Source organism: Sorex fumeus, unplaced genomic scaffold, assembly GCF_029834395.1.
Source record: "Sorex fumeus unplaced genomic scaffold, SorFum_2.1 ptg000020l, whole genome shotgun sequence".
In the NCBI taxonomy this organism is placed as follows: domain Eukaryota; kingdom Metazoa; phylum Chordata; class Mammalia; order Eulipotyphla; family Soricidae; genus Sorex; species Sorex fumeus.
The window spans coordinates 5,460,096-5,601,235 of NW_026606077.1; the positions used below are offsets into that span (position 1 = coordinate 5,460,096).

Consider the following 141,140-nt stretch of genomic DNA (forward strand, 5'->3'; position numbering starts at 1 on the left):
CGGCTCTGCAGCATCTCAGCTGTGAGGACTGGAGGGGCTCTTCAGGCAGGGGATTAGAGCCCGGGGACAGGGGCCTCCTGCCAAGGCCCTGGAGAGGTTCTTCATCACCCTTCACCCTCCCCACTGCGCTCAGAACAACAATCAGGCCAGCTCTGTGAGACAGCCCAGTCCTTCCCACGCAGGCCTGCGGGGAGGGCAGCCGGGGGAGGGAGAAGAGCCCCTCCCTGCAGAGGGCCGGGCCGGGACCCCAAAGAGCAGCCCCTTCTGAAAGGCGGTGAGTGGACACAGAGCAGGAGGAGTGGGTGCCCGCCTGGGGGTCCCCGGGGCCCCACCAGCTGTGGGCCAGAGGGCCACTTGCTCCAGTCCTTCAGGCCGTGGAGGTGGGCGCCGCAGTGCCCTGGTCCGAGACAGGATGAGGGCAGAGGGTGCCAAGAATTCCGAGGATCACATGGCCCCGAGTGCCACCACGGCCACAGCTGGGCCAGCTGACAGTGTGAGCGCGCCGGGGGCCTGCGATGAATTAAAATCAGCCCGTGGCTAATAGCCTAAGCCCGCCTGGCGACTGGGTGAGAAGCGGCCAGGCGGCCGCCTGTGCTGAACACTGTGAGCTGTGGGTCCCATCTTGCGCCCCAATGCAGCTCGTTCCACCCTGGAGGCTTCGGACTAGCGGGAACATCATTGGATGGAGAAGGGGATGGAGACTCCGAGCCCGTCAAAGATGCAAGTGCGCCCTCTGTGTGCTCTGTAGACCCCTGGGCATCGTGGAGATGTACACCTGGGTCTGCCCCACCCCGAAGTCCCTCCACTTCCAGATCCTTTCTGGGCTCTGTGTTGGAAGGAAGGGCCGCGGGTACAAACAGAGTCCCTGGGAAGGAAGCACCCGGTGGCTGCGTGCTGACCTGCCTCTCTTGGGGCATCTGAGGACGGTCCTCTGGCCAGGAGCTTGCCTGCTTCCTTTTCACACTGGGTTTTGGCCTACGCCCAGCAGTGCTCACAGGGCAGTGCTCAAGGGGTGTGCCCGGCGGAGCTTGGGGATTGAATCAGAGCCCTCTGCAGAGCTGCCCACCAGCCATCTGGGCCTCTTTCAGGAGAGAGAGGACGGATGGGGACATTTCTTTGGACCCAGAGGGCCCCCTTCTCTTAGGAAGATGGTGCGAAGCATCCCCCACAGGGCAGCAAAGAGCACGACGTGAGTGGGGGGACGAGTGGGGCCACTCTGTCCCCCAGCCCCGCCCCTTGGACAGCCAGCGGTGGCGTCGGCAGGCAGTGGACCCCCACCTGCATTTGCTCCTTGGTGGTCCTCATAGGAGTTCCTCTTGGGACCACCCAGCTCCTTGGCCCCCACGTCCATGCCACGGCCCTGCTTACCCAGATGGGCTGAACAGCCGTGAGAGTTTTGTCTGGAGCAAGGTGACTATTATAATCATTGGGGAAAAAAAATCTTTCTTTCTTGTTTTTTGGGCCATACCTGGCAGTGCTCAGGGCTGACTCCTGGCTCTGCATGCAGGGATCACTCCTGGTGGGCTCAGGGGGACCATCTGGGGTGCTGGGGCTCAAACCCAGGTTGGCCGTGTGCAAGGCAAGCGCCCTACCCGATATCCCACCTCTCTGACCCCGAAAGTTCTATTTTAAAGCGTCCTCAGATGTCACCGAGGGCAGCAAGCTCTGACCAAGCCCCTGAGAGGGTCACTTCCGGGCTCCTGTCCCATTCTCTGCTCTCACTGTGGGGACCCTCCTCCAGGAAGGGGGGATCAGAGGGCAGCAGGGTCAGTGCCCCTCACGCCACTGCCCTGCACTGAGCCCCTCCCCATCACATCTTCCTGCCCTGTCTTTGGGGGTGGGGGAGACAGTCCCTCTCAACAGTCGCTCACACAGTCCCTCACGCCAGCGAGTTTGGGGCCTTGTTGACCTGTTTATTTTGTTGTCAACAGATTGTTGGGGTGTTTAGGGGAGGAGCACACTCAGAAGAGCTCAGGGCCCACCTGGGGCTGGCACCGGGGACCTCACAGTGCAGGGCCTGTGCTCGGCCACAACCACGTGAGCTGCCTGTCTCCCCACCCGCCCGGCCAGTTTCTGCTGAGTAAGAGAAGAAGGTGCTTTTCTTTTCTTTTTTTTTTATTAAAATATTTTTTAATAGTGAGACATCATGAGGTACAGTTGCAGACCGACACATTTTTGTGCTTGGGTTTCAGTTATACAATGATCAAATACCCATCCCTCCACCAGTGCCCATTTCCCACCACCACGGATCCCAGTATCCCTCCTACCCCCCATCCCCCCATCCCACCCTGCCTCTGCAGCAGGGCATTCCCTCCTGTTCTCTCTCTCTTATTGGGTGTTGTGGTTTGCAAAAGAAACATTGAGTGGCAATCATATTTGGTCCATAGTCTACTTTCAGCATGTTTCTCCCATCCCGGGAGGATGCTCCCAACACTCTTCATTTGGTGTTCCCTTCCCGAGAAGGTGCTTTTCTTACATGCTCCTTGGACCTCAACCCCAGCCCTGCCCAGACCCTCGTGCTTGAGACCCCTGGGACTATTGTAGCTGTTTCTTCAAAAACCTCCACGTACGTGGTGTCTGTGTGGTGTTTCAGCTGCTGGCGATCAGGAAAGTGTCCCCTCCGTCTTCCCTGGGACCTTACCCTGTCCCCAGGCTGCCCTGCTGTGGTCCCAGGCATGCTTCCGTGGGCGTTGCGTTTGTCCATCTGCTGGAGCCCGGGTGCTCCTGGTCCCCTGCCAGCCTAGTGGGGGTGTGGGTATCGGCCTTCTTGAGCCATTCACGCCCAGGTCCCTGTGCCTGGGACATGAAGGAGCCCAAGTGAGGTCAGAGGTCAGGAGAGGGGCTGAAACTGACCATGCTGGACTCCACTGAATGATGTGTTTGCCTCCCTGAAAGGCAGTGACTGGTCGGGGTAAGCGGCTGTATTGGGGATGGAGGTGGCCCCTTGACCGGAGACAGACCGGGCGGGGTCCCCCTGAGGTGTCACAGCCCGGAAGGAGCTTGGCTGCTAGCCTGTGTTCAGCGTCCCATGCCGTGTGGCCCAGGACCAAGTGGGCTCGGGGCTCAGCCTCTCTGCTCCCTGTGCCTGCACCCTGCCTCCGGGAGGATGAAGAGATCAACAAGCCCACCCTGAAAAAAGCCTGCCAAGGGGCAGGGCCCGGAGGGCAGCACGCACAACTGTGATGGCCTTCCTGTGTCCAGCTCTCTCAGAGGGAGCTGCCTTCTGGGCTGGACGGTCCTTGAGGTCACGCTGTCCTCAGGGCCACGGGGACAGGCTGTTCCGAGACAAGGAGGACCACCAGGAAGACGAGAAGGCACGAAGGGAAGGAAGTGGGGGTGGGCGAGGGAGAAGCTGGCTGTGACACGGTTTCCGGGAAGGCCTAGAGCTGGCCTGGCCCTGCAGAGCTGACCCAGCTGGGCAAGGGGCCAGGTCACCGGTGGGGGCGGGGCGGGAGACAAGGCGGATCTCTCTGCCAAGCAGTTCCTGAAAAGGCCAGCACAGAGGGCTGGAGCCTGATGGCCCTTTCTATACCTGCAGGACAGTCCTTAGTCCCCAAGAGAAAGGGGACCGGGGGCACCCTTGGCTTGGCATCCACCCTGGGGCCTCTTTGCAGGTGCTAGGGTCCAGGGCAGTGACTTGAGGCCCAGAAGCACTGCCTTGGGATGACACCTGATCTGTAGATGGTTCCGAACATGTTAACTCCTTCAGGCTTGGGGATCGCATCTCTTCCCATTCAGCCTCTTAGCGTTGCACAGGGGTTACTCCTGGCTCTGCACTCATGAGTTACTCCTGGCGGTGCGCAGGGAACCATATGGGATGCTGGGAATCGAACCCGGGTCGGCCACGTGCAAGGCAAACTCCCTACCTGCTGTGCTATTGCTCCAGCCCCATCAGCCTGACTCTTAAGGGTTCTTCAAGCAGAGAATCCCGCCAACCTGGACTCTTTCGAGGTTCCCGGTGCACCGAGGACCAAAGCTGAGTTCCCTGCTCTGATTTTGGCGTTCTGGCCCGGGTCTGCCCTTCCTTCCCAGTCTCATGTCAGTCGCTTCCTTCCCTCTCAGAGTCGTGGGGCAAAGCTACTAACCCAGCACTCTCTCAAGTGGCGGCATGAGCGACTCTTGAACCTCTGAAACGTGGCCAGTAAACTCACTTTATTTCGTGACGCTTGAGCGTCCTTGGACACAGCAGCGGGGAGCAGCTGCCCCTGGGCCTTCACACGCTGGCCCTGTCGGCCCGTCCTCTGCTTCTCCAGCAGCCTGGATGCCCCGGCTGGCCCCTGGCATCTCTCTCTCTCTCTCTCGACTTGAGTGCCAGCTCCAGCCACGTGTCCTCAGAAAGGCCTTCCTCAGTTTCCCAAGCTAAAGCCTTTCCCGTGGCTCCAAACTCCGGCTCCCCCAGACTCCCCTTTCTCTCTGATTCCTGTGTGGCCTTGGAGAGAGCGAGCACTCTGAAAGCACTCCCGTTTGCATGGCACATGTGTGTGGTGTGACCCTAGGGGCCCATGGGAGCACATCACCTACCTCATCTCCCTGAAGTCACCCGACACCCCCCAAGGCAACCCCTGTGACTCCTGAGGACGTGGAAGACAGAGATTCACTCGCCCAAGATCTTCCCGGACATCTGGCTCTTGCCCCTCTCAGCCCCAGGAACAACTTAAGATGGTCAGAGACAAACGTCGTACCGCAGGGGCTGGAGCCATAGCACAGCGGGTAGGGCGTTTGCCTTGCTCGCGGCTGACCCGGGTTCAATTCCCAGCATCCCATAGGGTCCCCCGAGCGCCACCAGGAGTAATCTCTGAGTGCAGAGCCAGGAGGAACCCCTGACTGAGTATCTCTGGGTATGACCCAAAAAGCCAAAAAAAAAAAGTAGCACTGCAAGGCTGGCCAGGCGGGCCCCGGAGGCCTCCAGCCCTGGATATGGGTGCCGAGTCTGTGGCTCTGTGGATCGCCAGCCTGAAAGGTGGCCTGGGGTGCTGGGTGGAGAGCGGGTAGGCCTGATGCTGTCCGCCAAGGTAGGGCCTGGGAGCTGGGGGGGGGGGGGGGGGCCAGGGCTGGGCCCCGCTCCGTGGCTGTGTTTATTGTGCTTTGCCGGTGCCTGCGGCAGAAAGGGACCAGAGCTTTGCAGACCACCCAGCCTTTTCCTCCCCGCTGTGCTCCCACCCTGCCCCCCAAGCACTCGCCTGGGGCTGTCCAGCTGCTGAGGAGGGGGGTCTGGGGGGGTGTGGAGGAGGTCCTGCCGAGCTACATACAGTGGGGAGGGGCTTCTCTGCTTTGAGGCCTGTCTTAGGAATCAGCACCTGATAACACGGCCTGGTCCCCCGGGGTACCCCACCCCCTACACCGTGCAGCATCTTCCCTTAATTAAAGTCAGGCAGAGCCTCCTGTCGGGAAGGAACGTTCCTGGAGGAGGGGACACTGGCAGCCGCCGCCTCCCCTCCCAGAGACTTCGCCCTCCAGCCTATTTTCCAGAACCTTCCTACTCCCAGCACTGTTCTCAGGGCTCGGAGGAGCTTTAGCTGGGGAGAAGGAAACCGAGGCTTGTGCTAAGGAGGCCGCTGGCGTTTCTTCCGGGGGACCTGGAGTGAGCGCTTAACCTCCCAGCTCCCAAGAGTGCAGGGTGCCAAACGTTCTCAAGGGTTGATGCACGCGCGTCAAAACATGCGAAAAGTCCTCAGTTCAGCCCAGAGTGTCCTGTGGCTCCCCCGCTTCCCTGACTTACGCCAATAACTCACTGACAGTGCCACAGTGCACAGAGATGGGCATTGCCACAGAAACGGAAAACGACAAATAAGTCCAGGTTGCCAGCAAGAGAGGCCACCGGGATATGGTGCAGCCAACGCTCACTGTCATGGGGACAGCCGCGCGCCCGTGGGGGCGTGTTCGGGGAACAGTGCCCTAGACAGCCTGAGGACTGGTTTCCACTCCGCTGACACAGAGACGCATGTGGGCGAGGATCAGAGAGCAGAGAAAATGGAAACAGTCGTGTGAGAAGGGGCTGGGGGATTAGAGGTGGTGCTTCTCTTTTACTGAGTGTTCTTTCATGTTCTTAAAGAGCCGTTTGAACAATAAATAAATATCAGGAAAAAAAAAACAAACTCTGTGTTTTGGGAAGCAAAGTCGAGTGTAAGGTCCAGAGTGTTTTCAGTGTTCCGGGCTCCCATGTATCCCGTTCCTTCCCTGTTTTTTCACCCCAGCCCCAATACAGTCTCAACTAGGCAGTAGGAGCCCATCCGACCTGTCTCCTAACCTCATCTGGGCAGTCTCCACCAGCCCTTCACCTTTTGGACGTATTTCAGGCCTTTTTCCCTTCCAAGATTACGCTTTCCAGATTGTCCTACTTGCCCCCAGACTCTGGGCAGAGTTTCGACATCCTCGGTCATGGAAACGCTTTCGTTTGTAGCTAGGTGGGGATCCTGTCCTGGTGCCAGGTCAGTTTCCCGACAGGGGCCAGCTCTGATTGATTGGCTGAGGACGCCAAAGGTACGAGCAGCACTGAAATAGATTAGTTATGTCTGCCCTGGGCCCCGGATGGCAAAGGAGCAAGTACACGTCCCGAGTTCTTGGTATCCCAGAATCATCTGGTGTTAACAGAGGATTCTGACATCTGAACCTTCAGCTCCAGCCAGCTGCTGCTTCCCTGGAGGGTCTTGGGAACTGTGCTCCCCTGAGCTGTGTGGGGAGGGCCAGATGTAGCCAGATCTCCTGGGCTGGGGGTGGTGTTTGCGTGAAAAAGAAGGGATTTATAATCTGGTGGACCCGAACGAAAGACAAACCCACTGCCGTTAGTTACTGGTTCTTTGGCTTTGAAGCATCTCCATGACCATAGTGTGCTGTAAATTAAGAGGATTGCAGATAAGATGTATCAGGAAGATTGGAAATAGTGACAGGAAAGAGTCTCGTCTGCCACCAGGCACTTTTACAACTCCAGTACCATTATTTACTCGTTCTTTGGCCTTGAGGCATCTCCATGACCATATTGCACTGTAAATTAAGATAATTGCTGATAAGATGTATCAGGAAGATTGGAAATAGTGGCAAGAAAGTGTCTAGTCTACCAGGCACTTGGTAGCTGCTTTTCTGGCCACCATGATCTCCTGAGGCCTTGGTGGTACCGTTCAGGCAGGTGGTGAATGAATGGAGGGTCACAGGCTGCTGTCCCCATAATGCCCTGGTTCCTAGCTCCGTCTCAGCCAGGACTCTGCTGGCAAATAACCCAGCTGCTTGAGAAGTGATGGAGAGACTGAGACGAGCAATTTTCGCTCGACCACACCCTTCTAGGTGAAAACATGCTACACAACGACCAAGCATAACATTTACTAATTGCTAATCGTGGTATACATTTTTGATTATGTGCAATTAAAAATGGGATTTAAAGGTCAGGGAGATTGCTTAAAGCAGAGCACGTGCCTGGCATGCTCAAGGCCCCAAGTTTGATACCCAGCACCGCATGGCACCCCCTCTCCAGACACCACCAGGCCCAAGAATTGAACTTTCACATGTGAGAGGGGTTTCCTAAACCCAACTGGAGAGACCTCTATAAATCAATCAATCAGCGATTTTATATTTAAAGTAGATGCTCAGGGACAGTTAAGCCCCTCCGCAGTCATTACTAATCTGAGTCCCTCTCTGACACCTTCACCTCCAGGCCTGAGTGAAATTCAGAGTTCTGACTCGCCTGGTATCTTGGGGCTGTTGGGCCCTTGCTCCAGCCTCCAGTGGGCTTCCATGCCCAGGGAAAGAGGGGGCGGGGGAGCTGCAACTCGCTCAAAGGCTCAGAACCCAGCAGCTGCACCCTGGCTTGGAGCTAACCCTCGAACACCGGTTCAAGGGAATAACAGGCCACCCTGGGGTGACGTAGCTTTTCCCGCGGTCCCAGTGGAGACCCTGTGATGCAGCCTCGTGAGGTCATGTACACACGAGGGTTTACCGAGCATCACGGGGGCCCCGGCTCGGAGCCTGGGAGCTGGCACCCGGCAGAGCACTGGGTACTGGCAGCAGGAAGGCCCAGGGCAGCTTCGCTTGGCTTGCAGAGTCACTGGAAGTTTCTCAGATGAGTCTCCATGGGAGGAAAGCAAAAGGTTTTGCATGGAGGCATCCGATGTGGGGCTTGAATATTTTCAAGATCTGTTCACTGTCCACATCCCCAGCGGGCAGGGCCTGATGGGACTGGCTGGGCGGGAGCATGAGCAAAGCCTGCGACGTTTCCCACTCTTCCTCCTCGCACCCCTCGCCTGCGTCTCTCGCTTTCATTGCTCCCTTGGATACCGTGGGCTCTGAAGTCTGGTTTCTCGGCAGCCCTTTCATTCTCTGGGTGTAGAGACCTGCACCCGCCAGAACCCTTAGCTTCAACAGGAAAGGCAAGGTGGTGGAATAGGCACGGGGCATCCACAGCTGGAGACGGAATGACAACTCCAGGAGTGTTCGGAGGGCTGGGGAGAGAATGGCGCCTGGTCCAGCGAGGGTGGCGTAAATCAGATCCAACTGCCTGGAGGAGGTGGCAACGTGCTGGGGAAGGGTTCATGCCTTTGGGAGGAAGTGGGGAGCACTGAGTGCCTGGGGTGGCTCTGGGTGTGGGCGGGGTAGGGCAGGAAGTCAATCTCCTGGTCCCTGTGGAAAGATCTCACCTCTTCTAGGAAATTCCATCACAGGGGACAAGTTCATGGGAGAGTTCAGATGCTTATCAAAACAGAGGGAAGGCGTCCGGGCTGGCAGAACCCGGTGGGCACCCCAGCCCTGCCTTGACATGGAGCGGATGATGGAGGCTGTCTTGGCATCCCCTGGTCTCACTGCCCCCCTCTTCGTTTCTAAACCCTGCCCCCCCACCCACCCACCCTGGCCCTGTGCTGGAAAAGGACAGCAGAGGAAACGCAGCCAAGAACAATGCCTGCCCTTGGTCCGACTCTGCAAAGCTGGACCCACAGTCCCCAGCGCAGGGCCCTTCCCAATTTGTCTGTCCTCGTTCAGATTCCTCATTCTGGCCCCAATCTGGAAGTGTCAGGGGCCCAGGGAAGCAAGAAAACGCGTCATTTGTCCCACCCGTTGAAAGCTCATGACCTCAGCCTCTGCGACTTGCCTCGGGGGTCCCCAGCCTTGTCCGGCTGTGCTTATCTGGGTGTGTCCTGGTCCCGCCTGTCCCCTGCTGCTCACAGCCCTGCGGGAGTGGCCACCTCCCTGGGTCCATTTCCTGACCAAGATGAGTGTCTTATGAGGCCAGGCTGGTCAGGATTAAACATGGCCAGGGCAGGGAGGGAGCTCGTCTGGGTGAAGAGCTGGCTGCATTTCCAGGTGAACACGGAGAAGGTCCGCTGGGCTACTGGGCATGGGTGCCACTGTCTCCCATGTCCATCCTCAGAACGGTTACACTGTCCCTTTCCCGTGCTCACTCGAACCCTGGGGCGACATGGGCCAATAACCTATATTCTTCTACTCGTTTGTCAGAATCCCCCCAGGAGCATCCTAATGTATGCCCCCCACTCTTTTCCAGGAAAGGATGGGGTACTCAGGGTAAGCGGCTTGCCTGAGGTCACACTGTTAGCCTCAGAGTGGGGACTTGGGGACTTGAGAGCCTTGCACAGGGCTGACCCTGGTTTGATGTCCATATGCCAGAGCACTGTCAGGAGTCATCTCTGAGCACAGAACTAGGAGGAAGCCCCGAGCACCACTGGGTTTAGCACCAAGCCCAATAAAGAAGCGATAAAGGGAAAAAGAGAAAACAGAAGAAGGTGAAGATTTGAACTCCTGATTGACTCCCTAATCCAGACTCCTTTTTTCTTAACTTTACTTGGGGGCCATGCCTGGCAGTGCTCAGGAGTCACTCCTGGCGGTGCTTAGAGGGTCAGCTGTGGTGCTGGGACTTGAGCCTGAGAGGGCTGTGTGCGAGGCGGGTGCCTTATCTTCTGTACGGTTTCTCCAGCCCCGTGTCTCCCCCCACCCCCGGTCAAAACTCTGAGCTGACTCTGGGCGGGAGTCCTTTAGATAAGCAAAAGTAGCCCGTCCTCAAGCGGAGTTTCTGTTCCGTGACTTCAAAGCAACAGGGGCACAGTGCAGCCCAAAGGCATGTTCAGGCCATTTGTAAAACTCCACCCTCAGAAGCCTGCAGCCCAGCGGCCGGCCGTGTGGCTGGGACCGGGCCAAGACCCCTGACCGGCCCCTCTGGCAGCGGCAGCACATGCCCCCTCCCCACAGCTGAGCTGGGGCAGCCCCCAAAAGCTTTGCACAGGAACCTCATGGTGGTGCAACATCCGGAGTCAGGAGTGAGGTCTGGGTCAGAGGACGGTGGCCGGGAGGCCAGCCCGCCTGCAGGGAGGCCCATGCACGTCCTGGCTGGGGGCTCCTGGTGGGGGCCACCCCTAGTCTCTTGGGAAGCTCAGGCAGAGCCTCTATTAAGTGGGGTTCCTGCTGCTGCTTTCCGGGGTGCTCTGTGGACCCGTGGGGAAAGACCCCCGGGCCTGAGCAGGTGTGGGGCAGCGAGCGGGTGAGGCTGGCTCAGTCCTGCCTCCAGCTCGTGGGGGGCGGGGCATGGGAGATGAAGAGAGGAGAGCAGCTTTCAAGATTGGGGCCTCCACTCAGAATGGGGGTATCTTGGGGGCAGCTCTGGGGCCGGCAGACTCGAGGGTTCGAGGCTCACTAGGGGGGGTTTGTGGGACTCCGATGAGAAGTGCAGAGGAACCCCACTCGCGGGCAGCGCTAGGCAGAAGCGGGGGCCTGGGGGGTGCATCACGGAGCCCTAAGTTAGAGAAACAGTCCCGAGAACAGGCCAGCACCCACGGCACCCAGGGCGGGCACAGCAGACTGGGGGCGCGGGGAGGGGAGCCAGCCCTGAGGAGGGGGCAGCGCAGGCCCATCCCACGCAAGGGGCTCTTCTTCCTCCACGCCCCTCGCCACGAGGCACGCGGTCCTGCCCAAGGGCCCTGCCCAGAAGCTGGGCAGCTGCCAACTCCCCATCCACGTTTGGCTGCCCAGTTCCTGCCCGGGGGGCCTCCTGCCCTTCCCACTCCTGCTTCCAGCAAGAGCTGCCCTGCTCTGTCAGGTGCCAACTCAGACAGAGAGCGAGGACATGAAAAGGGACAGACTCCTGAGTGACGGGGGCGCCCAGTGATCAGGAGCCCCTAGGATTCCTCTGGGGTCTGAAACTCGCATCAGCCCGAGCCAGAAAGAAAGGACCTAGAAGGTCACTTTCATCTTCCAAGTCTAAGGGAGCCGGTCGCAGGGGTTGGGGGGGGGGGGGGCTCCACATGTCCCACCACCCAGGGTAGTCTGAAGCTTTCTGGAGCGGCGTTTCCAGCTGGGGCAGAGGACTTACTGGGTGCCCAGCGATATCCCAGGGGAGCCACGGGTGAGGGGTATAGGTGAGGGGCCACAGGATGAGATGGGGGGGCAGCTGGTGGGATGGGGTGGGCCCAAGCTCAGACAGGGACCATGGTCAGAAGGTTGAGCCACACTGTGTTGGGCGCCTGGGGTCTCTGGGCATGAGCTGAGGGAGAAGGGCCCTCACTGGTCCCTGCCTCGCCCACATCCCTCTGCCAGCCTGGCCCTCTACGTGGGAATAGGACAGACTGCCACAGATGGCCCCAGGGCACCCAGCCGCTCCATCTCCATCCCTTTGCCACAAATGCCAGTCTGATAAGGCATCATCGGTTGCCCCTTGTGCTTATCCTGCTGGCTTCCCTGGGCCTCTGGCTCCAAGGTGAAGGCTTGTTGCTTCCCTCCCGCATGGCTGTGTTGGGAAGGGTTGGGAAGCCTCATCAGGTTCATGGGGAGGAAGCTGTGATCGATTAGCCATGTCTGCCGGGTGTGCAGCAGGAGAGAGAATGCCCTGTGTGATTTTTTAACTACCATCCCTTCCTCTGGGGTCTGAAACTCGCATCAGCCCGAGCCAGAAAGGCGGGAGATGTCTTGTGGCTGAGGAACACCACCAGGGGACAGATCGGAGCCACCGTGTGTTGAGAAACAGTTAACAATTGTCTCTCGGAGTGGGGGCGGGACTGCTTTGTAGCCTTTGCCAATTCCCCTGGTGTGAAGCCTCCCCCCTGGCCCGTCTCCAGCAGCCACTGAGCGGAGTGGGGAACTCTTAGTGAGCAGGGCCCCGAGACCAGCTGGCTCCAGCGCAGGCTGGGCCGAGTCAAGTTGGAGATGTTTTCTAAGAAACACAGAGCCTCCTGCCAGCCCCGAAGCTCCCCTGGGTCAGGCCACTCGGGAAGGAGCGCTGAACCAGGATTCGGGACCGCCGAGCGGCCCTGCACGGCAGGCAGACTCTGAGCAATCCGGACCTCGGCTTTCCCGCTGGGCCCAGGGAGGCTGACTGTGGTGACGCTCAGGGAGCGCAGGGCCCGTCAGTCACAGAGCTGCATCTCTTAGACAGGCTCGGGGTGGGGATGCCGAATCCAGACAGTTGGCCCCGAAATCAGCCTCGGTCCTCCCCACGAAGGCAGCGTCCCTGCCCCAGGCTGTGAGGGAGAAGGGCTGGTTGTTCTCTTTGATGTCAACCTCAAAGCACGGAATCCGCCTCAAAGTCCTGCCGTTTCCTCTCCCGGCACGTCAGGCCTGTCACTGACCAATTTGTCTGGATGCTTCGGGAGTTGCTCCCGCTTTCCTCCGCCAGGCAGTGGCTCTCGCTCCCTCTGTGCTTCTCTCCTCCCTCTGTGCTTCTCTCCTCCCTCTGTGCTTCTCCGCCCATATGTGCCTCCTGCCGGGACCCGTGGGGGTCCTCAGAGCCTGTTGCTTGCACCTGCGTGGCATCAGCAGCCCGGAGCTCCACAGAAGGACGAGGCCCTCGGCTCTCCCAGCCGCATTTTCTCTGCAGTTTGGGAATGAGTAACAATCGTGGTGGCGACTTTGCTGGACTCCGGGATGGGCTGAGTGCTCTCAGGGCCGTCAAGTTTTGGCAGAGTGGCAGGACAGCTAAATGTTCCATCGATGAACCGTTATTTGTCCCAATAAGATCTTGAGTGGAATAGAACAGACTAAACTATCCGGAAGAGTGAGAACCCCAGAATGGGAGACTGATACCCAAGAATAGTAGAGAGAAGTACCAGGAGGTCTGCTCCATGGATTGGAAACTGGCCTCACTTGCTGGGGGAGAGGGCAGCTTAGATAGAGAAGGGAACACCAGGTAAAGGTTGTTGTGAGGACCCGCTCGGGATAGGAGATTTTTGCTGAATGTAGACTATAGACCAAACACAATGGCCACTCAATACCTCTATTGCGGACCACAACACCCAAAAGGAGAGAGAAAACGAAAGGGAATGCCCTGCCACAGAGGTGGGGTGGGGCCGGGGGAGGTGGGTGGATAGGGTGGGGATGGTGGGAGGGATACTGGGATTATTGGCAATGGAGAATGGGCACTGGTGGAGAGATGGGTACTCGATCACTGTGTGACTGGAACGCAAGCACAAAAGCTTGTAACTCTGTAATTGTACCTCATGGTGATCCACTAATAAAAAAAAAAGTAAGAACCTCAAAGTTGGCCAATCCCAGGGTAGCATAGAGACCTGGACTAAAGCACCTGACCAGGGCTGTGTCATGGTTCCTCGAGGACCCCAGAGGCAGGCTGGTCCCCTAGCCCAAGGTGGGCTTTCCCCGCGTGGGCCCCTGGGGTTTGGCATCAGGAGTGATGCATTGTGGGATATTCCGCAATAGCCCTGGTGCTACGCACTAGAGGCCAGAAGCCAATGGAAACAAAGATCTCTCCAGCCACCTGGACAGTCAAATAGCCCCCCTGCCTGAGAGCCCCTGTCCAGCAGGCAGGGCTTGACAAGTTGGTCTCGCCAAGTCTGAGGAGGGCCCTGTGCCGGGCATCTGCTGGGCAGGGCGGCACGTGGCAGAGCCGTGTGGCATGAGGCAGCTGCAGGCAGTCTGGCAGTGGACTGAGGAGCGTGGGCTGGGACTGGGACCCCAGCTGCTGCGTGCCCAGTGAGCCAGCATGTCAGACGGGGGCTCCAGTGATCCGGAAGCCAGGCGCCCCGCCATAGCTGGGACTGCGCCTGACCAGGACCGACCAGAACTCACTCTCACGACTCCCGGCTGGCGAGCACAGCTAAGCCTGGCACACCTCCAGGCTCTGCCCTGTGTAAACGAAACCTAAGAAACATGTGGACACCGAGAGGCCACCACTGAAGGCCAGGGAGACCCCCAAGGCCAGCTGTTCTGTGAAATAGGGTGATCATGTCCACAACGCCCCCTCCGGCGTGGTAAGGACGACGAGAATGACCATCCTGAGCTTCCCTTGGACCACAAAATGCAGTCGGCCCTCCTTCAGCATCATTGATAGGTTCCTGAAAGCAGCGACTGGAAGCGAGATGAGGAGTAATGGGAGCATATCTCAGAACTAGGTCATTCTGTGCCGCTGGCCGTTGGCCCCTCCCCAGTGTTGTACAGGAACCGTGCTGAACGAACCGGTGGTTTTTCGAGGGTCTGCTCTCCTCAGGATGTGTCAGTCGGATGAATGAATCCGTGCCCAACCCTCCACCCCACCGCCCAAGTCACTCTTGCTCCTTAAATTCTTTAGTTTGCTTTTTTTCCTCTGGAATCTCTCCAGCTTTCTGACACAGGAAACTGTTGACTTCTCAAGGGGAGGAAATGAGTGATTCCTCTCGCTCTCCCTGGAGCTGAGTTAGCATGGAGCCTGGTGGCTATTTGGGTGTTTGCAAAATGAAGTTTTCCTTCCGCACGGGCCAGGACCATGCCCGATTTGTGTTTTGTGTGGACGTGGCTCAGCATGGCACACCGCAGGCAGCCTTTGTTCCTGTTTGATGAAGAATGAATGAAGGGCTGGCAAGACCCTCCCAGGATCTTTCCTCAATGTCCCTTCAAGGAGGGACAGGGCTGCTCAGCTGTAGTCAGCTAAACCCTGGACAAAGCCTCCTTGAGGGAGGTGCCAGGGTCTTGTGAAGGCAGCGGGGGCTGACTTCAGCACATGGGGTGACCCCTTTCCGGGGAGCCCTGCTTCAGACTGCCCAGCCGGCTCCGGGGACCAGGACAGGCTTCCTCTCTCCCTCGGCAGTAGGCATCGGGGGTAAAGTCGGGGTGTCATCCCCCCAGTATGTGGGGGGCACACTACCTCTGCAGGCCTACTCCCCCCGTCCATAAGAAGCTTATTAGGAAGTCACTTGGATGGGGGGTCCGGGGGCTGGTGCCGATCCCATCCCATCACCGACATGGTCACTAGCCTCCCAAGACCTCCGTTATCTGGATAACGGGGACTTGGAGACCCTTCTGGATGACTCTGCCCCTCAGTGTCCGATCAGGGTGAGCATCCTGATCAGCAGCCAGGGTCAGCAGCCGGGTTACTGAACACGGCCAAGTGGCCCACGAGGAAGCCTGTCACTGCACGGACATCCGGCAAAGCTGGATGAAAGCTGGCTGGGGTGGGTGGCAGTTGAATTTTGCAGGGGGACCCCTGAGGGGCATCATTAACAGATAAGGACCTGAAAATTTCACGAGGCAATTTTTTTTAAAGGCAGAGAATGTTTGTTTGGACTCCGAGACTTACACTGTCTGTGGAGGTTCCCAGATTCAGCGAGAAAAACCTAAAATCCTATCTGCCTGCCCTCACCCCCAGGAAGCCAGTGGACGACTTGTGGGAAGAGAAAACGAAAGTGAGATAAGCCGTCGAATAAAACAGCTGATTCCTGTTAACGAGCTTAAGCTATTCTTAACTGTACATAATTGGTTACTAATTCCTTATAGTGGGGATTTAAGGGGAACTTGATTGATTCTGTGCTTGCGCAGGAAAATGCCCCGAATTATCAGTTCTCTGATCAGGAAGGCTTTTCAAACAATCGTTTGTTTGCTGGTTTTTTACAGCAATTGTCTAGCACAGAGTAAAGGTCTTGGGTTCTGCGCAAAGGTCTCCAGCACTGTTCAAGGAGAGAGGCGAAGCAATTTTTCCGTGATGGGTCCTGGCATCACAGATGTCAGCCATTTCTATGGGGGAGAAATACTTGTGGCAGAAAACCTTCTTTTCAAATAACTGCCCCCACGTCTCTTCCCTTTTCCTGAGTTATAGAGTCAGCTATAGGCATTTCAATACAATTTCAATACAAATAGGCATTTCCCGGTCCTGAAGTCTATGGGGGTGTTGGGTGGTGGGGGGGGTCCACCTGGAGGAGCCTGACAGAGCTAAAAATCTCCTGCGAAAAGAAAGAACGGAACAAGGGAAGTGGAGGGCTGTGAAAGAAGGCTGAGCTTAAGGTCTTGTCTCGTCTTCAGAAGTCGCAAGGCCAGAGTTCCAAGCACTTGCATGCAGCCAACCCTGGTTCCATTGCTACCTGAGCACTACCAGGTGTGACTAACCTCCCCTATCAAAAAACAAGTGACATGGTGTGATGGGGCGAGGGGCGGGGGGCATAAGTGGAGACACTGGGTCTGAAGGAAGGAGCCGCCGGTCAAGCCAGGCAAATATCTGAGCCGGAGGTTTGGAGGAGGACCGGGCCTGCAGGCAGTTTGGGGGTCCCTTTCAAATGAGAGGTGTAGAGAGAGGGACTATGAGGAGTTCAGTCAGTGCCTCAGCTCCTGTCGCCAAGATGGGGCGAACAGAACAGACTCTGTCATTAACAACACCCAGAATCACAGTGTTTCCCATGAAACTTTGACCCACCCAATAAACCAGCCCTGAATTTAGTTACCAAAAAAACCCAAAACCAAACAAAATCAAAAACCACCCAGAATCGTGCACATCAGAAGGCAGGAGGAGCGTGTGGTGATGGTGATGGTGGCGAGGTAGTGAGCTCAACCCCTGGTTTCTTCCATGGGATTGGGAGAAACGGCTTCCCAGGCCCAGGCTGAGGGGGCGCCCCGAGTCAGCTTCCCAGCTCCATCTGGGGAGCTGGTGCACAGACCCCCACTGGGAGCCCCGCTCTGGGACCCAGGGCCCTGTTCTGCCTGCATGTGACTGACCTGTCACCATCAGGAGGACACACCCGCCGCCAGGAGGCACAGACCCACCAGTGGGGGCTGACTCCTCCAGTGTGGGGGGATGTTTTCAGATTCAGGGTGACATTTCCATGGCCTCTCAGCCTAATGGGTCCCAGATGGCCCCTTCCCTCCCTCTCTGGCTCCCACCCTGCAGACAGGCCCCTGGGGCCTTCCTCCCCATCTCTACACCCCTTGGACTTACTGTTTTTCCTCTCACCTCAATAGCCTCACAGAGGCCAGCATGGAGGAAGCTGTTTCTTCCTGGATGGGAACCAGGACGTGGAAGTTGGCAGAGGAAGGAGGAGAACAGGGGCCAACTTGCGGGATGGGGGCGGGCAAAGGAGGCCCGAAAAGTCTGGCTGAGCTTGAAAGGAGCAGAGGGGACGGACGTGGGGTGAGGGGGGCGCTTTCAGGTCGCCTGGACCCTGAGGGTCTTAGTCGGTTCTCAGAGTTCCCACCTTCCTTCTGCTTCTGCTCCAGCGCCCAACCCCACCCCCACCCCCAGCCTCCTGCTCCATGTGGGGAACCTTTGAATGAGGCAGTAAGGAGATAGCTGGGGCTATTGTGGGGGACCCCGGGAGGAGGGAGAGCTGAGCCAGGAGGAAAGAAAGAAACTCAGCGGGAGGGGCTGAGAGGTGGGAGGGGAGAAAGCGCCCTGGGCAGCGGGCAGCAGCCCCAGGAGGGCAGAAACGCTGACTCACTGCCTCAGGAAGCCCAACAGCCCCATGCCTGACAGCAAAAAGCTGAGAGCCTGGGGACGGAGGAGCCCCGTGTGGCCCAGAGGGGGCCACCCCATCTCTGCAGTGCCTGAGTTGGAGAAGGGTTGTCAGGGGAGTTGGAGTTCTGGTCCCCGGCGCCCAGGGCCCAGGCATGAAGGAAGGGCAGGCCAACACACACTTCCTAGAGCAGTGCAAAACCCCTTCCTGGCAGCCCCTGGAAGATAGCCCCCTCTCCTGACAGGAACTCACTGGACAGCCCACCACTTCTGACAGGAAGATACCCAATGGATAGACCCCCCCACTCTCCTGATAGAGGGGCTCACTGTATATCCCCTAACTCCTCACAGGAACTCACCGGACAATCCCCACTTCTGACAGGAAGGAACTCACTGGATAGCCGTCCCCCCAGTCCTGACAGGAACTCACTAGATAGTCCCCCACTCCTGACAGGAACTCACTGGACAGCCCCTCACTCCTGACAGGAACTCACTGGATAGTCCCCCACTCCTGACAGGAAGGAACTCACTGAGTAGCCATCCCCCCCACACTCCTGACAGGAACTCACTGGACAGCCCCCCACTCCTGACAGGAAGGAACTCACTGAGTAGCCATCTCCCCCCGGCCACTCCTAACTGGAACTCACTGGACAGTCCCCAATTCCTAACATAGAGACTCATTGGATAGCACCCAACTCTTGGACAAAGGGACTCACTGAACAGCCCCCCACTCCTCACAGGAACTCACTGGATAGTCCCGCACACACTTCTGACAGGAACTCACTGGACAGCCTCCCACTCCTCACAGGAACTCACTGGATAGTCCTCCACACACTCCTGACAGGAACTCACTGGACAGCCCCCCACTCCTGACAGGAAGGATCTCACTGAGTAGCCATCCCCCCTCCACTCCTGACTGGAACTCACTGGACAGCCCCCAATTCCTGACATAGAGACTCACTGGACAGCCCCCAACTCTTGGACAAAGGGACTCACTGAACAGCCCCCCCCCACTCCTGACAGGAGCTCACTGGACAGTCCCCAACTCCTGACAGAGGAATTCACTGCCCTTCTCTCTCTCTTTCAGGACCGCCTGTAAGTACCGGCTGCATCTGGGCGCCACTGCGGAGATCCCGCACCCTGTGGTAACCGGGCCCCTGGTGGGGACACTGACACTGACCCCCACTGTTCTCCAGGGGCACCCTGAGCCCCAATTCCCCACTCTGAGGGCCCTTCAGATGATGCCTCCTGAGAAAAGCACCAACTTGACTCCAGCTCTGTTACCAACCCCTCCCCCCGGGGCAGAGCCGGTCCCTAACATCAGTCTGAAAGACAGACTTGAGTCCCTGTGAGCCCAGCCCCGGGGACTCCCCTATACTCCCACTCTGGAGTCAAAGAAGAAAGAGATCATCTTTGGGGCTCAGGGTGTCTGCGCTCTGTGTGGGCAGCGCCTCTTGGCTGAGGCGCCCTGGCAGGGGTGGGGGCGACTGGTGGTTTTTCTGTGAGAGGGCGGTGGCCTGGCTGTGGGGAGGCCAACACAGAAATTATAGGTGGCATGGAGCAGAGTAAAGCCCAGGGTGATGGGGCCCCTCCCAGGGAACCTGAGACAGGCCCAAGGAGCCGCTTCCTCAAAAGCAGGGCAAGAGGAGAGAAGAATGGGAGCGTTTCCTTGAGGACAGCATTTGATACCCCAACAAAGGGCCTCGAGGCCGCTGTGGGGAGGCAGGATTGGAGCAAGAGCACAGAGCCGGGCATCAGATCTCAGGGGCCTGAAAGCAGCCATCCCCATATTGTTCCCTGAGATAAGCCCATGGCCTAAAGCCTGTCTGGGCCCTGAGAAATCTGCCAAGGAGCCCACGTGGGCCGCCCAGCCCAACCTCCTGAGAGCCAGGCCCTCACCTGGAAGGGAGTGCCCTCACCTCAGGGCCTGCACGGAGGCAATGATGGATGGAAATGGGACCTCACGTCCACCGCAAAGCCGCCATCTACCTTCTAGAACCTTCTCTGCCCCTGAGCTAACCACCTCCCTCTCTTGGGGACAAGAGTCCTTACCTCCCATGCTGCTGGGACCTCCCCACACTTCTGGGCCAAGTGCCCATTCTTCCAAGAGCTTGAGATGGTCTCTTCAGTCTCAAGCTGTCCATCCAGGGTGAGCAAATGAGGGTGAAGTGTCCACAGCAAGGCCAGGCCCACACATCCACGCTCAGCCTGGCACGCGCGAGACTCCTGACTTGACCCACTCTGGCCCTGGAGGCAGTGGACAGCCAGCCAGGCAGAGGCAGTCCCCCTCATTCTGTTGTCCCTTTGCGGCAAAGACAGTCTGAGGCCAGGGGCAGGACAGCATGGCGAGAGAGCGCTTGGACCGTGCCTGGCTGCTCCCCTCAGGCTCCTTCTGCCAGGGGCCTCTGCGTTACGGCCGGAAACCAAGTTGGGGCAGTGCCCCGAGGATGGCACACTTAGGTGTCTGCAGTGCAGATGTGGCTGGTCACCGGGGATTCTTGACACGCTAATGTCACCTTGCACTTCTCTTTTTTTTTTCTTTCTGCTTTTTGGGTCACAACCCAGTGCTGCACAGGGGTTACTCCTGCCTCATGCACTCAGGAATTACTCCTGGTGGTGCTCAGGGGACCATATGGGATGCTGGGAATCGAACCTGGGTCGGCCGCGTGCAAGGCAAACGCCCTACCCACTGTGCTGTTGCTCCAGCTCCTCACCTCACCTCACACTTCTTCACCCCATGGGAAACCTGCATGCAGGCAGAGAATGTCTTGGAGATGAGGCAGAGCGGGGGCGAGCCCAGGAATTGGCTGTCTCTTCCTCCGGAGTGAAACAGGAGCTGTTGGACTTGGTTGAGTGGGATTCTCGCTCTGCCTGGCACTCCTGAGTGACCCAGGATGCGGTGTAGCCACTGGGCACCAAAGCTCTGCTGCTTCTAGCTGTGTGACCTTGAGTTATTTACTGCCTCCGTGCCTAAATTTCCTCATCTGAGAAATGGGATAACAATCTCACGTGCTTAATCAAGGCATATATATATAGTCGTGTGCCTATGTGTGTGTGTGCATACACAGTTATTTGCATGTAGGGTTTTTTGGGTTTGATTTTGTTTGGGGGCCACACCCAGTGATGCTCAGAGGTTACTCCTGGCCCAGTATTCAGGAATTACTCCTGGCAGTGCTCGGAGGACCACCCCTCTGAGGAGTGCTGGGAGTTGAATCCAGGTTGGTCGCGTGCAAGGCAAGTGCCCCACCTGTTCCCATATGAATGTAGGGTTTTTTTCTACTTAAAACTAATGATTCCTAGGAATGGAGGCTTGCCTAGGTGTCCCCGAACAGTCCGTCCTGACAAGGTAGGGCACTCACCGTCCCACTGTGGAGGACGAGGCCCTTCCCTGGGACGCGGAGGCGGGAGGGGCCGCACCATGCCCCAGCCTCTCCTCCTCTCTGGCGGGCCTCACACCTGGGTCTGTGCCCAGACTCTGGTTAAGGAGGAGGCTCGTGCCAAGGCTGGCTTGGTGGGGGTCTGGGGCAGCAAGAGGCTAGTTCCTCTGCTTCCCGTGTCTGCCCTCGGGCCCCGTCGCTGGCCAGTTTGAATTGGGCTCAAAGCACGGGACACAATCCCCTGCATGGGAGCTACCAGAATCTTCCAGCAGAATCTTCAGCAAAATCCAGCAGCGGAAGGGGGATGGACATGGGTCGTGTCCAGGAGGGCGCTGTCCAGTCTCCCCCAGGGCCCCCAAGCTTGACTCTCGGTCCAAGAGTGAGTAGGTTTGGGCCGACTCCTCCTGTTGTGAGGGGCCGATGTCCAACAGCACCCCCAACAGCCCCCTGCTGTCAGCGGGAAAAGCAGGGCTGGAGTGGGGAGGTGGGGGGGGGAGATGCCCTGGCCAGTCCCCGCCGACCCTTCTCCCCTCCATGCCTCTCCTCAGCCTCTCTCCTTCTCTCCTTTCCAGTGCACTTTGCAGCACATGTGGGTGGGATTGCTCTCCCTCTTACAAGATGAGGAAACTGAGGCACGGGGAGGCCAGCAACTTGCTCAAAAGGTCACTGAGCGGCCAAGCCAGGATTTGTGTATGGGCAGCGATGAGGGTCAGCCCTGCTGTGCCCCAGAGCCAGATCCCCGGCCTCTCCCAACCCTGCCCTGGCCAGAAGCCCTTCCCAGGGCTCTCTGCCAGCGCCAGGGGCTACCTGATGCCCGCTAAAGCAGCTCCGGGGCAGTTTCTCAGCCACACTCTGGTCCAAGCACAGTCTTGGGGTCTGCTGGGGTCCCGGGCTGCATCCTTTGGCTCTTAGTATGCCAATAAGAATTGATTCCAGGCATATGTGTTCCTCTTTTCTTCTTTCGGGGGAGATGTCACATCATTCCTTGGCGTCTTTAGTCTGTGCCCAGAACTGTGCTAGGCAGGAGGATGGGGTCCCACATAAGGGATTTGAGATGGACGTTTTGTCCGTGGGCGCAGGTTCCCCATGTTTCCTGAGACCCCAGAGAGGCTGGGGCCAGACCCTGCTTCCCGCCCAGCACTGACCCAGCCTGCAGAAAATGTCCAAAGTGAGCGGAGGCTTGCCTCTCGCTGTCCCACCAAGAGGGGAGCTCCCTGGGCCCCTCGCCCTCCATCCCGACTCCTGTCTCATCAGTTCTGACGCGTCAGATTCCACGGCCGCCACCCCACAGTTGTGGGGACAGGCTGGGCCCGGCCCCCACTGGCTCCTGGGTGACAGGGCAGGGTGCCTAGCCCCTTCTCTCTCTCGGCCCTCTCTCAGGCTAGCACGGGCATGCAGGAGGGCGCCCAGCATCAAGTTGCTGAGACAGAAAGACTCAAGGAGGGGCCATGCTCGTCTCTGTACCTCCTCGGGCCTGGCCTGGAGAGGGACCCATGTCATTTATTTTGTAAATAAATAAATCTGTGAGTGAAGTGAGTGAATGAATGAGTGAGAAAGTGAATCAGTGAATGACAGCAGGGAAGCTTAGTGACCAAGCCCTTCCCCTCGCGTGGGTCCCAAATTGCGGAAGCTCGTGGGACCTTGCACAGACCCACCGAGTCACGGGCGTTTCTCAGCTTCTCTGTCTTCCCGTTTCTTCTAGGGCCCAGCTGGGAAGCCCGGCCTCCCGGTAAGCTCCTTTTGTTCCTCCCTTCCATTGCACTTGGCTTTCCCCTGTGCGGGTGGCCATGGTGGGTGGCCGCTGTCCCAGGGTCCGTGGGTGAGAGACCATCCTCTGAAATCGCTGAAACTGGGAGTACCGCCCACCACCTCTGAGCCAGGAGAGCCTGCACCGGTCAGCTCAGCTCCTCCAGTCCCTCGGGGGCCACCCCTCCCAGGCCGTCGGCCTTACCATGGGTGGACGGGGCAGCCAGGATCCTCCTGCAGCTCCCCCCCACCACCTCTCAGCCTGTCCTCCCCGGTAAGAAGCACCCTGAGAATCCGGTGCGCCTCCAGTCGTCATTCCTGAGCTTTGCCAAGGAGCCTGGAAGAGCTGGTCAAGGAATCGGAGACTGACTCAGACGCAGATGCTGAGCAGGAAGCCCGGCTCCCGATCCCGACGGGCTCTGCCCTCTCCTGTGTGTGAGCTGTCCGAGCTCTTGGTGAAACAGGCTTTGTTCTTTCCACTTTATGGATGAGGAAAAGACCCCAGGGTAGAGATGTCTAGTCTGACTGTCAAGGCGGCCAATGTAAGGTGCCAGGGCCTGGTCACAGGCCAGAGGGCTAGCTCCTCTGTTCAGGAGCCATCCTGGGGAAGATCTTCTAAGGCCCTTGGACGGCGGCTCTAAGCAGGGGCCTTAGTACTGGACACCAGGGGCCCGTTCATGGGGAGTGACTTGGATAAAATCCCACGGCCAGTCATTGCCGACGCGGGGCACGGAGGGTGAGGGGGGCTGGCAACAGTCTTTGTCTCCCTCTGCCTAAGGCCCCTTCCGAAGCTTCCAGAACCTTGTCTGCACCCCTCTAACCCGTCACTCCTTCAGCCACTAGTCATCCAGTCACCTCTTGAAGAGTCCGGCAGCTTCTGAAACGCATGCCCGGCAGTGACTTTCTCCGTGAAATGCGTGTGGGAGGGAGGACGTTTGGCCAGACAAGGGAAAATCTCCCCTGATGCAGGAGCCCCAGAGCAAAGGAGAATGGGGAATTTGGCCTCTTAGAATCCAAGGAGGGGAAATCAGGTGACTGGGGGGCACGTGGGCAGACCAGCCCGGGCTACTTCTGACAACAGCCACCTTGAAAAAGCATTTGGGACACTTCCCAGATCAGAGGGTGTGCAGTTTCCAGTGCCGGCCCTTCCACGCCTACCCCTCACCCGCGTTTTACAGCCCCCGACTGCAAAGAACATTAGGATTTCAAAGACACCAAAACACACATTCGGAAATAGCATCCCCAAGCCCCAGAGTGAGTGGGCCATGGAATGTCACAGCCAATGGCCCGTGGGCCTGGCAGCCTGAGCAGTGAGGAGGGGCCTCTGCTCCCACAGGAAGGGATGGAGAGTGGGGGGAAGGACTGGTTCTGGCCCCTGTCGGGTCCAGGGAGTGCCACATGCAGACTGGCTATGACGGTCAGTAGCACAGGAGCCAGGCACTGGGTGGGCTTAGCCGACAGCATCCGTGGGATATCCCTGCAGCCCCTGTGAGACACCCAGTTGCTCACAGAAGCTCAGGAGACACTGCCCAGCGCCGCCCTTGGCCTCCCTTTGGGAAAGTCCGATCCTGTCACCCAGACTCCGTCAACCAGAGCCGCATTCTGGAACCCACTGCTGGCTCTGATGTGTCTACCCATACCTCAGGGTGCTAATTGTTCTTGGCATCTTGCCTCAGTGGGGGTCAGTGCAAACAGAATCAGGAGCGTCCACAGCCTATTTGGGGACATGTGCCCTCAGATCTCCCCTAAGCCCCTGTCCCCTCACAGATTCTCTGATTTTTTGGCCGTCTTCGGTGGGTCTCCTTCCAGGCTCTTAGCGAAAGCCAGGCACCACCCGAGACTTGATGACGTCTCCACACACACATGATTGCAAAAAAAGATTTTCTATCCAGGGAGAGGGACAAAACATAGTAAGCAGATTTCCAGAGCGAAAAGAGGTCAACCCTGGCCACGAAGCCAAGCCACTCCCTCCGTCCCCCCTGGAACATGCCATCAGTGGGCTTCCTCCCCTGGTTCTGCATCCTTCCTGTGCCCCGGGTGGCCATGAGAAAGGGCCGTGGAGCTGGACGCTCCCTGCTGCTTTCTCAGCTGGGACCCGGAAGGAGTCTGCGTGGCTCTGGCAGGGTCAGCCCGAGAGCAGTGATCCACCCATCGGTCTTGCAGCAGTGCCACTCAGCCCCACTCTGGACCCTGAAGTCGAGTGTCCAGGCCAGAGCCGGGATGTTTGTGGCCACAGAAGTGAAAGGAAGAAAGGGCCTGGGACCCTTGATGAACTGCACAGGGAAACTGAGGTCCAGGCAGAGGACCAGACTCCTCTTGGGGGGTCTTCCCATGGCACCCCCTATGCCAGGAAGGCAGAGCAGGAAATGAGCGGGATGGTGGCTGTTTGAAGCTGTGAGCAAACTCACCCACACGACCCTGGGCATCCTCTCCGCTGTGGGACGCGTGGGGTCTTGGCACGTGGCCCAACCCACCGATGCTAACTGTTTCTGCCTCCTTCGTCAGGGGGACAAAGGTGCCATTGGGATGCCGGGACGTGTGGTGAGTTCGTGCATGTGTTCCTGCTCGGCACTTAACCGCTTGCTTCCCCACACTGGCCTGTCCTCCACACCATGGCAGGGGACACCGAGACCCTCCCCAACCCTCCCCCACTCCCCTACCCTCGACCTCCACCCAGAGAGCCAGACTGGGGGGAGGACGTTTCAGACTTCATCTTCCACCATGTTCCACTCTGCTTCCGGGGCAAAGGGCGAATCCCAGGAGGAAAGCTCTACCGAATGCCCGCCTGGTGAGTGGGGCCATGAGCCCCTCTGTGCCGGGTGAGGGCTCCCACCACTCTGTCCCTCCCCCCGAAACCGCAGCCTAGTCTCAGTCTCAGCCAACACAGACTCTGCTGCAGTGCCCCTTGCTAGCCTAGAGCCAACCTCCAAGCTGGGTGAGCGTTCAAACGTGCCAGGTTCCGGCAGAAAAGCAGAGATGCCCCAGAGGTGAGAAGAGCGGCCTAGGAGGTGCTCCTGCACCCCCACTTCTCCCTGGAAGCCCCCGGGTGATGGTCTCAGCAGGCTAGGAAGGGCAGCGCAGGCCTCCCGGCAGCCTGAGACCGTTGTGGCCACACTGACCTCGGGACGATGAACCCTCACCTTGTGCCTCTTCACGTGCTTAGGACCCCCACCCCCACCCTGTACCCCCTACCCCTGCTCTGATATTCTTGTTTTGCTTTGTTTGGGGGCCACCCCCAGTGTTGTTCAGAGCTGACTCCTGGCACTCCTCGGAGGACCATATGGGATGTTGGGGGTTGAACCGTGGGTCGGCCACGTGCAGGGTGGAGCTCTACCCACTGTCCTATGGCTCCAGCCCAGATTTTTTAATTAATTTGGTTTTTTAATTGATTTTGGCAATGCTCAGGGCTTACTCCTTGCTCTGTACTCAGGGATAACATGGCAGTGGTTGGGGGACATATGGGGCTTCAGGGATGGAACCCCGGTCCATTGTGGACAAGGCCAGCAAATGCCCTGGCTATGTTATCGCTCTACCCTGGCCCTGGTGTTCTTATGTGAGTTTGCTGCCTTTTGCAGAGAGCAAAGTTATCTGAGTCTCAGGGAACACCTGACTGCACCGGCCTCATGCTGGGGCTGACATGGAGGAGTTTGACCCACTCGGCCGGTGGGTCACCCTAAGAACAGCAGGAGGTGGGCGCGGAGCACTCTCCCGTTTTTCATGTGAGGAAACTGAGGCATTAGGTCTACCCCGAAGTCCTTTTCTGGCAGGAAGTGGCTGCCCAGGGACTTGAACCCAGGCGGCAGCCCGACCCCAGACCTGTGCTCTTGGCCCTGACCTTGGCTTGCTCTGCAGTGGCATCGGGGTCCTCAGGAGAGTGCGGCCCATGGGGCTGAGTTCTAGAAGCCAGGACCTCTCAGAGTTGAGAAGTGACCCCTGTCCCAGAGCTCTGAGGTCCTCACAGCAGCTGTTGGTCGAACCCTAAGGCCAGGAGCCCTGAGCAAGCCCCTTGCCGTGAGACCCTCTGCCCACTTTCACACAGGAGCGCCCACCCACCCTGGCCCATCCCTTACTGTCCTGATGCCCTGGGTCCTGCCCCGGGCACATCAGGGACACCCCCCCCCCCCCCAGCCTGCCCAGGCACTCAGCCGGCCTGGGGCTGGGGCGTTGCTAGGCTCTGTCCCGAGCCCTGTCACGTGCCTTGTTCTGGCCTGCCATGGCAGGTCTGCTCCCCTCTCCCTCCAGGAGAATATTTCCACTCCCCTTTGGGCCTTTCCTACTGCTGTGACATCGAGAATGTGACAAGGGGCCCATTTTGCAGCCTAGGGGGAGGCTGACCTGATAAGGCCTGGGGTGGCCAGTGGGCCAAAAACACTTCTGTGGTCCCCAGTGGCTACTGTCTCTGGACGAGGTGGGGAAGGGCCCTCTAGCCACTAGTTTCTGTGGACATCGGGACCCTTAGGGAACACCCCCAGTTTCCTCTCAGACCCATGCTCCATCGTCCTGTCGCCCCGGGTCTCCCATGTCCCCACCAAGGCCTTAGCTGGTGCCCAGCTGACCCGCCAGCTACCAGCCCACCACAGGCCCTGCAGCCAGGGTTTCGGCAGGTTTCCTGACCTGGGAAGGCCTGCCCGTTTCTCTCTCTCTCTCTCCCTCTCTCTCTCTCTCTCTCTCTCTCTGTCTTTCTGTCTCTCACTCTGCCTCTCTTAAGTTTCTCTCCCATTCTCTGTATCTCTCTTTCTCCCTCTCTTATCCTGTCTCTCTCACTCTCTTCCTCTCCCTCTTGCTCTCTGTCTCTCCCTCGTCCTCTCCTGCTCTCTCTCTTGTCCTCTCACACTCTCTCTCACTCTCTTGGTCTCTGTCCCTCTCTGTCTCTCCCTCTCCTATCCTCTCACATGCTCTCTTTCTAGCCTTCGTACACACACACACACACACACACACACGTGCAAGCAAACACACACACACACACGCACGCACATGCATGCAAACACACACACGTGCATGCAAACACACACACGCACATGCATGCAAACACACACACACACACACACACACGCACACACATGCACGCACACAGGGAGTCTGAGCCTCCTGCCCGTCTCTCTCCCCGGAGCGCCCTGCAGGCTGGGCAGGGGAGGCCTTAGCTGCCTGCGGCTCTGCCTGCCGGGCGAGGGACGTGCCCTGTGCCGGCATCTGTGTTTTGTTTGGTTTCCTATTTCACGGTGATTTCTGCGGTCGGTCCTGGTGCCGGGGCGCAGATGCCGTGTGCGTGCCAATCTCATCCTCTCTTTTTTCTCCCCCCGCCGCCCCCCGCTCTGCTCCCTGCACCCCGCGTTGCCTGTGGCTGCCCCAGGGAGTAAAAGGCCAACCAGGAGAGAAGGTGAGTCCACAAGGGTCCCTCCTGCCCGCACCCGCCCCTGCCCCGGCCTCCCTCCTCCTCATGGATCTGGGCGGGGGCGCTGGGGTGCTCTCCCGGCCCCGCTGGCCTGCACTGCCCCCAGCCTCCCGTGACCCAGTTTGCTAACAGCTTCCACACGAGTCCCAGGACTCCTGGGCTGCCGTCCCAGCCCAGCTGCCCCAGCGGGGCCGTCTCTGGCCGAGGCGGCACAGGCCTGGTTCCCGCCCAAAGGCATCGCCCTCCGCCGAGGCAGAAGCCCAGAGCTGCTTGGCGTCCTCCTGACACCCCCGTGCTCCAGGCTGGCAGACCCCCTCAGGGCTGCAGGGCTGCAGGGCTGGAGCCCACTGGGAACCAGAACCCCAAGTCACAGGGCTAGGATGTCGGCTCTGGGTTCTCCAGTGGGGGTGGGCAAGGACCGGAGGCCTCCTGTGCCTGCGCTGAGGACCCCACAGAGACCCCCAGCTCTGTAATACGAGCAGCCCCACGGTCCTCTCAGCTGCCCTCAGCACGTCACTCCGCCTCTCCAGAGCATTGTCCAGGCCTGACACTGGCCGCCCAGGGATGCCCAACTGTTCCTGTCCTGTGGGGGAACCGAGGCACAGAGAGGCAGATTCACATACCCAGAATCGCACAGCAGAAAGAGGCTGGGTTGGAGACAAGCCCTCCTGTATCCAACTCCAGCCCGGGGTCCCCCAAAAAGAATGACTGTGACCAGGCCCCTCTGCCTGGGGCCCAAGACCCCACCACTGTGTGAGGACCAGAGTCCAGGCCTGTTTGGGCCGGGTGACCCCGAAAAGCACCCTCAGGCTCGCTCTCTCTCTCTCTCTCTCTCTCTCTCTCTCTCTCTCTCTCTCTCGGATGTTCCCGATGTTCCGTGAGGCTCGTGCCTTGCTGTGCCGGGGAGGGGTGGGTTGGGCGGGAGAGAGGGATGAGGAAGGGAGGGGGAGAGAAAGATAGAGAGAAGGAGAGGGAGAGAGAAAGAGGAGAGAGGGAAGAAGAGATCACAGCCGCCTCTCCCAGCAGGGTGCTCTGGGGCCCATACCCAGTGGCCTCTAGGAAAGTGACGGAATAGGTGCAAAGGCCTGGGGGTCAGCCCTGGCCCCTGGGTGCCCTGAGGACCTCAGGCAGCGCCTGGCATAGCAGATCAGGGTCCTGGACGTTTTCATGCCCTGGGACCCTCGGCCAGAGGGCTGCCCTGGTGCCCCCTGTGGGTGGGGGAGGGGACCCTGGTCTCCTCCCGGCTGGGCACAGTCTTAGTCTCGCCGCCGACTCTCAGCGCAGCCCGTTGGTCCTTCTCCCGTTGCCCCAGTCCTGCGCCCTACACTTCCACCTGCACTTGTTGCTCCCAGAATCCCCTGCCCCGGAGGCTGTGGGTCCCTCCCGGGCCCCAGGACCAGGCACATACTGTCCCTCATGATTGGCCTGGCACCCAGGGCGTGTCCCGCCGCGTCCACGCACAGGGCCGTTCTGGGAAGAACAGACCTCGGGGGCTCCGGGACGGGGTGTGACGAGTGGGAGCAGGTGGGAGGTCATGGGACGCAGGGCGGGGGTGGGCACCACTGAGCGGAGTGTCCCTCCCGCACGCCCCTTGCCACGCGCCTGCCCCTCTGCCCCGAATCCCCCTCGCCTGCCTCGGGGCTCCCCCTGCCCTCCCGCTTCCGGCCCCTCACAGTCATCCCCTCTCCCCCGCTGCCTCTCCTGGGCCCCCTCACCTCTGCAAATGCTTCTCCTTCCGCTGCACCCTCTGGCCTTCCTCGTGCCCCTGCTCCCTTTCCCTACCTGCCAGCCCCTCCCTCTCCTCCTCTCCTTACTGCCCTGTCCCCCCTCCTCTGGCCCCCTCTCTCCCACAGGGGGCCCCAGGAGACGCCGGGATGTCCATCATCGGCCCGCGTGGCCCCCCTGTAAGTGGTTTTGCTCTCCTTGAAGGGGGTGAGTTCATGTAAAGGGTCTAGGGGTGGGGGGGCGGGGAGGGCCCTCAAAGTGCCCAGGGCCTGGGGGCGGGGTGGCGGGGTGGCGGCCGCCACCCGTGTGATGTGATCCCTAGGCCGGGCTTCGGGCTGCCGTTGATGTTATGTTGATGTTAGGGCCCGCTGAGATGTCCCTAAATTACAGCCTCTCGGGGGCCCCCCACCCCGAGCCAGCCCCGACACAGCAGCTGCGAGGCGGCCCGCTGTTTACACGGGAGGAAGGAGCCGGCTCTTCCCGGGGGTGCAGGGGTGTGGGGTGGGCGCTCCAGCTGTCCCGGGAATGAGTCTTGTTTCGGAAAGCCCCGGGAGCAGGTACCCAGAACCCAGAGTCACTGACCTGGCAGCCCCTCGGGGTCTCGGCAACCCCCAGTCCCCGTCTTGGGGAAGCACCGGGCCTGGCCCGTGGCTGGCGGTTCGGGAAACGGAGACCCTTCTCCTTGGCCAGGACAGCTGGAGGGGACCCAGCGTGGGTGACTGGCAAAAGAGGGCCACGGGCAGCTTTTCTCAAAGACACGGCACCAGCCACTTCTAGCAAACCGAGTGGGAGCACCCCAGGCCCCCCAAGAAGGGGGAGTCATGGGACAGAGGAGCAGGGGTGCGGGCAGAGCCCCACTTAGCATCTGAGATGGGGCTTGAGCCCAGCATAGACACGGTGGCCCTGAGGCTGGCCCCCTGGCCCCATCCTGGCAGGTCACCCAGGCCAGCCCCAAGGTTCGCACCCCAGGGGGCTGTGTCGGGCAGAGGCGGTTCATGTGCTTGGTAAGTGTGAACCAGCAGTTTGGCGGCACCATGCAGGCTGAACCCCGTTGCCAGAGCTGAGCCATCGCCCCTGGCCACCGCCCCCATGAGCCCCATTCAGATGGGGACACAGGGGCACGAGTGTCCTGGGGTCACTTGCTCCTGATGAAAGTGCAGTTCAGCAGGGGGGCAGGGGTGTCTCACAAAGCCACAGAGGAAGGAGAGAGTCCCCGGGTGCCAGCGGCAGGGCCGGAGCCAGGAGGTAGGGCAGGAGAGTGATGCCCAATGCAGGCGGCCCTGGGCGCCATCTCTGACCATCAGCTCTTGCCGTGCTGGGCACCCTGGGGCTCAGCCCCTGCTGGATGCGTTGGCAGAGGCAGCCGGTCAGCACCCCTAAATGTGGAGAGGCCCTGCCGCTGGACACAACAGAAACCTAACCAGGACCCACCTCCTGCCTGGGGAGCGGTCCTGGGGGGACTCGCTGAGCACCGGTGGCGTCCCAGGCTACGCAGCTGTCGCGTCCTAGACCCGAGAAGACGGGTCACCTTGTCCACTTGGACTTGTTCTCTCTGACTCACCCACCAACCCGTTTAGCGGAGGACACTGGGCATGTGGTCACCCCGTAGTCAGGGCTGGAGTCTCAGGGCCCGACTGGCAGTCATCTCAAAACCAGCGTCCCTGTCCCCACCCCTTCCATCCATGCTAAGCTCTACCGTGCCAAGGCTGTTTGCCTGAAGGAAAGGCCCGTGCCCCTGTGGGTGCTCAGAGACTGTGTATGGCACCAGGGAGCTTCCCAAAACCCAGCCTCCTCTGCCGGGGGCGCATGTCTGTGCCCACCACCCAGAGGGCTGGGGCCACCGTGTTCTCCTGGTGGAGCCTCCGGCTCTTCCCGGAGCTGGGCATAGGGCTTTGGATCTCGTGGGCAAATTCTCGGCGAACAGCATTGGCCAGGAGTTGAGCGGCTTTCCAGGAAGATCCCAGAATAAACGCCATTTGGCAGAACCAGCCTTGCCGCTCTCAGGACGCACCTGCCCCCACTCTGGAGCTGGCTAAGGGTCCATGCCGAGGGGGAGGACCCCGAGGGCGGATCACGTTACACAGAGGGGAGAGTACAGAGTGTTGTGCCCTGTTGAATCAGGGGTGCCCGGGGCTGCAGAGGCTGGCATGTCCCCCACCTCCAGGGGAGGGTGTCCATTCCCTGAGCACCCCCGTAGTCGCTTCAGGGCCCGGGAGGAGCTGTCTGGCCCTCCCGCCCCCTGGACGTGGAGGTGGTCTGTGTCTGGTCCGCACATCTGCTGAGAGATCTTTATGTGGCTGTTTCTGCTCAGTCCCACTGGGCTGGCGATGAGGAGGGGCCCAGGACACGCAGTGGGAGAAGTGGGCCGTTCCTTCCGGAAGAAAACCAGGGCAAGGCAGGGAGCTGCGAGGACGGTCTTTGCATGCAGGCCCGTGCCATGATGCTGTGATCGGCCCTCTCTCCTGAGAGTGTGGAGAACACGGCCCAGGGTGGATGCGAGGCCTGAAGGAGCTGCTGTTCCGTCGAGGAGCGTGCGTGGAGTGGGGGGCGGGGCACGCGTGGAGGTGCATGGGCTCTGGAGGGCAAACTCTGGCCCCGCACAGGAGCACACTCAGCCTGACTACACGCAGGCGAGACCAGTGAGATGATTGGGTTTGGTTTTGTGTTGGAGTCACACCCAGTGATGCGGGCTGAAGCGATAGCACAGTGGGTAGGGCATTTGCCTTGCACGCAGCCAACATGGCCAACCCGAGTTCGATTCCTCCACCCCTCTTGGAGAGCCCGGCAAGCTACCAAGAGTATCTCGCCCGCACGACAAAGCCTGGCAAGCTACCTGTGGCGTATTCAATATGCCAAACACAGTAACAACAAGTCTCAAAATGGAGACGTTACTGGGCCCGCTCGAGCAAATCGATGAACAACGGGAGGACAGTGACAGTGACCCAGTGATGCTCAGGGCTTTCTCCTAATCCTCACTCCCTGGTGGTGCTCAGGGGACCATAGAGATCGAACCTAGGTGGACCAAGTGCCAGGCAAGAGCCCTCGTTGCTGTACCATCTCTCCGGCCTGCAGAGATATTTGGGAGTTGTCAAGGGTAGCCCTCAGCAATGAGGCACATGGCACTGGAGAGAGAGAGAGAGAGAGAGAGAAACTGCAGTATTCCTGACTGAGGGCAGTGGGTGTGTGTCTGTCGGGTGGTGGGTGCGGGCAGTGGGAGGTGTGGCACGCTGAATGTGGAATGTTCGGAGCTTCCACAGAACTGTCCGACAGCCCGAAACAGGTGCCATTGTGTTGGTAGCTGGAAATTTGGGAATCAGCCCTGGTGGCAGTGTTTGCACCACAGAGATTGGTGACTGTTGTCCGAGCCGTGCTCTCTGCTTCACTCTCTCCTTCCCTAGCCAGGAGATACATTCCCAGAGGCAGTCCGTGGAGAGGACAGCACTGACCGGAAGTGAGGAGAAAACCCGGCTAGATCTGGGCAGATCAGAGAGGGGACCTCCAGCAGGAGCAGACAGAGGGAAGGGGGACTTTGGTCAACCTTCCCCACTAAAATCTTCAGTTTGGCTGTGTAGCTTTACACCAGACAAAGGGCAGGTAGGAGGCAGGAGCAGATAGAAGGACCTGCTTCCAAAATCAGGAGCCACAGGACTCTCTTCACCTTGCCATGGGGTTAAGGGAGGTGATTTCAGGGCATCAAGCCAAGCTTATTTCCCTGGTTCTCAGATTTCAAGGCATAACACCAATCAATGAACTGTCTACCAATAAATCTATAAACAAAATGCTCTAATCCCAGTTTTTGGTCTTAGAGTCCAATACAATAACATTTCATTTTACGTGCAGGGAAAATGAGCTTGCATGAAGTCAGGGAAGTTCTGAAAAATAGAGTAAGGGGGATGTGGAAGAGGGACCTCTGCTAGATATCAAAATGCACTAGACAAACAAAGCAATTAAAACAACAAATAGAGCAGAAATGGAGAGGCCAGAAACGAAGCGAAGGCACCCGGGGAATTCGACATCTGGGAATTTGGTCCATGACAAAGGCTTTATTTCACAATAGGAAGAGAAAAATAAATGGTTCAGGAAATCAAACTCGGACAGCTGCCCTTTAAAAAATAAAAAAGATTTAAAAAAGCAAACATTTAAAAAAAAATACCTGAGTCTCTACTTGATTAACACCTATGAGGCCTCATTCCAATAAAATAAAACTTTGATATAAACCATGAAGTTGAAATATTCCAGAATAAATGTATACATGCATGTTTTATAATTCTGACTAGGAAAAGCCCTTTTTCTTTGAAAGATTAAAAATGAGGGCCTACAGACACAAAATGTGCTTCTCATAGAATATTTAGTGCATACTATTAAAAAGTTTTATTGATAAAATGATTTGAGGGGCTGGAACGATAGCACAGCGGGTAGGGCATTTGCCTTGCACGCGGCCAAGGGTGTTTGCCTTGCACACGGCCGACCCGGGTTTGATTCCCAGCATCTATCCCGGCATCCCATCTGGTCCCCCGAGCACCGCCAGGAGTAATTCCTGAGTGCATGAGCCAGGAGTAACCTCTGTGTGTCACTTGGTGTGACCCAAAGAAAAGCAAAAAAAAAAAAAGATTCGAGTGTGCTTTTCAAAATTATTTACTTTTAAATTTAATCACAGGGAGATAGTTACGTGTCACTTGTTCTTGGTTGGGTTTCAGTCATATAATGTTCCAACACCCATCCCTTCACCAGCGTACATTTCCCATCACCAATGTCCCCAGTTTCACTCTGCCCTACCTCCCCCGCCCCCCGCACCCCCTCTCTATGACAGGCACTTTTCTTCAGAGAAGGCCCTTTGGAACATGACCCCAAACCCAGAGCCAGAAGGAAAACTTGATAAGCTGTGGATGTACACGTCAGGCTTCCATATGGCCGAAACGGCATTGTAAACAAGAGAAAAAATAAACGCCACCATGCACAGAATAGTTGCAGCACAGAGCAGTCCCAGAGGGTTCCTAGGCTTGACTAATAGCTTCACTCAAATCAATCAGAAAAAAGACAAACAGCCCAGTTGAAGAGATCAGTAAGGAACACAAACAGGCCATTCACAAATAAATCGGACAGGCCAGTAAACACGGGAAGGGAAGTCCGACCGCAGCCTCTCGCCCCGCAGATGTGGACTCGGACCATCCCAGCCCCTCCTCTCGAGGAAGTGAAGTACCAATTTCCACTTGGTCTATGACAACATTCTTCCCAACATCCCCAGAAAAGCCTCGGTTAGCCCCTGCGTGTGGTTCTGGCCAGAGATGCATGCCCCTGACCAGGGCCGGCTCTGTCATTAGCAAACCGTGTGATTATCCCTCCCGTGTAAACAATCTCGGGAGTGGGGTTAGGGAGCTGTTTCTTGGAAACCTCCGCTGCGACCTTTCCCTCGGGCCTCTCGTGCCGGCCGAGCTGAAAGTTTACACTCGGAGGTCTCAGGGGTTACCCTGCACGGTTTCCGGGTTTTCTCCTTAGCTCTGTTCTTGGCATAACCCCCCCTCGAGAGGAGCAGGGCGGAGGCCCTTCTGATCTCTGTGGCATCTCTCCGTCCTGCGGCTCCGTCCAGCTGAGTCCCTGCCCCACCACCATGCCCATCTGCCCTCCCAGCCGCTCGCCTGAGCGTCTCCCTGGCCTCACACCCGCAGCTTCAGAGAGGACCCACGCGTTCCAGCAAGGTGGCCAGGTCACAGCTGGCGGCTGCAGGGACGTGCCTCTGGCCCGGACCTGGCTCTGCAGCCGGGGCTTGGCGAGCACACGCCTCCTGAGCTGGGTGGGCTCACAAGCCCCCCTGCTCTGTTCCATGTGCATGGCTCAGTGCAAGCCAGTCTACGTGGCCGATGGCGGCCACGGTTTCAGGAGACTTTACGGCCTGCCTGTGATTCTGTGGCTTCTCTGGGCATCCTCGTGTCCCTGTTCTACAAATGAGGAGTCTGGGGCGTAGGGAAGGGACTCGCGTGGTCTCGGCCAGCCCAAGGCTCGGGGAGGGACTGCACCTCTCTGCGTGAGGGGGGTGACTCTGCCAGGCATGTCACAACATGGGGACCCCAGGAGAAGGGGGGAGCCCGGTGCCCAAACATCGTGCAGGTGGAAAATGAGCCGGCGCCCCATAGGGTCCCCCAGGCACCGCCAGGAGTGATTCCTGAGTGCAGAGCCAGGAGGAACCCCTGAGCATCGCCGGGTGGGACCCAAAAAGCAAAAAAAAGAAAGAAAGAAAGAAAGAAAGAAAGAAAGAAAGAAAGAAAGAAAGAAAATGAGGTGGCAAAGGTGTCGCCAGGAAGGCTCCAGCAGACCTTGAAATAGGCCCCGGGGACAGACCCCAGCTGGCGGGAAGGAAGGAGGTGACAGTCCTATTTTTTAGTTCTTCCTGCCTGGGTACACAACCCTGAGTGGCTTTGAGTCTCTTGTCATGAAACGTGACCACAAACCAGGAGCTGTGGCCAGTGACCCTCCTCCCGGTCGCCCACCTGGAGACCCATCTGTGCGGCGGCCTGAGTCACCACGGGAAGCAGCAGGAACTGCCACGCCGTCCCCAAAGATGGGGGTGGGGGGCGCTGGGGACCCTCCTGCTAGCCAGGGCAGGGGAATGTGAAGCAAGTGGCCCTAAATGCTTGCTGAAGGTCAGAGTCCTGCAAGTCGCTGAGCTCCACACCATCTCCGGATAAGTGGCCCTGAGCTGAGATTGTGTAGCCAGAGAGGACAGTGGGTGGGAGGGCCGAGCCCCCCGTCCCCGTCCCCGCCACCCCCGCTGTCCCCATCTTCCACACTGTCCACACTCCCCAGCTCTTGCTCACACGTAAGCTCAAGTGCAGAGCTCCTGAAGCTGTGGGAACTCTCTGGAAGACCCACGGACACTGGCCGTCTCTTGCCCGGCCCCACCCTCAGAGCCTGGAGACCTAGAACATTCCGTGCCTTTCTCTACCCTCCCAGCCTGCTCACCGGGCTGAGTGAGGGGTGCCCAGGGGAGCCGGGCGGGGACTTGGGAGCTGCTCCTGTTCCTCCTCGTCACCCTCCTCTCTCTCATTCCAGGGCCAGCCAGGCACCCGAGGCTTCCCCGGATTCCCGGTGAGTGGGAGAGCCACTTCCCCGTGGCCGCTGGGCTAGCCTAGCCGGCCCTCGGCAGCTGCTCCTGCATCCTTCCCAGGAGGGACGTGGAGGAACAAAGCCGGACACTCGGGGGGACAGGGCCCCAGACAGAAATCAGGGCCAGCTCGGGAGGGCAGGGGAGCCCGCAGGACACTGGTATGTGGGCCGCCCCGTCCGTTTGGTTTCAGGCCGAACAGAGGCTCCTGCCCTAAGAGGGGCTCAGAGAGGAGGGGAGGGAATCTGCCCCCATTTCTGCAGCCCTCAGTGCTGGGCAGCCCCTGGCTGCCTGGGAACCTGCCGCCCCCTCCCCACTGGGGACCCACAGGGGCTTGAGTCGCGACGGCCATTGCTGTCCACGGGGGTCTCCCTCGAGCCATCTCCTTCCCTCCCCCTAGGACCCGGGAAGGCCTGCTGTTCTCATGCCCCGTTAAGAGGGAAACTGAGGCCTGGGCTATCCAGGGTCACGTGGCCAGTAAGTGGTCAGTAGGCCTGAGCCCTAGCATATTGGATGTAGCCCCTTGGGTGGGGCCCGGGGCTGTCCCTGCTGATATCCGTCTGCTTCTGCTTTCAGGGCCCTATTGGACTGGATGGCAGGCCGGTGAGTGCACCCGTGTATGGGGGGGCTACCCCTCTTCCTCAAAGCCCCCCAGCCTCTGTCTTTGCATGAGCGTCTGGTGCATTGGAACTCTGGCTCCCCAGAGAATGCCCGTGACTGACACACAGGCAGGGCCATGCCGGGGTGGGATGGGGGACTCCCCCAGTGCGCAGCCCCTGAGCAGGGATCCTGGGGCCTCAAACATTTGGGAACTTGGTTCGGGGAGACGGGGGCAGTTCAGTGGGGAGGCAGCACCGGTGAGGAGCGGAGGGGAGCACATCCAGCTGCCCTTGCCCTGCCCCCAACTCCACCAGGACCCTCCTGGGTCTGGCCTGACACTCACATATCCCCGGCCCGGACGCCGAGGGCCCCCTCCCCAGCCTGGTGCCTGTCTCTGCATTCCAACCCTCTGGCTTGGCTTCAGGCTCAAGGGGCAGAGGAGGATTCTCCTCCACGCTTAGGAAGGAGTGAGCTGGGGGCCCCTCCGATGCCCTCAGAGGTGCCCCCACCTGTGAGGGCAGAGACCCTGTGCCCCACCCCATCACTCAGTCTTCCCTGAGCGGGTAGAGAGTGAGCGAGGACAAAGGAAAGAGATGGGCAAGAGCAGAGACTGGCACCATAGCAGAGCGGGGAGGGAGTTTGCCAAGCACACGGCCAACCCAGGTTTGGTCCCCGGCATCCCATCTGGTGACTTGAACACAGAGCCAGGAGTGGGTCCCGAGCACTGCTGGATGTGATTTCCCTGCCCGCCCCCAAAGAAATGTGCCAGTGAAGCCTTCAGGGATGTGGGGACCACACGTGGCTGGGCTGGGACGGGATCGGGATGGCCAAAGGTGGACGTGGCTCATGCCCTTCTTGCAGGGTTACTCCGGACCCAAAGGAGAGATGGTAAGATCTGACTTCCCCATCCCCGGGCGGGTGGGTGCATCCCAGGGGAGGACCGGGAGCTGCCCAGCATGGGGGCTCAGGGACAGAAGCGGTGGCTGCCCCCACGGCTGACCCAGCTGGGGACGAGCCTGGCTCACCCTCACCCCACGCAGGGAGGAGGGGTGGACACAGAGATGGTCCAGCAGGACAGAGGGAGGTGCAGACAGCCTCACGTGCCGTGTGGCACACCCTCCCCCTCGGCACACACCCTGGGGACATGAAGCCACCAGCACGCCACGAGGAGGTCTGCCAGGGCGGCATCCACTGGGGAAGCACCCGGTGCCCCCCATCCCTCCTCCAGCCTCTCCTTTCCTGCAAAGATCATTCAGTGACTCTTATCTCCTCCCCCACCCCAACCCCGCTCTCTCCCGTCTCGCAGACACACCCTTCCACCCATGGCAGGGTCCCGGCCAGTTCCCTGCCAGATTGTTGGTGTTAGGAGTGGGGGGCTTGCGCTGAGACTGCCCCCGCTCCTGTGCTCTCACCCGCCCTGGGAGGGCGCGTCCTGGCCCTCTGGCCCAGCCTCCGTTGGGTGCCAAGAGCCCTTGGCTCTCCGTCCTACCTGGTTCTGTCTGTCCTGCTCCGAAGGCAGGGGGCCTTTCCCCACTTGGGGGCTCGGCTGGAGCTGGGGGCCAGAGCCCACCACTGAGGGAGGAGAGCCGAGGCAGATGTCAGCCCTGGCTCTTGCTCTCTCGGGTGTCAAAAAAGGGTCCCCTCGCTCGGCCCAGCACCCCACAGTCACCCCGAGAGACTGGAGGGAGGTGGGCGGGTGAGGGGCCCCAGTGCCGGGAAGGAGAGCCCCCCACTGAGCTGGCATCTTACCCCCCCACTCCCTCACAGGGCTGTCCCCCACCCACCCCTGGCTCTGAGTCCCACCAAATGGCACCCAGCACCCAGATTACACCTGCCCTGGACTGTCTTAAAGGGGCAGCAGCCTCTGTGACAGCCAGCACCACCTTGACTCGGTGGGCCTTGAACCACGTCGGGGGAACTTGGAATTCCAAGGATCCCCACACTCACCCCACCCCAGGTCCTCATTAACGTGGGCTATGAATGGAAATGAAACCTTCTCGGGCCAGCCTCTGGGGTCCGGAAGGGTCCACGGGCCACAGCTGGGTTCTCTGACCTCCACCCCCCACACGCCCTCACTCGTTCTCTGTCCCCCGCAGTCCGGCCTCCACTGGATGCCGCGTGTCCCACGGTGCCTGGCTCTGAACACTGGATAGACACATGAACGGGGGGCGGGGGGCTGTGGCAAGGAGCACACGGACTGTCCCAAAGCCACTGTCCACTCCCACGCATGCCCAGAGAATTTCTCAGCATGGACGCTCGTCCTGTGGCCCGCGGGGGCCGAGACAGACTCTCCGCCAACCCCCAGATGGGCCGTCCCTGCAGAGCCGAAGACCCGCCGGCCAAGAGTCTGACCCGGGCTGAGGTTCTAGTCCATTCCGGGAGCCCCGCCACCCTGAGGCCCTGCTCTCAGGGTGCGGCCGAGGGGAAGCAGCTGGGCCAGCGCTCCTGAGCTGCGGGGTCTCGTCTCTGTCACCTCCTCGGGAGGTGAGGCTGACGTGTGCATCCTCCCCGGCTGCGGCTGCAAACTCGGCGTCCCCTGGAAGTGCCCCGAGCTGGCTGCCCCCCCCCCCGCCCGTCCAGCCGCGGGGTGTCCTTCACACCTCCTCAGCTCTGGCTCTGCAGAGAGCCAGCTGCGTGCTGCCCGTTCCCCAGAGACAAAGGTCCCCCTCGAACCCGGCACCTTCCACGGGTCTGGAAACAGGACAAGGCAGGAAGGAACCCTGAGACCCCTGATATTCCTCCTGGGGGCTCCGGAGACGGCGTCGGCTGCCAAGTGCTGGCCTCTCTCCCCAAAGTCCCCCCAAGACTGCTGCCTGGTCCCTGGCCCACTGACCCCTCAGCCATCCTGCAGGCTCTGGGTTCCAGGCTGAGGTTGCGGAGGGCAGGAGACAGAACAGACCAGTCTCTTCTGGAAGCTTCCTCCCTCCTCCGGCCGTGCTGCGTGAGAGCTGGGTGTGAGGACCCCCAGGAGCAAGGCACACCCTCAGTACTTAGTCCTGCTCCGCAGGGCCCCTGACCGGTGGGAGGGGCTGCACCTGGTCAGGGTCCCAGGTGTGCTCTCATGCGGGCATGTGGGAGGGTCCCCAGAAGTCCCCCCAGGTCAGCCCTTCTCTGCCCCTCCCCACAGGGCCTGCCCTGGGCAGCACCCCTGGGGTCACTCGCTTCCTAACCCCTCTCTCCGTCTCTCCTCAGGGCCCTCAGGGACAGAAAGGAGAAAAGGTAAGTCTGAGGGGACTCTGCGGGGGGACCGTGATGGTCAGGGCAGCAGCCCTGGGGGGAAGGGCCCTGGGGGCTCCCCACCTCCACAGTGGCCTGGCCCCCAGCCCGGCCACCTGCTTTATCCACCCCTGAGTGGCCCTGAGGGACACCGAGCTGCTGTCTGCTCCTCACCAGGCGGCCTGCTGGGAGCGAGATGCCTCCTGGAAACAGTCCTTGTGTCCTGAGGGGGACGGGATGACGGGGCACTGAGGCTGCGGGGCACTGGAGAGAGGCATTTCGTTCCTGGCCTCAAAGTTCGCGCACACGATGCACGCGCGCGCGCGCGCGTGTGTGTGTGTGTGTGTGTGTGAGAGAGAGTATGTGTGAGCGTGCATGTATGTATCTGTGTGTCTATGGCTGTGTGTGTGCGTGCATCTGTGCGTGTGTCTGTGTGTGCATGTGTGTGTGTTTCTCTTTGTGTGTGCACTTGTGTGTCTGTGTTTCTGTGTGTGCACACATGTGTGTGTGCATCTGTGTCTGTGTGTGCATGTATGTGTGTGTGTGCGTGTGTGCACGTGTGTCTGTGTCTGTATCCGTGTGTTTCACCCACACGTCTGAGGTGGTCACAGGGACAGCCCCCCACAAGTGACTAACCATCTGCTCTCCTTCCCTCCCCCTAGGGCCAGTGTGGAGAGTACCCGCACCGGGTAAGTGAACCCCTAGCCTGGCGCCCCCAGCGCACACACAGCCCCCAACTCAGCCTCACCCCTCCAGGACCCCAGCCCCTACATGCAGAGCTCGGGACAGGGACATAGAGCCCCTCTGCTCGGCGGTCAGTTGTGGGTGGGCACCGTGGGTGCGAGGGCCCCCAGGGTGTGAGTGTGCTTGGGGGGGGGGGCCTGATGTGGCCATGCCTCCACGCCTGCCCAGCCGGAGCACCCAGTGTGTTTCTGGAACCTTCTGTGTGTCGTGTGGCCCTGAGTCTCGGCCACATGTGCCCTTCTCCTTTGGTGAGGCCATGCGGCTTTGCAGAGTCGGGGCCTGACCCCTCCCAGCTTGGGCGGGGGGACTCTGTGTGCATGTCTGGTGGCCCACCAGCCATATCCGGGGGGACCTCAGGGCTATTCACGGGCCCAGGAGACCCAGCCCTGGGTGGGGGGACGTGGCCATCTGACTGTCTGCACTGAAGCATCGAGTCTGCTGCCATCAGCCTCTTTCAGCAGAGGAAAGGCCTGGGGCAGGGTGAGGAACCCGGGCCTGGACGGTTGCCCACAGCCCCAGCTCCTCCCTGTGCCTTGGTCTGAGCCCAGGAAGCTGAGCCCGGAAGCCCCTTAGACCAGCCCAGGGTCCCTTCCAGGCCAGGAGGGCGGAGTGACCCTGTTGCCCCCATAGCGGGCTCACGGCTGTAGCCAGGGAACGCCTCTCAGGTCCAGTGCAGGAGGAAGGACATCCAGGCGGCGACCCCCATCACCCTCATTGTGCCCAGAAGCATGTCCACTCAGTGGACCATGGACAGTGGACATGGACCCACTTGGTGGACGTCCAGGGGGTCAGGTTGAGACTGAGGTGGCCTGGTGACAGAGGCCACCCAACACGGGTCAAGCCAGTCAAAGATTGGGGTCTAGGCTGCAGGGACACAGAGTGGGGTAACACTTCCTGTGCACATGGGCACAGCCTAATGGTCCCCTGAGCATGAGTAATCCCAGAGCACAGAGCCAGGAGTCCGTCCTGAGCCAAATGTGCCTTCCCCCCCGGAGAGAGAGAGAGAGAGAGAGAGAGAGAGAGAGAGAGAGAGAAGAGGAAGAAACAGAAAACAAAACAAAGCAAAACAAAATCTCAGAACAGGGCCCGAGAGATCACTCAGGAGCAAGGCGCGTGCCTTGTATGCAGCCGGACCCAGGCTGGATCCCTGCACAAGTGATCCCTGAGCACTGCCAGGAGGAAGCTCTGAGCACTCCCGGCCTGACCCAAAAACCCACCCTCTCCGGTGCAAAGTGAACTCGGGCGGGCCCTGTCCATGCTGAGCCCTGAGTCCCCGGGCCCCAGGGAGGCTGAGTGGCCTTGGAACATGGACGCAGCGGGTGGCTGTGGCATCCCGAGCAGAGGCGGCCGCCAGTGGCATGTGCTCTGGGGACGCAGAGGCCCGCGAGTTCCGGCCGGCCTGATCCTGACACAATAATAGAAGGTCAGCTGTGTTTATTCGCAATGATGGGCTCACAGGATTGTTATGTCACCCGCACCAAAGACAACACAACTGCGCACGCTTCGGCCGTGTGTCAGCCGTCCTGAGAGAATGTGTCGGGGGGGAGGTGGACGGGCAGGCTCCCTAAACCCCAGCCCCGTGAAAAAAGAGGGGGAGGGTGGGGACAGAAGGTTCCAGAAGCACCTCGGGGGAGGGGGGGACAGGTGTGGTGGAGCACAGTGGGTGAGGGCAGACTTGATGAGTTGTGGGGCGGGGGTGGGGGGTGAGGTTGGGGGAAGGGGAGGAGCAGCGGGATCTGGCGTGGGGCCTGGCTTCATGCGGGGCCCCTTGCAGGCAGGAGGGTCACGAGCTGCTGCTGGGCTAGGCAGCCTGCAGCGAACCCCCCCCACCCCCCAGGGAACCGGCAGGGAGCTAGGGGGCGGGGTTGAGGCCCAGGACCCCGGGAGCGAGTGCAGCCCCCTCACCGCTCACCGCCCCCCTCCCCATCTTTTATGTCTTCACCAACTCCTTCGTCCCCCCGCACCAGGAACCCCCGAACTGGAGCGGCTCACTGGCAGCTCTGCGGGCCAGCCAGATAGTGACCGTGAAGGTTTGTGGGTCCCGGGAGGTTCCCGGGCTCCGCCCTGCTCAGAGGCCGCCCGCACACAGCTGCCCAGCACTGCCCAAGCCTCACTCCCTGCCCCCCACAGCTGCCCCCCCACACCCCAGGCCTTCAAGAGCATCCCGGGGCCTGAACACATTCCAGAGGGTTTGGGGTGTTTTTTTCAGAAACAGGAGGTTGGGCTGGCGCCAACGTGATCCTCATCACGGGGCCACTTCCTGTCACCACGGGGAGCGCGGGCCCAGTGGGCAGCAGGGCTGGGAACAGCAGGACTTTCCAGAAGAGAAAATGACGTTCGATAATTTGGAGATTGCAAATTGCTCCCTTCCCCGCCACCCCCCCCCCCACCCCCCCACCGCCCCCCGAGAAAGTGGTTGCATATGCTGGGATATCTTCCCCCGCTGTCTGCTTCCCCGGTCCTCTGGCCCCAGGGCGAGACCCGGGTAGCATTTAGCCGGTGCCCACACCAACCACACCCCGGCCGGCTCGGGGGCCGGAGCCCAGCTTGGCACTGCCCTTTCCCAGCTGCCCAGATTCGCTGACACGGGCTTTCTCTTCAAGCCCCCCAAAGAAGCCAGGGGTTGCCGCACACCGGCCCGGCCTCAAGTACCAATTTAGCTGCTGCCCAGGCTCCGGCCCACTGGGAGGGGCGGGGAAGGGTGGCTGGTGGGGCAGCGCTAGGGCCACGTGGGGGAAGGCCTGGGCAGCCAGGGGGCCACACTCGGTCAGCGGAGGGGACACTGCTGGCCAGCCTCGGTTCCTCCTTCCCTAGGAGGCTCTTCCACCCAGCGGCGGGCGCTCCCTGCCGCCCTCCTCTGCCTCCAGCTTGCTAATCTCTCTCTTCTCTCCTCTTCTCTGCCACCTGCCTTCCTGGGGACTTTCGGCCTCCTGCTGCACACCTGTGATCTTTGACCTCTGCCCTTTGGCCTTCCACCTCAATCTCCCTCCTCAGCTGCTGCCTCTTCTCAACTCCGTGCGCCTGGCTCCGCCCCCGGTCATTAAGAGGCGCACCTTCCAGGTAGACCCCCTCCCCTGCACAAACCCCGGGGGTCCCCCGAGGGGGACCAGCCTGTCTCTGGGCCCTGCCAGACCTCCGCTCTACTCCAGCTCAGTGAATTTATTTATTTATTTATTTATTTATTTATTTATTTTTCTTTTTGGGTCACACCCGGCGATACACAGGGGCTACTCCTGATTCATGCACTCAGGAATTACTCCTGGCGGTGCTCGGGGGACCCTATGGGATGCTGGGAATCGAACCCGGGTCGGCCGCGTGCAAGGCAAACGCCCTACCCGCTGTGCTATCGCTCCAGTCCCCGACAGCTCAGTGAATTTAGACAAAAGCAAACGGAGCCCCCCGTGATGGGTGCCCCGAGACCCACCCACCCCCCAATCGCCCCTGCCGACAGCCCCCTCGGGTGCCGAGACAGGCCTGGGCATGTGAGTCCTGACTTCAGCCGAGGCGGCCAGGCAGGGGACTGGGTCGACTCAGCACACAGCTGGCCCAGCAGCTGAGCGCCAGGGCTCCTGCTAGCCGACTGGGGGCCTGAGGCAAGTGGCATCACCTCCCTGCTGGGAAGGCTGCCGACTTCAGCGTTTCTAAATGGAGGCTTGGGCAATGAATGTGTGTCCAGCGGCCCCTAAACAGCAAAGGGCAGAGTTGGGGGCCGGAGAGAGCGTACAGTGGGTTGGACGTTCGCCTTGCATGTGTCTGACTTGGGTTGGATCCCGGGACCACATACAGCCCCTCTAATGCCACCAGGAGTGACCCCTGAGCACCGCCAGGCGTGGCTCAAACCCCACCTTCCCCCATTAAAGAGGATGGAAAGGGGCAGCCCGCGCTGCGTCCGCTTGTCCCAGGATTCTCTGGGCCCTCTCACGTAATTCCACACCCGTGTCTGCCTGTGAATGCCACCCTCCCAGCCACCTGACAGAGTGACCAGCGGCCAGCCAGCACAAGCCTGGAAAGGCCTGGCCACCCCCTGTCAATCACTACGTGGATCTTACAAGCCCTGCGAGACGCTCGGCACCCGTTGTGTTCCCGGGATGCTTCCCAGGCACTGGCTGGGGCCAGACTGGAACAAACGGGATGGAGTCCACACCTGACTTGGCGGCGGAGCGTCCGGGGACGGGGCAGGGAGCCCCGCTGGTCAGCCTCAGTCCTCTCTCCTGGACTGGAGGCCCGTTCCCGTGTCTGTGCCCCTGCCTGAGTCCTCAACTGCCTCTGAGAGCGGACAGGACCAAGCCCCGGGGACCTTCCCCATGGAGGCCCCTGCGAGGGGAAGGCTTCAGCAGGGGCTGCTAAAATCCCCAGTGGGCATCCTGGGGCTGGACACACCTGACGCCTGCCTCTCCCTTGGCGCAGTTGTCAGGGGACTGCCCACTCCCTTTCCGCACGGGAGCCAGAGAGCACTGTGAGGGGAGGCCAGCCCAGAGCATTCTCAGGAAGGAGGTCAGCCCAGAGCACTCTGAGGGGTGAGGGCCGGCCTAGAGCACTGTAAGAGGGAGGCCAGCCTGGAGCACTGTGAGAGGGAGGCCGGCCTGGAGCACTCTGAGAGGAGGCAGCCTGGAGCACTCTAAAGGGAGGCCAGCCTGGAGCACTGTGGGGGGAGTCCAGCCTGGAGCACTCTAAGGGGAAGCAACCTGGAGCACTCTGAAAGGAGGCCAGCCTGGAGCACTGTGAGGGGGAGGCCAGCCTGGAGCACTGTGAGGGGAGGCTGGCCTGAGCTTCTGCTGGCCTGGTGCCCTGTGCCCCAGTCTGAGGCACCTCCTCAGGACCAGTGGCCCAGGAGAAAGTCATAGAAGGGCCCCATGGGACAGGCTCTGGCCTCCTCCCAAGGACCCTGAGGCCACTCCTCCCTCCTGGCCCTCTGTCTATCCTGGGCAGGGGCCCGGGGAGGCGAAGGCTGGGCCCTCAGCAGCTCTCCTGGGAGATCTGAGGTCACCCGCCAGGGCACAGCGCGCTTGGCAGTGCCCAGACCTGCGCCGGGGCCTCCAGGCTCGCCTGTTCCCAGTGGCAAGGGTCGGGTCCCACAGAAGCAGGGGACAGCGAGGAGCCCAGGGGGAGTGGCCACACCAGGGCTCCGGTGTGTGGCTTTCCCGTCAGAAGCCTCCACCCAGTTGACACAGGACCCTGCAGCCCTGCGCGGGGCCCAGCAGGATTGGGTGGGCTCTGACAGGCTCGCGCTCACCCTGAGATGCCGCCTCCCGGGAGCTCCTGTTCCCAGTCCGAGAGGGCAGGGGAGGCATGGGGGACGGGAGTGGGGGAGGGTGGGCGCAGGGAGCAGGCCTGGGGTCAGGATTCTCTGGGCCATCTCACGTAATTCCACGCCCGTGTCCTGAGTGGGCTCCACTCCCCCTCCCCTGCCTCTGCCCCTGGGCACTGCCTCGCCACCAACCCCGCATGGAGCCTCACCACGTGCACCGCCTGCCCACCAGAGCCCCCGGGTGCATGGCTGGGGGGAGGGGCGGGCACCCGATCCTCTGGACCCTCCCTAACACTCGTCTCCTTGGACCTCAGGGCGAGCAGGGCCAGACAGGCAGCCAAGGCCCCCCAGGCCCGCCGGGGCCCCCTGGACCAAGCGGCCTCCTGGGGCCCCCAGGACTGCCAGGCCCCATGGGACCACCTGTAAGTACCCCCTCCTCTCTGCACACTCATCTCAGGAGTTCCTTGAAGGCCTCCCTCCGGGCCTCCCACGAGCCCCAAGAAACCCGAGTTTCTGCTAAACAGCAGAACGCCCTGGCGTTAGATGTGAGGAAGGTCCACCCGCTCATGCTCACCGGTCGCCCCCGGGGTTCTGCAGTTACACCCCCAGCTTCAGGATCTTGCCATCCAGGGAAGAACGCATTGCCGGCAGCCGTTCCCAGCAGGCCAGAGGCAGGGCCCCCGCTTCCCTCGGAGGCTCTGCCCTTCCCTCTGGGCGCGAGGAAACCAGTCTTAGGGGCAGCCAGTTCTGAAGGAGAGAGCAAGGCAGCGGACATAGCAAGGCACCCCGAAATAAAGCACCTTTGCCGGTACTCTGGGGTGGGGGTGGGGGGCATGCAGCCTCAGATGGCGGGAACCAAACACTGCAGGGAGGACCCAGGCTCCTGTCACACCCAGGTGACAGGCAAGCCCAGCAGCCCCAAGCCAAGTCACTCATTTCAAGCCCAAGACAGTGTATCCAAATTAGTGTGGAAATGCCTGGGAGTCTCTTGCAGGCTCTGGTCTTCGCGGAGAAGACGCCGCGGCACCCAGAGCTAAGACTCAGGCCGGGCATTCTCGGGGGCAGCAGGAAAGGACAAAGCCTGTTTAAGAAGGTTTGGGGGGCCAGGGAGGTGGGACAGGGCCTAAGGCTCTTGTCTTGCACGCAGCTACGGCCAAGCCTACTTGGACCCTACTTACGGTCCCCCGAGCACCACCAGGAGGCAACCCCGAGCACAGAGCCAGGAGCGAGCCCTGAGCACTGCTGGGTGTGGCCCCCAGACAAACAAAGAGACTGTCGCTTTCTAGAGACAGGGTCTTGCCCTGGGTCTTTCAAGGGTCTTGCCTAGCATGTGGCTGTGGCTGCAATCCCGATTCCGACCCGAGCACCACATACAGAGACCTGCCAGCCTTGGCCCCTGAGCGCTGCCGGCTGTGACCCACAAGCCAAGAAATCCAACCAACCAACCAACCAACCGACCAACCAGCCAGGCAACAGGGAGGCCTTCCCCCATCATCTGTTTCCCGCTGCTGGACCCACTTCCAAGGACGCGACTGAGCTCCCTTGGATGACAGATAGTTGCCCAGGCAGGGTTGCTTGTGCTCATGGCTCATTCTGACACCTGATGAGGGTCCCAGGAGGGCCGTCCCCTGGCCAGGGCCATCCTTCCCCGTGGCCCCGAGAAGCTGCCCCCATTCACAGCACCAGGCTTTCTGCCTGGGACCCTCGGTTGCCCAGACCCCAAGGCTGAGGTGCCGTGTTTGTGACGTCGGTGCTGGCAGACGGAGGGTCACAGGGCAGGGCCCCCCTCCCTTGCTGAGAGGGAGCACGTCGGTTTAAAATCCTGCTTCTGTAAGCCCCCCTACACTGTGTCTGTGACTGTGTCTGTGACTGAATCTGTGACTTCTCCTCACCCCCATGACTGGGATTCATCTCCCGGCCGGAGGTTTCTAGATGACACAATGGAAACCCCAGAAGGAAGAGAGTTGGGGGAAATTGAACCAAACAAGTGGAAAACCGTCCCTCCAAAACTGGGCTCGAGACCCTCAGTGCCGACCCCCGCCAGGTGGTTTTCTCTGGGATCTTGTAGAAGGGGAGCGCCCAGGGGCCTGGGTTTGACGGAAACAGACCCAGTCCCTGCCCTGGTCTCCGGCCCGGCTGGGGTGGCTCCTCCTCCCGCCCCGGGTACCCACACCGCCCCCACAGTGGCTGCGGCTGCCCGGGCCCCGGGCAAGGCTGGTTTTATGCAGGGAGAGCCCCAATTAGCAGGTGGTGGTGGCCCACTGGACCAAGCCACACTGTCCCTTCCTCACGCTGCCACTGACTTATTTTCCAGTGGGCAGGCCCAGGGGGTGCCCACAGTGCCCACAGGCCCGTGGAGAGGGAGAGAACCGGCTGTCCCCACATGCCCTCAGCCGGCCTCAGAGGCCCGTTTAGGAACCTGGAGCGGCTCCTCTCCAGCACACAGTGTTCGCCAGGGCCCCCGGGGGCCAGCCAACCGCCACCATAGACATGACAACCTCGACCGCCCGCCTGGGAGCTCGGGGGTCACACGCCTTTTTCTCTCTTCTGCAGGGCTTACCTGGACCTCCTGGACCCAAGGTGAGGGTCCTTCTGGGTGAGGCGGGGCTGCGGGGAGGCTGCCACCGAATCACTGAGAAAGGACAGACGGTGAAATGCTTCCTGCAGGCTCTCTTCCCAGTGCTCCGTCCTCTTAGAAATGTTCGGGGTTCCCTAAGAACCGTCTGTTTCTGGGCACGTCGGGGAGGGGAGGCAGCTCTGTCCGAAACACCAGGGGCAGCCAGGCCCCTGTCAACAGCACCCCTACAAGAGCTGAAACTGGGAGGGGCCCTGGCTCTTGGGAGACCATATGGGACGTGCAGGTCACAGGGACTTTCCTGCAGAAGCCGGGGACGCCTCCCACCCCTGCCGCCCAGGCTCTGGGCACCAAATGCCGCAAAGCACCAGTCCTGCCTGGACACCGCATGCATGGGGAGCTCCCGAGAGGGAAGGTCTCACGGGACCCTCGACGGGTCGTGTCTGGAACCCAAACCCATGCTTTTTCTCCCATGTTCCTGCCAGTCCTCCCTGCCACCCCCGAGCTGGAGAGTGGGACAGTCTGTGAGGGCGGCAGGGACAGCGGGCAGTGGGAGGCGGGGTTGGAGGTGCTGGAGGCAAGCGGGTTGGCCATTGAGGGGTCTGCACTGGGTCTGCCCTTAACGGTCTCTCTCTTCCCCCAGGGAGACCCTGGAGTCCAAGGCTACCACGGCCGGAAGGTAAGAAGTGGGTCTGGGGGCTCGAGGGGTGACCCCGTGCGTGCAGGGGTGGACCTTGGCTGTGCATCCACGTTGCCACATGCTCACACCCTGCCCGGTGCCGGGGCATGTTTGTGAAGCTGCCAACAGAGACTTGAGCCTCTGCCCGGCCGGGACACGGACGGGGCAGTGGCCTGGGCAAAGCTGGGGTCCAGATGGGCCTCAGGCCCAGGAGGGTGTCCACTGCCCACCTGGGTGTCCGTGTCTGACGGAGGCCGGCCGGGGTCTCGGGGCTCCCAAGAGGGCGAGTCGAGGGTGAGCGCTGGGCTGACTCTGCATGCAGGGACCTGGGGGGCAGTTTGGAGGGTTCTGGGAGAAGGCAGACAGGAGGGCAGCCCTGGGCGGTGTGCTGGCCTAGCCCCGCCTCCTGCAAGAAACGGACCATCCTAAATGCCCGGCTTCAGACCTCGACCCGGGCAAGCCACCTAGGGGTGCTGGGGGGGGGTTGTCCCCCTGCACTCACACTTGTGGCCACATTCGGTGATGGACGGAAAGGCAGTCTCATGCCTGGTGGTGGGTATGGCCTGTGCACTGGGTGCCTCGTCGTGGCAACTTTCCAAACAGGTCAGGGGCCGGAACGATAGTGGTAAGGGTAGGGTGTTTGCCTTGTAATGCGGCCAGCCCGGGTTCAATCCCCCGCATCCAACATGGCCCCCCGAGCACCGCCAGGAGTGATTCCTGAGTGCAGAGCCAGGAGGAACCCCTGAACATGGTCAGGTGTGGCCCCCAAACAAAACAAAACAAAAAAACAGGTCACTTGGCATGTCCCCTGAGCCTTCGGGGAGGAGCACTCAGCACCCCTTCCTGCGACTTCTCCCCTTTGCACCTTTCAGACTAGCAAAGCCTTTGAGGCTCCCCCCAGTCTTCATGCTGGGGGTCGCACCCAGAGCCTTCCCTGTGCAAGGCAGAGATCCACCACTGCACTTCCGGCCCTTTAACCCCCACTCAGCCCTTCCGCCAGTCAGAGGCATTTCAGAACTACCTGACCAGAGGCCTAGAGATGGGTGTTACCTTTAACAAGAGTAACCTTCAAATTGTCTTCGTTTGAACGGTTCATGTCCTGTACCACCCGGGGCTTACTCCGTGCTCCGAGCTCACTCCTAGCAGGGCTCTAGGAACCGTACCTAGTTCCAGGACTCGAGCTTGGGTCGGCCACATGCAAGGCAGGCCCCTACACACTGCACTATCTCTCTGGACCCCTTGCAAGTCATTTCAGTCGTGGCCACCACTTACTGGCAGCCAAGTCTCTACCAGACGGTGCTTCCACACGGCTCATGTCATCCTGACCTCCCAGCCCCCAGGAAGCTGTTCCTGTCCCTAACGCATGAGGAAACGCAGGGCTTGGAGCCATGGTCAGTGGGCAGGATACTTGCCTCGCACACAGCCAGCCCAGATTCTGTCCCCAGCACCCCAGATGGCCCTGATCCCTGCCAGGAGGGATGCCGGAGTGGAGCGCAGGGCCAGGAGGCAGCCCTCAGCACAGCCGGGTGTGGCCCAAAAAAAAGAAGGGAAAAAAAAAGAAAGGAAAGGAAAGAAAAATCCCTTCCAGCTAGGGGGAACTGACGTTTTGGGGGAATCTTGAGCCTTAGTCCGTGACAGACTTTGTCCACCTCTGGGTCGGGTCAGAGCAGCGGCTTCCAGGTCTCTGAGGAGTTAGCTGGGTCCTCCCCCCACCCCTTTCTTCCTCCGCCAGCTCCCCGCCCCCGCTCCCCTTCACAACTGGCCTGCTTCTCACGGAATCTGGAGGCCTGTCCCCCTGCCTCCCTCTGGTTTCTGGAAGATTCCCTCTGTCTCCAGGCTCCAGCTTGTTATTCTCAGCGCTTGGCCCATAGGAGGTCTCTGTGCTGCCCCCGACACGCCCCCCAACATCTCAGCCTCCCCCTGCCCGTTCACAGAGGTCAGAGGCCTGCACTGGGTAGACCCCAGCAAAGGTCTCCCGGGATCACTCCTCAAGGGCTCAGCGGCTCAGCCCCAGCCCCAGCCCCGTGGGCTCGCCGGGTGGCTTAGCCCCCAGGACGGCCGTGCCCTGCGGACCTTGGCGCCCCGTGGGGCGTCTGAAACACGGCCCTCCTGCCTCGCTCTGGGTTAGCTGCATTCCCTGGATCCTGACCAGGGGGCAGGGCTGGGAGCCAAGTTCCTGCTGTCAGATGAGAACCTCAGAGAGGCCCAGGCGCGGCCTGAGGCTGCCCAGCGGGTGCGCCGTTGCCGCTGGCATCAGAAGCTCCAGCTCACGAGTTCAGCCCCGGGAGCCTGTCTTCTCCCTCCCCTGGTGCGAAACGTCTGCTCCGAGGGTCTCACGCCCTGCCGAGCCACCAGGGCGCCAACGCCCTGGTCCCTCGGGCTCCTCCCCCAAGCCCCCCACCCCCTGCCCTCCACAGCTGTCTGTTGGTTTTCTCGCCCTCGGCCTGCTCGGGACACCAACATTAAGGTGACTTGGTGTCTGCTCAGGAAGGGGCAGGTGCCCTCGGCCAGGATGAGCAGAGAGAGGTCACGGGGCTGGCCCCTGTGTCCGGGGTGTCAAGGGGACCTTTGGGGGGTCCCAGAGAGACCCTCCGTGTCTGCATTACTGGAGACTTGACGCACGCGCGGTGGTGGGGGGGGGGGGCGGGACGAGAACTTCGGCAAAGCCTGTTCTCGGCCAGTGCAATTTGCTAATGATTAGTTCCACCCACAGCCACCGCCGGCAGCTGGCCCCGCCTGGCACCCTCTCAAAGGCCAGCGGGCGGCTTTCCCACCAGCTCCCGGAGATCAAAGCCCGGCATGGCCAGCAGGCCCTGCGCTGCCCCCCGCCCCTCACGGGGACACCAGACTCTGCACGAACCGTGGCAGGCCCACGTGGACTCCATTAGACCCAGGGGCGTGACGCTATCTGTCTCCTGGTGCAAGGCCGGGCCGCTCGCCCCCAGGGGACGGGCCAGGCCGCTTGGATGATCGTGGGTCTGGGAGCCGGCGAGCTTAGATGGAGGCGCCCGCCGGGCACTGGGCTGCCTTTGTCTCGGCTCACGCAGGGCTGCTGCTGACCCCCGGGGTAGTCTGGGGGTTAAGCTGGCGGGCTGCGGCCCACCCCCATCCTGCCTGTTCTCCCCTGCACCAAGGGGCTGAACTTGTCCGCAGGGGTGCCTCAGGGTTCTCTAGAAATAGGGATTCCCTAGAGGGGCGGTGCTGTGGTCAGACCACGGGGGGCACTGGAATGCAGCGCAGAGGGCGAGAACTCGCCCCCCAGGCCCAGCCACCCCTGCCCACAATTCCAGGCCATGCCAGAGCCTCTCCTCCCCGCTCCTCTGTCCCCACAGTGCAATAGACCACGTGCTGCCAAGCAGAGAAGGGGCTCTGGGGGGGATTCGATTGTGGTCCGTGCCAGGCCCCATCTCAGGCACCACCTGCATCAGCTCCTTAGAGCCTCGGTACCTCCCTGGGAGGTGGGTTTGGGCTTCAGCCCCAGTTTACAGACGGGCAAACTGAGGCTCACGAAGGCGAATCCCCCAAAGATCACAGGCTGGAGGCAGTGAAGTCGGGTCTATCTGAACCCCCAAACCTGGCTCCAAACAATCTGACTTCTGGAGTCTGGGGGATTCTGGCAGACCCCAGGAATCCCGCTGGCCCCTCCCCTCCAGGAGAAGGAAAGGGGCGAGCTGAGCTGAGTCCCTGAGGTGAGAAATGGGCCCTTCGCTTCCTCAGTGGCCCCCAGGCTCCTGCCAAAGCCCTGGCCTCATCTGCAGAGAATGAGGACCCTGGGCACGTTGCCCTGCGGGGGCGGGGGGGGGGGCGGCTCTGTCCCCTGGCGCCGAGTCCTCCCCAGGACTCCTGCCGCTGTCTGTCCCCAGACCCCTGGGCCCCCAGACCTCTCGGGCCCTTAGCGTTGGGCTCTCCGTAGGGGACACACGGAAGCAGGAACCCTCCCGCCCGGGACACTTTCTCTCCAGGCTGTGAAACCCCACTGGCCCTCCAGGGCATGTGGAGTCAGGCAGGCAGACTGGGGGGCGGGTGCGAGACACCATGTGCCCCAGAGCTGAGGTTTCAAGGCTGCCAAGGACACTCCAGCCCAGCCCGGGCTCTCTCCCTCCCTCTCTCCCTTCTCTTTCTCTCTCTCTCTCTCTCTCTCTCTCTCTCTCTCTCTCTCTCTCTCTCTCTCTCGTTCCCTCTTTCTTGCTCTCTCTCCCTCCTTCTCCCTCCCTCTCTTCCTTCTCTTTCTCCCTTCTCTCTCTCCCTCCCTCTCTCCTCTCATTCCCTCTATTCTCTCCCTCATTCCCTCTCTCTCTCCCTCTTTCCCTCCTTCCCTCTCTCTCCTTCCTCCCCCCACCCCTCCAAAGGCCAAAGATTAATGAGCACCGACTTTTCTTTTGGGAGCTCACGGCAGAGTCCACCCTTCTCGGGTCAAGCCCTTCGCCCTGTGGGCTGCGGGACCCCCCAAGCCCTGGCTCAGGCCCCAGCTGCCCCGGCTGCAGGAGGCGCTGTCATTTCCGCGGCCTTTACCCGGAAAGGAGCCCTGGGAACTCTCTAGGGAGAGCGGGCTCCTTAGGCAGCTCTTCACATCCCGGAAAGGGCCCCGTCTGGGCCTGGGGCCTGAGCCTCCTGCCTGCCCCCAGCCCAGCCTCCCCCCTGCAGAGAACAAAGGGTCTGTGTGCCTTGCCCCCACCCCCCGCCCCAGCCTGGCCTGCGCAGGGACCCATTCATCTACCCAGGCTGCTCTGACCTGACCCTTGCCTCACTGGGACCTGACCTTGAGGCCCCTGGCTCCCCCAGACCGCCAGCTTCTAGCCAAGTGCTGGCCCCACTTGTCCAACAAACAGTAAATCACCAAATTAAGAGGCCGGCCGCAGGGCTGCCTGCCCCGCCAAGCTCCACGCAGCCTGTCTGCCTGACGGATGGGTCCCCCACCTGGAAGCGGGGGGCAGAATAGAGGCCCTATTGATGCTGGGATGGGGTGGGGGCTGCAGGAGAGTAGGCCGGTGTGTGGGTGCTCCAGGCCGCTGCGATCTCCCTCCTGTGCTCCCAGTGACACAGGGAGGGACCGTCCCCCCCTCCCCGGGGGCCACTGCCCAGCAGGGGTGTTGAGAGATGGTCTCCCGCGTGGGCTCTAGCCTGGCTTCTCTGCCGTCCACACCCCCGGCTCTGGGTCGCTGACCCACTGCAGGACAACCCAGACCCACTGGCTGAGCACTCACTGGGGGGGCTTCTGGGGGCCCCAAGGAAGCAAAGAAGCGGAAGAGGAATAAACTAGGACAGAGGCTAGGAACGAACGAACAGGAGGGTGGCGTTAGCCAGAGTCTCTGAGTGGATCCAAATGCAGCCACACTGAAAACCTTGAACAGCATCCCGGTGGGGGAGGGGCAGGGGGTGCTGGAACCCAGGACTTCACACACGTGTGCTGGGTACCGAGCCTCATCCCGGCAGAATCCCTTTCTCTTTTCCTAACAGAACGACTTTCTCTCTTCCCGAGAAAATCGCCTTCCTCTTTTCCTAGCAGGATCGCTTTCTCTTTCCCTGGCCGCATCACTTCCTCTACCTCCTGATAGAATCAGTTTCTTCCTGACAGAGTCCCTTTCTCTGCTTCCTGACAGAATCACTGCAGCAGGGAAACAGGAAGGAAGGTGCTCTGACAAAGACAAGCTCCCGGGCCGTTCTGCAGTGTGGCAGGTTCCATTAGCCATGCCCCGGAGTCACCCCTCCACACAGTCTGGGTCCCCACACCCACGTGCTGCCCCCTGCTCACACTCACCCCGCTCAGGAGGGGTGCTCACTGCTCACAGATGCGCCCAGCGGTGCCTTCTGAGGTCAGGTGGGGCGGCCTGCTGGCACGCACCCTGGAGAAAGAGGAACGAGTGGGCGAGCCTGGGGGACACAAGCCACCGGGACACCCGTCGCCTGCCTGTTGGGAGCCGTCGTTGTGTGTGTGCGCACATATTCGTGTGTGTACTGTGTCTGTGCCTGCGTGTGTGGGTCTGCATGTGTGTCTGAGCATGGTGTGCATTGCGTGGGTGCGTGTGGTGGGCTCCGTGTGGGCAGGCAGGCAGGCTGCCCCTGGGTGGGGGCGCGAGGAGCCAGGAGCCTAGATGGCGAGAGAAGGGAGGCGCCGTGGTCTCCATCTCTGCAAGAAGGGCGGGGGCCTCAGGGCTCCAGGGGGCAGGCGTTCCTGGGATGGGCCTCGAGACCCACAGGGCCAGCACAGGGCTGAGCCTCGGGGAACTCTCCCTCCAGGGCCCTCAGACTCCCTGAGGACACACAGGCGGGCTGTGGGGGTTGGAGAGAGGGGAGCGGGCTTGGGTAGGAAGTGTCGGCCTAATCTCCCTCTGCAGACAAGGATCCTGCCCCGAGTGAATGTGGCTTATCTGGGGTCACACGGACAGCCTTTCCTGACTCTCAGCCCAGCTCCCCGAAATAGAGGCCGGCGGAGGAGGGCAGGGGCGCTGGAGGGGGCCCGAGAGGAAGAGGGTGGACCAACAGCCGTCCTCCCCGAGAGGCCTGGGCAGGGCCCGGGGGTGGGGGGTGCCGAGCTGACCTCCCACCTGTACCCCCAACTCAGGAAGTGTCTCTCTCTGAGTCAACATGACTGTGCTCTTTGGAATACTAGCAGGAGACCCCAGGCCTCTGAGGAGAGAGTGATGGGGCCCTTCAGGGGCGCGTGACCACCTGCCTGTCAAGGTTGCCGGGTGTCAGAGAGGTCATATGGCGCCCTCTGCTGGCCACGGCACAGACCTGCGCGTTCAGATAAGGCCCTGCCGTCCCATCTGGGGTTCAAGACTCCCCCCCACCACACATACACACACACACACACACACACACCAACACACACCATCTCCCTGACCGCCCTCTGGGCCTGAGCCACTCTCCCAGGGAGTCCTCTCGGAGGCAATGAGAGGGCTTTGCCTTGCTTTGAGCCTGCAGATAGCCAGAGATGGCCGTCTGCTTGAAACTCCACGCCTCCACCTCCACTCATGGTGCTTCTTCTTCCTTCCTCCAGGGAGAAAGGGGCATGCCAGGGATGCCAGGCAAACACGGCGCCAAGGTACTTCCCCTGTTCCCACAGCCCCGGGGCATCCCCACCGAGGGACACCTGAGAGGCCAGCCCCTCCCTGCCTGCCCCCAGTTGTCCTGGGCCCCCTGACCCCTCAGCAGCCATAGCTTGGGCCATCCTGAGGCCCCGCCAGGGTTTCCTGAGCGAGACGCCTGCTCACCTGGGAGCAGGTGTGAGGAGTTCAGACCGGCGACTGTTCCTGAGCCATCCCAGCCCTCTGGGCCCTGCCCCAGCCCCAGTAGCCTCGCCCACCCTCCTCCACCCCTGCTCTCCAACCTGCTTCCCTTCCTCCCTCTCCTCTCCCTCCCCTCTCCCAGTGCTGCCACTACCCCCCTGCCCAGCTCCCGGGACACAGTGTCCGTCATGCCCCAGGAGCTGGGGGACCCCACAGCGGGCCCCCAGTGGTGTGGGCGGAGACTTAGGGCATCCCCCGGAGTTCGGCAGCCCCCTCGAGGCAGGTGCCACCAAGTCTCCCCCGGGTCTCCGTCCCACCCCTCACCCAGGGTGCTGTTTTGGTGGGCGTGGGGGGGCGCCCCCTCCTCCCACACCTGCCTTTTCTCTCTGTTCAGGGGGCGCCAGGAATCGCAGTGGCCGGAATGAAGGTCAGTGGCGACTTGGGAGGTGCTTTGCGGGCGCAGGGGGTAGAGGGACGCTGGAGATTTCGGGCTTCGAGGCTCCGTGGGAGTGGACGAGCCCCCGATGCTGGCGCGTACCCCCCGACTCACGCTGGGGTGTGGCCTAAGGAGCACCGGGCAGTGCGGCCCGTCAGCCCCTGCATCCCGGGCGCCCCACGGGCCGGACACAGCTGGCCCCAGCAGGTTCCCCTCGTGCACGGGCCCGCGACTCTTCTGAGTGCCACACCTGGGTGTCTGGGTACAGCCAAACGCCCCCGCCTACCGCTCCCTCTGCTGACGCCTGGGAGGTCTTCCTGGGGAGGGGGTGGGCAGTGCCCAGCTGGAGCCTCGGCCCCTTGTGCTGTGCACCCCCTTCCCGCCTTGTTCTCCCATTTCCTCACCCACTTCTCTTTTTCCTCCTCCCTCAGGGTGAGCCTGGGACCCCAGGAGCCAAGGTACCGAACCCAGGGAATGTTCTGGGCCGCATGGAGCAGGGTGGAATGGAGGCGGGCCAGACTCCTGGGGCTTTGCTCCGGGTCGCCTGAGGCTGACCCGGGGATGGGGACCTTCCTGAGCTGAGTTCGGGCCTGTCTGTGGTCAGGACGGTGTTGCCTTACTCTGCCCCTGACCTGGCCAGTCCCCATGTGCCATGGCATGGGCCCCCGGACAACATGCCGGGCCTGTCTAGGACACGGCACCGTTGCTGGGTTGGTGGGTTTTTGCTTTGGTTGGGGGACACACCCGGCAGTGCTCAGGGCTGACTCCTGGCAGGACTCGAGACCACCTGGGTGCCAGGGATGGAACCTTAGTCAGTAGCGTGCCAGGCGAGTCCCTAAGCCTCTGTACTCTCTCTCGCCCTTGGACAGCCTGTTTTAATGCCAGGTTGGTGTCGAGGGTAGAAGAACCCTGATCTGGGATGATAACAGGTGTAACAGGACAAGGTCAGGGACATGGTGCAGGGGTCAGGACACAGGCTTTCTCAGGCCGACCCCAGCTCTACCCCACACAGGGCCCCTGGGCACCTCCAGGCATGGCCGGCTGTGCCCGGTGGGTCCTTGTACCTCTGCCTCCTGGCATTGAATCATCAACGCAGGTGACCAAATCCACGGAAGTGGCCCGCAGGCCCCTGCACATGGGGACCCACCCCGAACCCCACATGATAAAGATGTAAGTTGGGCCAGAGAAAGGACCAAGACACTTGCTTTTCTGCAGCCAAGCCCACTTCAAGCCCAGTACCACATACGGACCCCAGGCAGGGCCAAGGGTTACTCCTGAGCTTGGGGCCAGAACAGCCCTGAGCACTGCTGGTTGTGGCCCAAGAGACAGAGACAGAGACAGAGAGAATTGAAAATCCAGCAGGGGCTGGAGAGATAGCATAGCGGGTAGGGCGCTTGCCTTTCATATGCTCGACCCAGGTTCGATTCCCAGCATTCCACAGAGTCCCCCGAGCCCTGCCAGCAGTAATTCCTGAGTGCAGAGCCAGGAGTAACCCCTGAGCATGACCTGGTATGACCCCAAAACAAAACAAAAACAGCCTGCTAATTTTACAAAAGAAAAAAATTTCTTTAGTCAGATACGTCTGGGAAATACAGGATTCAGACTAGCAGCTGCCCACCCCTGAGAACTTCTAGTGCTAACCTTTGGGGGGGCCGGGGAAGCCATCTCTCTTCCACAGAGCTTTCCGGCTTTTCCTTAAGGGGTTCAGCCACGAGGCCCATCTGTGCTGTGCGGGAGCATCTTAGTCTAGAGGGGGGCATGCCGGCCCAGCGTCTAGAAGTTTCCGTGGCTGGGGTCAAGGAAGAAGGCACGCAGAGTGGCGCCAAGTGTATCCAGCTGCCCGACCATGGGCACAGACTGGGTGGCCGAGCCCCGGCATGCCCTCCTGCCTGGCAGTGGGCAGATGAGACGGGGCTGCAGGAAGCCGGGCCGGCCTCTCCGGGTTTCCCGGGTTCCCCGTCCAGGGCGCTCCAGCTCCAGCTCTGCCCACCAGGCTTGTTTGTGTCCCGATGCCCCCTTTGGACAGGACAGTGGGTCTGCTGGGTCAGGGGCCCGGACTGACCGACCAGCGCCGCCTCCTAGCCCAACCCACTCTGTCCAAGGAGCCACAAGTCAGAGAGACAGGGGGATCTGGACCTTCAGCTGCAACTCTGGGGAAAAGGAGATTTTGTTTGTTTGTTTTCTTTTTGGATCACACTGGCAATGCTTGGGGGTTTCCCCTGACTCTGCACTCAGGAATTACGTCTGGTGGTGTTTGGGGGACCATATGGGGTGCCAGGGATCGAACCCGAGTCAGCTACATGCAAGGCAAATGCCCTCCCTGCTGGACTATCACTCTGGGAAAATGAGATGCAACCCAGCACAGGCGGCGAACTTCTCACAGCACTCCTTCCCGACAAATTTGGGGCCCTTTTCTCCCCTGCAGTCAGGGAGGAAGTGGCCAGGAGAGTCTTCGGGCCACCCCCGGTGGAAGGGCAGAGTAGGGCCCAGAGATTTCCCGGCTACGGCTCTCTGGACGCCCCAGCACAGCCCCGAAGGGACAGTCTTGGCGTTAGGCAGGAGACAGTGACAGGCCGTCACCCTGTCACCATATGAAAGGGCCTGGGGAAGGAAGGAGCGGGGACTGAGGGGTGGCCCACGGAAGCAGAGTCCTTCTGAAGGTGGCTCACTGAAGGAGGGCCAGCGAGGAAGGAGAGGAAGGCAGGGGCTGCTGGACCCTTCTAGAGCATTCTGGAGGTGTCCCAGTGCCTTGCTGTGTTTCCTCGGCAGGGCGAGAAGGGGACTGCGGGTGCTCCCGGGCTCGTCGGGCTCCTGGGGCAGAAGGTAAGTGTGGCTGAGGTCTGGCCGGTGCCAAGGCCTCGCGTCCGTCCCCACCGCATGCATTCACAGTCCACCCCGTCTCTTCCAGACTGGCGCGAGGGCAGCGGCTGGGACACAGCCCGATTCCCCGGGAAGGGGAGATCATGGGGGGCCACCTGGGAGGTCCGAAGTAGCCAGAAAGTGGCCATGCCTTTGTTTGGGGGGGCACAGCTGGTTGCTCTCAGCGATCGCTTCCAGCAGTGCTCGGGGAAGCATATGGGATGCCAGAGATCCAACCCGGGTCTGCTGCGTGCCAGGCAAACGCACCCCCCCTCCCCGCTCCCCTGCCGAACTGTCACTCCCATCCCATTTTTGCTGGTCGCTGGTCGGGTTCTGTGCGGAGGAGCCAGGGGCATCCCAGAGCCTCACCGAGCATCACGGTTCCCCGGCCAGGCCCCTGGGCCCACCAGCCCTCACTGGCCCCGCCCGGGGTGTCGGGTGTGGGGGGACGAGCCCTGGGGTCGGCGGTCATGGGGTGCGCAGTGGTGACTCTCGATTGCTTGCCTTCAGGGAGAGAAGGGCGACGCGGGCAACGCCATTGGAGGAGGCAGAGGGGAGCCCGGACCCCCAGGACTCCCAGGGCCCCCGGGGCCAAAGGTGAGTCTCTCTCAGGGAACCGCACCCAGGGACCGCCCGCCTCAACCTGCATCCTCTGTGTCCAGACCCCCTGCTACTGCCTGTCCTGGCTGTGGGGCCCCCCGGGCAGCCCCCGGTCCTAGGGGCTGTGACGTAACCAAGTCAGAAAGACCCCCCCACCCGGCCCCAGATTCTGAGCATCCAGCCTGTGCAGGTGCTGACCCCACAGGTGGCAAGGGCAGCAGGGGCCTCCCTGTAACAGACCACCCTCCACTTCCCTGCACTGAGGGGCCTGCAGACCAGGCTGGGACCCCCAGAGCAGGGGCCGCTGGATTTCAGCAGCTCTGGGAGGTGTGGGCTGGGCTTCTGGGCCAGCACCTCTGTGGGGGGGGGAGGGTCAGGGTCTCTGTGTGGGGGTCAGCATCTCTGTCCGGGTCAGCATCTCTGTGGGGTGGTCAGTGCCCCTGTGGGGGATCAGTGCCTCGATGGGGGGGGGTGGTCAGTGCCTCTGTGGGGGTCAGCATTTCTGTGGGGGGTCAGATCTACGTGGGGGGTCAGTGCCCCTGAGGGTGGTCAGAGCTTCCGTGGGGGGCAGCATCCCTGAGTGGGGGCTGAGACCCTCCCGTCCTGAGGGAGCCTGGGAGATGCCAGTGCCTGGGGCAGGAGCAGGAGGAGGAGGTCGGGGTGTGGGGGAGCCCTGGGCTGGGCCCAAGGGAGCGGGGAGCGAGGAGCCCATGCAGTGGGTGAGGCCTGACCTGCATCACTCCACGCCTCAGCCCTGCCCTCCTTCCCCAGGGAGAAGCTGGCGCTGAGGGCCAGGCCGGGGCCCCGGGACAGCCAGGAAACAAGGTACGGAGGCCCGGCCATGAGCACGGCGGTGACGCAGCCTTGGCCCTGCAGCCCGACCCCCACAGCCAGGCCCCCCACAGGAGTCGGGTGCGGGGTTGGTGCTGGCCCGTCCCTGGAGAACCTTCTGGAGACGGCAGGAGTGCCGAGGGATGGAGATGGGCTGGGGAGAGGCCAGGGCCGGCCCCTGTTTCTCTCCTTCTCTCCACAGGGATGGAAGGCCGCGTCCCTCCAGGGCCGGAACCCCGCTTATGGGGGTTTCCATGACAGACCCCCAGCTCTGAGCCCGTCTTGGTCTCCCAGCCTGGGAGGTGCCACAGGCCTGACCCCAGCTAATGTCTCACACTGCCCCCTCCCCCACAGACGGGGCCTTTCATAAGCAGAGGGACCCCAAAAAGAGCCGGCCAGACTCTCCATTGGCCTCAGAGGACTGTCCAGCCCGTGGGCTGAGCAGATGTCCAGGGCGGGAGGGGACAGAGGGGCCACAGGTCCCCACAGGGACGGAAGGTTCTGGAAAGGGAGATGGTTCCTGCGGGGTGAGGGATGAATGACTCCGGAGGTCTGTGCCCCCCAGGGAGGAAGCGGAGTCCCCGGGCCGCCTGTCTGGCTGCAGTTACAGGGCCACCTGAGTGTCCTGTCCCCCTGTCCCTTCCTCACCCCCATGTTCCATCCACAGGGGGAGCCCGGAGCAGCTGGAGCGCAGGGACCCGCCGGCCCCCCGGTACGTGGCATCCCACAGAGCGGCACGCGGCAAAGGAGGGGTGTCCCCAGGGTCCCAGGGGAGCTGGCCGAGCCAGGGCAAGGCCGCGGCCAGGCCAGGATCACAGGAGCCCGGGGGCTTGTCCGCCCTTCGAGGTTCAGCTGCCCAGGCGGGGTCCAGGACTCCCGGACAGGCTGGCCAGTTCCCACCCCTGCCGCTCCGTCCCCTGTGCCCGCTGACCCAGGCCTGCCCCCTCCTCTGTCCTGCAGGGTGCCAAGGGGGAGCCAGGCAAAGGCGAGATGGTGGGCTACAACGGCAACATCAGCGAGGCGCTCCAGGTGTGCGGGGCCCCCAGACCTGGGCGGGAGGGCACCAGCGCCCCAGGGTGCCACCCATGGGAGCTGCCCGGGCACTGGCTCCGTCTCGGCTCAGCTAGCCAGGGACCGCGGGCTCCTGGACACCCCGGAGCTGAACGACCTCCGTAGGGGTCCCTCGTCCTGTGCGGCTCCCATTCGGACCTGGTGATCTTCGGGCCATTGTGGGGGGCGATGTTGCTGGGGGCAGGCGTCCAGACAGCGGGCCTGACTCATTAGCCCCCAGAGGCCAGCCGTGCCTGCCCCGCCTTTGAACCACCTAAAAGAGTCCCCAGACATTGCCTGGTGTCACCCAGAATCCCAAGCGGCTCTGGAGCTCGGGACCCCGTCTTCGAAGGAATCTTCGTACCTGTGTTCCCAGAACAGAAGGTCTGGCTGGATGCCAGCTGTGGTCCCTGGGGTTGGTTTTTTTTTTGGGGGGGGGGGGGTCCTATATTTCTATATTGTGTTTGGGAAATGCCAGAGCCTTGAAATCGGAGAAAGAGGATAGAGCAAAGGCAGGTCGCCGTGAAGCGGGAGAGGACAGCCGGTGGGCAGGGTGCTTGTCTTGCTGGTGGCTGACCCCGGTTCAAATCCCCAACACCCCGTAGGGTCCCCAAGCCCCACCAGGAGTGATCCCTGAGCACAGAGCCAGGAGTAAGCCCTGAACACCCCCAGGTGTGTTCCCCCTTCCCAAAAGGGGGTCCCTGTGAGCCAATAAGAACGAGGGGATTGCTCCCCTCCCTCCGTGGAGAAGTAGGTGTGGGGGCCGGGGCGGCCGGCGGGCACAGACCCCCAGAGCACCATTTGTGAGATGTGGCTGCAAACCTCTGGGCCAGGCGTGGGGTGGGGTGGGGCTGGCAGGTGACCCGCCTGCCGAGAGGGTCCATGCGCCCCAAGACTGGACGGAGACCCCTTGGGTGGCCGTGCCCACCCCGCCCCTCTGACTGACTGTGCTGTTGGTTTCCAGGAGATCCGCACGCTGGCCCTGATGGTGAGCCTCCCTCGGCGGGCACTGGGCAGGGGCTGGGGGGATGGGCAGGAACAGGGGCGGAGGGTGTTGGGGTCTGCGTCATGCCTGCCTCCTCCTGGGCTCGGCACCTCGTGCCCGGCTCCTCCCGGGGAGGAGGCCTGCCTCCTGAGGCCCCTGCAAGCTGCTTCCTGGGGCCCTTTGAGGACTCTGTCTTGGGGCCCTTTGAGGACTCTGTCTTCTTGGAGCCCCCGGGGGCTGGAGCCCTGGGTTCCCAACCTTTATCTGGCCCGCCCCCGCCACCTTATTTCCTTCCTGTGACCCCGTCCTATCGGTGTCCCCCCTAATCTTGTGCTGTGACCCCTCACGTACGCACTTTTCACCTGTGGCCCCTGGGAATATATCCTGTAGGGCCCCAGGGGGCAGTGAACCCCCCAGGTCAGAAACGTTGGCAGAGCAGCACAGTCGGGAGTCTAGCATACCCACCCCCCCCTACTCTAACCCAGACGCTCTCGGGGCGGCCCTGCTCAACTCGGGCTCCTGGCGCTTCCTCTGCAGTGCCTGCCCCCGCGGGAGACGCCGGGGAGCTGCTCTCAGACCAGCCTCAGACACGCCGGGGCCCACCCTCGCCAGGCTGCGCCTCCACTTCCATTTCTATTTTCTAGGGCCCCCCTGGTCTTCCCGGGCAAATCGGCCCACCTGGCGCTCCAGGGACCCCAGGTCAAAAGGTAACGCTTGTCTGGCCGGAAGCGGAGTCGCCGCTGTGGGCCCCAGGCTGCACCCCAGCCCCGTCCTGTGTGGGGCCCTCAGCGGCTGTGTCACACGGGACCCCGGAACTCTGCCTATCCCAGCCAGACCCCCAGCAGGGATCCCAGCCTGCCCCGCCAGGGAGGGGACCGAGCCCCGGCCCTTGCCCTGCTCCCAAGGTCCTGTGAACAGCGCCAACCCTCTCGGATCACACACAGTCACGCATGCTCACACAAACTCAGACCCTCTCACACACACAAGTCACACACACATTTACTCTCATCACAAAACACTCCACACACCCTCACACACAACTCGTACACACACACACCCTCACACCCTCTCACACACACCCTCACACACACTCACACACACACTCTCACACACACACCTTCACATACACACACATCCTTAAATACACTACACACACCCTCTCTCACACATCCTCACACACACCCTCACACTGACACACTCCCTCACCACACACCCTCACACCGACACCCTCTCTCGCATGCACACCCTCACACACACCCTCTCTCACACACACAGACACACCTACACTCACACACCCTTTCACACACTCACACAACCCTCTCACATATACTCACATCCTCACTAACACACATTCACACCCTCTCACACATACACTCACACATTCACACTCACACGCTCACATTCACACACGCTTACACACACATCCTCTCACACATGCTTACACAAACTCACCCACATGCTCACACACACCCTCTGCCACACACTGACAGTCACACACACAGACACACATTCTCACTAACATACTGTACGCTCACGCTCAGAAACACACAAACTCTCACATACTTTCACCTCTCTCTCTCTCTCTCTCTCTCTCTCTCTCACACACACACACACACACACACACACACACAATCTGTCCAGAGAACACACCCATTCTCTTTCTGTTGTTGTCCACACTTGCGTCATTTTGCCTTCTGAGGTGGCTGGTTGATGACCTCAGAGAGACGTCCCTCCTTCCTCATCCTCCTTTACCTGAGGTGTGAGGACGAAGGGCCTCCCTGTGGAGCAGGGTTGGGGGAGCCCGAGGAGGGAGGGCCGAGCTCACAGGGGGCCGTGGACACTGCGTGCAAACAAGGATCGTGGCACCCAGCCGCCCGTGGCTGACAGGCTGTTGGCTCCGAGCACTGGCCCCTGTCATCGGGACAAGGTGCAGCCACTGTTGGGTGCATGCTGAGGCATGAGCACGGAGGGGACACGCGTGTCCCGTGACCCGAGTGTGACCTGTGTTGCTCTGCCGCAGGGGGAGATCGGGCTGCCGGGGCCTCCAGGCCACGACGGGGAAAAGGTAAGGACAGATGGACACTCGCCGAAGCACCCCGGGCCCCTGCCTGGGAGGGCAGCAAAGCACCCGGTCTGCTGTGAGCTCTGCACGGGGGGCAAGGGAAGGGGGTGCCACCCTGCAGCCCAGAGGATGACGGTGGCCCTCACGGTGGCCGGGGACCCGCATAGTCACCTGGCCCAGTCGACCCCAAGGGCAGGTTTCTGTGCCCCTCCTTTTGGAGTTCTCTGTCTCTCTCTCTGTGTCTGTCTCTCTCTCCCTCTCTCTTTCTCTCTCTGTCTCTCCCTCTTCTCCCCCTCCTTCTCCCTCTCTCTCTTTCTGTCTCTCTGTCTGTCTGTCTTTATCTGTCTCTGTCTCTCTCTGTCTCTCTCTGTCTCTGTCCATTCCTCTGTCACTATCCGTCTCTCTGTCTCTCTCCTCTCGCCTCTCTCCATCAGCATTTCCAACGAGTGTTGTTGCTTTCCAAAGGGACCTCGAGGCAAACCCGGAGACATGGGCCCGCCGGGCCCCCAAGGCCCCCCAGGAAAGGCCGGGCCTGCAGGCACCAAGGGAGAAAGCGGACAGACGGGGAGCCCGGGAGAGAAGGGGGCCACGGGGGAGCCGGGCCAGGCGGGCTCGCCGGTGAGTGTCACAGGGGGCCCCCAGTACTGGGCGGGAACAGTCAGGTCCTGGGGCTGGGGTGGGGGCTCCCGGGGTCCCCCACAGGAGCCCTCAGGAGCTCTTGGGCCTGTTCTGCCGTCTCCGGGGGTGCCCAGGCCCATCTCTGAGATGCACAGCACAGCTTCCAGGATTTCTCACTGGGCTGTTGAAGGCATGAAGTGGGGTGGGTTGGGGGGTCCTCATTGCATGCACAGAACAGAGGCCTTCGCCTGGTCCTACTGGACACCCATTGCCCCTGCCGAGGGTCCCCAGGTGTGCAAGGGGTCCCCTCCAGCCGTGCCACCGGGCCCCACGCACGCCCCCATGAACACGCACACCCAGCTGACCGAAACCTTTGTCCACTGCAGGGCCTGGATGGCCCAACTGGGGAGAAAGGAGAACCAGGCAGCCCAGGGAGACCAGGGGCCACAGGACTGCCCGGCCCCATCGGGCTGCCGGGATTCACGGTAAGACCCGAGGGCTACGCTCAGCCCTGTCCAGGGGCAGGGGACCCCCAGAGCTGCCCAGGGTGCGGGCGTCTGAGCGTCAACCAGGGCTGCAGCTCCAACCAGAACCAGAGCCCGGTACAGACTGTCCCCTTAGACGTGGGGGTCCCTGGACAGCAGCTGCTGCGCCGGGCACTCGGGTAGGTGGGCACGCCTCGCACCGCTGACCAAGACTGCCCCCTGCAGCTCCACCCAGTGTGCCCCCTCAGCACCCCCTGCACGGCCGGGCAGCTCTAGCCAGTGCCCAGCTGTGCAGGCCCTCAGCAGAGCCACCTCTGTGCCTCACGCGTTTCCCTGGGGGCCAGGATTCCCCCAGCCTGCCCGCCTAGACTCCACCAGGGACCATCAGCACCATCGGCTGTGCCGTTCCCATGCGCCGGGGACAGCCTTAGCTCTGTGGGCAGCACTCGGGTGGCCTGCACACCAGCGTGACCCTCTCGTTTCTCTCTGGGACCCCTGGGCTAACCCCCCTGCATGTGTGAGGCCACCCCATCTCCCCACAGTCCCACACACAGGCCCCGGCCAGCAGCCTGTCCTTCCAGGCCAGGGCCAGGGGGAGTGTCCACGCAGGCCAGCAAGACCAGCTGTGTGTGTGCCTGTGTGTCTGGGCGGGAGTGTGGCCACGTGTGTCTCTTGGTGTGTGTTTATGTGTGTGAATGTGTCTGTGAGTGTGTGTTTGTGTGTCTGCAGATGAGGGTGACAATGTTGTGTTGGTGTGTGCCAGTGTGTCTCTGGGTCTGAGTGCGTGTGTGTGTATACATGTGTGTGAGTGTACATGTGCCTTTGAGTATATACAGTGTATGTCAGTGTGTGAGTGAAGGTGTGTGTCCATATGTGTGTGTGTATATGTGTGCGTGTCAGTATGTAAGTGTATGTGTGTATGTATGTATGTATGTACGGGACAAGTGTGTGCGTGTGTGCATATCTACATATTTCTGAGTATTCTGCGAGTGTGTCTATGTGTGATACATTTTTGCTTGGGGGTTTGTTTGTTTAGGGGTCACACCCAGCGATGCTCAGGGATTACTCCTGGCTCTGCGCTCAGGAATCACTCCTGGCAGTGCTCGGGGACCATATGAGGTGGTGGGGGTTGAACCCGGGTCTAGCCCCCTGCCCGCTGTACTATCCCTTCAACCCCATGTGATATATTTTCAACATAATCTCAACATATTGCTGATCAATCTGCTGCGGTCCTGTCATACAAGTTACCACGTAGTCATGAGTGTCAGAGTCTGTCCCGTCTGACACAGGATCTTGGTTATGGGGGGCCCCTGGGAGACAGAGGACCATGGTGCCAGCTCCACAGCTCCACAGCCCACGTGTGCTGGGACCTCAGATCCTGGAACCTTGGCACTCTGTCCTCCACACTGACCACTCACTGCCTCTACATGTTCCTGGGTGACTGAGGCCAGCCCTGGCCACAGGAGTGAGCGGACATGCCCAGGCCTGAGTGCGGGCACCCACACCTGTTGTCTTGTGCCCACAGGGAGAGAAAGGAGAGCCCGGGGAGAAGGGGGACTCGGGAGCAGAGGTAGGTGGACTCTGTGTGTGACCCAGCACACACATGCGTCTCCAGCAAAGACAACATTGCCGTGTTCTAGCAGGAAATGGACGGGCGCCTGCCCTGGGTGGGCGGGAAGCTGAATGCTTCACATGGGGGTCTCCCGGCCCCCGCTGTTGATTGGGCTCCCAATGGTACTCCAGATACCAGAGTCTCTAGAGAGGAAAATGCAGCCGCCGGCAACTCGAGGGTGGGGGGATGAACCCCCAAGGGGGGCATTTAAGCATCATCTGGAAGACTTTGCACAAGTTTACCTAAGAAACTCTGGAGGTGGGTTCTCGAGAGGTGGGAGGGAATGAGAACTATTTGTAGGTTCAAGGAAGAAAGGCAGGAAGGCTACAGAAGGACCTCAGACCCCCTGCAAGCAATGGGGGACAAGGGGTTCTAAGCTGGAAGGGAAGGAGGAAGGGAAGGAGAGGAAGAAAGAAAAAAGGAAGAAAGAAGAGAAGAAAGGAAAGAAGGAAGGAAGGGAGGGAGGGAGGGAGGGAGGGAGGGAGGAAATAAAGGAGGGAGGGAGGGAGTAGGGAATGGAGGAAGGAAGGAAAGGAAGGCAGGAAAGAAGGAGGGAGGGAGGGAGGGAAGGAAGGAAGGGAGGGAGGGAGGGAGGGAGGGAGGAAGGAAGGAAGGAAGGAGAGATAGAAGGGTGATAGCACAGTGGTAGTACTGTCCTTGCATACAGCCAACAAAGGTCCCATCCTGCACCCCATAAGACCCAGAGACCCGCCAGGAGTGACCCCTGAGCACAGAGCCAGGAGTAAACTCTGAGCACCACTGGGCGTGGCCCAAAACCCATAATTCTATAAAACTTAAAAGAAAGAGCGTAAACATATGCACCGGAAAGCATGTTTTATGGGTGCTGGGCCACCCAGGCACTGTCACAAAGCTCAGACAGAGACCACCAAGCTGTTGTCCCTGGAGAGGTCCCCTAGGGCCCTCTCGCCACTTCAAGTCACCAGCCCTGTCAGTATTTAGCAAAACAGACCTGATTATAGAACGTGCATGTTACTCATTGAGAGATGCAGTCTCCTAAAGATGCATGTTACTCATTGAGAGATGCAGTCTCCTAAAGATGCATGTTACTCATTGAGAGATGCAGTCTCCCAAAGAAACGCTCCTAAATGCAAGTAAAGCCTTGTGTGCAAAAAAAAAAAAAATCTTCCAGAAGTATTTAAAGATGAATCGGAAACAGCCCGCATTTCTAACAAGAAGGAAATGATCAAATAGCTTATGGTCATAATACTAATGGTAATAATGGTCTCCAGGCCCAGGCTCTCCTGATGCCAAGCACGACGCAGGCCTGGCTGGCCTACAGCTCATTTCATTCCACTTAATGAATCCACATCAACATAAAAAGGAGCCTGGTGGGGCACATCCCCCCCAAAAAAAAATATGGAAAAATGAGTGTCGTGTTAAGTGAAAAACAGCAGAGAACCAAATTATAGATATAATGTCACCCTAAGTATAAACATCCATTGAAACACATCTTCTGTGTTTAAGCAGAAATAAAGCCAAATAATAGCTGTCCTTTTCTGCTAGAAAAATAAATGTGAGTTTTTTATTCGGTTTCCTTCTTTCAAATTTTTTTGTTTGATTTTTTGTTTTGGAGGCACACCCAGTGTTGCTCAGGGCTTCCTCCTGCCTCTGCGCTCAGGAATTACTCCTGGCAGAGCTGGGGGGCCATATGGGATGCCGGGGATGGAACATGGTTCGACTGTGTGCAAGGGAAGCACCTTACCCGCTGTACTAATTGCTCTGGCCCCTCAATTCTCTCTCTCTCCCTCCCTCTCTCTCTTTTTGCTTTTTGGGTCACACCTGGCAATGCTCAGGGGTTACTCCTGGCTCTGCACTCAGGAATCACTCCTTGCAGTGCTCGGGGACCATATGGGATGCTGGGAATCGAACCTGGGTCAGCCGCGTGTAAGGCAAATGCCCTACCCACTGAGCTATTGCTCCAGGCCCCCTCAATTTTCTTTAATCTATAAAATATTGAAATAGGAGTATGACTGATAGCTCAGCGGTAGGCCATTTGCCTTGCGTGCAGCCAACCCGGCTGAGCCAGGTTCAATTCCTCCGCCCCTCTCGGAGAGCCGGGCAAGCTACCGAGAGTATCTTGCCCGCACGGCAGAGCCTGGCAAGCTCCCCGTGACGTATTCGATATGCCAAACACAGTAACAACAAGTCTCATAATAGAGACGTTACTGGGCCCGCTCGAGCAAATCGATGAACAACGGGAGGACAGTGCTACAGTGCTATTTGAATTTTTTAACATTTCAACATCATTGTACGGTAAAACAGGCCTGGGGCACAGGGAATGTGTACAATTACTCGAATGCTGATCCACACGTAGGTTTGTAGAGCCAGTATCGCAGAGAAGGCGTGTGATGTCTTTATAAGAAAACAGGAAGTGCCTTCTAATGAGAGTGGAGGTTCTGCAGGCTGAATTTCCGAGAAGACATGGAAGCCCCCGGGAGGAGGGGCTGCCTGTCTGTCCTGGGGTCTCTGTCCCGGCTGCCCTTGGGCAGATGAGTGGTTCACACCAGTGGCAGCACTGAAGGGGGGTGACCAGGGCAGGAAGCAGGGGGCAGGTCCCCTTCCTGCCTCTGGACGGAGGCTGGCAGGTTGGCTCCCCCCGCCCCCCAAAACGGCTTGCCTCACCCGCCCGTGCCAGTCTTGCTCCGGATGACCAACCTCTGCTCTTCGGAAACAAAGGTCTGGAGCTGAGATGCCCAGGAGGGCCAGGCAGGTCCCAAATCCACAGAATGTCTCTGGCTAAGTCCAGCGGGGAGTGGTGGGGAGTGGGGTCAGCGGGGACCCGGGACCCCCCTGGAGGCTGGAACTCTCACTCAGCTCTAGGCCGTGTGGCCAGGAGTGAGTAGGAACCCAGCACAGCCACACTTCTAGGTCTTTCAGACGCTCGAGGACAGTCCCGGCAGGGCTGTGGGGTGACCCCAGCCCTGTGCAGGCTGGCGCGTCTCTGCCCTGTGCAAATCCTTCCTCTGGGTGACTCTGGGGCATCGCTCTGGCCTCTGACTTGAAGGCACGGCCATGCCCAGAGCCCTGTCCACTCACCATCTCCCTCTTCTTCTAGCTTCCTGGGCCACCTGGGCCAGAAGGGCCTCCCGGACCTCCTGTGAGTGTGATGCCCTCCCCCCCATCAGCCTTTTTGCCCACTGCTACTGGGTCCCTTCCGTCCCACCCCCTGGCGGTCACCGGCTTCACATGACCTCCGTTCACTGCCACCTCCTCCTCCCAGCATGGGCTCTTGCAGCCCACATACCACTTCCAGGGGTCTTCCTCCCGGAAGTTAATCAGGCCCCCTATCGTGACCCATTTAAACCAGCCAGTGTGGTGTGGGCGGGAGGGGGGGTCTGGCTTTCCGGGTTACACATGACAAGAGGAGGGGGTTACAGGAATCCCTTTGCCTCTCACCCGAGGGCCTCTGGCTCTCTGCGCCAGCAGACACTGGTCCTTGCAGGCACCCGGGGTCCGTGGGCATCACCGGTCTCTGGCCAAGGTGGCGGCAGGACCCATGAGGGTGATACTTGGTGGGACATTCTCATGTTCTGCACCTTTCATTTCTCTCGCTCGTGGTGTTGTTTCCTCTGAGATGCCGGTGGGGGGCCCAGTGGGGGCTGTGGAGAGGGTGACTCAGACCCCCACCCCGAAGACGCACCCTCGCCCACAGCCTGGGCTTCTCCCTGAGCCCCTGCTCCTTGAGCCCCAGCTGTGGACAAGGATGTGGGCTGCACCCCAACCTCCTTCTAAGCCTCCTGTTTTGGTTCCACACACAGGGCCTCCAGGGTGTTCCTGGACCAAAGGTGAGATGGGGCCGCAGGGTGCTGGGTGCGGCAAGAAGAGGGAGTGGGCTTCGGTTAGGGCGGGACCCTCCCCTAAGTGTGCCCTGTAGCTCTCGGCCAGTGGCATGTGTGTGAGCACAGCAGGGAGAGCACCCCGGGAGCTTGGAAGGGAGAACCTTCCCGAACTCAATATGACTCCCGGAGAGGCGGGATCGGGTCTCCCTGAGGATGAGCCCTTGTCCCGCGTGGCCTCGCCTGGCCCTCCCTTCGCCCCTGAGTGAGGGCACTTGACAGAGGGCTGCTGGCCCCCGTGACCCCATGTGACCCAGCCCTGCCCTACTGGGCTTCCTGTCCGGGGCCCTTTCTTCTCCCAGTGATGTTAAAAGGTGACTTCTCAGCAGCTGCCGGGCCCCTGTTTTCCTGCCAGCGAGCACTTCTGCGGGTGCTGGACAGGCCTTGCCACGTGATCTCGCCCCCTCCATGTGGCTCTGCATCCCCCAGCCCCTCCCCCTCCCGAGGCCTGGTTGTGTGATTTGGGCTGGGGACGGGAGTAGCAAGCTATGGAGTGACCCAGGACTCTCTAACAGAGCTAAGAATTCAAGTCTGGGGGTCCTCCGGCCGTCCCTCCTCCCCCGCCCCCTCCGCGCCAGGACCCCAGAACATGCGGGTGGGCGTTCCGGGATGTGCCTTTTGTGACACCCCCCCCCCCATCTCTCTTTCCTTCAGGGGGAAGTGGGACGGGAAGGAGCGAAGGGAGAACAAGGCATCCAGGGAGAAAAAGGAGACCGAGGGGCGCTGGGCCTCCCCGTGAGTATCTGGGGGCCCTGACCGGGCCGGATGTGCTGGGCAGGCCATCGGGGCGACCGCCGGACACTAGAGCATCCCACAGCCGCACGCTTTTGCCCGCAGAGCCAGGCCACAGGCTCTGGCCCTGTCTGAGGGCCTGGAGCGGGGGACGCTGGTCAGGCCAGGCCCCGCCAGGAGCCCTCAACTGGGACGCCCATGAGAACTGCAGGTCGGACCCTCGGATCTGAGCCCACAAGGACAGGGCGTACCCCAACCCCGTCCCAGAGGGACCCTGGGTCAGCCGCTGCTCTGCTCCCCAAATCTCTGCTCCCAGCCTGCCCGGGCCAGACACCCCCAAGCAAGGATGGGGAACCACTGAGAAGGCCTCTGCATTGCCAGATGCCAGACCCCAGATGCTGCTGCCCTCCTTACTGCCTTCCGGGGCCCAGGGCCGCTGGGTTCCGTTCTCCCTCACGCCCCAGTGGGCTCGGCACGCTTTTGGTTTTGCAAGACCTGGCAGGGTTCTCACCAGGCTTCCCATCACTTTCCTTGATGGGCCTTGAAGGGGCAGGGAGTCACTTGGGGTCACATAGAAGTCGTCACATAGAAGCAGGCCAGGACCAGAGGCCACAGGCCCACACTGGGGTCTCCTGTCAGTCCTAGGTACGTGCAAAGCTGGTCCTGCCCCCAGAGTGGTGAGGAGCCAGGGGCATTATGGGGTACTCAGTCTCCCCACCTGGCGGAGGGGGTTCATGTCCTGGCAGGAATCCAGTGACAGGAGCAAAGACCACATCCCTTGCCTGGGCACCGGTGCAGGGTGAGCTGAGCCTGGGCCCCTGACAGGTCTCCAGAGCGAAGGCCTCTCGCTGAGGCTTCCTCATGCCTGCCTCTGTGTCTGGAAGAACTCAGGACCCCTCACCGTGCAGACACTTCCTGCCATCGCCCTCCCCAACTCCTCCCGGCTCAGTCACACGTCACCCAGCTGGTAGGGAACCCTGGAGAGCCCAAGCAGGGGCTGGCATGCAGACAGGTGACACGGCCCACCAAGATGCCCCAGAGAAAGCAAAAGGCCCCATCTCTCATGGTTCTAGGAAACGGGGCGCCAGGAAACAGGTGTGCAGGGAAATACAGTCTCCAGCCCAAGGAAACACTCAAGATGCCCAAGGCGGCCGCGGGGAGGGGCAAGAGCGGGGCCCTGGGCAGCCTCTTCAGGTCAGCTGCCCGCTGCCTGTGGGGAATGAGGGCCCCGTATTCGAATCCTCTCCTTTTGCCACCTGCCTGCTTGACGAAGGCACCCCCCTTTCTCACGTGAGAGGGAAATGATTGTAAAATGACTTGATCAGGGGTTGGGAGAGCCAGCTCAGCCTCACAACTGGGTGGTACGAGCAACCTTCCGGGGACACCGGCCGGCCACCTCGGTCCCAGCCAGTGTGCTCCAAGGGATGCTACTGTCCATCTTGGTCCCAGACAGTCTACCCCAGGGGCACCAGCTGTCCACCTCTGTCCCTGCCAGCCAGTCTACTCCAGGAGACACTGGCCATCCGCCTCTCGAGAGCCCCTGCCTAGGGTCAGAGCCCGGGCTGCGAGCAGTTGTCAGGAATCTGTCAGGCCCATCACCGTGGCCTCGCGGAGCCTCTGGGATCCCCGGGGATTCACCCGGAAGGCTGGGCAAGCCCCCACCTGGTTCCCCCCACCCCCCACCCCCCGCCAGCGGCTCTGTGGGAGGCCGTGAGGGACTGGCAGGGCAGGGAGGAGCAGACGGCCGTGTCCACTGCAGGCAGCGTCTCCGTGCTTGTGTCGGTCTCCGTGTGGACGCGTCATCTGTCCCCCCATGTCGAGCACCAGCGTGTGTGTCTGTCCGGAGTCACCGCTCCACTCACCTCTCCCCTCCCGCTCCCTCTCTCTCCCTCCCGTCTCTCCCCTCCCCTTCTTTCGGTCCAACTGTTCCCTTCGTCCAGGGAGCTTCAGGTTTGGACGGCAGGCCTGGGCCACCGGTGAGTGTCACTCATGACCCCTGACCCCGTCCCCAGCCTGTGGTCCTTCTCGTCTGTCCCTGTGGCCTTGTTTTCCCGAGGAGTCCTGCCTCCTCCCACCCCCTCTCCCACTGGACCCCGGGTGGCCGCACCCAGGTCCTCCCTCTGAACTCCAGGCTGGGAGACCTGGGGTGGGAGGCTGAGCCGCGCCTGAGAACCCAGGCCTGGCGGGGGAGGGGGGGACGCCCTGCTCCTCCCGCCCACCCCCCTGTGTCCGTGTGCTCCCCCGCTGCGTGTGTCCATGCTGTGAGCTGTCTCTGCCGCCTGCCAGGGCTACCTCCTCCCGGGGAAGCTCCAGTCTGCAGTGTGAGACGGGAGGGAGGCAGCGTTGCAGGGCAGGGCAGGGCAGGGCAGGACTGGCCCTTAGGGGCGCTCGTGGACCTGTAACTGCCATGCCCCTTCCTTCCGGTCACCCTGGTGAACCGGCCCGGGCCTCACTGCAGCAGAAACAAGAAACAAGGATGCTCTGAGTCTGGAGAGCAGGCCTGCTCCTTGCCTCTCCGGAAGGCATCTCAGCCCTTCTTGGGACAGACCAGGCCCGCATCTCAGAAACTGCCTCTCCCCGCTTCACCCAGAGCACCCCTGAGGCCCAGGGCCAGTCGCCTCCCCGACGGTGCTCAGATCACTCACCTTCATAGCAGTCAGGCAAGAAAACGACATCACGGGCATCCAGCCTGGAAAGGAAGAAGTCCAGCTTTCATTGTTTGCAGATGCTTTAATACTAGACTCAGGGGCTGAAGCGATAGCAGAGCCGGGAGGGCGTTTGCCTTGCACACGGCCGGCCAACCCGGGGTTGATTCCCAGCATCCCAGATGGTCCCCTGAGCACCGCCCGGAGTAATTCCTAAGTGCAGAGCCAGGAGCAACCCCTGTGCATCGCCGGGTGTGACCCGAAAACCAATAAAATAATACTAGACTCAGAAAATCCTAAAGACTCTTCAAACCACTGACCTTCCGGGGATCAGAGGCTGGATGTCCTGCACGGGGCTGTCCACCTGCTCATGGGTCTGCCCCCCTGGCAGTGCTCAAGCCCCGGCTCTGCCCTGCAGGACAGGATCATAGCGAGAGTCTCCTCAGTGAATAAGGCTCGGACGAGCGGGAGGAAGGGACTCTGGGTGGGGGACGGGACCTGAGGTGGTATTGCGTGGGACGTGGCCCACCAAGGCAAGTCTTTCCTGGGGATCTGAGTGGAGCTGGGGACCCCAGGGGCTCAAGAGGACGCCCACAGATGCCTGGAGCTTAGCTAGTGGGGGCCCAAGAGCGAACCCCTCAGCACCTCCCTCCTTCCTGCCTGTTTGCCTAAGGAGGAAGGGGACTCTGGGAGCCCCCGGACACCACATCTCCTCATCTCCTGGGTCCCTTTGTTTGGGTTTCACTCTCAGTCAGACACTCCCCTGTGCCGTCTTTGCTGTGGCTTTTCTCCTCCAGCCCCCCCCATCCCTGCCGCCCCAGGGGGGACCTCCACCCCAGTCACGCCCCTCCCCCAGACCTCCAGTCCCAAGCATGCCGACAGCAGGGAGCAGTGTGGCTTCGGACTTAGTGCACCTGCATGAACTTCATTATCAGGAACAGACATTATCAGGAATTTCAAGGGAGAGAGGGGAGGAATGATCCCCCCTGACAAACCTTTACCCCGTCCTGCCGCTAATGCCCACCTACCTGCATGGCCACCCCCGTGTCAGGGAGATAGTGGAAGCTATGTGTTCACCCGCCTCCCTCCGCATGGGGCAGATGCTGACGCAGAGAGACCCAGGGGCCCCCCGGTAGGCAGAGGACCCCTGGTCCTGCAGGCAGGACTTGAAGCCCCCCGGGGCCCTGGGACATCCGCTCTGACCCACGTCCCCTTGCAGTTTCTGCATCACTCACGTGGGGGGGGGGGGTCCCTCTGCTCGCCTCAGGCTTCCCTCCTCCTGCTGCACATGCCTCTCTCACTCTCTGCATAAAGTGTATGGCCCAGGCCCTCGCCCACTTCTCATGGCCACTGCCCACCCCCAGCGGGGGTGACTGCCTCAGCCCCCGCCCAACGTGGTTTGCAGCGCGATGGAAGCTCAGGAAGGAGAACCAGGATCGGGGGTGTTTCCTGCCCCCAGAGTCTGAGCCACACAGACCCCACAGGGCCCCTGACCCCCCGCCAAGCCACAGTCGGGCATCCCCAGACCTGCTAAGCCTCTCTCGGTGCAGCTGGGATGGGGCGGGCCGGGGTGGGGACAGTGGCTGAATGACCCTCCACGCCTGCCTGTGTGCTGTGCCCGCCTCGGTCTGCGGCATGAAGACCCCCCCCCCCCGCTGCATGTGGAGCTGTGAGCACCCGGGGTGCAGCCCCCGGACCCTGCCCCGGGGATGGCATCAACGCCTCCTGTTTTCAGCCTTGGCGAGCTTGGCTGGGATGTCCGAGGGTTTCCTGCCTCGAATCTGGACCCCGAACTCAAACAGCACCTTTCCAACCCAAGGGCCGGTTGGATGGCGGCCCTCAGCGAGCCTGGCCAACCCTGAAAACTGCGCCTCTGGACTTGGCTCTCGGTCAGGCGGGGCTCCCCAGGGCTCCCCGTGCCAGCACCGTCACCTCCGCTTTCTCTCACCCCCACCCAGGGTACTCCGGGACCAACTGGAGTTCCAGGCCCAGCGGGACCAAAGGGAGAGAGGGTGAGTGCCCCGCGAGCCCCCAGAGGGAAGAGCCGGCCCGGCATTGGCTGACCCCCGTGCAGAATCCCCTAGTTAGCCCCGGGCTCCCGTCCGTTCCTCCTAAGGCCGCCAGCACCCCATCTCCCATCTGCCCCGGGACCCTCCCAACAGCCTGCATGGGAGCCAGGCAGATGCGGGGTAATAGGGAGGGGGCAGAGACCCAGGAAGCGTCCCCCGCCCTGCTCTGGGCACCAGCATCAGCACCAGCTGAGTCTGGCAAGTCCCCTGGGACTAGGCTCAGGCTCGGACACCCCCGAACTTTGTCTGCTTTGTTTGGGGGAGGGGGAGCAGGGAGCCGAGTGCGGGGAAAGGCAGGGGGACAGTGCCAAGTCATCGGGGGTTTCGTTCACAGCAGAGAGGACGAGCCCCAGTGAGGGTGGCCGCAGGACGCCTGTCCCGGGTGCCGGCTCCTCCCAGCCGCCCTGGTGCCTCCACCCCTCCTCGGGGCCAGCGCGTGGGCCTGGCAGAGTCCCCTGCCCCCCCCCCCAGAGGTTCTGCCCCCCAGCTCTGGGAGGACAGCAAGCAGCTGGCCGGGGGCAGAGGCTTCCCTGAGACGGCCAGGCCCTGGGGGAGGGACGGCTGCTCTGAGGCTGCCCAGTGCGACCAGAGGAAGCCCAGAACCCGGCTCCTCCCTTCTCTGACCCTCTCCCTGCGGCCCTCCTGCTCCTCCTCCTCCTCCTCTTCTTCTTCCTCCTCCTGCTCCTCCTCCTCCTCTTCCTCCTCCTCTTCCTCCTCCTCCTCCTCTTCCTCCTCCTCCTCCTCTTCCTCCTCCTCCTCCTCCTCCTCCTCCTCTTCCTCCCAGCTACAGTCCTGGGCTAGCCAGAGCCCCTGCATGTCTCTGCACTGGTGGGGGTTGGGGAGGCCACAACCCAGCCAGCCCCCCTGCAGGGAGCCGGGAGGAGACAGTGCTGTGGCCAGGCTGTCACCGCTCAAGGAGGGCTCACGACTTCCTTCTCCCACAGGGCAGCAAAGGCGACCCCGGAATGACAGGACCAACGGGAGCAGCCGGGCTTCCTGTGAGTCTCCTGAAGTCTCCTGGGCACTGGGTCTCTCCCTCCACCCTGCCCACCCCCGCTCCCCAGCTCCCAGGCCCCACAGCAGGAAAGCGGGGCCCAGTGGGAATCCCCATCCGTGTCACACGGGACAAGGTCAAAAGCCAAGGGGCCCACAGGCTCCAACCCTGCTGGCGGGCAGTACACAGGCAAAGTCCAGTATACACGGCCCCGGGTGGGACGGAGTCCAGACCCTCAGCCCGGGAACCATCCAGAGCAGTGACTATCTCACCTAATGTGCCATAGGTCTGACCCTCCGGGAAGAGCAGCCTCAAACCCAGGAGACTGGCATGGCCATCACCATCCCACTGCCCCTCACGCAAGGCCACCAGATTTTGGGGTGGGACTCAGCAGTAAATGCCCCGCAGGCGGGAGGCACTGCCTTAAGGCCCCAGCACCAAGTGGACCCCTGAGCACGGTCAGGATTGGGCTCTGCAACAATTCGAAAGGTTTTCTCAAACTGTTGTGAGCTGGAGAGACAGTGCTGGTCTTGCATGCAGCCAATGCCGGTTCTGTCCCTGACGTTGCGTCGGTGCTCTGAGCCCCTCCAGGAATGATGCCAGAGCACAGTCAAGGGTAAACTCTGAGCACCGCCAAGTGTGAACCCAAAACAAAACCATTTCTGGAGCCATAGCCCAGCAGGTAGGGCGTTTGGCTTGCACACGGCCAACCTGGGTTCGATCCCCGGCATCCCATGTGGTCCCCCAAGTACCGCCAGGAGAAATTCCTGAGTGCAGTCAGGAGTGACCCCTGAGCATTTCTGGGTGTGGCCCAAAAAGAAAAAAAAAAACAAGCATTTCTTTGACCCCCTTAGAGAACCACGATTGTGGCTTCCCGACAACAGCGTGGTGATTGTCCCGTGACCCACGTCACGGTGCCCAGACAGCTTGGCTCTGGCTGAGCGACCCCAGCTGGTCTGGGCTGGTGGCACTAGGAACCATCCCGAGAGCGACTCCTCCTGGTAGGGAGCATGTGAGGCCGCTCCCAGAGCCGGGGAGGATGGGTGGGGAGCACCTCAGAATTCTCCTCCCACCAAAGGGAGCTGGGCCAGGCTGGCCTGCACCAACGGAAAACCCACACTGGCCCGGCCTGGCCCAGGACTCCCTTGTTTGCTTCCAGGTCAAGAAGCTGTTTGCGCCTTCATTCCTTTCTAACCAAGGCTGTCTTGGAAGAATCAGGCCTCAGACAGAGCCTTGGGGCCCCGGAGGAAGCACCCCCCCCCCCCAGGTCTTCCCCTGAACTCGTTTTCGTCCCTCTGATTTATTGCAGGGTTTACACGGACCACCTGGGGACAAAGGAAACCGGGTGAGTCTGAGCCATGTGCCTCGGCTCCCTCATCACTAATGTCTTCCCGATGTGGTGGAATGATCAATTAGAGATCCCTGACCCCACTGCTGCCTGCAGTTTTTCCTGCTAAATCATCCTCAATTAGAAGTCCTTGTAGTCTGGAACTTAATCCATGGCCGGCAGGAGCCTGGGGCCTAATCCTGAAATTGAAGCACGACTTTTTCTGAACAGTCAGGGGGCACCAAATCCCACCGTGGCCTGTGAATTAGCATTGGCAGCCAGAGACCGCTCCTCTGGTCTGCTCACCCCACGACCCTTCAAGGGATGTTTTTCAACCCATCTCTCCTGGTCCTAACCCCCCGGAAACGTAACTCACCGAGCCTCTCAAGCTCCCAGTGACAGAGAATGAATTTCAGTGGCCAGAATAAGTAGACAGAAGTGTGGAGCCCTTTAAAAAGATCCCCTTGCCATGCTTTCTCTTGGGAGGACGCAGGGCTTGGAAATAAATTGCATCTGCTCAGGTCTCTTGTTCTGCCTTGGTTTCTGCATCTGTACAAGGGGATCATTCTCCAGGGGCCAACCCCACGCGATGCTATGTGAAATGTACCGTGGCAGAAGGCCGTGCAGGAATCACTGAATTATAGCTGACGGGGGGCGGGTGGGGGTGATATTTAGGTTTCTTTCTGGAATAAGCGTCCTCAGAGGGCACTGCATTCCGAGAACACCTTCTGAGTCACAGGAGTCTAAGGCCTTAGCATAGGACAGGAAGTGTGGTGGAGGAACAGAGAATCAAGACCCAAATCGATAATAAAAGGTTCTGAGTTGTGAGAGTAAAGGCAGAGCTTCTAGAACCCACCCAGGCCTGCACGCTCACCTTTGAACCCCGATTGACCAAGCTCATGCATAGAAATGTGTGCTTACGGAAGTTTGTAAGCCTGTAACTGTACCTCATGGTGATTCATTTAAAAATACACTGTCCTCCCGTTGTTCATCGCTTTGCTCGAGCGGGCCCAGTAACGTCTCCATTGTGTGACTTCTTGTTACTGTGTTTGGCATATTGAATACTCTCGGTAGCTTGCCAGGCTCTCCGAGAGGGATTTAATTTTTTTTATTTTTATTTATTTAAAAATAAAAAAATTAAATATAAAAAAAAGAAAGAAATATGTGCTTATGGGTCAGAGAGACAACACTGCAGGTTAAGGCATTTGCCTAGCACTCAGCTGACCCGAGTTTGATCCCCAGCACTCTATGAGGTCCCCCAAGTACCACCAGGAGTGATCCCTGAGCACAGAGTCTGAGCATTGCCAGGTGTGGCCCAGAAACAAAGCAGGCAGGCAGGCAGGGAGGCAGGAAGGCAGGAAGGCAGGAAGGAAGGAAGGCAGGAAGGAAGGGAGGGAGGGAGGGAGGGAGGAAGGAAGGAAGGAAGGAAGGAAGGAAGGAAGGAAGGAAAGAGGGAGGGAGGGAGGGAGGGAAGCAGAAGGAAGGAAGGAAGGAAGGAAGGAAGGAAGGAAGGAAGGAAGGAAGGAATTCCAGAAGGAAGGAAGGGAGGGAGGGAGGGAGGGAGGATGGAAGGGAGGGAGGGAGGAAGGAAGGAAGGAAGGAAGGAAGGAAGGAAGGAAGGAAGGAATGAATTCCAGAAGGAAGGAAGGGAGGTAGGGAGGGAGGGAGGGAGGATGGAAGGGAGGGAGGGAGGGAGGGAGGAAGGAAGGAAGGAAGGAAGGAATTCCGGAAGGGAGGGAGGGAGGAAGGAAGGAAGGAAGGAAGGAAGGAAGGAAGGGAGGGAGGGAGGGAGGAAGGGAAGCAGAAGGAAGGAAGGAAGGAAGGAAGGAAGGAAGGAAGGAAGGAAGGAAGGAATTCCAGAAGGAAGGAAGGGAGGAAGGGAGGAAGGAGGGAGGGAAGGAAGGAAGGAAGGAAGGAAGGAAGGAAGGAAGGAAGGAAGGAAGGAAGGAAGGAAGGAAGGAATTCCAGAAGGAAGGAAGGGAGGAAGGGAGGGAGGGATAGAGAAAGAGAGAGAGAAGGAGAAAGAGAGAAAGGAAGGAAGATAGATTCATTGCGCTTTTCTGTGTCCCTAAATTCTCCCCGGCCCTGGCCCAAGCTATTCCATCCATCCCACACAGTCTAGAAACAGGGGCTGCCCTGCCACATGCCCGTGGGAATCGGCTGTGGGGAAGACCTGGCTCCCAGGAACTCTGCCTGCCAGGGCAGGCAGGAAGCCCCCATCCCTTCTGTGGCATTCACGTGTCCCAGCCACCCACAGATGTGATCATTCCACCGCTGGCGGCCTCCTAACCTCCCTCCCGTGTGTTTCTGAAGCACTCTGATTCTCTGCACTGTGTTCGGTCCCTGGCATGGAGCCTTGTTTTCTAAGACCCTCTCAGTTGGCTTGCGGCACCGAGGCAGGCACAGGCCATGTTCCCGGCATTGTACCGCTCCTGAGGCACCCACGGGGCAGGAACCGCCCCGGACCCGGGTGGAGGAGATGTGGGGGCAGAGCTTCTCCTGCTGAAGGTACAGAGAGCACTCACAAGCCGGTGGGAAAATATTTCTTCTCCACTTCCTCTGGATAAGTTTTTACGTGTCTTTTTTAAGTTTTTACTCTCCTGGCTGGCAGAAGTTAGCGAGACGATACCAGCCCAGGAAACAGGCCAGCTGTGTGACCCTTCTTTGGAGAGCACCAGAATGCCCGTTTATTTGACTTTCTGCAAGGAGTAGGTTTCCGAGTCAAGAAACAGCGCGTGCTGGGGCCAGAGCAATAGGACAGGGGGGAGGTGCTTGCCTTGCCTGCAGCCAACCCCAGTTCAATCTCCTACACCATGTGCGGGCGCCACACCCCACCAGGAGTGAGCTCTGAGCACAGACCCAGGAGTCAGCCCTGAGCACTGCCGGGCGTGAGCCCACCCTATCCCCAGCAAGAAGCAGCCACTTCTCTTAGTCTCTCAGATCAGCAGAGCATGCGGGGAGAACGGGCCTCCACCTCGACACCCCCGAGACCTTGATCTCCCAAAGCCGGGAGCCTGGAAGCCCAGAGGACAGGGACTTTGGTCAAGTGGCAGGGCCAGGGGTGACGGTGAGGCCAGAGATATGCCAAGTTTGCCCCACATAGGGGAGGGGGGGATGCCTTCTTCCCATGTCGGGCCCAAGGGGACCTGTCGGGGGCCCGTACCCACCTGTTCTCTGGACCCCAGATGCCACCTAGCACAGCAGTGCTTTTCTGGGTCCCACTGGGGGTAGGGTGGCCTCCCTCTTCCCTGGTGTGGTGGGGACAAAACCCCCCTGAGTGACGGTCCCAATCCAAGATGGTGGCAGGATTCTGCTCAGGCCACACACGTAGGAGGGGAAAGAAGTTGCCGCCCTTGTCACCAGGGCCACCTCCTTTCCCTCTCAGTGTTTCTGTGCACTGTGCCCAGGAGAAGTTTCTAGAATGAAAGATCCCTTCCAGAGCCCTGGGGTGGGGAGGATTTTTAGTCCTTTGGGCCTCGGGAAAATGAGTGCTACCGTGCAGCCGTGTGTGTGCCAGCCAACTGTGGGTCAAGCATGTGGGGCCAAGGCGCAGGGATGGAGATTGTGCATGGACATGCATCTGACGGCACTGCACCCGGGTGGGATGGGGGAGCACAGGCATGTATCTGACGGCACTGCACCCGGGTGGGATGGGGGAGCACAGGCATGTATCTGACGGCACTGCACCTGGGTGGGATGGGGGTGGGTGCATGGGCGTGCATGCATGCATCTGTCCACACGCCTCCCTCCCCCCACCCCCATCCCTTCGCCTCTTCTCCCCTTTCCCTCTTACTATCTCTCCAGGCCTCAGCCTATCTCCTCCTTCCTCCTCTCCGTTAGCGCCCCCACCCCCAGATGTGACCGCCTACCATCATGACTCCACGTCCCTCCCCCCAGCCCAGATCCACTTCCTCTCATCCCACCTCCAAGCCCTGGGCCTGCTAGAGAGAGCTCTGCCGCTCACCTCTCCTGCCCCCGCCTCTTCCCTGTGGCCTTATGGGGTAGGGGTCAGAGTGGACATGGCTCAGGCTACTAGTGCAGGGTCCCCACGGGCCTTCCACGGATAGGCCATGTCCTGCGCCCTCAGAACGACCCCGACAGGTCAGATGTCCCTCTAGAAGGCGAGGACCGTGGCCACCACCAGCCCCAAACCTCTTACCCAGAAGGACCTAGAGCCCCCTCTGAACCTAGGAGTCCGTGCTGCCTCTTGCATTGCCCAACCCAGGGGGGTCCCGGGGCAGGGGGTGGCAGCTACCCTGGGCCTTCTCCAAGCGGGCTACTGGCCGCCATGCTCGTCCCCTGCTTGGGACCAGTTCGTGGCACCATGCTCCTATGTGTGGCCACTGTTGCAGTGCCAGGCCCTGTCCCGTGTCCCCTGACACACACCTCCCATCTCCGCAGCAGCAGCTGCCCTTGGAAAGCTCACGGAGAGTGAGTGTGATGCGTGGGCAGTGCAGCCGCCCCGCAGTCACAGGGAGGGTGGGTGGTTCCGAAGATGGAGGGAAACCACGAAGGATTCGTGGCCACTGAGGCCCCACTCAAAGAATTGGAGCCCACGTGCAGCACCTCAGGCTCCCCAGATCACATCGAAGGGGGGTGGCCCTAGTGCCCCTGCCCACACGGGGCCTGAGCATGGAGTTTCTGCCTACGAAGCAGACCAGGGGGTGCTGGGAGTGGTCCCAGCCCCCTACAAGGTCCAGATGCTCCACCTGCCCCCTGCAGGCGTGGGGCTGTCCCTGGCAGCCCTGGCCCCTGTGCTGGTCACCGAGAAATACATTTCCTGGACAGTCAGAGAGCAGCTGTCAGACACCAGGCCGTGCCAGGGTGAAGCGTTCCCTGTGCACAGACTCACAACTGCCTCGTGTCTCTGACCTGGCGTTACCATCCAGACGTCACCAGGGGAGAGCCAGGCAGGCAGAACCTGTTGGGAGCTTCCGCGAGGCTCTCCTGCCAGCATGCCAGGCCCGGGGCCCTGGGTGACACCAAGGGTCCCCATGCTACAGACCCTAGAGGGAGGTTTCCATGAAGGGCCGCCCTGGAAAAGCCGGCCCAGCCCGTTCCCCAGACGCCCCCACAGCCCCAGAGTAGAGGGAGGTGAGGATGCAGCCGACCCCCACAGGAGGAGCAAGGCCTGCCTTGCTGAGAACCAGCAACCACGGAGCCCTGGACGGCAGGCACATGCGGGTACACATGTACAGACACACATGGGCACATGCACACACGTGCCTGGGTCTGTGCCACTGGGACATGCCCAGCACGTCCCCACACTCACGTACACGCAGCCCCTCGAACTCGGAACAAGACTTGAGTCCTGGAATAGCCAAGGGGCGAGGGGCAGCTGGAACAAAAGTCACCAGCAACGGCCTTTTGAATGAACGCGCCCCAAGAGAAGGGAGGGAATAGCACAGCGTGGAGGGCATTTGCCCTGCACGCGGCCGACTCAGGTTCGATTCCCAGCATCCCATAGGGTCCCCTGAGCACCGCCAGGGGTAATTCCTGAATGCAGAGCCAGGAGGAACCCCTGTGCATCACCAAGTGTGACCCCCCCCCAAAAAAAGAGAAGGGAGGGACCAGCCATTCCCCCAGACAGTCGTCTCCGTGCACGGCATCAGCAAACCAGCCGCCACTGCATCCAACTCCGTTCCAAGTGCTCTCTCTCTCTCTCTCTCTCTCTCTCTCTCTCTCTCTCTCTCTCTCTCTCTCTCTCTCTGTCCCAGCCTCCTTGCTCTCACCCCCTGCCCACCTGCCCCGGCCACCTTGTCAGGGTCCTGGCCGGGAGGGGGTCAGTATTGACTCCTAACCCTGTCCCATAAGAGAGAATCCACCACAACCCCCGTTAATTGCCTTTCCTCGCTTTCTGTCTCTAACTCGAACGTGGGACTAATCCCCGAGTGTTGATGTTGTTGTGTTTTTTCGGACTAAATCATCGTTTACAGGGGGAGCGGGGAAAGAAAGGATCTCGAGGGGCTAAAGGGGATAAGGGAGACCAAGGCGCACCCGGATTAGATGCTCCCTGCCCGTTGGTATGTTGGCATTCATCACTTGCTTCGTTTGGGTTTTATTTCTGGGGGCGGGGGTGGGGGGCACGGGGTGGCGAGTCCGAAACCAAGAGGCAAATGGAGGAGGAGGAGGAGGAGGCCTGAAAGTCAGTGCTGCCAGCCAGACCCTCGCTGTGGGCACTGCCGAGAACGCAGCCGTGGCCACCTCTGCCCCTTTCTTTGAGGCGGCCTGTGCAGGGAAGAAGCGGGCGGGAAGGGGTCAGGGCCCAGCATCAGGGCCTTCCGCTCTGCCCTGGCCTGCGCACCTCACCTCTGCCTTCTTGGTTTTGGGGCCACCCTGTGGACGGCTCTTCGTGCCGCTGAATCCTCCTCACTCGGTCAAGATGCAGGACTCTGGGGGTCAGCGCGTCCTGAGGGCCCCTAGCTTCACAACAGCACAAAAAGGGGCCTGTTGGTTGGCCACTTCCACCCGCTGCCCGCCTCCAGGACGAACCTATGTAGCTGCACACCCGGGCGTCCGGGAGCCTTCCCGAGGCAGATGGCCCAGGGGCCAGGCCAGGAAGGTCTGAAACTTGGGATGCAGTGACCTCGCAGTTCACTAACCAACACCTCCTCCAAGAGGGACTCCGTGCGTCCTCCCCAGATCCGGAGAGCCCTGAACTGGGAGCAGGGGATGGCATGGGAAGCCGCTGGCATTGCCCCCCGCCCCAACCATCGCGCCCTCAGAGTCCTGCATCGTGGCCAGGGTGGGGCTGTGCCTCTCCACCCCCCACCGGAGAGGCCAGCCTGGGCCTCAGTAATCGTCGCGGTTGGTTTTGTGAACAGGGACACCGAGGTTTTAAAGGAGAGAAAGGGGAGCCGGGGTTGCCGGGGCTGGACGGACTGGATGCCCCGTGCCCGCTGGTATGGCTCCTCCCTCCTGCCTGCACGGCCGACCGACTCGGCTTCCCGTGTGTGGTTTGTGCCTGCGGGTCCCTCCCCGCTCCTGCTCCGGCCACCGCCTCTCTGCCCTCGCCCTGCTTCACTCCAGGCGCCCAGGGTGCCCAGCTCTGCCCGGTCCTCAGGGACCCCTGCCACTCCCCTCTTGCATGCCACAGGTGCCCAGAAGTCCTCTGGCTCCCCCTCCCAAAGCCCAGAGCCTGCACCACCCCCAGCCCCGCCTCAGCTGCTCCTCTGAGAATGGGCAAGCCGGGTGCAGAGAGCACCCAGGAAGCCCCCAGATAGGTTCTTTGAACTCCGACTCCCCCAGCCCCCACCCATGACAGCTCGTGGCACGAACACTGGGCACTGGACATGTTCCAGTGAGATGCCGGGGTCAGCCGCACCCAGCACCCAGCTCGATTTTGGCAGAGGACACAAGGGTCTCTGATGGGGTGGGGGTGACAGAGGGGCCCCAGGATGACCTGAAACAGGGGCCTCCCTGCCCCGTCTTCCTTCCAGCCGGGCCTGGGGTAGTGGCAGGTGGCACAGCCCAAGCTTGGGGACAGGCTCAGGTCTGCAGCTGAGACCCCCGAAAGCTTCCTCTTTGGCCTCATTCCCAGAATCAGCCACAAAACCCTCCCTTCAGGGCCTGGCTTGAGCCAGTCCCCCCCTGGGGAGTCTGCAGGAGGCTAGGGAGGGGAGAGGGAGAGCTTGGGGAGAGGCCATAGGGATGGAGGGGACAGGCATAGGGGACCTGGCCCTGAGCGTCCCTGCCTGCACTAGCCCAGGTGGCCAGCACAGCCTCTGGCCTCTCCATCCACTGTCCTCCCCACAGAGAGGACACCCACCATGGCAGGGGAGCAGGGAAGACCCTTCCAATGCCTTCGGTTTGGAGGTTCCCTGCACCCCGCCGTTTCTCCAGGAGCTGGGAGCCCGTGGACCCACATTCATGCCATCAGAAGAGAATGTTCTGCCCCTCAAGTCCCTCAGGTCATGCTCACGCGTGACCTTAGAACAGGATAAGTAGAGATCTGCGGCCACGAGCAGGCAGGAGGGGGCCAGAGGGCCTCACTTTTTGAGGTCTGGAGCACGCCCAGACCGAGCCGGCCGAGGAGCACGCAGCGCCCCCCCTCCCCCACGCACTCCTACCCTCCAGCCCTGCACCCCTCCTGGCCTGGCCTGCACCCAGCATGCTGCCTGCGTATGCCCGACTCACCCAGGAACGTCCCCCATTAACCACTGGCCGGGTCACATGCCCCCAGTCTCAGCCTCTCGGCTCTCGAGTGCAGCCCTGAGCCCTGCCTGCTCCTTCCACTGCGCACCCCCGCCCCCGGCCCTGTCCCCCTCCCCGTGCCAGTGGGCATGCCGCTGTGGTCCCCAGACACGCCTCTCACTGCTGGAGTCGGGGAGGTGTCCCAGAGGGGCAGGAGGTTGCCGGGAAGCCCTGGTGCACCGCCCCCCGCCCAGGGAAGAACAGGCTCGACTGAGCCCAACCCTCACACCCACCTGCGTTTTCTCCAGCACCCCACCCCCATCCCAGCACGTCCTGGTCTGTGGACTTAACTGCAGGTCCCTTGCTCCTATGTCATGGCATTGCCACAGTGCCCAGAGCGTGGCTGCAGGACGCTGGGCACTATTGATCTGCGTTTGAGTAAAGTCTTAGTTTAGTGAAGCTTTGGGGCCAGATCGAGTGAGACACCTCAGGGCTAGGCCCTGGCTGCACCCCTGGGAAGAGCCTTCCCATCTTTCCTTGCCCGGGGGAGCCTGGAATCCCAGTGTCTGCCTCTAAGAACACTGAGGCTGGGCCAGAGGCACAGCACGGCAGGAAGGACATTTGTCTTGGCCATGGCCAATACGGGGGTTCGACACCCGACATCCCAAGCACCGCCAGGAGTCATTCCTGAGTGCAAAGCCATGCGAAAGCCCTGAGCATTGCTGGGTGTGGCCAGAACCAAAAAGAAGACGGGCCAAATCTCTGTCTCGGTCCCCATCTACCTCTCCGAGATTCCTAGCTGAGGGCACTGGGGGCTGAGAAAACTCAGCACGTGTTGGGGCAACAGATGTTCTGGGGGTGCCCCCAGCACAGAGGACCCAGGGCACACAGCTGACCCCTGCCCTGCTTGTCCATCTCTCCCCAAACACCCGGTGGGGCCCACAGCTGTGACCGAAGTCCTTGTTGTCTTGCTGCCGGCACCAGGACCGGTCACCGTGCCCGGGAATCACCATCCCCTGCGAGTGTCCTGCCCCCGCTGAATGGCCGGGTACTGGGGAGATGTCCTCCTCAATGCTAAGGAAGAGAGAAGGGAAGTGGGGAACTTAGCTAGGAGCGCACTCGTGACCTGACTTTGACAGAGGGGGAAACTGAGGCAGCCGTCAGCACCCAGCATTCAGCAGGGAGACAGAGAAATAGACAGCGGGGACTCGAGCAAGTCGGCACCGACCTTGCTCACAGCTGACCCGGGTTCAATCCCCCGCACCACATCCGATCCTCTAAGCCCATCAGGAGCGATCCCTGAGTGCAGAGCCAGGAGTCAGCCCTGAGCACTGCTGGGGGTGGCCGAAAGCCCCAAAAGAAAAGAATAAGGAGAGATGGGCAAGGTGGGCTGGGGGGGAGAGGGTGGCCTTCGTGTCACGCCCACCCGCCTGCCACCTGCCCGGGGGCCTTCACGGGGATTCTGAACCCGCCACCTCCCTTCCTCCCGCAGGGCGAAGACGGCTTACCCGTCCAGGGCTGTTGGAACAAGGTAAGTCCTGGTGCCAGGCGACCCCACTCGGGACACGCTCTCCCCTCTGCGGAGGGGGGGTGCCCGCGTCCGCCCAGCCCGTGCGGTTTCATGCGGCCACACAGAGAAGCCACGTGGTCTGTGGAGACAGACCCTCGGCCCCGTGGGCAGCTGCAGGCCCAGGGTTTTAGTTCTGCTGTGCCAGGCTGGGGTTAAATCCAGGGATTCACACTGGCCATGGGCCACTTACAATCAGTCCTTCAGCGCTGCTCTAAGCCCACGTCTGATGATGTTTGTCCGGCTGCATGAGGCCTGTGCTCTCACGTGGCTTTGGGACCTTCCCGGGGCGGGGCCGGTGCTCTGCTTCTCCCTAAACCCAGCAGCCAGAGTGTCCTGCTCCCATGGGGCCTCACAGCGGGGAGATTCCGTCATCATACCTGTCGTGGCACCGCTGAGGTCAGCCTGCCCAGCCGGGCTCCCGGAACACAGGGCGCTCTCACCGAGCCTGGGGGACCCGCTGCTTGCTGACCCAGAAGCCCAGGCTGGTCCCAGGGAAAGATTGAACCTCTCACCTGGGCACCATGACCCAGGAAGCTAGTGCATCCTCACACAAGCACTTGAGAGCCCACCCTGAGCTTCCAACAGATCCCCCGTGTCCCAGTGAGGGCAGGACTGAGCTTAAATTGAGGTAAAGAGGGCCAGAGCGATAGTGCAGTGATCAAGGCCCTCGCTTGGCACGCAGCAGACCCAGATCGATTCCCAGCATCCCACATGGTTTCCTGAGCCTGCCAGGAGTGAGTCCTGAGTGCAGAGCCACGAGTAACCCCCGAGCATGGCCAGGTGTGGCCGGTAAACAAACAACAACAAAAGGTGAATAAAGGTCCCTCCGCAGATTGCCCAGGATCTCAGAATTGAGGCAGCAGCGGCAAAACAACCAAAACGCTGACCCTGGGCTGGGCTGGGCTATGGCTTGCACGGTTGAGGCTCTGAGTTCTCCCCGGGGCAGTGGAGAAACAAGGGTCACCAAACACTAGCCGTTAGTCCAGCACCCACAAACGCACCCAGAACCAGAGGAAGGAAAAGTAGGACGTGCAGGTGGGGTGAGCCTGTCCCTCCATCCACGTCTCCTCATGCAGAGACCCCTGGACCTGGACCAACCTGGGAAAGGTCTGAGCAGCTTTTAGGGTCACTGCTGATGCTTAGGGGGTAAAAATTGAGCTGGCAAGGGAGGGCGGCCCCATCACTGTCCAGCGCTTTGGTGTCCTCGGAGAAGCAAGGCGACAGTATCCTGCTAATGGTTCCCTTGGTTCCCTCCAAGTCCGGGGATTCAGCAGAGGGACCTCCACACGCAGGCAGCGTGGACAGAAGGTGCCCCCTGGTGGCCGAGAAGGGGAGTCCCTGACTTGATGGTCCCCAACCTGGGGACGCCGAATGTGGGGGCTGGGGCTCCCTGCCTGCTTGAGCTCGGGTGCCTGCAAGTTCCCCTACGTAGTTCCCATCCAAGTCAGGGTGGGACGAGCTCCTTCCGGCCACCCCCCACAAACACACACCAGCATCACATACACTAACTCTCTTGTTTTGTGTTTGTTTTGCAGTGATGCCTCTAACCTGGGATTGGCCTGAGTGTGTGTTTGTACATAGAATATTTATTTTTATACAGTTTTCACTCTCTGAAAATGCCAGAAGGATGATGCATCTTACAGATTATTAAAAAAAGACAAAAAGAAAAGAAAAAAAAGAAAGCCCTACATACTTTGTACAGAAAATGCCAACCTCTTAACTTTTTGTTTGTTTACAAGACGCATAAGTCCTGGACGCTAATACACTTTTTGTTCGTGAGCATGGCCAGATGTTTGCATGGTATTTATGCACACTTATTAAGAATGGACGCTTAATAAATTATTGAGTTCCGGTGCCAAAAGGGGGCTCCACCGGCACCGAGGTGCAGGCTGCCTCCCCCCCCACCCCATGTGAATTCACAGAGATGCAGAGGGCCATAGTCAAGCGAGGCGTGCCTATGGACACTTTAAACTTGTGGACTTTGGTAATTAAAGACAAAATGAAAGTGAGTGATCCATACTCCTGATGCATCATTGCACGACACGAATTCCTTCCCGCTGGGGAGCCCAAGGCAGAGAGTGGCGTCTGGACACGGTCAGTCTGGCAGTGAGGAGGGGTCTCGTGTCTCGGACCCCATGTTTCCTGCAGTGAGTGTCTTGAAAGTTTATTTGTGCAGGACATTCCGTGTGCTCTCAGGGGGACAGAGGCTTGGAGGTGGGGTTTTGTTTCTTGGTTAGACTGCAGGCACTGGCCCTCTCTGCCTGTGGATGGCGGTGCACGCCATAGAGAAGTGACTGTCCACTCAGAACTGGCTGTGGGAAAGTTTACTGCTTGGGCCATTCTGATCTGAGAGAAACAGCACAGATCTCAGCCACTTGGGCAACTGAAGTTGCTTAAGAAATAGAGTTTTCTAGTAACGGGGTCCCGGTGGGCTCACCTGGAACTCTGAAGAACCTGGAACTCTGAGCACATAGCAAGGGGTGAAGCTGAATTCTCTAATGGTGTAAACTAATGAGTAGTCAGTCTGGCTGTGTTTTTTGTTGTTGGTGGTGGTGGTGTTGTTGTTGTTATCATTTTTGTTTGCTTTTGTTCGTTTTGGGGTCACACCCAGCAATGCTCAAGCCTTACTTCTGGCTCTGTGCTAAGGGTTCGCACCTGGCAGGACTCAGGGTACCATATGGGGTGCCGGGGATTGAACTTGGGTCAGCCAAGCGCCCAACCCACTTGTCTCTCGCCCTGAGAAGTCCAGTTTTAAAAGACAAAATAAATAAGAATAAAATAAAGCTTTAAAAAATGAAGTCACAAACCTGTAAAGAAAGAGAGAGGGGGTTTTGCTGCTCTCTGGTCATTACTGTAGATAGGTCTTTGGAAACAGCCTCTAAGCAAGACAATATATAGGAAAAGCAAGTCTTCAGATAATGTCACTGGTGCCGGGCAGTGGGCATTTCTCTTGTCCCATAAATATTATAACTAGACGGTATTGTTTGGGGACCTCCTGTGCTCTGCTTAGAAGAGGTCTCAAGAAATTTTTTTTCTCTGTTTTTAGTTTTGGGGCCACACCCGGCAGCACTCAGGGCTCACTCCCGGCCGGGCTCAGGGGATCTTAAGTGATTCCAGAGATTGAAACAGGAATGAGGTCACATGCAAGGCTGGTACCCTACCCACTGTAGGTACGTACGGTGGGTACCTACCTCTGGCCCCTGGAAAACCCATTTCACAGAATAGATCAACGTGGCTCGCAATGCCACACACACTGCTTGGGTAGCTGAAACCTCCCTCCATTCTGCTGGCCTCTGCACTTACCTCTGAATGCCCTTTCTTGAGAGCACTGCCAAGGAGACTCAAACCTTCCCTCACACCCTGGAGAGCGGAGACTTCCCATTCAGGAGATCCCTACGGATGGGGGTGTGCTCCCCACTCAAACACTTATGTAAACAGGACGCCCTGCTGCCCACACCAAGAGGTCCTCACTGACAATCATTTTGGAAATCAGACAGCACCCTCTCTCGGTTCCTGCCTTGTTCCAAAAAGCTACACTCAGAGGCTGGAGCAATAGTACTATGGGTAGGGCTCTTGCCTTGGATGCAGCCAACTCGAGTTCCGTCCCCAGCAGCCCAGATGGCCCCCTAAACCCTTCATGGGTGATCCCTGAGCACAGAGCCAGGAGTAAGCCCTGAGCACTGCCTTTGGGTCCCCCCAGAAAACAAAAGCTAAGTTCTGGGGACCAGAGACATGTCAAGTGGGTAAGGGCCTCGTCTTGCACACAGTTGACCTGGGTTAGATCCCCCAGCACTTACAGGGTTCCCTGAACCCACCAGGAGTGATCTCTGAGCATCTCCAGGTGTGGCCCCAAAACCACTGTTTTTAAGTAGGAGGAATTAATTTAATTATAGACCTAAAATAATCTATACGGACGTGGCTTCTGATATCAATGAAGCAAAATGAAGGTGCAGATTTAGAGCTAAGATAAAAGGGGGAGGAAGGAGCATGAGTCACTTAGTGGTGATAGGGAAGGAGATGAGCTTCTCATTGATCCCTATGGTCGGTCCATCTGCCTTCATGGTAGGGCTCTCCATCGGTATTATCAGTGTCCCAGTGACCCTGGGTAGAGAAATGTTTCCTCACTCCTGCTTTCGTCAGTTCATTTTTTTAAGCTAGAAAGTCAAGGTCGAGGGCTGGAGCGATATAGCACAGCGGGAAGGGCGTTTGCCTTGCACACAGCCGACCCGGGTTCAGCATCCCATAGGGTCCCCCGAGCACCGTCAGGAGTGATTCCTGAGTGCATGAACCAGGAGTAACTCCTGAGCATCGCCGGGTGTGACCCAAAAAGAAAAAAAAAAGTCAAGGTCAAGGGAAATAGGCCCAGAGGCGGGAGAACAAGAGAATTCCTGGATAAGGGAAGTTTGCCCATTGGGCTCCGAGACAATCCATGAGCCCAGCTCCGTGCCCACAGCCCCCAGCCGTGCTCCCTGCGCCTGGGTCCCTGTGCCCGAGCACGACTCCCCCACCCAACTCAGTACCTCCTGTCCCTCCGCCTGCACCTCCTTCTGCAGGGCTGTGAGCTCTGTTCCTACGCTGCCCCCCACCAGCCCGGCCGGCCCCCCTGCAGGCCTGGGCACGAAAAGTGCCAAACACAGAGCCCAGGGGGGTGGGGGAGGCAGATGGGGGCCGCTGGCAGGCTGGCAGCAGGGCAGGAGACCCAGGCAGGCTGACAGGTGCTAGAAGCTTCACTGCAGGGGCCAGGGGGCCAAGGGCAGCGCCAGAGGTGGCCAGAGAGGCTCACCTCCCGCTGGCCCTCTCGGTGGAGTCCTGCCTGCCGGGGGCACCCAGCCCGACCTGGTCCTGAGACCCGCTGCAGTTGCTTCACTCCCAGCGTCTGGCAAGCAGCCGACCCAGCTTGGCCAGCGCCCTCGTGGACAACGGGGTAACAGGCGCAAAGGTCGATTCCCCGCAGGGTGGGAGGCTCGAGTCTCTGTGCTCCTGGGGCCTGGGGACTCGCTCAGGAAGGGGCATCCCCTGTCACACTGAGCCACTAGCCCCGTCTCCAACGCACCCCGCACTGCCCACCACCAGACTGGGCACTGGCCGCCCTTCTCCCTTCACCGGGCAAGACGTGACGCCGCGGCTATGGGCAGGGCAGGGTGGCCCGTGAGAGGAAGAGCTCCCAGGGGACAAGCTTGGTCTCTAGGCCTTGGCTGTCTCCCAGGTCTCAGTTTCCCCAAATGTCAAAGGAGGATGTTGACTTGGGCGCCCTCCTTTCTCACTGCCTATGCTGACCTGCGGGGGGTGGGAGGGGAGAGTGGGTCAGGGACCGTGGCGCTTCCGTGACTCCCCTCACCTCGGAGCCTTTGGCATGTACTGTGCATGGTCTTGGTGCTGCAGAACTGGGTGCCGGCATGTGCATGCTCCCGCCGCCCCCCCCCCCCCCCCACACACACACAGGGCCCGGGGAGTGTTTGTTGGTGAGCACGGGAATGCCGCTAGCTGGGGCTTCTTGTGTGGAATGTAAAGGGAACCACAGGTACACAGAGGGACCCGGTCAGCAGCCTGGCATCTGTCCTCAGGCTCCGTGCCCTCCCCCAGCCCTGGCGTTCACGCCTGTTCAGATAACTTGGCCCCCTCCAAGGCCACGGCCCTGGAGAGAAGAGCAGGGCAGAGAGGCCACCGACGGGGCAGGCCTGCTGGGAGCAGATACCCTCATCTGTGGGGTGCGGGGGACCAGCACCTGCAGGGTGACGCTGTGGGACACAGGCTCCCTTCCCACGGGGCCATCACGGCCTCCCCCCGCCACACACGGCCCCCAGCTCCCAGCTCAGCCCTGCCAGTGCTTTTCTGGACGGCTGGACAGTATTGAGCCTCCCTCCTTGGGACGATCCAGGAGGCTGCTCTGGGCTGCTTCTGCTTTCCGTGGGGGTGGGGAAGCGCGCGTTGGTGCTGGAGGATGCAGGCTTGGCAGGGAGGACCCGACGGGCCTGGCTCATCCTGTCTCTCCCAGCCCCGGCTCCCCTCAGGGGGACTCCTGTGTGCCCCTGCCCCACAGAGCAAGCGAGACTCCAGGGGCTCAAGCACTTGCTCTGTGCCGGCCAGGATGGCTAACTCAGCACAGAGGTCAGCACCCAGTAGTCCCTCGCAGACTAAACACAGCAGTCAGCACCCAAGAGTCCCTGCGCAGACTAAACACAGCAGTCAGCACCCAAGAGTCCCTGCGCAGACTAAACACAGCAGTCAGCACCCAAGAGTCCCTGCACAGACTTGACTAAGCACAGCACTGCTGCCCGCACGGGCTTGGCAGAGACACCTGCGCAGGCTAATTGCCCAGCAGCATGGCTGTGGCAACCAGAATGGCCGGGATGAAGAGGGCACCTTGGTGGGCAGGCAGGGGGCACAGCAGACCAGTGGCAGCTGGGTGCCACCAAGCACAGGTCCCCTCCCTCGGCCCCTCGACCCTCCCGCCACAGAATCTTCCCGTGAGCCTCAGCCAAGCTCACTTCTCAAATCCGGGGACCGTGCAGGTGGAGGGAAGGGACAGAGGATCCAAACTGGCTGCGCATCTATGGGGTCCCCCTCCCCGGGAGACGCCCCGCGTAATCATTCTCAACTCCCCTTCTCTATACTTCCCCCAAGGGCCAGAGTCCGTGGCTAGTAGCCAAGAAGTGAAGCCAGCGGCCTGGAGACTGGCCAGGAGGTGGGAGACGCTCAGAGACCCCTGATGGAGGGTCACGAGCCAAACGCTTCCAGGGGGACCTGCTTGAGGGGGTGACTGCACGGTGCTCCCCGGAGAGTGGGGCCAGCCGCCTTCTCCAGGGCTGGAGCCGCCTGGGGAGCCGACGCCGGCCGGCCCGGCCCTCCAGCTCTCTGCCGGACTCAGTGCTGCTGCTCAGGCCCCCTTGCTCACAGAGACTTGAGATTCTCTGCAGAGGGGCTCCTGCCCTGCCAGGCTCTCACCAGGTCCTGCCGCCCCCTCCGAGGCCACAGTCAAGGCCTGTAACCTCTCCTCCTGCTTCTCCAGAGTTCCTTCCATTTCCAGGGGTGTCAGCACTGGGAACCCGGTTACTCCCCGGGGTTCTCCCAAGGGTCTAAGTGTAGCAAACTGGAAAAGCAGAATGCATTTGGCTGCAAGCAGGAGAAGCAGAGCTAGCCAGGGGGGAGCAGCCCGCTAGCAAGGCTGGGCAGAGCCGGGGCCCAGCCCGCACAGAGCCAACTGCGGACAGACAGAGGCAGCGTGTAATTGTTCTGGAACATCTGATCAAGCCCGTTCCTGCAGCAAGACTACAGAAGATGGGGCATTCTCCAGCCACCCCCTTGTCCATCCATCACACTGGACAGACCCTCTCGCTGCCTGCTTCCCCCGCACGGAAAGTGGACACTGAAGTGCTCCCTGGGTCTCACCTCCACTCGCCTCAGGTTCCCTGCAGCCAAGGGGGAGGCAGGCACAGCAAAGGAAGGGAGGCTTCTTCAGTCAGCGCGTCTTGAAGGAATTCCTCCCTTTCCAGAATATTCCAGAACGCAGAGGCTGGGTCGCCAGGACACACATCCTAGCTTTAAAGGCATAACATCTTGCTCAGTCGTGGCTTAAAGACAATGTGCTTGAACAGCCTGGGGATCCCTGCTCGCACCCACAGCCTCCAGCGAGCAAAGTTCATCCCGGACAGCCCCAGCCTGCATCTTTTCCTCTTTGGATGCTTTACAGCACTGTGGAAACAGCAGCCTCCCGGCCCGTGGAAGGGTCACTGCTCCAGATAGATGCCAGGGGCCCTTTCTGCCCACATTAGGGTCAAGGGTGTCCGTAAAAGGATGTGGCGGAGGTCATGACCGACGGTGGGCCAGACAGTTACCCAGCTAGGACCCGCGGCGGCCAGCTGGGTCCCCCTGAGTCCTCGCAGCCAGGTCAGCTCACTATCCCCTGAGCAGACACTCAGGCTCCCCTCTGTGACAGGAGGCCTGGGGAACAGGCTCGGGGACCTTCCCTGACAAGCAGGATCCTGGCCCTCGGGATAGCCCAGGGCCTCCATCACCCGCCAGCAGGCCACACTCTGAGCCAGCAGCAGCTGAAGCAGGCAGAGACGCATCTCGGCCACATCCTGAGAGGAACAACTGCCCCTCTGGGCTCGCCCACCAAGAGACTCTTTCCTTGTACTCCGCCATTCCAAAGACAGTGTTTGATCGCAGACCTCAGTACGGGCCTGCATCTGCCCCCTGCCCGAGGGAAGCCCTCTGGCCTGGGAGGACCCAGCTCGGCCCATAGGCCGCCCCGACCTCCACTCTGCCCCCTCTGGCCTGGGCAGGTACTGCGCCGAGCAGGGGAGGAGGCGCTGCGGGTGGAAGGACTCAGCCACTGAGCAGTGTGGTCAGCGCTCACTGTCCAGGGGGGAAAACACACAAGCAAACAAATGGGTCTTTGTGACCAGATCTCAGTGAACTGTTGTCACTGGGTTTTATTCAAGTTTCTGGTGAAATTTGGGTAGGGACAGGCGTCTCTGTGTTCACACAGAGGTTGCTGGGAAATACAGATGGAGACACAGTGACCAGGGGTGGGAACTGAGGACAGTGTGGATTCACCCCTGGGAAGTCACTTTTAAATCTCAATTCTACCACTGTTCACATTTCTTTTTCTTTTTTTTTCTGAAAGCAAAAAGTCAGCTCTTTTTTTTTTTCTTTTTTTATCTTGCTTTAAGATTCAAGCTCCTGGTCGATTGAGGCTATCCTCCTTTGGGGCCCCTGGATAAGATGTTTCATGACACTGGGCCTCTTTGCATCTCCAGGAGTGTCTTCCTTCCTCCCACACAGCACCTGATCCCCCCACGTGGTCTCATCCACCCGGGGTGTAAGACGTCTTAAATTTCATCACCATTACCTCAGTATTTTAGAGTGTTTTTTAAAGCTTTGTCTTATTCATGCTTCACGGGACATTTCGGTGTCATGAATTCAGAGATTCCCACACCTTTTAAGTACGTCAGAACCTAATTTTCTGCCTGGCCTCAGGACAGCCAAGAGCCTGTCTGACAGGCTGTCTGGATGAGGCAAGGGCCAACACGGTTTTCGAGAATAGTCTCGAGATGGAAAAAGCCTCGATGATTGTTTTCTTGCGACGGTGATTCTGGAAAGACCCGTCCACACTGCAGACTCAGTGGGTCTTTTCTGTGAAAGGAAAAAACGTTTCCCTGTATATCGTTTGTTCATGGCTTAAGTGTTTCTATCACTTCTGTTGCTCTGCCAGGCAAGTTGTCTTCTTTTCATGAGTTATTGTGTTTTTCCTATGACTTTTAAAAAGTCACTTCTTCCCACTAAATTTTTCTTTGGGTCAAAAGCGCCTCCTGTGAAGGCGACTTGGTGCTAAGCCCCTGAGGCAGCCCCTCACTCAGGGCACCCCTGCCGTATTGCCCCTCACACTTGACTCCCTATTTTAAGCCAAGAGAGGGTGGAGCTAGAGAGATAGGACGGGGTGGGGGGTGGGGGTAGGGCACTTGCCTTGCATGCAGCTGACCTGGGTTCAATCTCCAGCACCCCGTAGTGTCCTCCAAACCCACCAGATGTGACCCCCGAGCACAGAGCCAGGAGTAATCCCTGAGCACTGCTGAGTGTGGCCAAGACAAAAATAAAACTTGGTAACATGTTCGCAGGGTTGTGAGGCCAGCCAGAGGGGTCTAGGAGCCCAATTTTACAGCCACACGGTGCCCGGGGGCTTCTTTCTCCAGAACTGAGCAGATGGGGGGCGGGGAGGCGGGGCGGCTGGAGGACTCAGTCATAACCTCTTGCACCTTTTAGCACTTTACCAAATGGTTCCCCGCAGGAATCTGAGCCCCAGGAGCTGTGGCCCAGGTCCTGGCCCCTCTTTCCTTGGCTCCAACCCTTTCCCTGGCCACCCCTGAGAATTCTCACCTCCTTCTCTTGCACTTTTCAGTCCTCCCCCCCCCCCCCCCCCCCCGCTCACCTCTCCCTGCAGGTCCTGCTCTCTTCGCTTCCTCTCTCCTGACCACCCACTGCCCACGCTGCTCCCAGCAGGGCGCCGCCCAGACCTCAGATGAGGTCTGAGTTTCCCTCCCAATCCTGCTGGTGCCTTCCATTTCAGCCACCTCTGACAGGTTCTGTTGATTCATAAGCACTCAATTTTCTTCTATTTTCCTACGCTCTTCGTAAGAAAAAAAAAATACACCGTTTTCACTTGGGTCTAAGTCTGCTAGCCCCTGGGAACCTCCTCGTGAAGGACTGCTTTGTTCCCTTGGTCACGGTCGGTCACGGTCCTCCCGTTGATCATCGATTTGCTCGAGCGGGCCCAGTAACCTCTCCATCGTGAGACTAGTTGTTACTGTGTTTGGCATATCGAATACGTCACGGGGAGCTTGCCAGGCTCTGCCATGCAGGTGAGATACTCTCGGTAGCTTGCCGGGCTCTCCGAGAGGGGTGGAGGAATCGAACTCGGGTGGGCCATGTTGGCTGCGTGCAAGGCAGACGCCCTACTGCTGTGCTATCGCTCCAGCCATGTTCCCTTGGCTTTTTGATATTTCAGTCATAAGCAGGTGTCTCGGGTGTCCATTGGTCGTAAGTTCAGCATCCTGGCAGGCTTTGTCTAGACCCAGGACACCTGCACCCTGAGGAAAGCAACGGGCTCTCGCTCAGTTTCTGTTTCACCAGCTTGGGAACGAAAGGGACAGCTCGAAGTAGGGTTTTGTGACTCTCGTTCAGCAGCTTTCTGAAATGTGTCTCTATAGGTTGACGGCATTTGTCCTTATGCCTCACAGGAGTGTGCTTGGTTTGGCTCAAACCACCAACACATCCACTTTTTTTTTTCTAATTTCAAGACATGCTCAGGCCTGAGTGAGTGGACATGTGCCCTCTCTCCATCCGACCTGGACAGAAAGATGCAGTGGACGAGGTGGGGTTAAAATTCTCTGCGCTGGTCCTTCCTTCTCTGTCAGTCAGGTGCCCATGTGGTTTCCTGCAGAGCAGGGCCTGCTGGAATCTGAAGGGAAATCCCATTCACGATGACCCACTAACTAGGGAAAGTCAGGTGCTTGAGGCAAAAATTAAGTAGAATGGAAGAGCTCATCTTTGACCCAGCAACCGTCTCTCTGGGGCCAGAGAGATACTACAGCGATAAGGCACTTGCCTTGCACGTGGCCAACCCTAGTTCAGTCCCCGGCACCACAGATGGTCCCTGAAGCGCTGCCAGAGTGATCCCTGAGCGAAGAGCCAGAGGAATCCCTGAGCACCACCAGGTGTGTCCCCAAAACATCTTCCAAGAAGAACCCATCTCTCTGGTTGATATAGTTCATCGCAAAGTAAGAGAGTCGGTTCCATGGACACCAGAAGCTGAGTGAAAGAACCCCAGAATTTACCACAGAGGCATCGCCAACACCCACATGGCCGTGGAATTCAGGTGTGCCTCGGAATGACCAGCGTAACAGGTCAATCCCAATGGTTTGCGGCTGTCCGGGGGGCCAGCGGCTAATGACTCTGTATTTAAGAGAAAAGAGCTCCCTGTGCTTCGTGGCCGCAAGCACCCACTGGATGGAGTGATGTCTCTGGGAATACCATGTGTGTGGATAGGGCACATATGGGACAGGTTCCCTCTCCCAGCAGAAGAGAGCAAGAGTCCAACAGGCCAAAACCCAGGCTGCTCCCTGGCACCCAGCTCTGAGGAACTGGATGCTTTGGGTCAGAACACAGCCTCCGGACTCCCGGAATAAACATGGGCCTCCCCAGAAGCCAACAGCATCCCTACTTGGTGTCTGAAGGAAATCTCTTAACGTTTTCTCTTCTCGAGTCGCTTGTGTTATGTGTCTTCTCCACCAAGTCCTAAGTCAGTTGAATGCAGTTCTTACGGACGAGAGGTTCTGAGCATCAGGACACTCAGCCTGTCCGCCCAGACTGGAGGTGGTGCCAGGAAGACGCCCCCTCAGAAGGACGTCCTGAGCATCACGGCCTTGTGGGGCTGCAAGGCCCTCGTCTCACCCCGGCCTCTCCCTTCCGGGCAGAATCCCTGCCCTCACGCCACAGCCTTTCTCTGACAACTGTGTGACTTCCGACACTCCACCATGGCCCCTTCCATGAACAAGTGAGAAAAGCACCCCCAAGAATCTGAACCGCACCCTAGGTTGGAGTACTTCCTTTCTGAGAAAGATGCGATCACATTTCAGCAGTGGAGCAAAAGTGCCCGAACCCAGCACACCCTCATGCCCAGCTGAGCCCTGCAAGCTTTCCCAGCAATCCCTGGCTGATTTTCCAGCCTTTTATGGAAGCTGTTGAATATTTGTCACATGTGTTCCTTCGCACTTTCTTCTAAGGGTTTCTTTTTTCCCCCCTTCTTTTGGTACATTTGGATGCACAACTTTTGAACGCACAGTATTTTATGTTGGTGATGAATGAATTCAACCATGGAACAGTTTCTCTTATTTCCCATGGTCTTCAGATAATTTTAAAAAATGTTTAGAACTGGACCGGAAGAATAGTGAGGCAGGTAAGGCACTTGCCTTGAACGCAGCCAACCCAGATGCGATCGCCAGCACCCCAGGGGGTCCCCCAAGCCCTGCCAGGAGTGATCCCTGAGCTCAGAGCCAGGAGGAAGCTCTGAGCACCACGGGGTGTGACTCCAACAACAAAGATGAAATGTTTAAACCTCCCACACCATTGAACATATGACGTGCCATGCTAACTATGCACATGTAAGTATTCTTTGGCCTATCTTGTTGTTTCGAGTATTATTTCTTTCATTGTGATCACTATCACTATTATTTTGTTATAGTTATTTTGAATAATTTTTCTCTTACACTCAATTTATTTTTCTGACCACCTGGAGATTTTAGACATCTTCTAGATACTAGCATAAGTAAACATAGGAAAGCATGTAACTAAAGCCCTTTGAGGAAGAGATATTGATATTAAATGCTCGGTCTTTTTAAATGCTACCTATTTTAGTTTGTTTGCCATAATCAGGTGCTATTTCAATAGAACTTGTTCCCCCTGGAGGGCTGGGGGGATGGTTATTCAGTGCTTTTCATTCTGGCTTTGATTTTTAACAGCAAGTAAATTTGCCAAAACCCGAACATAACCAGGTGAAGGCGGTTTTCCATCCTTGGTAACAGTCTTTAGCCCATTTCTGTCGCTTCTGGTATAATAATGAACTACATTTGCCCAAGGACCTACAATTCAGTGACCTCCAAGTAATTTCAGTGTGTTTTAAGTAGAGGGCAGAGCCCTCAGCGAAGCCCACCCACATGCGTTCACATTTCTTCGAAAGTCCTCCCACTTCACCACCTCCTGGTCGGCACAACCTGGAATTCTGAGCAACTTCATCCGAACCAGTGACTACCTGAGTCTTGTGAGGGGTCAAGAGCCTGAGACCATAGTCCACTCACTCACCACCTTTTCCGGGTCTCCTTCCTCTAAAGTGCAGGGCTGGAGCCTCTCTGTAAATTGGATAATCTCTCCCTTACGACAGGATACAGATTATTCAAATCAGCCCACCCCGACAAAACTTTGCTACTTGACTACTGTCCAAAAGTGAAGACTTTAAGCAAATGAGAATAACTGCTTCTAAGTCTAAGGTCCTACCTGCCTGCAGCCCACAAGAGGCAAAGACCTGATTCTCACAGATGGAACGACATCAAAGGGAAAGCCAGAGATCGTGTGGCAAACCCAAGGTTACTGATCACACAAAACAAAGATTTTTTTTCTATTTTTAAATTTTGGAGAGGCCATCAGGTTCAATAGATGGAAGAGGACCTGGTTAAACTAATGACATTATTAGACAACAGCCTTCTACATTTCAACTTGTAAGAGGGAAAAAAAAACTGTCAGAAAAATTCCCTGTTGAAATCACAGTTCTTCCTGTCTGCCTCATCCCAGGGTGTTTATATGTTATTTTGCACTTTATATCTCTGGTGTAAATATTTCTGTTGTAAAAAGAAATGTAAATATGAATTATATATTTTGCTTCTGACTTTTCTAAAATGGAAGTTGACCTCAGTGAATAAACATGCGAATCACCCACGTCTCGTCTTCTTTATTCCTTTAGAAATTCTATACCTGCCCTTTAACATCTTTCAGAAGGGAAAGAGGGTTTCATGATTAAAGGGAGCCTTCCCAACTGACTAATGGTGCCTGATGAAGAGAAAAAGATTAGGGGTCAGAGAGTGGGCTTGAGTCCGACTCTTTCATTGCCAGATGTGGACCGGCCCAAGTCACTAAACCTCGTGGAGCTCCATCTCAAAACGAGAACAGCTGCCACTGTTGTTTCAAAATTTGGAAGGCAACAAAAGCACATGGAATTGGGAGGTCTGTGTTTGTATTACGTCATTCTGGTCACATACTCATCAGTACCAAAGGATCATGGGTGCTATATAGAAGGAAGATTTCTGTTCAACATTTTGTCTCACTTGAATTCTATTTTTGGACAAAGCCAAAAAGAAATCGAATGTGGGGGCTGGAGCGATAGTACAGTGGGGAAGGCGTTTGCCCTGCACTCGGCCAACCCAGGTTCAATTCCAGCATCCCATATGGTCCCCCAAGCACTGCCAGGAGTAATTCCTGCGTAAACCCCTGTGCATCGCCGGGTGTGACCCAGAATGCAAAAAGAAAAGGAATTGAGTGTGAAGTTGCCTTTTCTTATTGGTACGTCTAAAGACCATGATTAAGAATCATAACTATTTCATTAGTTTGAAGAGTACTGGGGGAAGTGAGAAGTTCAACAATTGTTAACAGAATACTTAAGATTTGAATATGCTCTGGGACTGACCAAAATTTCTTCATCAATGAACAACGGGAGGACCGTGACCGTGACTATCCAACAGCCCATGGCGGGGGAGGGGGGGAACTTTACTGAGGCCGCGGAATAATCAAAGGACATGGAATAAAACTCAGTAAGAGACTCCATAAGAAAGCCCTGATGGGGGCTGGAGCGATAGCACAGCGGGTAGGGCGTTTGCCTTGCATGCGGCCGACCCGGGTTCGATTCCCAGCATCCCATATGGTCCCCTGAGCACTGCCAGGAGTAATTCCTGAGTGCATGAACCAGGAGTAACCCCCGTGCATCGCCAGGTGTGACCCAAAAAGCAAAAAAAAAAAAAAAAGCCCTGATGGTCTGCAGATTCCCTCCCACCTCAAGGGACTGAATGCTTGACCCTGTGTTCCAGCAACGCAGCACACACTGGTCCATCTGCCCACCTCTCATCTGTGTAGGAGGAACTGATTGTTGCAAGTCACCCAAGATTCCTCAACATCCCTCAACGTGCTCCTTCCAGGACATGAAAACACAGCTGGGGTCAGTAGGACCCTTGAACCCCTCTCTCGAGCCCTGCTCCAGAGGACACACAGAGAGGGCTACTGGCAGGGGACTTGGTGGTTTTCCTCAGGGCCACCCACTTGCCTTCTGTCTTTGGATCAGGGCATCAGAAAAGGAGTGAGTATCTTGTAGAGTTTGGAGGTCAGGTTGGGGGTCATCTAAAATTAAAGGCTCCTCCTATCCCAACAAGCAGAGCAGAGCCATGGTCTCGGAGATGGGGCCTGGGTCTGAGTCTGCTGTGGTCTGTCCCCATAAGCCATCCCTGTTCTGAGATGTTAGCAGTGGGGGGGTGACACCTGTGAAAGACCCTCCGACGCGCTCCTGTTTCCTGACATTCTCTGTCCCACTACCCAGGCCCAGGTAAAGGCTTTAGGTACACAGCCCTGTGATAACCAGTTAATTAACCACCACTGGCCTCCCCTCACCCCCCAAAACAGGACCCCAAAAAGAAAAGGAAAGGCAACAGCTGTTTTGTTTTTAAAGAAAGGTGTTTTCAAGTTGCCGTGAAGAAGGTCCCAGAGAGCCAATCTGTGGGACAGAGTCTCAGAGAGACAGGGACGGGGAGCGTAGCCAGACTCTCTCAAGCAAGCTTGTGGTGGCAGGATTCTGTGTTTTGAGATGAAGTTTTTTTTTTAAAAAAAGACAAAAGCAAGACTCTTACGTAGACTTAAACATGGACATATTAAAGATGTATTAGATGCATGGGGTTAGGACAGTGGAGAACTTAATATGTACACAAATTAATCAGAGCTCAGTTTATGTGGAGTCAAGGTCCGCTGCGATGAACTGCAAATGGACCCGAGTATGTGGTCATTATCAGAACAGACAGAACTCATCCAGCTATCTACAAGTGAGGAAGGATGGCAGAACCTCTCCCAAACAACACACAGGTCTAACGTCTTATAACACAGAAGGATACACAGTCTCGTTTCCTTCCCAAACACAACTTTCTCCTCCAACTGTAAAGCCAGGATCCACTCTGTTTACTCCCCAGACATTAAACTCACCCTCATTGCATTGCACACATGCTGGTAAACGTGGCTTGGAAAAGCAGGCATTGATGAAGTCATTTTTTGAGTATCAACCTCCTGACCCCTGTGCCCACCCCTCTCCCTGTCCACCCCCACCTCACTTTGCTTGGGGCTAAGAACTCTTGACATGAATAACTCGGCAGCGTTTATCAAAAGCAGATGTAGTGAAGGATGATGACCTTGGATCTCAGCACTCAACACTGGGGGAGCAATAAATCTCCATGTTTATAAGGCTTGAGCCTTTCCTCTGAATTAAAGACCCCTGACCCTTCACTTTTGTGGTAACTGAGAAGGATCTCTTTGCTACTGGCCCCTTAATTCAATGTGCTGACAGTTAAGACACTTACAATAATGAATCAAGCTTTCGTTGGTTTTTTTTTTTTCCAACCTCATAACCCTGCTCCAATGAGGCTTCATCCACATCCAGCAAGCTGGCTCTTCTGATCAGGCTGGCAAATTCGTACCATCTCAGTCTGGAGATATGACCGAGGTCTCCACGCTCCCTTTCTTCCCAGGACTCATGTCACTAATGTGGTCGCTGTATTCTTGCCATCGCTCAATGGTATTCTTTCCTTCTGGATCGTTTCAAGTTTTTAAGCAATAAATCAGAAGATTAATTCAAGATGTGGCTGTGGCACGAGTCATGGGGCCTTCATCAGCATCTCATTTTCCTCTGCTTCTTCATCAAGTGAGTTATTTGACGTGACATCTCTTCTGAGGCCGTCACGCTAGCTGGAGCTACCATGTGGCCGTTGGGGTCTTTGAGCTGATGAACTTCTAGTTGCTGAGGTTGAAACAAGTTAGTGTGTGACGACTCAGAGATTGGAGGGGGAATGTGGGTGTGGGGGGAGATTGGCTTGAAGAGCACCAGCACCTAAACAGCTCTCTCTCTGCTCACGCTTGATTTGAGAAAGCAGTAAACGTCCCCAAATGAGAAACCCAGTGTCATCTGTAGAGATTTAAGCTTAAGCAGACCAGGAGGAGTTTAGGTACCGGGAATTCCAAGAGGAGATGATTGTTCTCTCTGGATTTGGTAGCCAAAGACCTCCAGAACCAGCCACCACCATGCTGAGACCAGTCTCCGCACACATGAAGGTACCGGAAGAGGAAGAAAGGCACGCGGGTCCCGGGGCTGAGATCTCCAAGCCTACTCGGATCGGGGCTGAGCATCCTCCACCCAGATCCTCCAAATTCCAGTAGGCAGGGGTCACACCCACCAACTGGCCCCCTGGTGCTGTGTAATCCCATCAACGTCCAAGACCCAGAGACTAGAAAACCCAGCTCCCGGAAGCGACATCTTATTATGACATCTTATTATCTCATTCCTACTTTGGACAAAGTGGCAGGCTACCGAATGTAACCTGCCCACACGGCAGAGTCTGGCAAACTCCCTGTGGCATATACCCAATATGCCAAATACCAGTAACAATGATGGGTCTCATTCTCCTAACTCTGAAAGAGCCTTGAATATGGCACTTTTTAAAAAAAAATCTCAGGGCTAGGACGAAGGAGACGGTACTGGGGCCTGCTCGAGGCAATCGACGAATAACAGGATGGTTGTGATTTTGTGGATTTGGAAAACTGAAACTGACCCCAAAGACGTGAAGGGCTGAATTAAAAATTAAAAACCAGGGCTGGAGATGGCTCAGAGGAATGTGTGCCTGCGTGCAGAAAGACAGGGTTCAATCCCCATCAGCGCAGGGGTCACCTCCAGCACTTCCAAGAGAGATTCTCCCAAACACAGAGTCAGGAGTGCTCCTGAGCACTGTAAGTTATGGGCCCCAAACCAAAAATATCTCTGATACTCTTATTTATATTTTCAACAAAAAGGGATTGCTCTAGAAATAAGGGGACCAGCTCTGGAGAAAATTTATTTACTATTCTGTCATCTGCCCACCTGAAATCCTCCCCTCCTAAAAATATGTTTTCTTACCCTTTTCTCTATAAAAACTACTTTTTGCATTCCCATCTGACCCTACAAGACTGCTTTGTGCCATCTATCCCCCAAACACAAAAACATTACTTTTAAAGAATATGTGCACACCTATGATCATTGTTGTACTTGGCCAAATATGGAAACAACCAAAATGCCAACTATGGGTAAATGGATCAAGAGGCTGTGGTGTCCTGGTGGCCACCATCTTCCAGAGGCCATTGGACAGTGAGGTTTGGGCCCTCAGTGATGAGACACGCAGGGCCTCATGGGATGGGGGTGGAGCTGGCCCTTTCCTCCCCGTCCCAGCGAGACCCTGAGTTGCTGCCCACAAACAGCCTCTCTGGCTCCTGACCAAGCTGCTTAATGGTCATGATCCCAGAGACTTAGGAACAGATCTCGGAACCTAGCAGGTTTTGATAGGAAATCTCTCCAGATTTAATTGTTAAATTTCGGAATTTCAAAATTGCGCAGCCACTACTGCAACCTCGCGACATCATATATTATTCATGACCAGCAATAGAAAACAAATAAAAAAAGAAAAAAAAGAAGCTGTGGTGTATATGTACAGTGGAATACTATACAGCACCAAAAAGTGAAGAAAAAAATAATAGAAGCCGTTTCAACAAAACATTGGTGGTCTGAACTCAAAAATTACCATCAAGAAAGATCAAAGAACTGATCCAGACTGATGAATAAAAATTACATAAAATTTGAATAAATCCTGGACCAGAAATAAAATAGTTTTGCTTTCATTCTCGGGCATCTAGGAACATCCGGATGGGGTCTGATATTGAGATTGGAGCACTGCATCAACGTTCAGTTTCCATAATGGTATTATGTTTAGAGAAGTGAATTTTAAATAAGGGTTTTGCTTATTTTGGTTTCTGTCTCCTCCCCGCTCCTCCTTCCCTTCCCTGTCATTGTTGCCATCATTGGGATGATCACAGTGGCATGCACGCCTGGCTTTGTCACTCTCCCCTTATTCCCAGGGTGCTATCTGTGTTACACATCAGGTTGTTGTGCTCACACTGAAGTGCTCGTGAAAGTCCGTGACCCTTCAGTTATGTGATCCACACACAGTCTGATGTGGTGGTCACCAGGGTCCCCTGGTGGGCTCACACACACGCTTGCCAGCAGCCAAACTTCCTGGCCACACCACTCACACAACATTTCAGTTGTGGTGCTCCTGGGGAACTTGTGCCTCCTTTTGTGGTGCTCACACGCCGGTCTCTAGTGCAGTCAGAAATGTCTTGGGGCACTGTGTATCAGAGCCTGCAGGGCTAGCAGGATTGTGCTGGGTCATGAGGGATTTGAATCTCTGACCACCCCCCCCCCCACACACACACACACACCCGTAGGTTTTCTAAGCCCCTGAGCAAGTCCTCACGGCCCTAAGCGAAAATTCTCCCCGTTCACTGAGGCACAGTGACTTAGAAGTCAAGGGGAAGGATGCCCACAGCTCGCTGTCAAATCACTCAATGAAACAGAAAGAGATGAGAGTCCAAAATGAAATAACACAGCGATGAGGGGAAAGGCGACCCTTTGGTAGATCCTGGTGAAGGATACGCAGCCCTTTACACTGGCATAATCTTTCTCTGTTTGAAGTCATTTCCAATAGATGCTTTCAAAGAAGACAACGTAGAAATAATTTCCTTTCTGACACAAAATAATGTTGAACTTAAGCTTCATAGTCAAACTATTATTCAAGAAGAACAGAAAGATATGTTCAAATATATGAGACTCAGAATATTTTTGGGAACATAAAATCCTATTTGAAATCATCGCTAGAAAGTGTATTTTGTCAGGGACTACAGAGACAGTACTGGGGCAGGTGCTTGCTGGAACACCGCTGGATCCTGTTTCACTCGCAGTACCCTAGGCCCCCATACGGTCCCCTGAGCTCCACCAGGAGTGACCTCTGAGCAGAGAGCCAGGAGTGAGCCCTGAGCACCAAAGGATATGATCCTAGAAGAGAGAGAGAGAGAGAGAGAGAGAGAGAGAGAGAGAGAGAGAGAGAATATAAGAAACTGGTATGTGCATCGCCAATCACAATCACAATCACAGCCATCCTGTTATTCGTCGATTGCCTCGAGCAAGCCCCAGTAACGTCTCCTTCCTCCTACCCCTGAGATTTTTTTTTAAAAAGCGCCATATTCAAGGCTCTTTAGGAGAATGAGACCCAGCATTGTTACTGGTATTTGGCATATTGGGTACGCCACGGGGAGTTTGCCAGACTCTGCCCTGTGGGCAGGCTACATTCGGTAGCCTGCCAGTTTGTCCAAAGTAGGAATGAGATGATAAGATGTCGCGCGGCCGCATTTGCGGCCGAGCGCTTCCAGGAGCTGGGTTTTATAGTCTCTGAGTCTTGGCCGTTGATGGGATTACACAGCTCCAGGAGGCCAGTTGGTGGGTGTGACCCCCGCCTACTGGAATTTGGAGGATCTGGGTGGAAGATGCTCAGCCCTGATCTGAGTAGTCTTGGAGATCTCGGCCCCGGGACCCACGTGCCTTTGTTCCTCTTCCAGTACCTTCATGTGTGCGGAGACTGGTCTCAGCATGGTGGTGGCTGGTTCTGGAGGTCTTCGGCTGCCGGAGCCCTGGTCGGGGCGGGGAGGAAAATTCAACCTGCTCCCCTCCAAGGGGCCCCGGCAAGGACAGCCAGGCACGGGGGCAGGAGACTCTGTGCATAGAATGTATGTGCATAGAATCAGTAAAATATAGTCAAACCTAAATAATTACTGTTATTGTATCAATAGCCATCCACAGCAATAGATCCCCAATTTTGAGACTTTCTTTCTCAAAAATGTGACGAATGCTTAGGGAATAAGCAAGTAATATCATTCCCAGTTTATTCCTTAATCTGAACAAGAGGAAAGATGAAAAGATTAAGTGTGGACCTACAAAAGAGATGCTCTGTGCTACGAATGTTAAAAGCATCGGGAGGATTGTCAGTGTCGATGACAAAAGGCGGGATTCGGAGACTTTCTCAGCAATTGCACTAAATTTGACCCCTTAAAGCTCACCAAAGTAAGTTCAAGGGTTGTCAGGATAGATAAGACAATATAATACGTAAATGTGAAGGCTATCACCCAAAAAGGAGACTATAGAGCAATGTCTACGAAAATTCTCCACAAAACACAAGAAAATCAAAAGATAGCTCCTAATACAACACACTTAATCACTTAATCACTTAACTTCCCGTTAGTCGTCGATTTGCTCGAGCGGGCACCAGTAACGTCTCCATTTGTCCCTGTCGCGTGCTAGTGTAGCCCAATGGCATCTGTTCGCTCCGGGAACATGGAGGGCCTCAAACCGATCGTTCATGACCTTGACAAAGAAGTCTGACCATCTGGTAGGTGGGCGGCCACGCGGTCTCTTGACATCCCGTGGAATCCAGTCAGTAACAGCTCTAGTCCAACGGTCGTCTTTAAATCTCATTACGTGACCAGCCCATCTGATTTTCGACACCTTGGCAAATGAGACAGCGTCCCTGATCCTTGATCGTCGACGGATGTCAGAACTCCGGATTCGTTCTCTCATTTGAGTGAAACGTGATATTCCAAGCATAGCTCTTTCTATTCTTCTTTGGGAGACCTGAATGGCGTTCTCATCTCGTTTGCGTAGGGCCCAGGTCTCTGAGGCATATGTTAATGCAGGAAGAACAGTGGAATCAAAGAGATGTGCCCGGAGCCGGAGGTTCTTCGTCCTCTTAGCTATTTCTTCGACGTTCTTGAAGGCGTTCCAAGCCACTCTCTTCCTCCTGCGCAGCTCGGGTGCCAGGTCATTTGTCATGTTGACCTCTCGACCTAGGTACACATAGCTGTTGCATTCGGAGATGGTCGTTCCATTGAGAGCGAATGGGGCGTCAGGAACGAGGCTGTTTCTCATAAACATTGTCTTCGTAAGATTCAGCTGTAGTCCTACCTTTCCACACTCACGGTCAAAGTCGGCCAGCATTTGTGCCGCTTGGCTGATGTTTGGTGTTATTAAAACAATGTCATCAGCAAAGCGGAGGTGGTGTAGTTGCCGACCATCTATCTTCACTCCCATTCCTTCCCATTCCAGTCGTCGCATGATGTTCTCGAGGGTGGCACTGAAGAGTTTCGGTGAAATGGTATCACCCTGCCGCACCCCTCTCTTGACATCAACGATCACTTCTTTGTAGAATGGTGAGATCCTGGTAGTGAATCCGCAATAGAGCTCACGGAGGATCCTGATGAATAGGGCGCCCTGGAATGGGTTCGCCCCGAGAGAGGGGCCCGTGCCTTGGAAAGCGTCGCGGTTCCGGCGGCGTCCGGTGAGCTCTCGCTGGCCCTTGAAATACAACACACAATACTAAATAAAACATAACATATGCGAAGGAATTTGCCACAACCCAGAGGCAAAATGAAAAGCCAGAGGACTGTTCAAATGAAACAGAACTGAGTAATCTGCCTGGAGAAGAGTTTGCAGCAACAGTTGAGGGGCAGGAGCGCTAGTACATCAGGTAGGGCGCTTGCCTTGCATGTGGCCTGACCCAGGATCAATTCCCTGCACCCCCTATGGTCTCCCGAGCACCCTCAGGAGTGATCCCTGAGTAGAGAGCCAGGAGTAAGCCCTGAGCACCACCAGGTATGGCCCAAAATACAGAGAGAGAGAGAGAGAGAGAGAGAGAGAGAGAGAGAGAGAGAGAGAGAGAGCTGTTAAAATCACATTAAATGAAATCAGAATAGCAGTGAAGGGGTCTGGGAGATGGCACAATTGCTCGGGTGTATGCCAGACCTGCGCCAAATCACTTTGATTCCCAGACCATGTAGCCCACCCCCTCCCCCATGCAACACTGGAGTAGACCTGAAGGAACTCTGCCTGGGGTGGCCCTGGGGACTAAGGTACTCCTGACACTGCAGGGCCTGAGTAGCATCCCATGCTCAGCCCCTTGACTGAACTGACATCCCAGTTGACCTAGAATCACCTGGGAGGGGGTCCCCGAACACCATTTGGGAAGGCCCCCTCACAAAAAAAGAAAAACAATGGAAAATAATATGAGATTTAGAACAGGGAGAATGAGAAAGACTATTAAAGAGCTTCAAAGGGAAATAAAAGACTTGTACAACACTGTTAGACTTTTCGCAGAGCTAAAGCATCAAGAAGAAAGTTAGTGAGTTGGAAAGCGTGATCACGGAGTGCTCCCACAAAGAACACAGGAGCCAGAGAGAGAGAAAGAGCACGGGGGGGGGGGGGGGGGAATCACACACCCTGCATGCAGCTCATCCCAGATCAAACCCCAACACCACATGGTTCCTCCAGCATTTACTGGTTTGGACTTGGAGCTCCCCAAACATCCCCCAGTATGGCCACGGAGGCCTCCAAGCACGTCTGGGCTGCCTGGGTAGTCCCTGTCAGAGCCCCCAGGCCTTGGATCCTTGTACTGATCCGCCAGCCCAGTTGGCCGAGACTTGCTGGGGGTGGAACACTGGGGATCTTCCTTGCCGAATAAACAAAGAATTATAAATTTCAGAGACTGTGTAAGAGTTCAGTGAGTGGAATTGCATGAAGGGGCACAATCTTCACAGTGTAGGAGTCCCGTAAGGGGAAAGGGAAGAAAGGATGAGAGACACCCCCCCCCCCCCCCCCCCGCCCAAGGAACAAGGGCAAGAGCTTATCTCATTTAGAAAGGGAGCTACACATTCAAACATCCACATAGAAGAGGCTCCGAGTTCCCTACAAAACCAGCGCAAGCCGGACAAAATCCAACAGATAACACCAAGTGTTACTGAACTAGAGACCAGGATAGACTGTGGAGAGAAAGTGGCTACGTGTAGGGAAGCGTCCTCAGGATCACCGGCAGCCGACTTCTCCACAGAAATCATCCAAGATCGATGCGAATTGCATGAGGTAGACAAAGCTCTCTTTTGGTGTTTTTTTTTGTTTGTTTGTTTGTTGCTTTTTGGGGTCACACCTGGTGATGCACTCCTTGCTTTGCTCTCTGGAATTACTCCTGGCAGTGCTTGGTGCCCAGGGGACCATGTGGGATGCTGGGAATCAAAACCAGGTCAGCCGCGTGCAAGGCAACACGCCCTACCCACTGTACTACCGCTCCAGCCCCACTCTTTTGGTTTTTGTCTTTGAACCACATCCGGCAGTGATGGGGGACCATGTGATATCAGAGCTCAAACCCAGAGTTGTCACAGGTAGCTCTTTAGATCTCTCCAAGCCCTAAAGATAGTCCAAGTCCAACAGGAAAAGAATTTCAGTCAGCTCTATCCTGATCACTTGATCACTTGACCTCCCGTCAATCATCGATTTGCTCGAGCGGGCACCAGTAACGTCTCCATTTGTCCCTGTCGCATGCTAGTGTAGCCCAATGGCGTCTGTTCATTCTAGGAACACGAAGAGCCTCAAACCGATCATCCAAGATCTTGATGAAGATCTCTGATCAAGTCTATCCTGCCAAGTTATAATTTAGGATAGAAGGCAGGACTGGTAGTTGTACAGATAAATAAAAATTATTCATCACTGCCAGACCAACCTTGCAGGAAACATTTACCTGTCAAACAAATAGTACTAGAAATTAGTCACTGTCACTGTCCTCCCGTTTTTCATTGATTTGCTCTAGCGGGCCCAGTAACGTCTCCATTGTGACACTTGTTACTGTGTTTGACATATCGAATATGTCACGGGTAGCTTGCCAGGTTTTGCCATGTGGGCAAGAAACTCTCAGTAGCTTGGTGGGCTCTCCAAGAGGAGGTGGAGAAATTGAACCTGGGTCGGGCGGGTTGGCCTCGTGCAAGTAAAACGCCCTACCCGCTATGCTACCACTCCGGCCCAACTAGAATTAGTAAGAAATCAAATTTTACAGTGCAGGGCCAGGAAACAGAAAAATGATGTTGGACATTTTTAAATGAATATGATGTTAATTTGCCTAGAAGGTCACAGGTTTGAGCCTTTATATACAAACCTCAAGATATATATTATATTGGGTTTCAGTCATACAAGATATATTATAAACTTTAAAACAAACTCTATGGAAGAAAAACAGAAGAAACTGGAGAATAAACTCAAACACAATACAAGGGTGTTGCTAAAATTCAAGAGAAAAAATACGAAAAAGGCAAAAGAGCAACAACAAATCTAGAAAACCCTAAAAAGATAATAAAATGTCATACTTTATCTTTCAATATATCTGAAATATATTTCAATAACTGCATTGCAACTATTGCCTTAAATATTAATGGTCTGAATTCAACAGTTAAAGGGCATAGAGTAGCAGAAAGAGTCATAAAACAAACTTGACTTTTGCTTCCCACATGAAACACATCTTCCCCTTCTTTCTGATTTTTAAAAAAATTTTTAGTTTTGGGGCCCGGGCCTTACTCCTGTCTCTGAGCTCAGGGATTCATTCCTAGCAGGCTCAGGGGACCATATGGGGTGCTGGAGATCGAACCTTGGTTGACTGCATGCAAGGCAAGCCCCCTACCCACTGGTCTATTGCTCTGGTCTCGCACATCTTTTCGTTCTTTTTTCAAAAATGTTATTTTTACAAAGCTATTCATGATTGGGTTCCAGTCATATAATATGCCAACCCAGACCCTCTCCGGTGCAATTTCCCAGGACCAGTGTCCCTAGTTTCCCTCCCACCCCTTGAAGCTCCCACTCTACCTCACCCCCGCCTGCCTCTCTTCTGTCTCTCTTTCTCTTTCTTTCTCATTTTAGGCATGATGATTTGCAATATAGATGCTGAACAGTTAGCACGTATATCCTTTACCGACTTTCAACACTCAGTTCTTGTCCAGAGTGCTCATTTCCAACTAATGTGATCACAAGGACCCTCCTCTATCTAATCTACCCTCCACCCACCACACCTTTGTGGTAATTTCCAACCACTGACCAGACCTCCTAACCCATTTTCTCAGGCCTTGGATATTAGTTTCCTACTGCTTTTTACATCTTTCTTTTCAAGATGAACATAGGCTTAAGAAATAAGGATGGGAAACAATCCTATAAGTACATGGCAATTTTTAAACGACAGTACAGCTATCTTTCTATCAAATAACAGAGAATTTTAAAAAGATATTAAGAGAAAAGATGGATATTCTATAAGTGACTGGGCCCTGGAGAGATAGTACAGCGTCTAAGGCACGTGGCTTGAATGTGCCCAACCCAGGTTCAATCCCTGCCATTTGACCATATTACAATAATATGATAATATAAAAAGTTATGAGCTGGAGCGATAGCACAGCGGTAGGGCATTTGCCTTACAAGCGGCCAACATGGCCGACCCAAGTTCGATTCCTCCGCCCCTCTCAGAGAGTCCGGCAAGCTACCGAGAGTATTCGATATGCCAGACACAGTAACAACAAAGTCTCCAATGGAGACGTTACTGGGCCCGCTCGAGCAAATCGATGATCAACGGGAGGGCCTTTACCTTTACCTTTTATAAAAAGTTATATTTATTAATATATCACCAAGTGAACAATCATCAAAGTATATTTAGCGACTACTAATAGAAAAGTGATAATGAAGATCATACAATGATAAATTTTAACACCCACATGTGGGAAGCCAAGAGTCCTCTCATAGACCCTGGCCGTGGTTCCCATGTTAGGGACATTGGTGACAGTCTCCCAGGGACTTCCTGACTCAGCGGATGCCTGATCCATAGCCACATACATCAGGCTGACAGTTATCTTATCTGGCCTTACCTATAGTGACCTCCAGGATGCATCTACTACCATAACACCCTTTGATATACAAATGTTTACCTTGAATGCTATGTAAAACTCTTGTTGCTAACCTTACCATGTATGGTTATATTGCTTCTGTGTGTGACCAGGCTATTCCAGACCCTATATAAACAGCCTGTATCGCTCAATAAAGCCTGTCCCTTTTTCTCTCTGTTTCTAAACTGTATTCTGTCTCTTGTGTCTTGTGTTCATTCGGTTGGTCCCTCCTTGCACCAGCGGATCAATCCCCAGGGCCACCTCCGTGGGCCGGAGAGTGGTTAGCGGGGCCCCCCGGCACCCCCATTCAGCTGTGACCAGAGAGGTGAATAAAACAGAATAAATAATAACAGCCCAGAATAGTGAACAAGTGGGGTTATTTGACATTTATATTGTACACTTCATCCCAAAACAGCTAAATTTGAATTTTTTTCAAATGTCCATCACTTGATCACTTGACATCCCATTACTCATCGATTTGCTCGAGTGGGCACCAGTAACGTCTCCATTTGTCCCTGTCGTGTGCTAGTGTAGCCCAATGGCATCTGCTCACTCCAGGAACACAAAGAGCCTCAAACTGATCGTTCAGGGTCTTAACGAAGAAGTCTGACCATCTTGTAGGTAGGCGGCCATGCGATCTTTTGATGTCCCGTGGAATCCAGTAGGTAATGGCTCTAGCCCAGCGATCATCTCCAAATCTCATTACGTGTCCAGCCCATCTGATTTTCAATGCCTTGGCAAACGAGACAGCATCCCTGATTCTTGATCGTCAACAGAGATCGGAACTCCAGATTCTTTCTCTCACTTGAGTGAAGCGTGATACTCCAAGCATAGCTCTTTCGATTTCTCTTTGGGAGACCTAAATAGCGTTCCCATCCTGTTTGCGTAGGGCCCAGGTCTCTGAGGCGTATGTTAACGCAGGAAGAACAGTGGAATCAAAGAGATGTGCCTGGAGTCAGAGGTTCTTCGTCCTCTCAGCTATTTCTTTGACGCTCTTGAAGGTGTTACAAGCCGCTCTCTTCCTCCTGTGCAACTCAGGTGCCAGGTCGTTCATTATGTTGACTTCTTGACCTAGGTACACATAACTGTTGCATTCAGATATGTTCGTTCCATTGAGAGTGAATGGAACGTCAGGAACAAAAACATTGTCTTCATGAGATTCAGCTGCAGTCTGACTTTTCCACATTCATCGTCAAAGTCAACCAGCATTTGTGCCGCTTGACTAATGTTTGGTGTTATTAGAATGATGTCATCAGCGAAGCGGAGGTGGCGTAGTTGCCGACCGTCTATCTTCACTCCCGTTCAAAGGCCTTCTTTAAATGGATGAATGTTAGACAGAGCAGCATCTTGAACTCCTGAGAAACCTCAATGAGCTTGGTTACCGTGTGGATATGGTCGATCGTGCTGAATCCTTTGCAGAACCCGGCTTGCTCTCATGGTCGTCCTTCATGTAGTGTTCTGCCAATCCTATTCAGGATGACTCGAGTGAACAGCTTGTAGACGACAGACAATAGGCAGATCAGGCGATAGTTGCCAATGTCATGGATGTCTCCCTTCTTGTACAGAAGTACGGTCCTGTTGGTTTTCCATTGGGACAGAACCTTGCATTCAGACAGGTAGCGTGTGAAGAGCCAAGCCAGTGTATTGATGAGTACTGACGGCAGGTTCTTCAGGTGTTCAGGTCTGACTTTGTCTGTGCTGGTGCTGTTAGCTTCTTTACCAACAAAATGGCATGTCGGATTTCAGAAGGGAGAACATTGGGAACGACATATCCATCCTGCGGAATTTGGTATGTGGGCAGGTAGATAACCATGTTATCAAGGAGATTCGAGTAGAAGCATAGAATCAATGCCAATCTCCATTGCCCTTCTGGAGGATGTGATAGACCCACCAGGACATGGAAGGGCAGTCAGCTTGGTCTTGTAGTTGGCGAAGGACAGGCAGGCGTTGCAAATCCCAGCTTCTGCTGCATCTGCCAGTGCTGCTGCTCTTCTCTCTTTGAGGCCTTCCTTTATCGCTTCTCTACACTGCTTTGTAAGCTTGGGCATTCGCTTGCGGTTGCCTGAGGCTTGCACCAAGCCACGTTGATGAATAAGCTCAGGAGTTTTGAAGACAGGCGCCTTTTTGTGGCTCTCTCTCTCTCTCTCTCTCTCTCTCTCTCTCTCTCTCTCTCTCTCTCTCTCTCTCGGCGTTCCTCACACAATCATGAAGATGCTGAACCAGTCGACCGTTTTCTTCGTCAATGTTGTCAATGACGGCATCTTCCCATGTTGCTGCAATCGTGCAAAAGAGCTCCCAGTTGGTGGCCATTCAGGGAATTCTCTTCCAAATGTACATAAAATTGTTTTTTTAAGAATAGGCCATTTATGAGGAATAAAATCATACCAAGGCTTGTTTAGGTTTGTTTCATTTTGTTGGGGGGCTTCACCCAGCAGTGCTCAGGGCTTACTCCTGCTCTGTGCTCAGGGGTCACTCCTAGTGATGCTTAGGGACCATTTAGGATAAGGGGGACTGAACCCAGGTTGACCGCGTGCAAGGCTGAAAAGCCCTACCCACTGTACTGTTGGTCTAGCCCCCACCAGTGTTTCTTTGTGATCACAATGCTATAAAATCAGAACTCAGCCACAAAAAGAAAATTATAAAACCTTCAAATATGTTGAGACTAAACAATATACTCCTCAGAAACGTCTGGGTCAAAGAGGATATTAAAGCAAAAGATTTAAAATACCTAGAAACAAATAAAACATAAAAAACAGAAGTTAGCAGAATATATGGGATGGAGCAAAGGAACACTAAGAGTGAAGTTAATAGTAATATAGGCCTTTACAAAGTAACTAAAAACATTTTTTTGCATTTGTATTTTATATATATTTTTTATTAAAAAATTTTTAATAGTGAGGCATCATGAGGTACAGTTGCAGACTTAGACATTTTTGTGCTTGGGTTTCAGTTATACAATGATCGAGTACCCATCCCTCCACCAGTGCCCATTTCCCACCACTACGGATTCCAGTATCCCTCCCACCCCCCATCCCCCCATCCCCCCCGCCTCTGTAGCAGGGCATTCCCTTTTGTTCTCTCTCTCTTATTGGGTGTTGTGGTCTGCAAAAGAGGCAATGGGTGACAATCATGTTTGGTCTATAGTCTACTTTCAGCATGCTTCTCCCATCCTGGGAGGATCCTCCCAACACCTTTATTTGGTGTTCCCTTCTCTATCTGAGCTGCCTTTTCCCCTAGTATGTGTGGTTGGCCTCCAAGCCATGGAGTGAAAAAAGTAACTAAAAACATTTTAATCCTACAGCTGAAAGAAACTGGGGGGAAAAAACACAAATAAGCCCAATGATAGTGAAAAGTAAATAATAAAAATTTGAGCAGAAATGACATAGAAAATGGTTTATCTCTATACATACATAATACAAAAGTTGAATTAAAGTAAGAAAAAGGTGTTTCAAAAAATTGAAATTGACTAACCTTGGTAACTTTTACATATGTGTATATATGGAGCCTATATATATGTATTTATTTATCAGCAGTGCTGGGATTAAACCAAGGCTTCACACTTGCAAAGATTGTACTCTACAATGAGGTACAATCCTGTCCCAACAAGGCTTCTAAATAAAAGAAGGGAGAAAATGCTGATGAACAGAACCAGAAATGAAGGAGGCAATCTGCCAACACGTGTCATAGAAATTCCAGAATTGTAAGAGGCTAATAAGAAAAACATATTTGAAAGCATAGAATCAATGCCAAAATTTTTAGATAAATTAAACCAATCCATACTAAAAAGATAAAGAAGTTAAAAACAAACAAAAATTCTGATTCTACTGGTCTTAAGTATGAGAACTATGAAAGAGTGCTTTTAAAAACGCCCCCAAAATAAAAGTCCAGGACCAGGTGGCTCTACCAGTAAATTTTACCAAACTTTCACGGTATCACTGTATCACAGTCCTCCCGTTGTTCATCGATTTGCTTGAGCGGACCCAGTAACATCTCCATCATGAGACTTATTGTTACTGTATTTGGCATATTGAGTACGTCACGGGTGTTTGGCATATCGAGTACGTCACCAAACTTTAAAAATAAAAAATAATTTCAGTTAAGGGCAAGGAGAGTGCTCATAGGGCTGGACCATGTGCACTGCATGTAGAAGCCGCAGATTTGATTCCAGGCACCACGAAACTTCCCGACACCCACAAACCAAGCTGAGCATAACCCCTGAACAATGCCAGATGTACTCCCACAATGAAAAGAACTGAAAATCTTTGCAGAACTCTAAATGAATGAAGGAAAACGTCCACATATGAGGCCAAAAATTATTACCCTAAAACAAAATGTGACAAGAACATCGCACAAAAAAGAGAAAACTATAGATCAGTATTCCTGGTATACATAAATATAGAAATTCTGAATAAAATAATAGTAAATTAAATTCAGCAATACATTAAAAAACAACATACATCATGACAAAATGGGGTTTATCCCAGACACTGTTTCAATGAAGGAAAGACAAAAAAAATCATATATCAATAGCTGTGGCAAATGTGCTTGATAAAATTCAGGAGTCATTTGTAATGAAATACTTCAATAAAATGGGGACATAAGGAACATAACAGTATAAGAGACATATACTATATACCCACAGCTAATATACTCAGTGGTGAAAAACCACACATTTATATCAATATTTATGACATTTTTCCATTTCTACAATGGAGAAAGATTAATCTCTTAAACATATGGTGTTGGACAGTCATATGCAAAAGAATGAAGCTCGCTGTTCTCTAAATCCACATATAAAAAGAGTTCAAATTTGGGTACAACATAGGAAACATGAAAGATGACATAGGCAAAAATTTTCATAACATTAACATTAGGTATTTTAGGAACTTCACCCCAACAGCGAAGGAAACATATATATGCATATATATGCATACCTATCCTGTGTGTATGTGTGTGTATATATATATATATTTACACACAGCTACCGAGAGTATCTCGCCTGGCAAGCTACCCATGACATATTCGATACACCAAACACAGTAACAAGTCTCACGATGGAGATGTTACTGGTCCCGCTCGAGCAAATCGGGAGGACAGTGACAGTGACAGTGACAGTGACATACACACATGGATATGCAGAATGAAAAGACGGTATAATGAATGGCAGAAATCATTTGCATATCTTATGTCTATAAGGGGTTAATATGCAACATATGGAAAAACACATACAATTTAATAGGGGCTGGAGAGAGAGCAGAGGAATTAAGGCAGCCCACGCGAAAGATCCACCAGGTACTTCTAGGCATGATCCCTGAACAGAGCCAAGAGTAAGCCCTGAGCACCACCAGGGATGTCATATCTCTCCTCCTTGCCCTCCCGGCCCATCCTCCACCTGGTTTGGAAACCTAAACAACATCAGGAAGCCCTTCCTGACAGCCCAAGGGCAAAATAGCTCTTAAGGTTAGCTCTTAAGGTGTTTTCCTCCTTCAGTTGTTTTTTGTATGGACACAGTAAGAGATACATTGAAGCTTGTAGGGCAGCTCTTCTGGGAACATCTTGCCACAGACTCAGACTACCTCCTCAGGACAGATTGATCGTTCCTAACCCTAGCAGGATCCAAATCTAGTTGTTACTTTTTGGATCATGACAGCTTCTGCCCATGACCAAGCTCTTAACTTACAGTTAAGCATTAGGTACTTTGGCCAGGCCCATCTCGATGCCAGGGTAGCACATAGCTCACCGCTTGCCCTGGGTCCATCAGTCCCTCGTCGGGACCCTGCTTTTGTGGGTGCTAGGAAGTAAGGGCAGCTGAGGTGTAAGTGGAGAGAACAGATGCCCAGGAGGAAAATATCATTTAGAGTCAAATGACTCTCACCTAACAAAAGCATTGCATTTACTACTGTCTTCCTGTGCCCATACAAAAAGGACATTGCTCTGAATAAACTATACAAAGGATTTAAGGAGAAGAGGAAAACTTATTTACAAGTCAACAGAGCACAAAGAAAGTTACCAATAAACACAGGAAAGGAAGCACTGTGATGGGAGCAACCCAATAAACCTAAACTACCTGAGGTTGTGTTATCCTACACTGGGGACTGTGCCTCAGTAGCAGAGCACATGCCTCACATTATGAGTCACTGAGAAAATGGGCACAAGATACACTTGACACTTCTCTAAAGGCGAGACATTGATGGCCAGGATGCCTATGAAAAAATGGTCCTCACTGCTCATCAGGGAAATGCAAATTAAGACCACAAAAAGATACCTCCTCTCACCCCTGAGAACGGTTTACACCAAAAGTAGCAATCACAAGTCTTGGAGAAAGTGTGGAAAATAAGGAACTCGAGCGTGCACTGTTGGTGTGATTGCGAATGTTAAGACCATTTTGGAAAACGCTTCAGAGCTTCTTCTCGGATCTAAAGATAGCGGGGTCTGGGGATAGCTCTGTGAACCCTCCCTTGCAACCGTGCAGCTGCGAGTTCAATCCACCTCACTGCCCCCACGTCTGATGTCACTGTTTCTGGATCTACAATGCCACAACAAAGGGTATGGTCTCTGATGCAACACAAGTAAAGAGTAAGACCCAGACGAGCAATGCCACAAATGAGTGCAAGGTCTCCAAACAGATGTCCCAGAACTGCAGCCCAGCATGTGCCAACCCCCATTCACTACCACGGCAAAGAAGGGGGGGTCAAATAAATGGAAACAAAGTAACAACTATTATTATTACATAAAAGCAGGGCTGGAGATACAGTGCAGTGGTAGGGCGCTTGTCTTGCACGTGGCCACACCGAGTTTGATTCCTGGATCCCCGCCAAGAGTGATCTGCACACAGAGCCAGGAGAATACCCTGAACAGAAAACAAACCGGAAAAGTAGGCTGAAAATAGATCTGCCAGATGGGCTTGCTCTTCAAGCCGGTGTTATCCCCTGAAAACTTATCTCCCACTTGGCTTGTTTGTTTCTATGTTTCTTTGTTTATCTCCATTCTGGAGAAACCCATGCTGTCTCTCCAACACACACTTCTCCCTTTCTCTCCTCTCATATCTTTCTAAATAAACTTATTTAGAATAGAAATAGAAACGTTCTTGCTTCACACCTTCACACACAAAAACAGAACTGCCATGATCCAGAAAGCCCATGTTTGGGTCTTTATTGGAAGACTATAACAACATGAACACAAAAAGTTATGGCACTCCCATGCATCATTTAACAATAGTCAAAATATGGAAACAACTCAAGTGCTTATCAATAAATGATTGGATAAAGAGGATGTGGTAGATTCATACGGTGGAATAATATTTGGCTATAAAAAGGATGAAATTTTGCCCTTCACAGTAAAACGGAAGAAGTCTGAGGGAATTATGCAAAGTGAAATAAAGGAGGAGGGAAAACATTTAGCCAATGGTTTCAACTACTTGTGCAATATAAGAATATATCCTTGATATCAAAGCATTGTACAGATTCAGCGCAGTCCCTATAAAGATACCCATGATATTTTTTCAAAGAGATAGACAAAACACTCATGAAATTTATATGGAGTAAGAAACCCCCACGAATAGCCAAAGCAATCCGTGGGAAAAAAGAAGATGGGTGGCATCACCTTCCCCAATCTCAAACTGTACTACAAAGCAGTCGTAATAAAAACAGCACGGTATTGGAATAGAAACAGACCCGCACACCAATGGAAAGAGTGGAATATTCTGACACGGCCTCTCAAGTACACGATCATTTAATCTTTGATAAAGAAGCAAGAAATGTGAAGTGGAGCAAGGAAAACCTCTTCGACAAGTGGTGCTGGGAAAACTGGACAGCTAAGTGCAAAAGAATGAACTCAGACCTCTGTCTAATGCCAAGCACAAACGCCAGATAAAAATGGATTAAAGACCTCCATATCAGACATGAATCCATAAGGTAAAGTAAGTAAGTAAAGTAAAGGCCCTCCCGTTGATTGTCGATTTGCTCGAGCAGGCCCAGTAACGTCTCCATTGGAGACCTTGTTGTTACTGTGTCTGGCATATCGAATACTCTCGGTAGCTTGCCGGGCTCTCCGAGAGGGGCGGAGGAATCGAACTCGGGTCGGCCATGTTGGCCGCTTGTAAGGCGAACGCCCTACCCGCTGTGCTATCGCTCCAGCCCATAAGGTACATGGAGGAAAACATAGGCAGAACCCTCCGTGATTTTGAATCTAAAGGTATTTTTTTTTTGCTTTTTGGATCACACCTGGCGATGCACAGGGGTTCCTCCTGGCTCTTCACTCAGGAGTTACTCTTGGTGGTGCTCGGGGGACCATATGGGATGCTGGGAATTGAACCCGGGTCAGCCCGTGCAAGGCAAACGCCCTACCCACTGTGCTATCTCTCCAGTCCCAACAATTAATATTTTTTTTCTTTTAGGGTCACACCTGGCGATGCACAGGGGTTACTTCTGGCTCTGCACTCAGGAATTACCTCTGGCAGTGCTCGGGGGACCATATGGGATGCTGGGAATCGAACCTGGGTTGGCCACATGCAAGGCAAACGCCCTACCTGCTGTGCTATCTCTCCAGCCCTAAAGGCATTTTTAAGGATGAAACACTACTTACCAAGCAAGTGGAAACAAACATAAACAAATGGGACTACATTAAATTAAGAAGCTTCTGCACCTCAAAAGAAACAGTGACTAAAATACAGAAAGAGCTCATGGAATGGGAAAAAATCACTTAATCACTTAACTTCCCGTTAGTCGTCGATTTGCTCGAGCGGGCACCAGTAACGTCTCCATTTGTCCCTGTCGCATGCTAGTGTAGCCCAATGGAATCTATTCGCTCCGGGAACATGAAGGGCCTCAAACCGATCGTTCATGATCTTGACGAAGAAATCTGACCATCTGGAAGGTGGGCGGCCACGCGGTCTTTTGACATCCAGTGGAATCCAGTCGGTAACAGTTCTAGTCCAGTGGTCGTCTTTAAATCTCATTACGTGACCAGCCCATCTGATTTTCGACACCTTGGCAAACGAGACAGCGTCCCTGATTCTTGATCATCGACGGATGTCGGAACTCCGGATTCTTTCTCTCATTTGAGTGAAACGTGATATTCCAAGCATAGCTCTTTCTATTCTTCTTTGGGAGACCTGAATAGCGTTCTCATCTTGTTTGTGTAGGGCCCAGGTCTCTGAGGCATATGTTAATGCAGGAAGAACAGTGGAATCAAAGAGATGTGCCCGGAGCCGGAGGTTCTTCGTCCTCTTAGCTATTTCTTCGACGTTCTTGAAGGCGTTCCAAGCCACTCTCTTCCTCCTGCGCAGCTCGGGTGCCAGGTCATTTGTCATGTTGACCTCTCGACCTAGGTACACATAGCTGTTGCATTCGGAGATGGTCGTTCCATTGAGAGCGAATGGGGCGTCAGGAAAAAATATTTACCCAATATCCATAAGATAGGGGCTTAATATTCAGGATATACAAGACTTTACAAGATAGAACTTTAAAAGAAAAAAACCTCCAGACCCATCAAAAAATGGGGAGAAGAAATGAACAGAAACTTTCTCAAGAAAGAAATTCAAATGGCCAAAAATGAAACATGGGAAAAATGCTCTATATCACTAATCATCAGGAAGATGCAAGTCAAAACAACAATGAAGTATCATCTTACACCACAGAAACTGACACACATCGACAAGAACAAGAACAACCAGTGCTGGCACAGATGTGGGGAGAAATAGATTCTCATTCATTGTTGGTGAGAATGCCGACTGGTCCAGTCTTTTTGGAAAACAATATGGACATTCCTCCAAAAACTAGAAGTTGAGCTCCCATATAACCCACCAATACCACTCCTGTGAGTATATCCCAGATATGCAAAACAATAAAGTAGAAATGACATCTGCACTTGTATGTTTAGTGTAGCATGGTTCACAATAGCCAGAATCTGGAAGAAACCAGATGACCGGTTAGAGAAACTTTGGTGCATCTGCACAATGAAATACTATGCAGCTATCGGAAGAGATGAAATCATGAAATTTGAATGTTAAGTGGATGGACATGAAATTAGTCAGAAAGAGAGAAACATACATAGAATGATTGCACTCGTTTATGGAATATAAAGTAGCATAATATGAGACTTAAGGACAGTAGAGAGAAGGGCCAGGAAGATCACGCCACGGATTGGAAGCCCACTCCACGTGCGGGGGGGAAAAGCAGTTAGAATGGAGAAGGAACCACTAAGTAAGTGATGATTGGAGGGATCCCCTGGGGTGAGAGATATGTTCTGATGATGGCCTCTTAGTATTGCAAATCATAACGCCGAAAATTAGAGAGTAAGAAGGATTGTACCTTCCACAGAGGCAGGGGATGGGGTGGGGTGGGGGTGGAGGGAAGGACACTGAGAACAACGATAGAAGAGAGTATGCACTGGTGGAGGGATGTGTGCTTGAGCATTGTATGACTGAAACATAATCATGCAAGTTTGTAACTGTATCTTACGGTGTCACTGTCACTGCTCCAGCAGGCCCAGTAACGTCTCCATCCTGAGACGTGTTGTTACTTTGTTTTGGCATATTGAATACATCACGGGTAGCTTGCCAGGCTTTGCCATGCCTGCGAGATACTCTCAGTAGCTTGCTGGGCTCTCTGAGAAGGGCGGAGGAATCGAACCCGGCTCAGCCGGGCTGGCTGCGTGCAAGGCAAACACCTTACTGCTGTGCTATCGCTCCAGCCCATCTTACCGTGATCCAGTAAAATTTATTTTTAAAAAAGAATATATCATTGATAAACAGACTAAACAAAGTCCTAATCGAACTAAGGAAGTAGAACTAAGGTTGGACAGGAGAGTAGGAGAGCAGATAGGATGTTTGTCTTGTCTTCGGCTGCAGCATATGCAACCCAGCTTCCAACACCAGCATCACTTGTGGCTCAGAACCCTGAATACCCCCGTGTGTCAATCCTGAGTAGAGTCAGGAATAGCCCCCCGTGTGCTGCTGGTATGTCAATACTTTTTAAGACAAAAGAGGAGGAAACAATCAAAAAGGGAAATGCACACATACAAAAAATTAAGGTTAGAGGGATGGACAGATAAGGTACGACCTTGTGTGCAGCCAACCAAGGCTGGTTCAATCCCCAGTACCGCATATAGTCCCCAGGTGCTGTCAGGGGTGCCCCCTGACAAAAATAAGTCCTGATCACTGTCAGGTGTAGCCCTGAAACAAAATAAATTTTTATAACAAAATTATTCGAATCGACAAAACCACTGAGAAGAAAAGGAAACGGACAGAAAGTAAGTAGGAAGCAATTTCTCCAGAAGGTGGATATTGCCCATTAAAACCAAAACCAGAAAAACCCTGATCAATCATGTCAAAAATGACCCTTGGTACAACTCGAAAACATTTTTCAATACATTTGCAATATCATGTATTAATTACATATACATACAGACAGACATACGTACACACGGAGAGAGAACTTACAAGAGTATTCACACTGTTATCACACACCCACACACACACACACAATGAACAAATTTAAAGTGTCCACCGGGAGAGGAAGGACTTAGGCTGAAGAGGTGGAATTGGGAGGCATTTTCTTGGAACCAAACTTGGCCATGTGAGATCTGTGTTCTGGAGTAGATATGGTGTTCTCTCAAAAGTCACATGTTGAAGCCACCACTCGCCAAGTAGGAGTCTGTGGGAGATAATTGCAGTCAGAAAACTCCAGCAAGGGGGACTCTCCACCATGCGTCCTTTTAAGAAGGAACAGAAAGAAGCCGGGAGATAGCACGACAGGTAAGGCTCTTGCCTTGCATGTGGCAGACCCAGGATTAATCCCCATTATCACATATGGTCCCCTTGGCACAGCCAGGAGTGATCCCTGAGCACAGAGCCAGAAATAAGCCCTGAGCACAGCCAGATTCCCACCACCCCCACCTCACCCCAGAGGAGTTCTCTGCCTCTGCATCTTTGTCTCTGTCTCTGCCTCTGTCCTCGTTTCTGTCTTGCGCTTAGGCTCTGTCTCACTCACTCCCTTCCAAAGACACAGACAGCTCACTGCAAACACTGTAGAAGTCCTCTCCAGTCATTAAGTTTGCCCACACCTTGCTCTTAAGCTCCTCAACCTTCCCAACTGCGGGAAATAATTGCCTGCTGTTTATTTATTTATTTTTATTTGTGAAACACCATGAGGTACAGTTACAGACTTATAAATTTCTGTGCTTGGGTTTCAGTTATACAATGATCAAGTACCCATCCCTCCACCAGTGCCCGTTCTCCACCACCACGGGTCCCAGCATCCCTCCCACCCCCCATCCCCCCCGTCCCACCCTGCCTCTGTGGCCGGGCATTCCCCCTTGTTCTCTCTCTCTTCTTTTGGGTACTGTGTTTTGCAAGAGAGGCATTGAGTGGCAATAATTGCCTGCTGTTTATGGCAGCTGGTCTGTGGTATTTTGTTACGGCAGCCCAAACCAAACCAAGATCTTTTTAAAAGTGTGTACTCTGCCGCAATGCTCTAATCTAGGAGCTATCAAAATAAGCCATCAAACCTTTTCACTTCTAGGGAAAATCAAAAACAAAATGTAGTTCATTTCTAAATAACAGTTTTTAGTCTTTGAAAATGACATCAGCACCAGAGAACATTCCCCACTTTCAGTCAAGAAAATGAAGGTAATTTTACATAAAATAAACCCCAGAAACTGGGATACAGGCACTCATACACCGTAGGAAAATCTCTCCAAATTTCTTACCATCCTTAGAATATGGACCCAGCACTCAGCGTAGGAGGCAGGAATTCCAACAGAACAGCTCTTGGGTTTTGTTAATTGCCTGCCAAACATAAAATGTTGATTTGCAAAGCACTGTCCCTCTCTGCCACCTTGTTGAAAACTCAGCTCTCCCAGCACTGCTGTATTTCCAGGAGAACGGAACTGAAATGATTTCTTCCCCTAAGAATACATTCTTCAGAAACTCGTGTGTTTCCGAGGTACTTTTTCATAACTACAGACTTCAGTAGAAATACAGTAATTTTCAGATTTTATAACCCCTGTGAAATCCTCCATCAGCCACTAAACAACGCCATTTGTAACTTACAGCCTTCCAAGTAGATCACAGCCGATGTGACTGTATATCCAATCCCGAGGCATCTCAAATTTTACCAGTAACATTTTTCAAACACCAAAATGCGTGTGTGTAACATGTATGCATGTAACAGCTACCGCATCAGAGCTACAAAATGATACCAAATCAAACTTTATGTCTCTGATAAGTCCTCTGTGTTCAAAACACACAGCTTTGTTGTCTTATCAGCCGGGGGTAGATTGTTTTTATTTACTTAACAAAATTGATCCACACATGAATGTGTGGGTCAGTTTGACACGTGAATATTCTCAAGCTGACCTCTCCTAATCACTTAGTGCTGTCTTCCATGTTAAAAACTATGTTCAATCAATACGACTTTTCTCTTCCAACATCCACCCATCACACGTGAGCCAGGAGTGGAACTGAAGGGTGGCTAAGGGAGTTATTACCAAGATCACATCCAAGACAGTTAAAAATTGGGGAAGAATATGCCAGCACTCACGAGGAGGGAAGTTTTGCACCCAAGTTGACAAACACTATAACTTTGGGGATTAAAAAAAATAGAGAGATAGTCTGAAAAAAATTATTTTTGATAGTTTCCTGTGGTTTGGAAATTATCTTTATGAGCCAAATAAGTGAATGATGTGTGACTTTTTAAAAGCATGTGATTTTTAAAAGGAGCAGATCTGTTCCTTAGTGTGAACTAGATCCCTTCTGCAACTAGTCAGACCTTCATGACTTCACTAATTTACTTCTCTTCCTCTTCTTAAAAAAAAAAAATCAAACTTGGGACTGAGTGATAGCACAGCGGGTAGGGTGTTTGCCTTGTACGCAGATGACCCGGGTTCAATTCCCAGCATCCCATATGGTCCCCCGAGCACCGTCGGGAGTAACCCCTGAGTGCATGAACCAGGAGTAACCCCTGTGCATCGCTGGGTGTGGCCCAAAAAGCAAAAAAAAAAAAAAAAATCAAACTTCCTCCAGACCGATTAGAAGCAGATCAATATATCTCTTTTCAGTCCCTCTCATCAGCTTCCCCACTGGGATCCCCCAAAAGTTCCCTGGATACTTTGCTCATCATCAGGTGCTTCAATCCTTCTCTTGGCAGGCTGAGAGAGGGCAGCCGCAGTCTCTGGCCCTGGCCAGTGTCATCTTTCACAGCGCCAGCGGGAGTTGGGATTCCACAGATGTTTTCAAAGGATCTGACAGTCGTTACTGACATTCCAAACGCACAGAATTTGGGACCAGCAACTTCCCTGGATCCTGATTGGATCCCAGCACTATATTTGGTCTCCAGAGCACCACCAGGGGGCACTCCTGAGCACAGAACCAGTCCATGCTCTCTCCCCCAACCCAGCAAATGCACATAATCTTCCCTAAGTCTCACAGGACTAGAACTTACTTTTTTTTTTTTAAAGGAGAGGCCATAAAAGCATATAAGAATGCTTGTTGAAAACGTTAAATGTGCTATGTAAATAAAAGCTATATAAATAGCTTTTTAATATAAATAGCTTTTTATATGAATATATAAATATAAGTAGATATATTAAATAAATATATAGCACTGCACTGTCCTCCCGTTGTTCATTGATTTGCTCGAGCGGGCCCAGTAACGTCTCCATCGTGAGACTTCTTGTTACTGTGTTCGGCATTATCGAATACGTCACGGGGAGCTTGCCAGGCTCTGCCCCGCGGGCGAGATACTCTCGGTAGCTTGCCGGGCTCTCTGAGAGGGGCAGAGGAATCGAACCCGGCTCAGCCGGGCCGGCTACATGCAAGGCACGCCCTACCCCTGTGCTATTGCTCCAGCCCTATATATATAGATAGCTTTTATATAGTTTCAAAATAGTTGCTGACCCATAGATCATTCAAAAAATAATAAAAATTCCTAGAGCCAAAAATGAAAATGAATTTAAGTTGAAAAGGTAAGAGGGGAAAAAATCTTGAGGCCTTAATTTTAGAATTAAGGTGTAAGAGCTTGATGCTTGATTTCTAATACCCACTAAAGGCAGGGGGAAAAGTTTAAGTCTTGTACAAATCAAAAACATAAAATAAGCCCCCTTGAGCCAGTGTTTTGTCTTTATAACAGGGACTTTAAAATGCTATCCACAGACCCAAAGGTGCAACAAAGAAATTTGTTGTTCAAATTCTATTCTGGGGGGACGGGGGACACAGGTTATAGTACAGCAGGTAGGGTGCTTGCGTCACCGCAGCTGACTCAAATTCAACCCCCAGCACCCCTTATGGTCACCTAAACCCTCCAGGAGTGATGCCTGAGCTCAGAGCCAGGAGAAAGCCTTGAGAACCACCAGGTGTTTCTCCCCAAAACAAATTCTGTTATGGACCTCTGTGGGGATGGACAGTTTGAATTTACATTATTAGCATGATAATAGGAGCTTAAATTTTTTAATCATTTAGTTCATATGGGTCTGGAGCGATAGCACAGCGGTAGGGCTTTTGCCTTGCCCGCAGCCAGCCTGGCTGAGCCAGGTTCGATTCCTCTGCCCTTCTCAGAGAGCCCGGCAAGCTACCAAGAGTATTTCGCTCGCATGGCAGAGCCTGGCAAACTACCCGTGATGTATTCAATATACCAAACACAGTAACAGCAAGTCTCAAAATGGAGACGTTACTGGGCCCGCTCAAGCAAATCGATGAACAACGGGAGGACAGTATTAGTTCATATACAAAAAAAAGTATAAAACTTAAAAATAGATAACAGTGGTTTTGATCCATTCACAAAATTGTGTAAACATAACCATATTTAATTCCAGAAAATTTTCACTATCCCCACAAAAATACCTATTCCCATTTGAATTAGTGGTGACCCCCTCCACCGATTAACCTGAAATCAACGCTAAAACTGACTTGGATAGCAAAGCCTTGACAACATTCCCAGAAGCAAATCAAACTTCTGCTAGAAAATTTCTATTAGTCATATCCTAATTCTAGCAGAAAGGACTTTTAATGAAGATCGATTTGCTCGAGTGGACCCTGTAACGTCTCCATCGTGAGACTTGTTGTTACAGTGTTTGGCATATCGAATACATCACGGGGAGCTTGCCAGGCTCTGCCGTGCGGGCGAGATACTCTCGGTAGCTTGCCAGGCTCTCCGAGAAGGGCAGAGGAATCGAACTCGGGTTGGCCATGTTGGCCGCTTGCAAGGCAAGAAGATAGTTTGCAGTAAAATTATTACAGAATATAGGAGGCACCAAAAGCCTACCAAGGAAAATAATATACTAATAATAAAAATAGGGGGCTGCGCGGTGACGAAACTTGTTGGGCCTCACGGAATGGGGGTGGAGCCGGTCCTGTCCTCCCCACCCCAATGAGACCCCAAGTCATCGCCCATGAACGGCCTCTCTGGCTCCTGATCAAGCTGCTTAACATCCATGATCCCAGAGACTCAGAAACAAATTTCGAAACCCAGCGGCTTTTGGCAGAAATGTGTCTGGACCTCGCAGTAGGTTACTGTCGCCGGGCCACCCCAGGGGGGAAAGGGTGTTGTCCCTCCGCCTGTTCCCCCTTGGCTGCTCGGTGGCCGTCATCCTCCAGAGGCCATTGAACAGTCAGGTCTGGGCCCATAGTGACAAAACTTGTTGGGCCTCACAGGATGGGGGAGGAGCCGGTCCTGGTCTCTTCATCCCAAAGAGACCTCAAGTCATCGCCCACGAACGGCCTCTCTGGCTCCTGATCAAGCAGCTCAACGGCCATGATCCCAGAGACTCAGGAGCAAATCTCAAAACCAGTGGCTTTTGGCAGAAATCTCACCAGACTTAAGTGTTAAAATTTCAGAATTTCAAAATCACATGGCCCTACTGCCACGCAACATCATCTGTTGTTCATAACCAGCAATAGAACACAAATTGTCTCCTGTTGCCTTTTCAGCAGATCTGAGTGTTGGGGTAAAATCTCAAATAATAATGGTGGGTCTGGTGTCGAAATATTGAATGTGATCAAAGTAGAGAGAGAGTAATGTGGGAATCATCTGCCCACAGGTAGGGGGAGGGTGTGGAATGGGGGTATACTGGGGTTTTTGGGGGTGGAGAATGGGCACTGGTGAAGGGACGGGTGTTTCATTGTATGACCGAAAGCTTTGTAACTGCTCCCACGGTGATTCAATAAATAAAATTATTTAAAAAATGAAAAAAAAGTAAGGTGGAGTTCATGCACAAATTCAATCAGCTAATCAGTGGCTGATTTTACCCCAACACTCAGATCTGCTGAAAAGGCAACAGGAGACAATAAATAGCAGTACTCCTACAAAAAAAAAAAAAGGGGCTGGAGCAATAGCACAGCGGGTAGGGCATTTGCCTTGCACACAGCAGACGCAGGTTCGATTCCCAGCATCCCATATGGTCCCCTGAGTAATTCCTGAGTGCAGAGCCAGGAGTAACCCCTGTTCATCGCTGGATGTGACCCGAAAAGAAAAAAAATATAGCTGAACACTCTGAAAAGCCTAAGAAAAAGGCACATATCTTTAAAGGATTACAGTATTTTTAAGAGCAGAAACCATATTGAACAGAAACCATATGAACAAACTACTATGAAACAGTTCAGAACAAAAAAAAACACATAAGCATAAAAATCCTTGAAAATAATTTAAATTTTATAAAAATTAAAACTATCCAAGTGGGTTTTGTTCTGAAAACAATAGGCTACCTTGTTTTGTTCTACTGGGAGCAACTTTTAAAAAAAGACTAAATATCCTTTCTATTTGAAGGTATTGGAGAGTTATCAAAGCAGTTAACATTTACAGAGATAAGAATTCTGAATAAGTGAAAAGGTAGAAAAGGTTGAGCCCCCACTTCCCTGAAAGTATTTGCCAGTTTGAAAACAATCGCTGAGGAGTGAAGCAAAACTTTCAATCCACTCCCTGGCTCCAAGCTTATCAGAGGACAAAAGTTTAGACTCACCAACCAACTGTAAAGACCTTTTCAAGGAAATTCTTTTAAATTTTTTATTTTATTTTTTTAACTTTGGTTTTGGGGCAACACCCAACAATGCTCAAGGGCTCCTGGATTTGCACTCAAGAATTACTCCAGAATTTCAAATCACTTTGAATAAGCATATCCAAGAAGCTCAATGCTATGAGTTGCGTCTCTCGAAACGTTATTGAAACACCTCAGTGTGGTCTCTTTGCCCGCCTCTGTCTCTATCTCTGTCTCTGTCTTTCTCTTTGTGAGACAAAGATAGGACATAGCTAGGATGTTTAAATAACCAGAAGGAAGCTATTTGGGATCCAGGAAGTGAACTCTCACTGAGAACTAACCAAGATGACACCTTGATCTTACAGCCTTTAGAACTGTCGTGATATAATGATTGATTGTTTGTCACTGCACTTAAGGGAACACTCATGAATTTAAAAGCTGACTATGTTATCTGTATTATCAGAAACAATATAGACCAGGATACAGTGACGGTAAGTCACAAATTTCTAGTATTGAAAGAAAAATCTGTCAATCAAGATTCATATCCAGAAAGAAATCTTTAAAAATTGAAGCTTTTTTACTTGAATCGTGTGTGTGTGTGTGTGTGTGTGTGTGTGTGTGTGTGTGTGTGTGTGTGGCTGGAGTGATAGCACAGCAGGGAGGGCGTTTGCCTTGCATGCGGCTGACCTGGGTTCAATTCCTCCATCCCTCTCGGAGAACTCGGCAAGCTACCAAGAGTATCCCGCCTGCACGGCAGAGCCTGGCATATTTGATACCCCCCATGGCGTATTTGATATGCCAAAAACAGAAACAAGTCTCACAATGGAGACATTACTGGTGCCTGCTCGAGCAAATCGATGAACAACAGGAGGACAGTGCTACAGTGGTTTTTTGAGCCACACCTGGTGATGCTCAGGGCCTACTGCTGGCTCTGCACTCGGGAATTACTCCTGGCAGTGCTCGGGGGATGCCTATGGGATGCCAGGAATCGAACCCGGGTTGGCGGTGTGCAAGGCAAATGCCCTCCCTGCTATACTATCGCTTTGGTCCCGTTACCTGAAAGTTTTAAGTAAGATTCAGCAAGAATCTTTAAGATTGCTAGTCACCCTAGTAAATTTTGCTATGAACCTTAAATTATCCTAAGACTTATCTTTATTTGTTTGGTCTATACCTGGTGGTTCCCATGACTTACTCCTAGCTCTGTGCCCAGAGGGTCACTCCTATGGGCTTTAGGGGCCCATATCTTGTGTCAAGGATCAAGCCAGAGTCAGCCAAGTGCAAGAAAGTACCTTAACCCCGGTAATATCTCTCTGGCTCCAACAATGATCTTGTTAAAAAGAAAGATTTCAGAAGTAATAAATAACACTAGAGCACTGGTGGAGGGATGGGCACTTGATCATTGTATAACTGAAACCCAAGCACAAAATTTGTGGGCCTATAAAAAAAATAAATAAATAAAATAAAATAAAATGACCTCCAAAAAAAAAAGATTAAAAATAAAACAGCAAGAGAAAAAAAAAAAAGACAGGACATCAAGTGCAACTTTAGATTGCTCTAGAAAGATGAAAATTAATAGTATGAAACAGAAATTTGAAAATAAATGAATTAGAATCTATAACCTGAAAAAAAAATAACACTAGAGAGAAGGCAACAGATATTGAAGATTCAATGTGTGAGTAGTAGAAGTCACCATTTTTTTGTACACCTACTTATAGCAGATGAGTTATGAGGAAGAAATTAAGTTATCATGAAACATTTTTACACTAGCATTCCTCCAGAATCATTTTTAAAAGACAATCAGAGAAATAAAATATGAGACAAGGATATTTTAGAGAGTAAAAAATGGCATTCAAGTACAAAGGGCAAAAACTATCAGTGCAGGAAAGCATGGGGTGGGGGGGAATGCTCTTATGAATTCTTCCTGAGCAATATGATGTGTCTCCGTAAAGCAAAATGACTACAGAGGGGCTGGAGCAGCAGCACAGCGGGTAGGGCGTTTGCCTTGCACGCGGCCAACCCGGGTTCGATTCCCAGCATCCCATATGGTCCCCTGAGCACCGCCAGGAGTAATTCCTGAGTGTAGAGCCAGGAGGAACCCCTGAGCATCGCCGGGTGTGACCCAAAAAGCAAAAAAAAAAAAAAAAAATGACTAAAGAGCATTTAACATAAGGACTGGCAGTAAGTAATAAATATTTAGTGACTTACAGATCTATCACCAAATGAGGGATAAATGGGAGAGATTTAGATATAATATCCAATGGTTCAAATTCAAAGCGGATAATTCATTGTTTTTAAATATGAGTAGAGTGAGGAGAACAATGTGGGAAAATGATTTTGGTTGTTCTTAGAAATAATGGAGAAATAGCACAGCGGTAGGGCGTTTGCCTTGCGTGCAGCCAGCCTGGCCGAGCCAGGTTCGATTCCTCTGCCCCTCTCAGAGAGCCTGGCAAGCTACCGAGAGAATTTAGTATGCCAAACACAGTAACAAGAAGTCTCACAATGGAGGCGTTACTGGGCCCACTCGAGCAAATCGATGAACAACGGGAGAACAGTGTGTGTTGTTTGTTGGTGACAACAGTATCAAAATTATTATCTTGAGACTGTTAATGTAGATGAGGTAGATGAGGAACAAAATAAAAGGCAAATGATGTAATATTCTAATTTTTTGACTTTTTTATTGAATCACTGTGAGATAGACACTTACAAAGCTGTTGATGATCAGATTTCAGTCATACAACACCCATCCCTCCACCAGTGTACTTTTCCCAGTACCAGTGGCCCCAGGTTCCCTCCCATCATCCCCCCAATCCCCCTACCTCCTGCCTGTCTCTATGGCAGGCACTTCTCTCTTTGTCTCTCTGTCTCTGTCTGTCTCTGTCTGTCTCACTGTCTCTTTCTCTGTCTCTGTCTCTCTGTCTCTGTCTCTGAGTCTCTGTCTCTGTCTCTGTCTCTGTCTCTCTCTCTCTCTCTCCCTCGCTCTATCCCTCTCCTTTTGGGCATTGTGGTCTGTGATATTGATACTGGAAGGTTGTCAAGAATATCTCTTTACCTACTTTTAATCCTCAGCTCATGTCCAGTGTGATCATTCCCAGCTATTATTGTCATACTGGTCTCTTCTCTGTCTCACCTACCCCCAGCCCCCCACACACACTTGTGTTTAGATCCAACTAGTCCTCCTAACCCCTATTTTCTCTGGCTGTGGATATTAGTCTTCTACTACATATGGGCTGGAGTGATAGCACAGCGGTAGGGTGTTTGCCTTGCATGCGCCTGACATGGCCAACCCAAGTTCGATTCCTCCACCCCTCTCGGAGAGCCCGGCAAGCTAACAAGAGTATCACACCCGCACTGCAAAGCCTGGTAAGCTCCCCATGACGTATTCAATATTCCAAACACAGTAAAAAGAAGTCTCACAACGGAGACGTTACTAGGCCAGCTCGAGCAAATTGATGAACAGGAGGACAGTGCTACAGTGCAGTGCCTGCATTCATTTGATCACTTGATCACTTGACTTCCTGGTAATCGTTGATTTGCTCCAGCGGGCGCCAGTAATGTCTCCATTTGTCCTGTCATGTGCTAGTGTAGCCCAATGGCGTCTATTTGTTCTAGGAACACGAAGAGCCTCAAACCGATCATTCAGGATCTTGATGAAGAAGTCTGACCATCTGGTAGGTAGGAGGCCACACGGTCTTTTGACATCCCACAGAATCCAGTCGGTGATGGCTCTAGTACAGCGGTCGTCTCCAAATCTCATTACATGTTCAGCCCATCTGATTTTTGATGCCTTGGCAAATGAGACAGCATCCCTGATTCTTGATTGTCGATGGAGGTCAGAACTCCGGATTCTTTCTCTCATTTGAGTGAAACGTGATACTCCAAGCATAGCTCTTTCGATTCCTCTTTGGGAGACCTAAATAGCATTCCCATCCTGTTTGCGTAGGGCCCAGGTCTCTGAGGCGTATGTTAATGCAGGAAGAACAGTGGAATCAAAGAGATGTGCCCGGAGCTGGAGGTTCTTCGTCCTCTTAACTATTTCTTCAATGCTCTTGAAGGCGTTCCAAGCCACTCTCTTCCTCCTGCACAACTCAGGTGCCAGGTCATTCATTATGTTGACTTCTCGACTTAGGTACACATAACTGTTGCATTCGGAGATGGTCGTTCAGTTGAGAGCGAATGGGGCATCAGGAACGAGGCTGTTTCTCATAAACATTGTCTTCGTAAGATTCAGCTGTAGTCCAACCTTTCCACAGTCATGGTCAAAGTCAGCCAGCATTTGTGCCGCTTGGCTGATGTTTGGTGTTATTAAAACAATGTCATCAGCAAAGCGGAGGTGGTGTAGTTGCTGACCATCTATCTTCACTCCCATTCCTTCCCATTCCAGTTGTCGCATGATATTCTCGAGGGTGGCACTGAAAAGTTTCGGTGAAATGGTATCACCCGGCTGAACCCCTCCCTTGACATCAATGATTACTTCTTTGTAGAATGGTGAGATCCTGGTAGTGAATCCACAATACAGCTCACAGAGAATCCTGTTGTATTGAGTTTGAATGCCCTGATTGGCTAGGGCTTCAATGACCACTTCCGTCTCAACAGAATCAAAGGCCTTCTTTAAATCAACGAACCTTAGACAGAGTGGCATCTTGAACTCCCAAGAAACCTCAATGAGCTTGGTTACTGTGTGGTCAATAGTGCTGAATCCTTTACGGAACCAGGCTTGCTTGCATGGTTGTCCTTCATCTAGTGTTCTGCCAATCCTATGCAGGATGACTCGAGTGAACAGCTTGTAGATGACAGACGATAGGCAGACTGGGCAATAGTTGCCAGTGTCATGGATATCTCCCTTTTTGTACAGTAGTACAGTCCTGCTGGTTTTCCACTGAGACAGAATCTTGCATTCAGACAGGTAGCATGTGAAGAGCCGAGCCAGTGTATTGATGAGTACTGAAGGCAGGTTCTTCAGGTGTTCAGGTCTGACCTTGTCTGGGTCGGGTGCTGTTCATTTCTTTACCAATGAAATGGCATGTCGGATTTCAGAAGGGAGAACATTGGGAACAACATACCCATCCTGCGGAATTTGGCATGTGGGCAGGTGGACAGGGCTATTGAAGAGATCTGAGTAGAAGTTATGGATAATCTTCTCCATTGCCCTTCTGAAAGATGTGATGGATCCATCAGGATGTTGGAGGGCAATCATCTTGGTCTTGTAGTTGGCGAAGGACAGGCGGGCATTACAAATGCTTTTTCCACCTTCTGCTGCATCTACCAGCACTTCTGCTCTTCTCTCTTTAAGGTCTTCCTTTATTGCATCTCTGCACTGCTTTGTGAGCTCGACGTTCGCTTGCAGTTGCCTGAGGCATGTGCCAAATCCCGTTGGCGAATAAGCTCAAGAGTTTTCGAAGACAGGCTTTTTTTTTTTTGTGGCTACCTCTCTTGGCATTCCTCGCACAATCATGGAGGTGCTGAACCAGTCGATCGTATTCCTTGTCAATATTGTCAACGATGGCATCTTCCCATGTTGCAGCAATAGTGCCAAAGAGCTCCCAGTTGGTGGTCATTCTGGGAGTTCTCTTCTTAAACTTTGTAGCCCTTTCTCCCTGCTCTGTGAAGTAGAATTTTGCATGAAGGAGACAGTGGTTCGATCCCGTTTGGAATTTTGGGACAACAGCGACATTGATCAGGCAAAACCGTCGATTGAATATGATGTGGTCTATTTTGTTGTGGAACCGTTCACCAGGAAACTCCCATGTCCAACGTTTAGATTCAGCCTTCTGGAACTGTGAGTTACCATGATGGTCTTGGTCGACATTATGAACTCAGACAGTCTCTCAACCTTTTCGTTTCATTCTAGGCCATGGGTTTCAATGTCTAGGCCATGGGTTTCAATGTCGAGTTCTTCGACTGATCTTCTCGGTCTTATCTTGGCATTAAAATCACCGACAATGATCTTGTAAAAGGTGTGGTCTTCTTATAGAACTTCTCCAGCTCCATGTAGAACTTCTCAATTTCTCCTTCATCATAATTGGATGTGGGTGTGTAGACAACGTAGATAGAAACTCCCAGCAGTGCCACATCTATTCAAGTGTAAACGTCCAATTCAGATTGT

General features: G+C 56.0%; 1 protein-coding gene across 1 annotated transcript; it reads left to right on the forward strand.

Moving 5' to 3' along the window:
• Positions 1–28,107: 28,107 nt before the first annotated feature.
• On the forward strand, positions 28,108–91,782 carry LOC130022596 (collagen alpha-1(XIII) chain-like). Its single transcript, XM_056113362.1, has 35 exons — positions 28,108–28,129; positions 29,998–30,048; positions 36,917–36,952; positions 37,545–37,571; positions 38,430–38,456; positions 40,761–40,787; positions 41,447–41,473; positions 44,523–44,588; positions 47,091–47,198; positions 49,330–49,356; positions 49,995–50,030; positions 57,031–57,075; positions 57,654–57,686; positions 58,127–58,153; positions 60,465–60,518; positions 61,065–61,151; positions 61,926–61,979; positions 62,653–62,697; positions 62,946–63,014; positions 64,000–64,023; positions 64,665–64,727; positions 66,041–66,085; positions 66,548–66,700; positions 67,087–67,185; positions 68,711–68,755; positions 71,874–71,915; positions 72,577–72,603; positions 73,309–73,389; positions 75,327–75,362; positions 77,990–78,043; positions 79,045–79,098; positions 80,404–80,439; positions 87,246–87,323; positions 90,047–90,085; positions 91,660–91,782. The coding sequence occupies exons 2-35, from the start codon at positions 30,019–30,021 to the stop codon at positions 91,660–91,662; spliced, it is 1,704 nt and encodes a 567-aa protein (XP_055969337.1). The 5' UTR covers positions 28,108–28,129; positions 29,998–30,018; the 3' UTR covers positions 91,663–91,782.
• Positions 91,783–141,140: the final 49,358 nt, after the last annotated feature.

Bases quoted from the DNA above. Each gene is read 5' to 3' on its own strand.
- LOC130022596 (XM_056113362.1), top strand. From the start codon at position 30,019: ATGTCCATCATCGGCCCGCGTGGCCCCCCT. The intron at 30,049-36,916 runs GTAAGTGGTTTT...CTCTCATTCCAG, and splicing joins TCGGCCCGCGTGGCCCCCCT to GGCCAGCCAGGCACCCGAGG. The intron at 72,604-73,308 runs GTGAGATGGGGC...TCTTTCCTTCAG, and splicing joins AGGGTGTTCCTGGACCAAAG to GGGGAAGTGGGACGGGAAGG.